This window comes from Haliotis rufescens, unplaced genomic scaffold (genome assembly GCF_023055435.1).
Source record: "Haliotis rufescens isolate VD_foot unplaced genomic scaffold, xgHalRufe1.0.p SCAF_2, whole genome shotgun sequence".
NCBI lineage: Eukaryota > Metazoa > Mollusca > Gastropoda > Lepetellida > Haliotidae > Haliotis > Haliotis rufescens.
Genome location: NW_025963890.1, coordinates 30425423 through 30547318, shown reverse-complemented (window position 1 = coordinate 30547318; position 121896 = coordinate 30425423). Strand labels below are relative to the sequence as shown.

The following is a 121896-nucleotide window of genomic DNA, read 5'->3' as shown; positions in this document are numbered from 1 at the left end:
GTGAAGGTGGTGAGTGCAACCCAAGAGGGGGCTTTTAGGGTTTGCTTATATTGAATTTTTGGAATTTATAAATTTGGAATTGATGCCGAAGTGGGTAGAGGAGGGAACTAAGGGAGCCGGGTGAGATGGGTGTTTGTATGTATATTTGATTTTGGATTGGTAGATTAATGAGTTTTTAGATGCTCTTAATTAGATCTGTTTTGATTAGGAATACGCCTAGGGCCTTGAAGTTTTTCTAGTTTATTTTGAGGGTTTAGTATTTCATCTAGAGTAGGAACCTTATTTAGATTGAGGGTGGTTTGTAGTGTGGTTCTGTGTGTTTGGTAGTGGGTGCAGTGAATTAGTGCGTGTTCTGTGGTTTCGGGTTGTTTGCAGTGGGGGCAGTTGCCTGTGGTGTGTCTTTTAAGTTTTTTTAGGTGGTTATTTAGGTTTGTGTGTCCTGTTTGGAGTTTTGTAATTAATCTGTCAATTTTTAGAGGGGTGTAGGATTTTAGGTTTGGCTAGTGGTTTCCTGAGTACTTTTTTGACATGATCTTAATGCCTTTATGGCGAAAGTCTATTTACACAAAGTATAATATTCTTGGAGATATCTTCTTCAATTCATCTGATGGACGTAGATATGGACTCAGTCATCGTGGATGGAAAACCGAATCACTATGTCACAAGTCAATCACTTATCCAGTAATTGACAAATGATGGAAATCAAATCAATTATAGAAATTGATATCAATTTGATACATCAGTTTGTCTCTATAAAGCACATCACAAAAATATACCTAGCAGCACATCATCAAGTCTATGTTGGTCACTGTTGAGACGCTGGAACACCGCTGTATCCTCACTGGGGGCTCCAATGTTGTAGACCTTATGTGTAACCCTTAGTTGCCAAGTGATTACAGTCCACGGGGTTGTGAGAATATCAGTTTATTCAGCAAAGGCATAAAGAAGACACTCCTGAAACAATTTAAAATCACAATATATCACGTGTTTCAGAATAAATGTACAATAACACATTAAATGTAAAGTATAGATCTGCTTCTTAATAACTGATTACATCATTACAGCAGATACACAAATACATTTCTGCCTCGATATCTTTTCAGTGCAAATACAAAGACAATATAATTACACATAATTAAACGCATAACTGAGGAAATCATTAAATCATATTGTGCATAATGAATGCACGACATGAACATATTATATAGATAAACTATATACAAAACATACCCTGTGTGTGACACGAGAGTGTAAGATGCCTTCCGCCAGTCGTCTCATTCGACAGTCACATGGCTCTAAATACAGATACAATATTAATTATAATATTGTAAATAACATATATAATCACGGCATATACATGCATCACTGAAATACAACTTCAGTCATTAATACAACTATCAATAAATACATGCATACATCTAGAGAGATGTGTACAAAGTCTAGAAATACACCAGATTTACTAAATAATAGCAAACATGCATCAAATACCAAAATACACAAAATACCAAATAACCAATGCATTGAAATATTAAATATATGTATAGATAAGCAATATATTATGAATCAGACCCTAATCTCATCACACTCACCTCATTCACTCAACCTATCGTTTGTTTATTGAAACACACCCCCACCGAAAGGCCTGAAAGGACATGTTGCCCAGGCAGGCCAAATAAATAAGAGAAGAATATATTTGGTGAAAGGTCCAGGTGAGGCAGTACTTGTGGGTAGTTAAGCAAAGGTAGTTAAATGGGCAACTTGAGTTGCCAGCAGCAGCAGCAGCGATGGGCGACCAGTTCCGCCAGCAGCAATAGCAGTAAGAAAATAATACATATCCCGTTGAAAAGCGGGCAGAAATTGAATAAGCCAAAAAGTTGGAATCCCAACCGCTGATGAGCAGAGGGATGGAAGGTTCCTGCTGAAGAGCAGGAGCCTATAAATTTGGTGATGTCAATGATATGTAAAATATATCATACATTAATTGTGCCCACAAGTACTATGCTCGCCATCAACGTTTATTCTGAAGAAAGAAACATTCATTATTATAATATAATCCACACATGCAACCAGAGGCATGGTAGGGGAGGGTGGGAGGGAAATAAAATTGAACTGTGAAAGCTATAGATAGCGCAGCAACCAAGAGCAGCAAAAGGCAAAAGATAGCAAGTGATGACGTCACCAGTTACGGGGTTAGACGTTGTGACGTCACCTGAAAGGAGATGGCGGGACAATGATGTCATAGTGTAAACAAGGGAAAAGTGTAAAGAAGAGCAGGAGCCTATAAATTTGCTGATGTCAATGATATGTAAAATATATCATACATTAATTGTGCCCACAAGTACTATGCCAAAGCACGAACGTGCATAGCCCACCAAAAGACCTAAAACCAAACTGGATGTAAGGACCTAACCCTGCCAAAAGCGGAAGTTATTTACGAAAATAACTTTACAGCTGCCAAGAGATTGTTGACAAAGAGTCGCTGACCTTTATTGGAGAGATGGACGCCATCCCAAATGTACATATCACTATATATGGCCCAGATGGCTGGGTGGTGAATCTGAATACCTCCGAGCTCCCTAACTCGGTTACCGACACGACGGTTGAGGGTCGACCTGGCCTTGTCGATGGCGAGTAAGAATGTGGCCCCATCCAGTGCCTCCTCGGCATTTTGTTTGACCAGATGATTTTGGTTGATGGCATCAGTAGCTGTATCCGGAGAAGGGACATATAAATTTCAAGGTACAGAGCACTTGATTTGGTCGCGACCAGGTCGTTGTACCCGAGGTGGATAATTATGGCTTTGGAATGTTTACGTGTGGCCATTTGTGCCTCCACCTCCTTGTTAAGATCCTCCCATCTGCGGCCACCTCTCCCCAGCCACAAACAATCAGTTGGGCGCATATGATGCCGGGAAACAAACTGGTCGGCCCTCGAAATGTAGCTTGATCCTACTATCCATACTGCAACATAAAATAGTTAATAAGGGGTGGGAAAAGAAAACATGGTTATGTTATGAAATATACGCCATTTACTGCTGCCGATGTAGCGGCGCCTATCCGAAAAGAGTGTGACGAGAACTCTGAAGTATCAACGCCACCATGAGCGAGAGCTTTTTTCAAGACAGCTTGAAATTGATATCTGGTAACAGGTGTATGGTTAAAATGAACAAATGCCTGTGTAGGACCGAGAGGACGTATCTGCAGATAATCCGACATGGCCTTGACTGGACAGAGAGGGTGTGAGGGTAGCGCGGCAATAGAGATAGAGACGCCCTTTCCGGATCTGTCGGCTTTTGAATGCCGGAGTTTGAATATTACGTCAGCAACTCGCTGAGAGATATCTTGAATGGCGATTCCCTGCCCTAACCTGCCCTGTACCAGCTCACCTACTCTGAAAAATCCGAAAAAGGCAGCGCAATACGCTGCTGAGAAAAGACGATATTCATAGGCGGAATTACAAACAAAACGCAAGTTAGAGATAATTAATTGAAGAAGATCAGATTTGATCGGTTTCCGAGTATCTTGGCGGGAACGCTTCTTAAACATGCCAGAGATAACTTTGTTGATGAGGAAATTGTCGCAACAGTGTACAAGACCATTTAATTTATGATATGTTGCTATTGAAGAAATATAGGTTCTGACGGTATTGATAGAGCATTGGCTCACAGACATTGAAGCAATGAAATATCTATTGAAGAAATATAGGTTCTGACGGTATTGATAGAGCATTGGCTCACAGACATTGAAGCAATGAAATGAACAATGTGACTTATCGGAACTGGCCATTCATCCCTCAGATCGTGGGTAGACCGGAAGTGCTGAAATACTGTTAGACCTGTTTGGTAAGTTGACCAAGTATTGCTTGTAAAAGACAGCTGTAGCAGTCGCATGGCTTCAGCTTCTAAATCCCCCAAATGTCGTCTGGCAGCGGTGTCTGGTGGTGGTCTGCAGTTGGAGCTACTTGACAAAGCAGTCCCACTGAAATCTCGATAATGCGTCAGCAATAATGTTATCGTGCGTACTCAGGTACTTAGCTTTGAAAAGAATGTTAAATTTGAGGGAAAGCAGAACAAGCTGTCTGACCAATGACATCGTCTTAGGCCCTTCACAGGATTGTTTGTTGAGAATGTACACTACCGCTTGGTTATCACAGTTGAATAAGACTTTTTGTTAGCCAGAGACTTACCCCACAATTGCATAGACAACGCAATTGGAAATAACTCCAGTAATGTCATATCTCTAGTGGTACCGTCCTCAACCCAATGCTGGGGCCACTTTCCCGAGACCCAGTGTCCTTGAAAATTTGCACCAAAGCCTGCACTGCCGGTATAGCTGCACTTTCCTGAAACACTGATATAACATTGAAACCCGACAAGAATGTTAGCCACATCCGTGTAATCCGGATTCGATGATGCGGCGATTTTACAGTGCACATGAGGTCAATAAATCTGCGGCAGAATGCACGACCCATCGGTATAGCGCGGCATATAAAGTTGAGTTTACCCACCAGTGACTGCAACTGGTGCTTTGTGATCTTATTTTTACCTGTTTCAATCAAGCCCCTGATCTCCATGGTAACGGCGCCAATTTTGCATAGCCATAGAAACATGATGCAGGTAGTGGGTTCCACTGTTTTTTCGGAAGCTACCAGAACACCAAATTGGCTCAAACGGTTGAGACAAATATGCAGGTTTTGGTTACATTCAGCTGTGTCTGACTTACCCCCTGTGAGAAAATCGTCCAAATAGTGCATAAGCTGGCCATTTGGGAGGTCCTGCTGCATACACCACTGTAGAAAGGAACTAAACTTTGCACAACCAAAGGGCAAACATTTGTCAAAATAATACAAGCCTTGGAAATTGATACCCAGTAGTTCAAAGTCCGCCGGATGTACTGGAATTATCCTGAAAGCTGACTTAATGTCAAATTTTGCTAACTGAGCTGCTTGGCCAAGCTGTTGTACCATGGCCACGGCTGCGTCAAAGCGTGCGTAGGTAACAGAGCACTCTTGTTGTGGAATATTATCATTAATTGAAGTACCCTGTGGGAATGAAAGATGATGAATTAATCTATAGTTATCCTTAACAGGCCTGTGAGAGGATGTGGTGTCTTGCTTCTTTGGGACCAAGCCAATAAGCGACACTTGCAAACTTTTGAATGGTGGGTCGTAGTAGGGCCCAGCTATCCTTACCCAACATGACTTCTTTATCCAGCTTGGCCTTGACTATGGATTGTGACTCAGGTTGTTTGACCGACGACAAGTTACCTGCAGATCTAAACAGGCGGGGTCCCTGATAACCTAGGCGAAAACCCGATTGGAAACCATCAAACAAACTTAATGCATGAAATGCATTTACGTTGGAATAAGGTAGCAGATACGGAAGTAAATTACTTAGCTTGACTGGAGATGGTGCTAGTGACGTTAGGCTTCTGACGCTGGTTACCTGTGTTTCCGGGATGGGAGTTGTTTGTTGAAGACTGGGCCTGACGCTCCCTAGGCCCTGTGCCTCGAAAGCAGATACCAGCGGCGGCCCCGTGCTTGGTATTCCCACACTTCCCACACTTGTGCAGATACCTACAGGCTGGTCGGCTACATGCACCTTTGTTGAAATCCCAGCATACATTATTTGGAAAGGCACTGTTACTGCGATTTGTTACCCTTACCGGCGCTGAAGCCCGTTGCTGTTGCTGTGGCAACATATGTTGTAACCACAGATCACCATCGATCCGGCCCCACTACCTTGTCGGGTCCCTTGCCATCCTGTGGCGGAATTGCCTGTCATATGTCACCCATCCCTCGCCACCAAATTTGAGAGCGGCCCCACGGACAGATTCTTGATAAGATAACATACCCTGAACAACAGAGAGTGAACAATGTTTTTCAAGATATATGGACATATACACATGAAAGGCTGTGGTCCAAGCCCCTAGATCCAGTGGTTTACCTGAGCTGCCCCGCGACTGCGCAGGTGCAAACATTACTGTACCTGTTTGATACGATACCAACCTGAACGTCCCTTCGTCCTCGTCCCTATTCTCCGACAGCTTAGGGCTGAGTAGCTGTAGGTCAACGTACTCCCCTTTCCAGATCCTTTCGCGTAGAGATTGTCTAATGTGGGCGCCAATAGTTTCTGCGCTGTACGAGAGGGGGTCTACCGAAGATGAGGCGGATGGAAGGAATGCCATATTATGGTGATCGGATGTGCCAGGTTGAGGTCGGGTCTCATGGGCATCCGTAGCAGTTGGCGTAGTGAAATTGGAATTTTGACATTGGTTAGTATGAGTTTGAGAATCCTGGGTAACATTGGGATTGTTGTGAAGAAGTTGTAAAATGGCTTGCAAATGCTCCGTAAAATCGTTAACAGATGACGGAGCGGTAATTGGAGGAGAATTGACCGAATTAGGTAACAATAATGCGGGATCAACACTTACGGAGATTGGGGCACCGATTGTGAAAGAACTAGCAAAACAAGATAACTCACCCGTTGGATCAGTTGTAAAGGCTGATTGCCTTGTCCTCGGCTGTTTTGCCCTGCTCGCAGCCCCTTTTCCCAGCCGATGATTGATAGATGCTTTGCGTTTAGGAGGCATCTTAGTGACCAAAATAAACAGATAAAATTGAACTGTGAAAGCTATAGATAGCGCAACAACCAAGAGCAGCGAAAGGCAAAAGATAGCAAGTGATGAGGTCACCAGTTACGGGGTTAGACGTTGTGACGTCACCTGAAAGGAGATGGCGGGACAATGATGTCATAGTGTAAGCAAGGGAAAAGTATAAACAGAAAATGGTAAAGAAGATGGTTGAGCGGATTTCAATAAACGCATTTAGTGTAGAGCACTAAATGGGATTATGTTTACAAGTTATTTAAAACCTATTTTATTTTTTATGTACTTGATTTAAACTGATGATTGAAATCATAAAGTTTAGATTGATATAGATTAATTATGATTACTAACCTTGATTACTTGATGTTCAATCCATAATGACTTGCTGTGCAGTGCAGGTGTGTGTGCAGCATAAGATTAGCAATGGCAGGTAAGAAAGGGATTTGAATTGAAAGGTATACTAATTGGCTAACAACAGGTAAACCTAATGACGAGCAAACAATAGAACAAAACACCCTTGGAAGTAAAATAGACTGGACCATTGACCTTTGACCCAGTAGAAACTTATCAGTAGCAAATAATGATAAGGACATAACTAATAATAAATCAGAAACCAGGAAATGACACAACCCTCTGTTGAATCAACAAGCTGAAAAAGAAAAGACATGATACCTTATCTACACTAAAAATACTTACATATTTACAAGCTGCAGCGGACTTTGGCGTGCTTCAGATGTTCTTTCCAGGGTTTGTCTGTGGTCTCCCATTGGCAGAGTGTTGCACCGCAGCAATAACAGATAACACGGTCACCTCGTCCTTGATAGAAATAGCCAGCCATGGCCATGTCATAAGGGGTCTGGGTCATCTGTTTAGGCCACGTTTGAAAAGACCTCAGACGTTCTTGAAATGAATCATAATTAGGATGAGAAGGATGACACAAGGTGTAAGAAGGAAAAGGTCCCTCCAGAATGTCACTGAGTCGCCATGTGTCGTCCATAAAGAGTGTGTCCTCCATAAAGAGTGTGCGTTTTCTCGCTTGTTCTCCCGCCTTTTCAGACACCCCCTCGGTATAGGGGACATCTCGGGATGATGACATGGCATTCATAGACCGTCTTTGCCCCATGATGACTGTGACTCCACTGAAAGAAGGTCTGGGCGTTCGCCTGCTTTTATGAAAGTCTCCTCTCCTCAAACGGGAGGTCATGACCTCTTCATCATCATCATCATCATCATCATCATCATCACCATCACGTGACGTCATCCTGTGTTGGGCTGACTGACACACGGCAGCAGTGGTGGTGGTGGTGTGTACTAGGTGACTGACACCAGGCAGCTGATCATTCAAGCATTGCCTTTTTCTTTTATCTATTCTTTACTTTTTTCTTTGTTTTTTTTACATCAAGCATGTGCACTGACATGACAGACAGACAGACAGACTACGTAGACGACATCTCAACTCAGCCTCTACCCTCGGTTTGGCACCCTATTGGAGTTGAGATCAATCAAGACACAAAGAGTCAGTTCAATCAATCACTGTTAAATAATGAACAACAACCAGATACATAGGAAATACAAAAAGAAAACTGAGGAGGGAGTGCTTTGCATGTCCCTTCAACAACACGAAAACCTTTCATCTTCCATCTTCAAGCTCTTGGAGTGATGATGGGGTCACCATAAGATGTGGTCCTCCATCATACCAACCATGTTAGGGACCCATCAGTAAAACAGGTACAGTCTATGGCCTCCCTGAAACAGACATGACACATCACTTGACCACTGTTGCAGCTTATGTATCTTAACATGTTGTTGTGTTGGCAGACACTACATTCACGTTGTAGGGGAGTGAGTTAGCTTCTCCATAAGGATCCTGGTCAACGTTGCCGTCGTCTTTGCAAACCATGGGCATACCTGAGGAGAAGACATCAAAATCCTCCGGTGATGCTGGTGACAAAGAAGCATGAAACAGGGTGGGTGTGTCCAGATCCATGGAAGGGAGGGCTGCCAGTTTGAGCGCTTCATGATCATCACCGCCACTGGTCGTCATCATCACAGACCCATTAGGCAAATAGGTTGGCTCCCGAGGGATTTGTTCCCACCACTGTTCTAACACGGACTGTGCTGAACTGACATCGGGGGAAGGAAGGATGGGTGTCCTGTCAATCCAACAAGAAAAGAACCCTTCAGTATACCCACGAGCATCGTGATACTCATCATCATCATCATAATGGCATACACATCCCAAAGAATAGCATGGTACTTACAGCTGTTCTTGGTGAGGGATCTTCAGAGACAATTTCTTCCGTGGTCGTCTTTTTGCAGGTGTTGCAGGTTTCAAAAAGGATGTCCCTTTCGTTTCGGTGTCTGCTGCTGCTGTTGTTGTGGTTGGTGCTGTAGTTGTTGTGTTGGTTGCTGCTGCTGCTGCTGCTGCTGTGGTTGCAGCTGCTGCTGTTGTTGTTGATGCTGCTGCTGGTTTGCTTGTTTTTTTCTTCTGGGTCTTCTTTATCGTCTTCTTCGGTGCGTATCTTAGCGTACACGTCGTCGGCCTTTATCTTCGCAAACAACATATCATACACTTCACCCCACATTTAAGCAGTCATTTCACCGTTCCCATCTCCACTCCCTTTACCACCCATGTCGCTCCTTGTCTTGGCATTCATAAGTTTTGACATGATGTTGTCCGGATTTTCTGTTCGTTGTTTCTTTCCAAGTCTTCACGGATGTGTGTCAACACTTGATGGTACTCTCTCCAAACACGTGTTTCTTCCAGATAAAACGCCAACTGCCAACACAATGTGAGGGACATCAATCAGAGGGACGATGTTGTTGCTTTGACCGTTCAGTGAAAAGTGATGACCGGAGAGCGTCTGTCAGTTTAAGACACTGACACCCTGCTTCCTGATTGGTCTGTTCCGGTGCCTGGTCTGAGCCTCAATTTTTCCAAACTGGACCGACCCTTGTGTTTCTTTTCCATAGGGTCAGGCTTGTAGCATGGGAGAGAAAGCACAACCTCGTTTTGACCAATCAGAGGGCCGCCCAGGGCAAAGGTAGCCTCTGATTGGTCGAAAACCCAGGCTTTTGATCCAGTTTTTCTGATCGGTTGTGACACCCCAATGGTATGAATTAAAAATGATCTTGTCGTCTCTGTACCCAAAGGGGAGCGTGTCTACAGGCAGCCCTGTGGTTTCGTCGTAGACGAGGCGTCGCTTGTCGTAAACGGTGCGGTAGTCTCTTTGGGTGGGTCGCGTCACAAGAGTGTTCCCATGCCGAGGTTAGAGGTGTAACGATACGGGATCGGTTGTGACACCCCAATGGTATGAATTAAAAATGATCTTGTCATCTCTGTACCCAAAGGGGAGCGTGTCTACAGGCAGCCCTGTGGTTTCGTCGTAGACGAGGCGTCGCTTGTCGTAAACGGTGCGGTAGTCTCTTTGGGTGGGTCGCGTCACAAGAGTGTTCCCATGCCGAGGTTAGAGGTGTAACGATACGGGATCGGTTGTGACACCCCAATGGTATGAATTAAATATGATCTTGTCGTCTCTGTACCCAAAGGGGAGTGTGTCTACAGGCAGCCCTGTGGTTTCGTCGTAGACGAGGCGTCGCTTGTCGTAAAAACAGTGCGGTAGTCTCTTTTGGTGGGTCGCGTCACAAGAGTGTTCCCATGCCGAGGTTAGAGGTGTAACGATATGGGAGGGTCGCGATACGTATCGTATTGCGATACAGGGGTCGCGATACGATACGTATCACGATACAGTGTTTACTGGTACAAGCTAAGCCAAGTTGATGTCTTTCTGCTCTCTAAAAGATGTGACAAGTACAGTTGGAGAAGATATAAGGTGTTATTTACTGTTATAGCATCTTGTCAGAAATACAGTATGTTTTACTGAAACAACAAACTGGCTTTGAAACTGTTAAAGGTATTTCATGTTTAAAAACCGTTAAACGTATTTCATGTTTAAAAGTACCATAGTGCGCACCCCCCTCTAACGGGTTCAATATTTTGGGAAAAAAAGAAATTTGAATATTATGCGCAGAAAAAAATTACACCGTACCCCTTCAGCGAAGTCCGGCAAACGAACGTGTGATGAGAAACTTCGTCAGTACAAATTCGAAATTTTAGATAAAAAATCACCAGACATGTTGATTTACCGTTTAAATTGTATTTTTTGTTCAGCTAGGCATTGTTTTATATCCAGGGATAAAGATTACCTTGTGTATTTTCTTGTAAACTAAGCCGGACACAGCAATCAGCTGTACACACGTTTTCTTGGAATCTACCGGTGATTCGGTCAAGACACACCCAATGATATAACTTAACAGGATTTTAATGCAAGGATCGGCAAAAGTTGTATCTGAAACTATTTTTTTTATCAGGAATAATATATTCCAATATCTTGTTAATTTAGATGCAGCTTTTACTAAACATATTTAAAATAATAATAACCCTAAGCGAAGCAGCTGATCGATATTGCCGTGTATTATTTTTTACATGGAACCAGTCTGACGAGTCACCGTCAAGGCTCCCGTGCACGTGATCGCGTGATCGCGAGAATTACGTGTTGACATAGAATCGTCCACAAAAACAAATATGACTTTTAACGAATCAAAGTATGGCATTTATGATATATGTATCCATTCTCTGTCAACTAGAGTTTGTTTCAAGGCGTCAATAGCGGTAACCTGACCGTGGTTGCTGTTTATAACGGTGAGTTGTGCGATCTTCCGATCGCTTCACACACGATTTCGCCGAAATTAATTAAAACAATATTAAAAGGATTTTGAATAAAATTAATGAAATAAGTTACAAACATAAGTCCAGATATACAAAGAACACTTTTTCTAGCCAGACAGTGTAATTACATGAATAATTTCCGAACTTTAGTATGGATTTATTGACATGGTATTTCCAGTGTTACGTACTCACGGTAATGTCTTTCCATGGGGGAAAAAACATCAAAACTCATTAATTCGTGTATAATGCGCACCCCCTTCTACGCAGCTGTTTTTGGAGAGAAAAAAGTGCGCACTATACTCAAGAAAATACGTAAGTAAAACTGTGTTATGAAATATCGTATGTATCGCGATACATGCTTTCCAAATCGATGCATCGTATCGTTGGCTGTGCTTCGGGATACAATACTGTATCGCCGTATCGTTACACCACTAGCCGAGGTCCTTTACGAATGATTTAATGAGGGTAATCCAAGCTGATTTTCTCCCTCTCCTTCCCAGGCCGTTGTCCCAGTATCAGTCCTTTCATGGTGTCAAAGTTGAGGTGTTGTTGGTTTCTGTAATTCAAGGTGAACCCTCGCACTTTGCAGGTTGTGCGCGTTCCATCGGGTCTGGGGTTCATTAACTCATAGTCATAGTTTTTGGGGCCTCCTGACACAAACGTCTTGATGGTGTTTCCGTCCAGTTCGTCTGTCAACTCACCCAATGAATGGCCCAGCTCTGGATTCGTGTCGTGGGGTTGATGAATGTAAATGACGCTGTCCGTGTCAAAGTACAAGACCCTGCAACCCACCAGGGCAAGGGTCTCGTACAGCTTGAGACGTGCTTGTGCGGTGACCCAAGCGGCTATGGCGACATTGAAATGAGAATGAGGGGTTTGGAATTCTTCCTTGTGGGTATAGGTCACTTCCACCATGTGTTCGTTCCTATTTCGTTCATCCCTCCACAAGGCAAAGTACTGCGTAGGATCGTTCATATAGACGTTCATATAGTCTAACCGTTGCCGAACTTGCCCCAGAGCGAATTAAGAAAGAGCTTGGCAATAGTGCGAAGTCCTGGGTTCTTCTCGATGTGGTCCTTGTCCAACCGAATGCCTTCTTTGTCATAGATCTCCTGGATGTAAGCGACGTGATCGGTACATCCCTCGGGGTATCCGCTGGCTTCGAGCTTCTCCTTGAAATGACGGTCGATATAGGTGTCAAAGAGTCCTTCTTGCTGGGTGTTGGGGTCATGCTGTGCAAAGGTGTCGAAATGCCAAACGTCGAAGATCTGAAGCACCTTGTAACCATACTTCTTCACGGCTTCATGGAGTTCTACGGTGGCGTACGTACCCACCCATGACCTCTCTTCGTCCATGTGCTTGCAGGGTGAGTCTGACATGTGCGGCACAAAGGACAGAGCAGTTTGCCACCCGATCTGTAGGGTAGTAGCGGATGGTAGAGCCGTTTCGGGGGTAGGACACGACATTGGATAAGTCCTTTCAGCTCAAACAATGTGCCCACAGGTGGTTGAAGGAGAAGGGTCGGGTGTCCCGTGGGAAACGCTCCGGTCTTACAAATGTAAGGAAAAAGTGAACAGATATCGATATACTTGATGGTTTCACCTTCTTGGGCTTCGTAGCATAATCAAGTGGCATTGGTGCGTCCTTCATAGAAGGCGTCGCGAGGGTTGCCTAGGAGGACGTTTCATGTTTCATGTGTTCCTGTTCAGGTTCCGGTTCCCGTACCAGTTCCCGTTCAAGTTCCCATTCAAGTTCCCGTTTGTCTGCTGCTGCTGTTGCTGTTACTGCTGTTGTTGTGGATGGTTCAGTCTATTTCCGCTTCCTGTTTCCAACAAGCTTTTCTTTGTTGGACCCACAAGTTGTGTCACGCAGGGCACCCAGATGGCATACCCAGATGGCAGCAGTGTTCCGCTTCGACGATATTTGTCTTGCAATAAGATTGGACATGATGTTGCTTCTTGGACAGTAGCAGAAAAGTTTTCTTCTTCTTCTTCACATGCATGGGGACACGCTCGACATCACGTTTGCATGGAGACACAAAGTACATCACGTTTGCATGGAAACACGCATGATGGTACGCATGTAGGCATACACGTGTGCCAACACCTCGGTATAAATAATAAGAATAATCATATTGATAAACGCCTGTTTGAAGACACACACATGACAGCATGTTTTGCATGAAGACACGCATGACACCACGTGTGCATGGAAACACGATTAACAGTACGCATGTAAACATACCCGAGTGCCAACACCTCGGTATAGATAATAATAATAATCATATTGATAAACGTCTGTTTGAAGACACACACATGACATCACGTTTGCATGGGAAGACACAACGTACACCACGTAGGCATTCCACATCACGTTCATGAGAAAACTGAGCAATCAGAGACTTGGGTTTTCGACCAATCAGAGGCTGCGCTAGGACTGCTCTGATTGGTGGAACTGAGGTTGTGCTTTCTCTCCCATGGTAAAATCCATTTCCTATGGAAAAGAAACACAACGTTCGGTCCGTTTTTGAAAACTGAGGTGCAGACCAGGCACCGGAACGAACCAATCGGTGTGCTGCGTGGCGGACCAATCAGGAAGCAGGGTGTCAGTCCCTTTCCTATAAAACAAGAGCGAACTCACACACACACTGCATTCTATGAAATCAACCATGTCGTCTCGATACAGCTGCATGAAGTGTCAGACCGACAGTCACAATTACCTGTACTGCCCTGAAGTGACATGTACCGAGTGCCACACTCAAGGTCACCGCCACTATGTCTGTCCGAAGATAAGCAGTCAAGATAAGCAGAAGACTCCCCAGGGCCCATGTTACAACTGTCAAGTCGTGGGTAATTTCGCTGCAGATTGCCCAGAACCCAGTCGAAAGAAAACTTCAGCAGCGCCGTCCATGTCGACACCAGTGACACCATAGACACAAGTGACACAAGTGCTTCATCTCATAGAAGCTATGCATATCGATGTCCGTGCCCTAAAAGAATGCATCACACAACTCCATGCGGGCATCACACCACATCTAGGGAAAAGAAAACGGGATAGAAGCCCCTCAAGAAAACACCCTTCAAAGCGCCGCCGACGTCATCAGTCCGAGGAAGAGGAGGAAGAAGAAGAAGATAGATCATCTGAGCAACGTGACTAACCCATGGGACATGCTGCTCCACTGTTTTTCCAGTTTCCAATCGTTTCCAGTTTCGAGTTTTTCCAGAGTTTCAGTGTTCCTACAGTTTCCTCCCATTTCCAGTTTCCAGTTTGTTTTCAAACGGCCCTTTTCAGGGCCACCCATCTCTCCCGAAAGAACGGTTTCATCCATGGCTTTGACGACCCTCAAACCAAAACAAAGAAAAAAATGAACAGGAAGGATTTTACATGCGCTTCTTTCAATTTTGATATTTTCATATGGTACGAGCGCTTCTTATGGTCGCCTCCTCCCTGGAAACGGATGAGCCGCCCTCTTGGAGGTGCGCACGGCTCCCGGAAACGGACATGTCGCCATCTTGGATGCGCGCGCCACCGGAAACGGATATGCCGCCATCTTTGATGCGCACGCATCACTAGAACCGGAAGTGACGTCATCACTGATGCGCACACCACCGAAACCGGAAGTGACCTTCGCGCATGACTGGTCCTGATGTGACGCCACCAACTAATAAGGCCACTGCGTGGAGGGATTTGGTGCTGGCGTTTGGGTTTATTTCCTTAAGCATGAAAGCGAGTAGGACAGTTACGTTGTTTAGTTTGTTATTTGATATTTGTGGGGTTTTGCGTTTAGAGAATTTTGTTTTGGGGGGGGGGGGGGGGCTGAGTAGGTGATTTCGTTAGTCTCCTCAGTGGTTGTGTATTCGTTGTCTTCGATTTGATTTGTTTTAGTTTCCTCACACTCCATGTGGATGGTTTGCGTGCATGGTTGTGTTTGAGTTGTATGTTGGGTCTAGCTGTAGTTTCCCTACTGTCTGGGTTTTCGGGTTGTGCTTGCTTGGGTTGATTTGTTGCTGCCATGGAGGCTGTGGTCTGTTTGGTGCTAGGTAGTTTTGTGGTGGTAGGATTGCGGTTTGTTTTGCGTGCGGGTGTGGATATTGCGACTGCGGGTGGTATGGGGGAGAATTTTGGAGTGGGTGTGTGGAGGGTGTGTGGGATGGGTGTTTTGAGTGCAGGGTGTGCACCTTGCGGGGTGTTGTCCCACACAGAGTCTGGGAGTTTGTTTATGTGTGTGTGTGGGATGTTGTTTGGATATGGTGTGGGTAGGAGAGGTTTGGATGTATGCGGTGTTTGTCTTTTAGTTTGCAGTTTTGCCGTGTCTTTTTTAATGTGTTTGTTGGCCTGTTGTGTTAGGGTGTGTCTGTGTGGGCATTGATTGGTGAGTGAGGAGTGGTTTATGCTTTTACAGTGAATGCACCAGGGTGTGCATGTCCCTGGGCAGTCTGTTTGCGCGCATTTCTTACATTTAGATTTTTGAAATTTACATTGATTAGCTGTGTGATTGTACTGGAGACAGTTTGACCATTGTTTGACTTGTTTAATGTAAGGTTTTACTTCTAGTTTGGTTGCCACTCCGAAGGAGATAAACTTAGGGGCTTCTGGGTGTTTAGCCGATCAATGGAAATTTATGATGACTATTGGAGATATTTTACCGTTTCTGTTTGATGTTATTCTACGTGTGCTTGCGATTTGGGGTTGAGGGTACATATCCTGATTTTCGTTAGCTTCTTTAGTGTACATTTCTAGGTCTTCGTTAGTTTCTTTTGGGTTTAGCCTAATTACTCCGCGTGTGAAAAGCTCGGTTACGGTATACTGAAAGATTTGTGTGATTTTTCTGGCGGCGTTAAATGAGTCCCCGATTGGGGAAGATTATCTGGAATCCTTTATGATCCTGTTTTATTTTATCAAAGTGAAGTTTGCTGGTCTTCTTCTTCCTGAGCCTCACGACTCGCTTGTTCCCTGACTTCTCTTCTAGGCACTGAAACAGGGTCTCTCTTGGGTCCTTGAACCGTCGGTTCTTTCTCTGGACAATGGTTATAAAGGCCGGCAATGGATGAGTCCTTGCATGTCTTTCTGCATCCGGCTTCCTTTGAAATACTCCCCGGCAGATGGAGCACTCCCGAAGGTTATGTTTGGGCTGGTGTGCAAGGACCCAGTGTTCCACCATCTGCCGGTACTTTGTAAAATGAGGAGTGTTGCACCCTGGCACTGCGCAGACCACTATCATTTCCTCTTCGCTTACATGAATTTGAAATGCCATCTGAAAGCAAAACTTTATAAGCAGGACTATTCTTCCCAGTAGGAAATATAATGGTAAAGGTTCGCCCCTAAGACGAAAAAAACCAAACAATCAAACAACAGTTTAAACTATTTACAACTTTATCAACACCACCCCCCTCTCATCTAACTGTGACTAAACCTTATCCGAGGTTTCACAGTCCGTGACGCACAATTTCTAATAGCCACTGGCGTTCTAACTGCCCCCTCTGAATATGACCCCTCCATGTCCGCAAATGTGAGGTCTTGGACCTCTGCAGCAGTGGGGTCATCTTCATGGATTTCTGCAGCAGTAGGATCATCCTCTGGTTGATTCAACCAATTACTGGGACATGGAGTACCCTTAAACGGTTTTGACTGATCTATGTGGACGCTGATAACTGGCTTCTGACGCCTCAAGATTTGATATGTTGTAGGGGACAGCTGACCTACTACCAAGTAGTGAGTGAGTGAGTAATTTTTGCTTAACGCAGCATCAGCAATCTTGCAGCTATTCATGGTGAGAAAATGTCTAATCTGACCCTATGGAATCAAACATTATAAAAGTGATGCTGAAAATCACTAAAACCTCGGTCAATATCACATTCAAGGGTAAAACTGATTGTTCAGATAAGAATCTATATTTCATCATACAGCTTGATTTTTTTTAAATATGCTAAAATCAAGTGATTAGAAACTGTTTTAAAAAGTTCAGATAAAGTGTGAAAATTATCATAGAAGCGTCTGATGAGTGCAAAATCAACACAATCAAGCAAAATGTGCTTGATAGTATTTGGACTATTGCAGGGTATACAAAAAGGTGGATCTTCACCCTTCAATAAAAATGAATGTGTATAATAACTATGGCCAATGCGGCACCGCTGTAAAACAACTTCATCATGACGATATAAACCAGAACATGCCTGACCTCCAATCAGTTGTTTGATTGCATGAAGTTTGTTCAGAGTCTTGGTATTCCAAGTTTTTTGCCAGTGATCATTCACATATTGTCTGATGGAAGGTTTTAGATCAGAATATGGGAGTTTTGTGTTTGACGTTGGTTTATTAAGAGCGGCTTTTGATTGCCTGTAGACAGGACAGACTATCAGAAATTATGATAGACTGGTTTTAGTAGACTTTTCACTACGTTGCAAAGCTAATATTATAGCCTGTGCTTCTGCAGTCGTATTGACATAGTACAGCTGCAGCTGATACCTTCTCATCATCTTTTGACTCATCTGTGTAAATACTGGTATGAGATTGGTAGTTGTTTTTCAGTTCATGAAATTCTTGTTGATAAAATACTGTAAATCTTGAAATTAACGCGAGCATGAATTAAATGCGAAAAATGCGAGTGGTCTTTGCTCGCATTATTAAACATCGCATTTATATCAACAATAAGACATTTTGGATAGCAGAAATACCAACTTAGACATACGCTGAAAACAAACAACTATGTATTCCACATCACTATATATTGAGCAGCACTTGTTACAAGTATAAAAACAATGTCATTCAAACACTAATTACATCCTTTGACTTCCAAGATGGCGACCCAAGCTGGACGCATGTGAGAGCGCTCTCCCAATTGTGTGGATCTTTCGTAAATATTTGACAAAGCAACCATAAGAAGAAGCACATACGTCTTCCCCAAGAACTGAAGATAAGTATAATAGATACGGGCGGTTGTACATTTGTATTTTGTGGTACAGAGGAGAAAATGCCGTCTCGACATAGATATAGGAAGAAATCCGGCAAACAGGTGAGAAGCACAAGTGAGAAACGGAAGCCTTCGGGGTCACCTACAGACTCTCTGCCACCGAAAACACCGAGGCAGCTAGTACAGTCTACCATACAGATGCCTTCCGTTTTTACATTCGAAGCCAGTACACCTGAACAAACAGCTGAAAACCAGGACACTGAACCGGTAAGTGAGAAACAACACTGTGATCAAAATCAAAATCTCTCACAGGACAGTTTTTCTATGAACGTGTCGGCTAATCAGAAGGATATATCGTATCCATCAACAATATTTAACTTTATAAACGATGCCTCCATTGACATTTTCACAACTAAACTCAGCAGAGCTCTCATGTTGCCCCAACTCCAAGACAAGTTTGCCAAGTTATTTGAAAGTGTAGCAAAGGATCTTATCGAAGGTCTAGCCAGAGATATTGTACAACCGCTAAAGCAAGAAATCATTCATCTTCGACATGAACTCGAGATGAAAACTGATGATCTTGAACAGTACAGTAGAAGAAACTCTCTACGTATTAGTGGCCTACCTGAGTCCAAGGAGGAAAACACGGAGGCATTAGTGATGGAGGTCCTCAGAGACTTACATCCTGACCTTACAGCATCGGACATCGACAGATGCCACCGAGTCGGTAAGAAAAACATGGATAGGAACAGACAGGTCATCGTAAAGTTCGGCAGCTATAGAAACAGGCACAAAGTAATTTCAAACAGAAGAATGCTGAGACAAAATAGAAGTTCAGTCTATATAAACGAGGACCTAACCAAGCATCGAAGTAAACTGTTAATACTGACCCGAGACTTAAAAGCAAAACACCTAATCTCTTCCACGTGGACTTATGATGGCCGAGTGTATGTTGAGGAACAACCCGAGGGTGTTATGAGGGTAATTCAGTGCGAGTCTGACCTGGACAGATATCGTTGATGTTATTGAGAACTTACATTACATTAGATTTTTACCCTGCACTGTACAGCTTCAGTTACAAGTGATCCATACTGCGATACAACAGTGATACAAAAGGATCTGCCAAAGTATACTTATAGTAATGTCATCAAAACTAACTACTGTCACGTGTCCACACAACGGAAAACACTCCATGTATCTGTTGTTACAGTTACTTGAGTCATGTACTATAATTGTATATAAGTTTACCTCTGTCTCTACTTTCTGTCAGCCTTCCTATGTATTCCTACCGAAACCTTCCTGTATCCTTTTCCTATTGCTTTCTGGTGTACACAGTTTTATGATGACTAACTATCCTTGCCATAATTCTTTGTCAAGATCTGCATTGCCGGTTTTGTTAAATATGCATGATATTTTGTTCTCGCAGTTATCTTACTATTGTCAGTGTTCCCGATCACACTACCACACACCTATGAGAAGTATGTATATATTTATCTTACCCAATGGGTAAAGATGTAATTCAACACCGTGTGGTGATCGGGGTTTTCAATTGTATTTTGTGTCAAAAGAGTCTGCGTTGCACACATAAACTCAGCCTAAGTAGTACTTCATTCACTGTATTTTTTCTGAACGAATTTTACAAATTGTGTGATATACTGCATGTCGAATGCAGAGCGTGCAGCGTGTTTGTATTTCTTTGTTTCATACAAGCTCAGATCAGAAGCGCTAATGTAACAATTGTATTGTTATTGTTGCTCATGCTAGCCGGGGACGTACATCCAAATCCTGGACCACCGAACCGTGACAACGCTGACCAGTCACTGTCTATATTTCACCTAAATGCTAGAAGTATACGTAACAAACTCTCTTATTTAAGTGAATACCTTTCAGATTACAGCGTCGTTTGTTTTACCGAGACACACCTAGATGACAGTATTAAAAATGAAGACTTGAGCTGGGAAAACTTTTACGAACCGGTACGAAAAGACAGAAATATGTTCGGTGGTGGTGTTATGATATATGTAAATAAGCTGTTATCTTTTAAAAGAAGACACGAATTAGAAAACATGCAAGACGAATCGATATGGATTCAAATATGCTTACCACAAAGCTCAATTTTATTGTGCTCTGTCTACAGACCTGAACATAATTCAGTGAACTTTTGGACTCGCTTAGATGATAGCATTGAAAATGCCCTGGATATTTCGTGCATGATTACTATTGTTGGTGACATAAATGAAAACATGTTATTGTCCAGGAGCTTAAACGTAAATGAATTACTAAATAGGAAAAATCTACACAATATCATCACCGAGCCTACCAGAATTACGAACCATACCAGTAGTTTATTGGATCCTATTATTATCAGTGAAGATATAAAAGTCATCGACAGTGGTGTAATTGATTTTGATAGTAAAATTAGCGACCATAGGGGAACTTACATTGAAATAGACACTGGTTTGCGAACAAAATTAGCATATAAAAGAGAAATTTCATGTTTTAAAAACGGTGACTTTGATAAACTCAATTCGCTCATTGAAAATACTTGCTGGAATGAATTATTTAATCAAAATTCAAATGTTGATGAAGCATGTAATCTGTTCTACAAATACTTGAATAAATATGTTAAAATATGCATTCCAACCAAAGTAGTAACCATTCGTCCAAAGGACAAACCTTGGTATGATTTCAGTTTAAGACGAGAATCCAGGAAAAGAGATAGATTAAAAAAGAAGGCTAGAAAAAGTAAAAAGGAAAAAGAAATTCGGGCCTATAAAAATCAGAGGAACAAAGTAAATAACATGAAATGTCACGCTAAAGAACATTTTTACTCAAACCTCGATGAATTGCTATCAGAATTGCATGCAGAAAACAAACCCTCTTATTGGAAAGTTTTACGTTATGTTGTGAAGAACTCTGGCTCAGCTGACAACATAGCCGCTCTTAAACAGTATGACACGGACGAGCACCCGACAATTTTTACTGATATTGAAAAGGCAGAGAAACTGAATAAATATTTTCAATCTATATCTGATGTCCACGATACAAGAACAACTATGCCCGACTTCACATTTCGTACAGAGACAGAGATGAACAACATAATCATATCTAAAAAGGAAATTGAAGACATAATACAATGTTTGCCTCTTAATAAAGCCTCCGGACCGGATAAAATTTGTCATAAATTATTAAAGGAAACTGTATATTCTATAAGCGAAGCATTGTGTTTACTGTTCAATATGTCACTACAATCAAGTATATTTCCATCAGTGTGGAAACAAGCAAACGTTATGCCATTATTTAAGAAAGGTGATCACACTATCGTTTCTAATTATAGACCGATATCACTCATTAGTTGTTTAGGAAAATTGTTTGAGAGAGTTGTGTTCAAACATTTATATAATTACTTTCATGAGAACAAATTGTTGTATAAGTACCAATCTGGGTTTCAGGCTGGTCACTCAACTGTCCATCAACTAATAGAACTTTACCACCAAATTTGTACAGCGTTAGATAACAAAGAAAACTATTGTATTGTATTCTGTGATGTATCAAAAGCTTTTGATCGTGTATGGCACAGTGGGCTTGTGTATAAATTAGAGAGGTATGGTATAAAAGGCCAATTGTTAAAATGGATTAGCAGTTACATAAGTAATCTTAGCCAAAGCGTATTTGTGAATGGGGAAATATCCAAACCAAGATACATGAAGGCTGGCGTGCCACAGGGATCCGTGCTTGGTCCTTTACTCTTTATTGTTTATGTAAATGACATTGCTGATAAATTAGACTGTATGACAAGACTGTTTGCCGATGATACATCGATTGGCATGTCATCCAATGATAACAGTGTACTGGAACGTTCCTTAAGCACAAATTTAGCAATCTTAAGTGAATGGGCGAAACTTTGGCTCATAACTTACAATCCCGATAAGACCAAATCGGTTCTATTCTCTCGCAAAGACAACAACGGAGGTCTAAAACTATATTTCAACGGAAAAGAAATCAGCTCTGTAAACAGTCATAAGCACTTGGGTGTTATACTTGAAGCCAGTGGCAAATGGTCTTGTCATATAGATACCATAATTAAAACAACTTCCAAGATGATTTACTCAATGAGAAAACTCAAACATCTACTTCACAGAAATACCATTAACAATATATATAAAATGTTCATAAGACCATACTTTGAATACGCATGTGAGGTTTGGGATGGTTGCACCGAAGGACAAAGTGAGAAATTAGAACAATTACAATTAGAAGCTGCACGCATTGTAACTGGTCTACCTAAATATGCCCCCAGGCATTCATTATATTACGAAACCGGTTGGGAACCCTTAGTTGAGCGTAGAAAGAAACGTAAACTTTGTCTTTTCTTCAAAATTAATCATAACATGGCCCCTTCCTATCTAACAGATATTCTACCCAAAACCGTTGCTGCAAAAAACTCATACAGTCTCAGAAACTCTGAAAACATCAGTGTTCCTCTCAAAAGACTAAGACATTCGTGTGAATCCTTTTACCCATCGTCTATCCGATTGTGGAACTCTATTCCGTTATCAGATCGAAATTCTACGATTTCTTGTTTTAAAAATTCGCTACAAAAGCACAACCCCACGTCACCTGCGTACTTCGCTTATGGAAAAAGAAAATATAATATCTTACACACAAAACTGAGATACATGTGCAGTCAGTTGAACTATGATTTATATAGAATTGGTATAAAAGATCACCCGAACTGTACATGTTCGAATACATGTGAAAATGCATATCATTATCTCATCGAATGTCCATTGTTTAGTCATCAGCGTGAAATTATGTTAAACAGCCTTAAAAATATTGTTCATAACATACCTATTGATGTACACTTACTGTTACACGGCAATGCAGATCACGTTGTTACAGAAAATGAAGCTATATTTAAGGCAGTACAACATTATATATGTACAACTAAAAGATTCGTGTAAAGAACTGTTCATTCAATAATGTTACTCTCTCTCTCTCTCTCTCTCTCTCTCTCTCTCTCTCTCTCTCTCTCTCTCTCTCTCTCTCCCTCTCTCTCTCTCTCATCTATAGTGTTTTATGTTTTATGCATATATATTGAATTTGAAATTGTGAATATTTTGTAAATACCAGGGAGAGGGCATTCTAAGTTGGAAGAACTTGTCCCCCAATCCCGTTCACTCCTTGTGAATAAATATGTTTAAATCAATTACATCCTGTGAATTGTCACAGGGTTAAGACAAGCGTCATCACTGATCACACCTGCAAGTCCAGACAGACGCCACCCAACACGGTTGTTTAAGCTGAAATACTCTACCCAGCGCTAATAAGCGCTGCTATGTGGTGTGTGATTGGATTAATGTAAGGTTGGATTAAGGTGAGGATTCTCCTGTAAAGAGGACATTTTGTTTAGATAGAAATCAACTGATGCTTGAGAAGAGAGGGTGTCGCATTCATATAAAGTCGCATTTTTGGCTAGGGGCCAGATGCCAGAACGGTCTGGCGCAAAATTCACGCCGTTAGAGGCCTAAAACGTCACAAAAAACACCTAGCATAAACAACTCAACAACTCCCAGCGAAAAAGCAAATAACCTAGCAAACCACTTCTCGGCCACAAGTAGCAATAACAACTTCAGTGATAAATTCCAAAAAAAACTCAAAGCAGAAGCCAAACCTATCCAAGAACCAAATAATGATAACCTAGAAATAAACCAACCCTACACAATAGAAGAACTCAACCACGTACTCCAAAACAGGAAAAAGGGAACAGCCCCAGGTCTAGACTTAACTTCCTACCAAATAATAAAAAAACTCCCCCCCCCAAACTACTCCAGGAACTACTAAAACTCTATAATCTAATCTATCTTAACGGCCAGGTACCAACCCCTTGAAAGAGGCTCTAATCATCCCCATCCCTAAACCCGGTAAACCAACCAACCAAGCAAACTCCTATAGACCAATATCTCTTACCTCCAATCTATGCAAAGTAATGGAATCCATGGCCAAAAATAGACTTCAACACTACTTAACCCAAAACAATATAATAAACGCAGACCAAAGCGGTTTCACTCCTGGCCGCTCAACCTTAGATAACCTAGCCCGTCTTGAACAGGATATCAAAACGGGACAACTAAACAAACAATATACTACAGGCATCTTTCTGGACTTTTCAAAAGCATTTGATATGGTATGGCACAACGGGCTAATCCAAAAACTTTAAAAAATAGGACTAAAAGGTCAAATCTTAAACTACATCCAAAGCTTTCTTAAAAACCGCAAAATTACAGTGGGTATAGACCAGGCCTTGTCGGACCAGTGTCCACTAGAAAACGGCACCCCCCAAGGCAGCATTCTTAGCCCCACACTATTTAACATAATGATAAACGATCTCTTTAATGGCTTATCCCCTAAAATAAACACTTCCAAATTTGCGGATGACGGTGCCCTCTGGATCCGCTCCAAAAGTATTCTAATATCCCAGGACCTACTCCAAAAATCCCTAAACAAAATTCAACAATGGGCAGATAAATGGGGCTTCTCCCTCAACTCTGAAAAAACTACAGGAATAGTATTTAAACACAAAAATATGAGACAGGCCACCCCTATCCTCAAACTAAACAACAAACCAATCCAATTCCAGAAACAAACTAAGATCCTAGGCCTAATTTTCGACGAACATCTCTCCTGGGATGCTCACATCCAAAACCTAACCACCAAATGTAGCAAAGACTTACATACACTAAGATGTCTAACCGGCTCCAACTGGGGTGCCTCTAAAGATACCCTCCTCAGTCTCTATACATCCCTAATCAGATCCAAACTAGACTACGGCTGTGCCATATACGATACTTTAAACGAAATCTTAACCAAAAAACTAGACTCAATACAATACCAAGCCCTCAAACTAGTCACACGTACCCAACATGGCACCTCTCTCACTTCACTACAGGCCCTAACAGGAGAAATGCCACTAAATCTACGTAGGCAACATCTAACACTAAACTTCTTGGCAGCGTCCCAATCAAACCCTCTCCTCCAAAACCTTCTAAACGAAAACAAACGTCCCCAAAACCAGACACTAACTAGGAAACACCCTCTACTCACTCCAATATCCCAACGAATAATCAACTACCGTAACGAACACCAAATAGGCAACCAAAAACAAAACTTCAAACAATCCAACGTATTCACCCCAAAACTTAAAATCCCCAAAACTTAAAATCCCCAAAATAGACACATCCTTAGCCAACTCAATAAACAAACAAACCGATCCAAACATAGCTAAATCCACCTCACTAGCTTACATACATCAAAACTGGCCAAATTGGTGTCACATCTATACAGACGGATCTGCTGATCCGATCACAAATCCAAAGGTTTCGGAGTCCACATAGCCCAACCAAATAGACACACGCAATCTTTCCGACTCCCAAACAACCAATCCATCTTCACTGCAGAACTTATGGGTATCGCCACGGCCCTCCACAACCAACACACTAAAAACCATAAAAAAATCCTAATACTCTCAGACTCGCTAAGTGGACTTCAGGCCCTCCAAAACAAAAACACCAAAAATCGCCCCAAACTAATAAACCAAATTCTCAAAAGCGTAAATAACTTAACAGAGGCAGGCAAAGAGATAGTACTCATCTGGATCCCAGCCCACGTAGGAATATACGGAAACGAAAACGCCGACCAAGCGCTAAACAATCCCTCAAAATACCCGAAATAAGCCTTAAGCTACCAATAACTAAAGCAGAGATCAAAAGTATCAACAAACGTAAAATCACCCAAAGATGGCATAACCTCTATCAAAAAACAAACACCCAAATCATAAAAATCCTCAAAAAAAAACTTACAAAACCAAAAATCCTACACCCCTCCAAAAAAATCGATAGAATTATCACCAAACTCCAAACAGGTCACACCAAACTAAATAACCATCTCCTAAAAATAAAAAATCACGCAACCGGGAAGTGCCCACACTGCACACACCCAGAAACAATAGAACACGCACTCCTACATTGCACCCACTACCACACCCACCGAGCAACACTACAAACCCACCTAAACCTAAATAAAGCTCTTACCCTAGAAGCAATCCTAAATCCTCAAAATAATATAGAAAAATTCAAAGCCCTAGGCATATACCTAACAAAAACAGACCTAATAAATCGTATCTAAAAATAACCAAACCACCATAACCTAGCTTATAAAACAACCAACTCACCACTACACACTCCCTTAGTTCCAACCACACCCCCAAGGCATGTATTCCAAATTTCAAAATTTCCAAATCTTATATAAGCAACCACTAAACCCCCCTCTCTGGTTGCATACCTTTCGTTTCCCTTCAATCTTCACTAAATGGCCCGGCCGGGCCCGTGTGCGAAATACGCTTCAGTCGGAAAGCGCACGTAAAATCTCCTAATATAAGTAAGTAAGCTAGGGGCCAGCAGTCGCATTCTTTTGGAGACCCATTAATTTCACGTTTTACAGTAATTTATGAGTTTCAGATTTCTTTAGTTTTGCCAGTTCTAAATTAACTTCAGGTTGTATAGATTGCCACTGAGGCATTGCTGGTACTTTATATTCGGCAATAGCAGAACAGAACAGAACAGAACTTTATAACGCTCAGGCCGAGATCCTCGGCATATGAGGTACAAAATGACAGCAAAATACACATTATAATAGCGGATATGTGGTTAGCCGGAAGATTTTACAATTTGCATTACATATTTACAGAATTTACTAAGGTTTTTCAATTCAGATATCTCTTTACAAGTGAAAAGTCTTTGAAATTTAATCATATTAGAACTTTTAGAATATGTAGGTGGGATAAACAAAATTATTTCTTTAGTAAAATATGGAAATTTAAAAATATAGTGAAATTCATCTCCAATATCATCAATAAAACACAGTTTACATTTTCTTTCACAAACAGGTATCCCATTCCATCTTCCTTTTTCAATTGGTAAGTGGTGGCATGAAGTACGAAATAAAAGTAGAGGGATAGCTTTATTTAGGGGTAGGGACGTCAGATAATTTTCTAATTCAAATTGTGGTTTCAAGAGAGAATAGACTACACTTTTTTTTTTAATTTTCCACCTCAGAGCTCCAGGTTTGTTTTGCATGATCAGTTAAAATAGAGTGAGCTGTTGCTTTGAGCCAGGAAAATGAAACAGGAGACTGTGACAACCATACATAACTTAAACCAATATTGTTTAGAACATTTTGAATACATGAAAAGTCATAGTTGTAAACACCTGTATTATGGATGTTATATACAATAGAGTAAATGATTAAAGATATTTTGCTGGATTTATCTGTAAGTAATTTCGACCAAAAGGTTAACATACGGGTTTTAACATCAACAGATAACGGAACTCTACCTAGTTCACCGTAAAGCATGCATAAAGGGGTACTCTTTTTAACAGGTAATAATTTTCTCATGAAACGAATATGTACATTTTCAATTTGTTTTAGATTAACAAAACCCCATAATTCACAACCATATAATAAGATTGGTTTTACCATTGTGTCAAAAAGATATAATTGGCATTGAATTGATAAATTAAGGTTTCGGCTTTTACGTAGTACGAAATACATGGATTTTGTAGCCTGTTGACATAGATTACCAATGGATGCTTTAAAAGAACACTTTTTATCAAATATAACACCAAGATATTTGTATTCAGTGACATATTCTAATAGAACACCATGGAGATAAATATCTTTACTCATATCATTTTTATTACCACCAAATATTAGAATTTTAGTTTTATCAATATTGATAGTTAATTTCCAAATTCAAAATTTCCAGATTCAAAATGCTTGATAGCTTTTTGGAGATTCGTTTTTGAGGAAGTGAGAAGGACAGTGTCATCGGCATTTTAAAAGAGCAAACAATTTAATAGATAAATCTAGCATGGAATGTGTTATTTCTGAGTTAATTAATAGACCTGGTCATTTAGAAACAAAGAAAATAGAACAGGTGATAATTTTTCTCCTTGTCTAACTCTTACAAGGCAAGGGAAAAAATCTGATTCAATGCTATGTACCTTTACACACGATTTTATACCACTATACATGGATTTCAAAATTCTGAAACATTTGCCATCTATACCTTGGCTGAACAGTTTACTCCACAAGGCAGTCCTTCTTACATTATCAAAAGCCTTTTTAAAAACAATAAAACAACAAAATAATTTCTTTTTTCTTGATTTAAATAAATCTACAAGGCATTTAAGGGTGAATATGTGATCAGTTGTAGAATATTTTTTACGGAAACCAGTCTGCGCTTCAGATGAAATAGTTTGGTCTTCTATAACATTTTGGATTCTATTACTAATAATGCTTGTAAAGAGTTTGCCAAAACAACTTAAAAGACTGATAGGTCTATAATTTTCTGGATCATATTTGTCACCTTTACCTTTATAAATAGGACGAATTATACCACTGAGCCACTCACAACACCATCATCTAAAGTTTTGTTAAATAACCTTACATATACAGGTAGCATAATGACTTGAGTGGTTTTAATATATTCATTAATAATTTTATCAGGGCCACATGCTTTATTATTTTTCAAATTTGCTATGGCAATCAAAATGGCAATCAAAATGGCACCATTCAAAACAGAGTTACAATCTTCAATGTTTATATCAAATTGATCAGTGAGATCATCAGACTCTTCATCAGGTGCATCATTTAATTTCTGAAAATATGTAAAAACTTCCTCGAGTGGCAGAAAGATTTAAATGAGCATCCTTGACATGGGATTCCATGCGAATGCCAAGTGGTGGAATTGAGTGTGGTTTTCTGTCATACAAATTCTTATACGGAGGAATAATTAAATTTTCGTTGTGTTCATGGAAATTCCTGCATTCTGATTAGCTGAATTGGTCACGTGTTATTGCATTCATTTCCCAATGAATGTAAAGAATTAAGCCACGCCCACCGCAGCGCACTACCTTTATTACTGCGGAATGTCGGGGAATCCCAATATTACAGTCGAGGGAATTCCCTTTCTGCTCACGTGTATCGTCATGCACAGGACATTTACCGACTTTCATGCATATTCATTGTCCAAACTACCCTTTGAAACCGAAGGCCGAGAATGAATGAAACAGCAAACGTGCAGGCTCGCTCGCCTGTTTTTTCCCCGCTCGCCTCGGTTCAACTTTCATGTCTTCGGGTTTCATTTCTAACTAGCATTTCTCCATCTGTGTTTTACCGTTATCAGGGAAGTAATGTTTGAATCATGCAGTAAATGACTATGTTATTTGAAACAGCCGCCTTCTCTCGGACATATTTCTTCCGGTTCGTTACACTCTGACTGTTGCAGTTCTTTTCGCCTCCTGCCTTAATTGACAGGTCCAATGAACATTGTTTTAATCCCACTCTCCGTTGATTTGCTACTGACTGTGTAGGCGTGTCAAGTTATGTGCATAAATTAAACGATCACCTGATTCATGTCACGCCACTGTATGTATTCCTACACCTGGAATGTTTATCAATGTCGTCATTTTTGTCTGTTTTGATATATGCAACTGTTTTGGGTTAAACTATTGTAGATAAAACATGTTTTACGTTGTCGAATTTAATTATAAGCATTGACTGTATATTTTTTTCGGTTCATTGAGGTATGAATCGAAAAGCCGATGTGCAAACTTTTGTAAGAATCTGCTACGCGGATTCATACAGTTTGCACATCGGTTTTCGATTCATACCTCAATGAACTGAAAGAAATACACAGTCAATACAAGGTAAAAGGTAAGGATGAGATGGATTGGAGCGAAGTGACGTATTGTAATGCCAGTTTTATGCGTCTCAAATTGAGACAGGGTTAATATGGCTTCACATACAAACTGTCAATGGGCGATGTCCTAAATGCTCCAAGGCACAATCGAAGTCTTTGATGGTGAATGGTGTCGAGTTCTCGGATATATGATTTACAGGCTGAACCGTAAATGTAACAACCATAGTCAAGTTTGGATCTTATCAAGGTTCTATAGATGTGCAAAAGTGTGTCTCTATCTCCACCCCATTTAGCATTTGATACCACTTTAAGAATATCAAGAGCTTTCAAACATCTAGCCTTCAGATATTTATTATGAGGTATAAAAGATAATTTATCATCAAAGATACGAAATACCCAAAAACTTTGTTTCTTTGACCACTTTGATGGAAATATTATTCAAAGTCAATTCTGGATCTTTATGTACCTTCCGTTAGTTGCAAAAATGGACACAACAGGTTTTTTAGTTTTCGAAAACTTAAAACCGTTTTCTTGAGACCATTTATGTATTTTATTTAGACAGAGTTGTAACTGTCTTTCAATGGTATTCATTTTGACACCAGGCATGATATATTAAAATCATCAACAAATAACAAACCATCAATATTGTCATTTAAGACTTTAGCAACACTGTTGATTTTTATGCTAAATAGTGTCACTGATAAAATACTGCCCTGGGGGACCCCCATTTCCTGATCAGACAGACAGACAGACAAATTTATTCGGTACTTCAGGCCACCGGCCCATAATACAATGGAAATATACTGTATATATATATTTGCATGCTGAGTAGATTTAATTATGATTTACCGTTCCACACTGTTTCCTTTCGATGGTTAATGACTTGGGAGAGAAATTTACCTAAGCCTTTTATAATTTGTTCGTTTTCAGCTGACATATAAGTCTTATAAAATTCTCAATAGAGGGAGGGGTAACGAGACGCTTGGGAAAAGAGTTTCTTCTTGCTCTAGAATACTGGTCACAAATCATAAGAACATGGAATTCATCTTCTACATGTTTATGTCCCTTTGAAAAACAGAAAGTGCAGACACGTTCATTATATGGGATGTTGTTGTGACGCCCCAGTTCAACAGCAAGTCTGAAATTATTACATCAGAATATGGCTATAGTGAGTGAGTTGGGTTTAACGCCGCTTTTAACATTATTCCAGTTATATCGCGGCGTGTCAGCTTAATGTGGGAGGAAAGCCCGAAGTGATGCAGGTCTCAAAAGTTTACCACTTCGGTGAAACCCACAAGCACGGGTATGGTGCTGACAAACCTAGAAACATAATCGGGGCGAACCGGGATTCGAACCCACAATCATAGGTTTCTGGCGAGGCCAAGGGACGCAACTCTGCACAGCGAATCAAGGCGCCTTAGACGACTGGGGCACCCGTGCCCCCCAACATGGCTATAAGTCTACGTTGGTAAGAAGACATATCACAAGTAATATGTGATTCCACATTTAGTAATGACTTGAACTGTGCGTAGTAATTGCATTTCGTTGATGATGTCAGGGGAAAATGCCAATTTTGAGTGAGGCAGTCGTAAAAGCTTCGTTTAAAATCTGTCATGAAATGTTGAATATTACCAATATCTTGGCTTAGCCAAACAAAACCAAATCCAAACTGAAATAAAATCATTCTAATATGTGATGCCCATGTAATTTTACCATTATCATCAAGAGATTTTAGTATATAATAAGCTTGGATGGGTAGCCTGTGTTGTTCCATCTGAATTAGTCTGCACCAATACTTGACTGCTCTTGACATGTAGTTATACTGTAGGGGGATCCTACCACAGGCTCCTAGAACCATGTTGTTGTTGGTGAACTTATTTACTTTCAAAAAGAATTTGCAGAATCTGTTATGGTCACTCTCAATAATGTTACAGTAGCTGGTTCCCCAGATCTCTGATCCATAACATAGGATTGGTGAAATCATAGCATCAAAAATATTAAAAAGATCATGGTGATTAATATATCCAAATTGTTTTTGATAATTATATATTGATAGAAGTGCTTTCCTTGCCTGGGCTGCTAGACATGCTTGGGCCTTGGTCCAAGATAACTTTGGTAAGAAAATAATTCCTAAATATCTGTACATGTTGATAAGTTCTATCTGTTGACCATTCAAAAACCACTTTTCATAACTGCGAAGAGGACCTCCATTCTGAAATACTATTATTTTAGTCTTATTCAGATTGACTTTCATACTTATTTCAGGGTACTTATTTTCTTTTGAAGCTGGAAAGCAGTATCAGAGACGGTTGACACATCATCAGCAAATAACAGTGCAAATACATCAGGGATATGAGTAGATATAAACACACCTCTACCACCTTCTTCCTCCAACATTGAAACTAACAGATTAATAAATATGATGAAGATCCGAGGGCTTAAGATACACCCCTGACGAGTACCCATGGTACACTTGAAGTATGGCGATAGTCCACAAACAGTTCTCACACATGCACATAGTGTTGAATACATCTGAATTATAAACTTGAGAAATTTACCTTTAACTCCCAGTTGAAGGAATCTGTTAAATAACATTTTGTGGTTCACACTGTCAAAAGCTTTTGAAAAGTCTATAAAAAGACAATAAAACCTTCCATTTCTCGTTTTATAAATATTTGTTGACCATAGCTTGTAGGGTAAATATCTGGTCAATAGTGGAATAATTTTTTCTGACGCCAGCTTGAAATTCAGAAATAATATAGTTGTTATCACACCAATGTTGAAGTCTGTTGTTAACTACACTGTACTGTTGTAAGAACTTTACACAGTGAATTTATCAAGGAAATGCCTCTGTAATTATTTGGGTCTGAGAAGCTGCCTGATTTGTGTAGGGGACAAATAATACTCTTGCCCCAGCTACTAGGAAATATACCACCGTCATAAAGTTTATTGAATAGTTTTGTTAATAATGGTGAGATATAGTTCTTAGTTGCTTTAAAGAATTCGTTAACTATGCCATCTGGGCCAGGAGATTTGCTTGTTTTGAGCAATTTCAAACTTGCATTAATTTCCTCTTGTGTAAAAGGGTCATTTAATTCACATAAATAGTCACTGTCATCTGCATCTGTGTATTCCCATATTGGGTCACTGTAATCATAGCTGCAGTCAGAATTACAGTTCAACAGGTTATTTAGATGCTCAAACCACTGATCTACTGTTATGTTGGAAGGATTCTTATGATTTACTCTGCAGGATTTTAACACTTTCCAAAAAGATTTTGAATCATGTCTGGATGCACTGAGAATTTCCCTCTGTTTATGGCAATAATCTTCCTTTTTCAAATAAAATGTTTCTTTAAATTTCCTTTTACATTCTATATATATAGCAATACCCTGTCCATATTGCCTATGGAGCCTTAGAGCTGCATATTTCTTTTGTTTTAATACTTCCAGCTGATCATCCCACCAAGGTGGCTGTGGTGATATGTCAGTTAACTTACTACCTTTGTACACTTTTTTAAACTCTTCTGCAGCACTATGGTAAATGTCTGTTAAAGCATCTACACTGTCTTCTACATTTTCTCAATCTGTTTGTATATACTGTCACAATATGTTAAAAAGAGATCTTGGAAATTCACCATAAATGATTTACTGTTATATGGGCACCATGTATACTTGGTCCATCTTTCTTGCTGAGCTGAATCTTGATGGTTTTCATCACCAATATGATGATTATTAAAAACATTGGGGTTGCTGTTGGATTCCTCAGAGTAATTAAGTGGAAAGTCAATAGTACAGTAAAGAGGGAAGTGACTAGATTCATCTCTCTCATGAACACCAAAGGAGCTAAAATGTGGAAATAAATCTGTACTTGCCAGAAAATAGTCCACCACACTGGCACCATTGTGAGTGATACAAGTAAAGTTCCCATCCATATCATCAAATAGCCGCCCGTTTAGTACATGGACATCATGTGTGCAACATAATTCTGCTCATTTGACACCATAACTGTTGTATCGAGTGTTATCCTTTGTTTTACGGGGAATATCCAACCCATCAGTTGGATAGTCATCACTGTTCTCATGGATGAAGTTGAGATCATCAGCTGGGATATAATCCAGAAATGTACGCATCCTTGCATTGAAATCTCCAGCAAGTAGTAGGTAATGATTGTTATAGATATTTATGATTGTCTCAATATATCCCTCAAGACGACTTATGGGATCAATGTTAGCCTCATTATAAACGGGAGTTTTTAGGCGAGATATAAACAAATATTAAAACTGAATCTTTTTGTAATCCAAAATAACTTGTTTGAAAGTGCAAAACAACACAGTCGATAATTGAATGACATATTCGACGAATAAGATTGTTCTTGATGAAATTATCTTTCACCAATACGGTTACACCACCACTGTAACGGCCACGTTGTTTATGTTTAGGTCGACAAAAGTGAAATGATTGAAAATCAGACAATAGATGGCCAAAGTCATCTTCCTGCTTAACAAACGACTCACAGAAACTAATAATGTCGTATCTACTGCAGAACTGTTTAAAATCACTAAATGAAGAGCTCACGTGTTTGTACAATCCATCAATATTCCAACTGAGAATACTACAACTTGTGCCTTGGCCTTCTCCTCATCTCCATGTTGTCGATCGCGGGCCTCTGTCCGGAGTGCTCTCCCTTCCATTTCCGGGTCCAGATTCTGACGTAAACAAAGGGGCGTGTATGTGCTGTTGGTAAGATTGCGTGCCTATGATGTTTGTTAATATCCTGTTTCCATTGGTCGTGCATACATTCATTGTCTTCACACTGTCGTATACAAACACCATGAGTTTGTCGTGTCGAATTTTCGGTTTTAATCCGGCTTTTAGAGCTTCAGAATATAATGGAGCTAAGGAGCGTCGGGCCTCGCGTACATGCTGTGTTAGGTCCTCTGTGACTCTGTACTGTGGGTTTTGTTGACCTTTGAATTTCCTTTTAGCCGCATATAGAATGTTGTTCCTCGTATTTGTAATAACGAAATTTGCAATAATAGGTTTTTTTATATTCCCATTGCATAATCGATGAGCTCTTGTGATAAGTATATCGTCTGCTTCAGTGATATCCAATTTTTCCTTCATGAATTCTCGAACTTTGCGCTCCGAAGTTTCCCAAGTTTCGTTCTATATCATATATCTCAGATAATGTGGAACTTTAAATGTTCTATCTTCTAAAAAACTTGTGATAAAATGAGGCATAAGGCCACGAAGACTCATATTATGGAGATCTTTTAAGATGCCATATTTCCATGTTGTATCGTATGCCTTCTCCAAATAAAAAAAGATTGATACTACATGTTGTTTATTAATAAAACCATTGCATACAAATGACTCCACGAGATGATCAATGCTGCTCCTCTGATGCCTGAAACCGGATTGAATATCAGTTATCAGGTTATTAGATTCCAAATACTAGACAAGATGCCTGTTGATCATTCATTCCATGGTTTTGCAGATGCAAGTTGTTAAAGCTATTGGTCAGTAATTAGAAGGATTCGTGTGATCCTTCCCTGGTTTTGGTACAAGAATGATAGTAGCCTCATGCCAAGAAGAAGGAAAATTACCTGATTCCCAAATATTATTGAAAATGAACAAGAGGGGTAAAAGAGATGACTCAGGTAGATGTTTTAATAATTGACAATGGTTATCATCTGGCCCAGATGCTGTATCATGAGCTTTGTTTATAGCCTCTTGCAGTTCATTTAAGGAAACAGATTCATTGTAGTCTTCAGAATTATCGGATTTGAAATTAAGAATCTTCCTTTCCTTTTGATTTTGATACCTTTGAAATTTAGGATCATAGTTGGCAGGCGATGAATTATTACTAATTGTCTCTGCCAGCTTATTAGCAATGTCTTTTTTGGAAGTTAATGTCTCAGCATCAGCTGTTAAGTGTTGAACACTGCTAGGGGACCCTTTACCTTTTATCCTTCCAACCATATTGCATACTTTATTGAGTGGTATACGTGTAGTCAGTTTGGAAACAAAATGCCTCCAGCTGCTTAGTCTGTTTTGCTTAATGGTTCTATGAGCTTTTGCTCTTGATATCCTTAAGTGTTTTAAATTATCTTGAGACGGATGTTTATTAAAAACTCTTTCAGCCTTCTTCCTGGTCTTTCTAGCTTTTTTGCAATCTTCATTGTGCCATGGTGTACTAACACGTGGAGTTGTTGAGGTTTTAGAGAATGTTTCAGTGCCATCATTGAGTAATGCATCAGAAAACAGTTTGATTTGATCATTATCATTTATAAGATGATCAACTTTCAATTTAGTACAGCACAAAGAACTAAAAGACAGCCAATCAGCCTTGGAAAATTGCCATTTGGAAATGGAACTATCCACAAAGGGAGATATAGCTTTAAGCACGGTAGGAAAGTGATCACTGCCGCACAAAACACCGTGAACAGACCACAAAAATTAATTAAAAAGTGATGGGTCAGAAATGGACAAATCCAAAGCTTGGTATGTACCTGTTGCCGGGTGGAGGCATGTGTTACATCCATCATTAAGCAGACATAGACTATGCTTAACCTGAATGTCTTCAAGTACTTTTCCCTTGTCATTATGTGTAGATGAAACCCATAAGGGGTTGTGACCATTTAAGTCACCCACTATAGTGAACGGCTTGGGAAGCTGGTCAATGAGATTATCCAGATCTCTGATTTGGAGAGCGTATAATGTAGGTATATATACTCTTCAAAAAAAGAAACTTGACACTGACTTTCAAAATGTAACATAATTCGATTGTTTCAAAATAGGACACAGAAACCATAATTGAAACACTGTTTGAAGATCAATGTACACAATGTGCAAAACATTAATCGTGTCACCTAGGTAGACACACGTACACGTTACAGTTAATGTCACAGGGGTACAGAAAATGTCAGTATCGGTTGTGTCAGTAAACAGTACATTTCTCCACCTTGCACGTGCCCATCTAACCCTCTGTTGGCACCAAAGCAGATGGTCCGCCAGATGACATGGAGTCAATACATGACGTCGAACAGGTCTTCGTGCAAAAAGTCAAGCCTCCCTCAGTCTGATGCGTACCGTTTGATTTATATATTCTGCGTACCCCAGGGATCTGTGTGGTTGTAGGCGTGGCTGTGGTAGTGCGGTCTCGGAGGTGTAGCAGCCGGGTGTATCGATCTTGTGCTTGGGTTGTCACCCTTGGTCTTCCTGACCTTGGTCTGTCGTCAACTCTGTTGGTTTTGTTGAATCGGGTCCACAGTGTGGAGATTGTCTGTCAGGATACGCCAAAGTGCCTGGCCACTTCTTGCTGAGTTGCTCCAGCTTGTAATCTCCAAATGGCGTTGTTCCGTTGAGCTGCATTCAGTCTTGGCATTCTGTCACCGCCTCTACTGCCGTTATAAGGACTGTATGCGTTTGGATGAAGCTGTAAAATTGATCCCCAAACGCTACGTTTATGTGCTTTGCATGTGTTTTCGCGAATTATAGACACATCATCTTTCTGTTTGACTTATTTGGTTCTCATTTAATGTAATTATTTTAGATATATGGCAAAAAGTGGTTTTACATCTATGTCAAGTTTCTTTTTTTGAAGAGTATATAAAGAGCACATGTTATTGCAACATGTAAAGTTAGTCGTACTGCAACAGCCTGTAAATTAGTATTTAGTACAATGGGGCTATAATTTGCTTCAATTCCTCGACAATTCCATTGTATTAGAGTAATATTCATTGTGGGTGTGTTATGGGAGATCGCTTCCAACTTTTTTTTCTTAGGAGAATGGCTCCTAGGGCGGGTGCTCTGATTGGCTGACACTTCCATGTCATCTATAAACACCGAATTTGTTGAAAATGGACACAGTGTCTCGGTATTGCTGGAAGGTGAAATTGAAGCTGCCAACCTCCTTGCATCTGAAAAACTGATGTTCTTCTCAATTTTTATGCGCCAGGTGGCCATTTTGAACTTCAAAACTGGACACTCTTTAGAGGAGGACATGTGAGGACCGAAGCTATAAACACATTTGAATTCAAATTCACATGAGTTGCCATCATGATCTCCTCCATCACAACGATAACAAGCGGCATGTTTTGGACATGTTTTCTGTCCATGGCCAAACTTCTGGCACTTGAAAAACCTGAGAGGATTAGGAAGATACATGTCAATTCACATAGAGAAACATCCTACTTTAATTGATTGAGGTAGCTTCAGAACATCAAATGTAAGCAGGTAGGTATTGGATGGTGAAAAGATTCCATCCTTCTTAAAGGTGAAACGTTTTGCCTCAACTACACCCTGCATAGGTAACTGACTTACAATGTCACCAGTAGATAGATCAGCAAGACTCTTATCTCTGTGTTGGATAATGCCTTTGCTGAAGTTCAGGGACTTGTGTGGATAACATGTTATGGGTATTTTAGCACAAAATTTGGCTTCCAGTAGGTTAGCTGCCCGGCCTCTTTTGACACATTCTATAAGAATTGCACCAGATCTAGTTTTGGTGACATTCTTCACAGTTCCAGCAATACCCTGAATTGCTTTTTCTAATAAAAAGGGAGAACAAGATGTTAACTGTTTTTCACTAGATTCAGCAACAATGAATCGAGGCAAGGTGTCACCTTCAGAGTAACAGAGTCTGGTTATAATATCTTCCTCATCATCAGTATCCTCAGTATGATAACGTTTTTGTTTTTGGGATTTTTAAGTAGCCATGGTAGTATAATTGTGTTTCCACCTCCTGGCTCCCCTCCCACCATGGAGCGTCAACAAGGACATTGCCAAATGCCTGTGGTCCTCCAACAGGCGGCACCAAGGATACCAAGAGGGTATACTCAAGCAGAAACATTACAAAGGATGAACTATCAGATTGGCCCATAAGCCACCACCTTCTGGGCTTTAAGACTCTAGGCCAAATTGCAAATAATTCAACATATAAGCATACATATTTGGTTTGAATACAATTTAAGCAGAAGTAAACTTTGCCTAATGAAAACTAAATTGGGTAAAATCTGTGCTGATAAAGATAATGCACAGCGCACGGCATGACCAGCCGATTGAGAGGACTGGGCCCATCCTACCACCCGTCTAGATAAGTTAGGGTCAAAGTGGTGTGTTGGACTGAGGAACACTATTGTCGGCTCCCTTCCTCTACTGACACAGGGGCGCAACCCATGGCAAACAGGTTGCCCAATTTGTCCCCTTCTTCTGACAAGCAATGGGGTGCTGTGAACACATTCTACCCTGGGTCCACACGGGGGAAGAGGTTGCTCTTCACGAGCGCCTACTACCAAGTAGGGCCCATCCCATCCTAAACCTAGCTTTTGATTGGCCTTAGGGGGATACTATCGCCAAACAAAGGAGCCTCCTTCACATGATCTTGCCTTAAACTTATGGTCATAGTTTCTCTTTTGTAATTGAGCTACCTAGCTGGTCATTTGCAAACTGAAATATGCCTTGCATGGTCTCCCTCAACCATTTCACGTATTCATAGGGCAACTGTCACAATCAGTTGCAGGTGGGGTATCCACCATGAGATGTATAGGTAGACTCACTAAAGTCTTCTCGACCCAACATCATTAGGTTAGGCGAACAGTGAGTGCTCTTTTGTTCAGAAGCTCTGTACGCAGTTAGTAAGTATGGTAGATGGTCGTCCCAAGCTAATGGTTCCTGATAAGAGTAAATGCTCAGCATCTGCTTTAAGGTCCTATTGAAGTGTTCAACTAACCCGTATGATTGAGGTCTATAAGGAGTAGTTCTGGTTTTGTTAATCCCTAACAAACGGCACACTTCTGTTAATAAATGGGACTCGAACTCTCTTCCCTGATCAGTGTGAATCTGCTCTGGACATCCAAACCTTCAGATCACCTCAGACACCAATTTGTCGGTGACAGTTAACACTGTATGATCTCTCAATGCAAATGCTTCCTTCCATTTGGGGTAATAAAATCTCCAACTACCATAATGTACTCATTGCCATTTCTACTTATAGGTAAAGGACCAACAATATCTATGGCCAGAGATTCCATAGGAGCCCGTACAGTAAACTGTTGTAATGGAGACCTGCCTCGTCCTAGACCTGATTTACAGCATGCACACAAGTCTCAAGATTTCAACCATCCTTTAATGTCCTTAGACATTCCTGGCAAATAAAATCTTGTTTTGATAGATGTCATAGTTTTATCTCGACCATAGTGCCCAGCTGTACGTGAAGTAAATATTCAAAAATTGATGTACGTACAGCTGTTGGTCCTACTTACTGTAAACGAATGCCAAAAATATCAGATTCTACCTTGCGGTACAGCAGTCTATACTCCAGACTAAGATCTTCCCCATTGTCCCCATAGCATCTTTGCATCTGAACTCCAATCTATGATTTCTGATTTCTCAGGGGCAGTTATGAGAAATTGCTTTAAGTGATCAAACGCCTTCTCACAATCATTATTCCATTCAAATGGGATACCCTTTCAAGTGAGCTGCACTACAGGAGAAGCGATATCCGAGAAGTTTTGTACAAACTGCCTATAGTAACCTACAAGACCAAGAAACTGCGAATATCTGACCGGGTTTCCGGGCTAGGCCAGCTTTTGACAGCTTCTACCTTTTCTGGACTACATCTAAGACCATTTGTTGAGACTATGTGTCCTAGAAAAGCAACTTCCGATCGAAAGAGCATACACTTTTTAGGTTTGAGTTTCAAATTAGCCTGTTGAAAGTGAATGAAAACCAACCTAAGACTGAAATCTGACCCAAAATCGATGACAAAACTGAGCAATTTAAACTTAAACCTTCAGTCATATTTTCACTTGAATTTTAAATTTAGTTTTCAGAAGCAAAATATACCTAGAAATTGAATCATAAAACCCGATTCTGGTCTCGGCACCAAGTCTGTAATAGGCGCTCCCTAAAGCCTGTGATAGGCGCCCAGTGACAGTAGAACTATAAAAATAGTTGACAAAAGGTCTGATGTTTTACTGCGTGCTTTGTGTTCTCTTTTCCCTACACAGTATTCTTTTGTCTTTATGTTCTAAGAGGCTCCTTCCTGACCGGGTTACCAATTCTAATTATAGATAAAGCACAAAGAGTGAAGTTTGATTTAAAGTTTATTTAACAAAAAAATAAACAGGGAACAAAATCGTCCTCCTCCTAGTTATAACCTACATATCTCTGGAATCCTTTATGATCCTGTTTTATATTATCAAAGTGAATTCTTTTTTGTTTAAACCATATTCCTATTTTGTTAGCTGTGAGGGATTTAGAGAGGATGTTTACAGAGCCGGCTGCGCAGAAGTATATGACAAAAGTAATGAAGATTGAGGCAAGAGAGGTGGTGGGGGAGGTTGGAGTGTTGGAAATGTCCAATTTCCTTTATTTGGTTCCCTACCCAGGGTTGGCTTATGAAGCCAACACGTGGACCATGTGACCAGGAAAATGGACACAACCAATAAACACGCTCCTTACATCTCGGTTCTCCCAATCATGGCCGAGCAAGCAATGAACGTGGCATCGTCACGTCTTCCCAGCCACTACGCCCGCGTGGGCATAAGCTGCTACAACAAGGACTACAAAGAAAGGTACTACATCAGCCGTTCAACTCCCCTTAAACTAGCCCACCCACTACGTTCCTAACTATACTGAACCGCAAAAGAAACCTCATCCCAAGTTACATTGCATGAAAAGTTGTCATTTAAATATCTAGGTATTTTTTTGTCAAAGTTTCTAAAATTTAACATAACCTTGTCCGGAAAAATGAAATTTAATGATAAAAAACAAAAGCAGGCGACAATAAAACCGATCGCCCAAACGCATCACGGCAACGGCCATGGTAACCCGATGCATTTGAGTTCCATGCAAATTAGAATGCACATGCGTTCACCCATTTCTTGCCCTATAAAAGCCCACCCAGATCCGATAACATTCACTCGTTATTGAATTGCTACCACATGCCAAGGTTGACAAGAAATCAGTGACACGAAGCCCTTGGACGATTGCAAGCTGGACAAACCGCCTGGCAAGTAGCCAATGCATTTCAAGTCCACGTTCAAGTTCATGTTCAAGTGGACATATTGAATTGTTTTACTATCATTAGAATTCAACAGAGATTTACATGAATACAAATTTGATAAACGCAGGTATTTCTGTGGAATATATGATTCCCTGAAATCAGTATAAACAGTACAAACAAGCAGTATATGAAGTTCATTCTCTATACAAGTTTGACAGAGAGGACACTATCTCATTGGTTTCGGTATAAAACGATGTCTTCCAATGTTAACCATTATTTCAGACAATCCGAGAGGAAATATTGAATATATTATGCGCAGAGATTTGCATGTTATAACATTTAAATACAATTCAGGTTCAATCAACGATTTAAAAGATCTACACATGATATATCTTGAACTGTTTTCATGTGTCGATCTCCAATCCTGCTGAAACATATCTAGTGACTTTCTATGAAATAATCTTAAAAAATCATGTTTAGTCCACGTAAGGACCATATACAGGCTCAAGCAATCGTACCAGACCACCAACACTACAGATGACCGACCACACCGAGGACCAATTCAGACACCACGTCATCGCCGGGACCGTCTTCAGTGGCCAACACAGCACTAGCATTGGCGCCACCAGCAGTGGAAAAGACTCAGACAAGAGCCGTTACTGTATCTCAACAGCAGATGGCAGAGAGAAAGTCTGTCGACGCCGTGGTGGACGTTATTCGGAATTGGGGTGGAATTGGTGTTGCACAGAGGGTCGGCCCTGTGGTCCTGGGAGAGGCAATGGTGTCACAGCAGCTTGGTACATTGCTCAAGTCTTGAGACCACACGCCATACCTCATTTGGCACGTCGCCACAACCACGAGTTTCAGCATGATAACGCCCGTGTCCACACTGCCAGAGCAACAAGAGACTTCCTCCAGCAGAATAGCATCAAAACCATGCAGTGGCCTGCTCTCAGTCCCAGACCACATTCCAGCTGGACAAACCGCTCGGCAAGTAGCCAATGCATTTCAAGTCCATATACAGGCTCCAGCAATGGTATCAGACCACCAACACTACAGATGACCGACCACGTAGTGGAAGACCAAGGGTTACCACCCGACGTCAGGATCGTCAGATTGTGCGACAGCATCTTCAAGCTCGCTTTGTTACTGCTGCGGAAACTGCTCTACAGACCACGGGGACACACCAGCGACACATTAGTTCGGACACCGTGCGTATTGACACTGGTATTGACACCACCAGCAGTGGAGAAGAGTTCTCTTCTCAGACGAGGGCTGTTACTGTATCTCAACAGCAGATGACAGAGAGTCTGGCGACACCGTGGGGAACGTTATTCGGATTCTTGTGTTGTTGAGAGAGAATCGTAGGGTGGTCCGAGCATCATGGTGTGGGGTGGAATTATTCTTGCACAGAGGGTCCAAGGAGAGGCAATGGTGTCACAGCAGCCCGGTACATTGGTCAAGTCTTGAGACCACACGCCATACCTCATTTGGCACGTCGCCGCAACCACGAGTTTCAGCATGATAACGCCCGTGCCCACACTGCGAGAGCAACAAGAGACTTCCTCCAGCAGAATTGCATCAGAACCATGCAATGGCCTGCTCTCAGTCCCGATTTAAATCCCATTGAGCACCTGTGGGACGAGATTCAAGGCGGCTGAATGACGTCCGACCAAGGCCGACAACTGCAGCTGAACTGCGTCAGGCGTTCCTCAGAGTGTGGGCTCAAGTGCCTTTGGCCTTCATCAACCGCCTCATTCATTCCATGCATTGACGTTGCACGGCAGTCATCAATGCACATGGCGGATACACAAGATACTGACTTGTGATGCCATTTTCTCAGAGACTAGTGTTGTGTTTCACTTTAAGAACATTTGACACTTTAATTTCAACCCTGATGATGAGTTTTGCCAAGTTTCATCTTTTAACATGTGTCAAAGTATGTTTACAATGTTTGGACAAATAAGGTTTCTCATATATCTATCCATGGTGACGTTTCTTTTGCGGTTCAGTATAAAAGAAAAAATATGAAAATATTATCTAGTTCGGAAACATAATTTTGAAAGAATATTTTATCTGCTCTTAGAATTCAACTTACGGGTGACAACTGTACAGGAATGAACAGTTCGTTATTTTTAAGTATATTAACTTATCAATAAATGACTTCCATGACCAGTTCCCGAACCTTTCAGCGCGAAGTCAAAATATTATGTGACCAACCGTAAGATAATAGGCCTTCTTACACACCTCCGGATGAGAAACCCATTTGAGATAACTGGTATCAAACATATGTGTGAGATCAAATTCCAGGCAAGTGATTGGCTACTCCATGGTGATGACCTGAGGTCAGATTACGACGACTACTTTTTAAGTCATTGATAAGTTGCTCGTGCTTCAGTCGAATGTCCACCTATGTCTGGTTTTAGAGTGTTAATAGATTTTCCCCCGTGTTATGTGCTTTCGGACGCTTAAGAAACATTCGCTAATCACAAGAACCGTAAAACATCTCATTCACTTATCAAAGACAGCTTTATCTAAAATTCAAGCCATCATCAAATTATTTACAATGTCTGTTGACACCACAACCCTCGTTAGTGGGGGTAATTAGTGATAAACATGGCTGTCTAAAAACGTTTGATGTCTGAAAACATATAAAATATATGTCTCTCCTCTTCAACCCATACTTCAAAGTCGACTAAAATTCGAAATACATCACGCACACAAAAAGTTTTGAATTCTGTTGGAAATTCCCTCTTCTGTGATATGATCCACTGTCATTTTAGGCAAAGCTAAATTACTGTGTGTTTAGAAATCTAAATATCGGATATTTAGTCGAAGGATTGAATTTCAAAAAGAGCACATTAGTGATCATGGGAACACCAAAACACAAATGATAATTCTGAAATGCCGCCGACGAACCTGGAATCGTTTAGAATGTTTGGCTCATACATTGGCTGAGGCGTTTGAGAATATTCGTGCACGTGGGAAGAGTATCGTAGCACGAATTATTGAACTAAAAATATATACATTACAGTGATCAGGGAAATTTAACAGAAATTGTAAAAGTTTCCGTCCTGTTTGACGCCATGACTGACGCAGTCATGCACAACAATTGTGTTTCGGAAATTAGCTGAATTTGAACCCGTGCTGAAAAAACTTCATTGGGTATTTACCTGAGCAGTTTTTATACAACAAAAGTTCCTGTGACATTGAATAAGATTTAATGCAAAGTTATGTTTTTTACCAAATCTGAAACAATTTCGGTTTGCAACAGATAAAAAGACTCCCGTAAGTGTTCAAATGGTTTAATTTGCCATTCTGACTTCAGAAAATGTGTGATTTCATTAAAAAAACATGAACATGCCAAAATGTCAAAATTTACAAATCAATAGCGTGTGTGTCCACCTCTGGTTGCGATGCAAGCATCACATCTTCGTCTCATGGAATGGACCAGGCGTCGTTCAAAGTCCTGTGGGATATCTGTCCATATCTGCTGGAGCATGTTTCGAAGTTCCTGGGCCCCGTTCCACAAAGCGATCTTAGCGCTACGATCATCGTAAGCCTATGTTAAAATATGGGAGTTACGATCATCTTAGCGCTAATATCGCTTTGTGGAACGGGGCCCTGGAGTGTCTGTGGAACACATGGTTGACGTCGAAGGCCGGGCGTTGTCATGTTGAAAGGTAATGCCTCGGCCATGACGATGCAAAAACGGTAGAACAACAGGGCCGATGATCGGTGGAGAGAGTGTCCGGCAGATTTGGAATAAATCTTTGGTAGTAGTTCAGAATACCAAGATTAGCTCTCAATTCCTTCACATTTTCAGGGACATTAGCTTCCTGAATTGCAGCAATCTTTTACTCTACTGGATGCAAATCTTCGCTGTCCAGTCTATAGCCAAGATATTCAACTTCATCAGCCATAAAGACACACTTATTTCTTCTCAAACGTAATCCTGCTTTTGTCAATCGATTAAGTACTTCATCCAGAATACAAAGCTGCTCACTGTCGTCAATTCCAGAGTTTATGATATCGTCGAGATAACCCGCTGAGTAATCAGTCCCTGTAGAATACTTTCAATCATCCATTGAAAGATAGCAGGTGCCGAAGATACTTGAAATGTCAATCTTGTGTACTTAAAGAGTCCTTTGTGATTGTAAATCATGACATACTTTCGCGATTCTTCATCCAAGACTAACTGTTGATACCCATGACTCATGTCAAGTTTCGTGGACTTTTGTCCTTCAGATAGCTTCGTGCACAAATCCAATGTCGGAATTGGATATTGCTCAAATTTTGAAAACTAATTCACTGTCAGTTTAAAATCTCCACAAATCCTGACAGAAGAATCAGGTTTAAGGACTGGCACAATGGGACACGCCAACTCAGAATGCTTGACTGGCTCAATAATGCCTTCACTCAACAAGCACTCAAGTTCAACTTCTATCTTCTGACGTAATGCATATGGCACAGATCTAGGTTTAAAAAACTTCTGATGTGAGCTTTGAAACCCTTAAGTGTTCCAAGACCTTCCCCCAAAACAGTCGAGTGTCGTTTAAGAACATCATGAAGTGTCAAATCTGTAGATTTCATCAGGTTCACTGAAACATCCCTCAGGTCAAAGTTCAAAGGTTGTACCCATGTACGACCTAGAAGATTGGAACCATAAACCTTGGCTAGGGAAATCGGTAAGGAGTAAGATATATCCTGGTGAGATACTTCAACAGTAGAAACAAATCAAATCAACTTCCACAATAGTAACAAATCAAATCAACTGCCTGTCCTGCATAACTTCCCCAAGGGGTACTTGTGATGTGTACAACATTGATGACCGAAGACCAATACTTTGAGTCATCTGCTCATTCACAATTCATTCACTAGGCATCCCGTGTCAACCTCAAACGTCATTGGTGTGTCATTAACATCCACTGTACACTTAGTGGAATAAGGGTCTCTGAAATCCTCAAAGTGAGGAACAGCTAACTGCATTCCAGTCCCCCCAAAACTCCCGCTATCAGCAGGGGTCCTCTTGCCAGCTCCCTGGTGTGTCACAGCTGATTTGTGACCACAAGCTCTTCTGTAGCAGACGATATGTATGTGAGTCCAGAATATAATTGTCTGCTTTTAAAATATTGATATTTGGTTATTTTCAACTACTTTCGAAACATTTAAATGTTCTGCTGACTAAAAACATATACTGGTCAGCTTATAGATAACCCATTTAAATTTACATGTATTGTGCGTAACACCATGGCCTTATTAATGCTTTCAAAAGCAGGCAAGACATATAACAAAGTATAACTCTTTGCCATGAAACATTTATCAAGTTAGTTGTGTACGAAAATATCAAAAGTACAGTAGACATTGATGAATAATTAAAACAAATGTTCATAATTAACAAGTCAAGTGGTTTTTTTATATGAAGCAGAAACAGTATATACCAACTGGATTCAACATTTGACCTAATAAGAAATAGCTTTAAAGAGCTATAAACGTGTTCATAAACCTGCAGGTGCAATGTACATCATGTTACTGCCCAGTACATGTGGTGCACGTGGTCTTCTGGTGACATTCGTGTAGATGCGTGAAGTTCAGTTTAAACAAACTATACTGAGTTAAATTAAAAACTTCACATTTATAAAAGTAATCTCATATATGATATACAACGGACAAATGTATCAGAGAAGGTAATTTTTAATCATTAATGTCCAAAGAAGGATTTTAATAACGGTGGTAACCATAATTTGTTCCAAGCACCTACGGTATTCGGTAATAACATCAACAGTTTAAATCATAAGTCCCAAGCAAGAGAATCAGATGGCACACAAGTTCAGTAGCGTGTATGGCCACCATGTGCGTTGACAACTGCCACACAACGCCTCCGCATGGACCTTGTGATGCTTGTGAACACATGATTGGGAAGACGACGCCATTGTTCCTGAAAAATGGTGCCAAGATCTTGCAAATCTGTGGTTGGTTCTGGAGAGTGCGCAGACTTCTGACAAGAGCATCCCAGACGTGTTCGATGGGATTGAGGTCGGGAGACCTTGATGGCCAGTCCATGACGTTGACTCCCGCATTCTGAAGGAAATTCCTTGTCAAAATTGCTGTGTGGGGTCTGGCATTATCGTGTTGGAAGATCAAACCTGGTCCATGTGCTGCCATAAAAGGCGGAAGTTCTGGTGCCAGTTCCTGGTCGCAGTAAGCAGCAGCGTTGAGGTTGCCACGGATGACAAGAAGCCGGGAACGTGCATTGCCACAGAAAGCACCCGACACCATGACACTTCCGCCTCGAAATCTGTCAACTTCCTGTACACAACACTGGGCGTAACGTTCATGGCGGCGCCTCCACACCCTCGCCCTACCATCAGCAAATCGAAGATTAAATCGGGATTCATCACTGAAGACGACCTGATTCCAATTCCTCTTGAGTCCATCGTAAGTGTCGCTGTGCCCACAATTGACGTTGACGTCTGTGTAATTGAGTCAGAATCGGCCCGCAGTATGGCCGCCGTGCTTTAAGGTGAGCAGTTCTCAGACTGTTTGCGCACTCAGTCTACCCCTAAACAGTTCATTTCTGGTTGATGTAGCCGTCAAAAATCGGTTACGGAGGTGACGTAAGACAATCTGACGATCCTCTGCATGTGACGTCACACGTGGTCGACCTGGCCGAGGGCGATCAGCGGTTGTACCCGTTTGCTGTAGACGCGTCTGTAAATCATAAACAGTCCGTCGACTACAACCCATCGTCCTTGCGACTTTAGCTACGGACGTTCCCGTCTGCAACATGCTGATGGCACGTTCACGTTGCACATTTGAAAGGCGTGGCATGACAAATGGCCGTAGAGACTTTTGTTTTCTTGTGTTTTTCTTTTTTTGTTAATGACTGCTAACAAGTATGGCTGAAAACACGTGCGGTATTATGGCCACATGACCAGTTGCACGTGAAAAACCACTTTTGCCACTATAGTGCTGTGCACATGATTTTGATCGATTCACCTGCAAAAAAACGGGTGTTATCTGAAGACAATACGTGGCCATTACTGTTTAAATACACAATAAGGGCCCACAATGATAACTGGTCAAACTTAAAATTTTAGGAGTGTGAAGTTTTTAATTCGGTTCAGTATACAAAATAGGATATATGTATATAGGAATAGTTTCATGTGAGTTTTAGTTTCATGTAAATACCAAAGTCACCCCTATTTCTAAATAGGGACTCGCCAGTAAACAGTAAACATTTCGCCACCTTGCACGTGCCCATCTAACCCTCTGTTGGCACCAAAGCAGATGGTCCGCCAGATGACGTGGGGTCAATACATGACGTCGAACAGGTCTTCGTGCAAAATGTCCAGCCTCCCTCAGTCTGTTGCGTACCGTTTGATCTGAAATTCTGCGTACCCCAGGGATCTGTGTGGTTGTAGGCGTGGCTGTGGTAGTGTGGTCTCGGAGGTGTCGCAGCCGGATGTATCGATCTTGTGCTTGGGTTGTCACCCTTGGTTTTCCTGACCTTGGTCTGTCGTCAACTCTGTTGGTGTTGTTGAATCGGGTCCACAGTGTGGAGATTGTCTGTCTGGATACGCCAAAGTGCCTGGCCACTTCTTGCTGAGTTGCTCCAGCTTGTAATCTCCAAATGGCGTTGTTCCGTTGAGCTGCATTCAGTCTTGGCATTCTGTAACCACCTCTACTGCCGTTATAAGGACTGTATGAACAGCCGTTGATGTGGATTTTTATACCCATTCAGCAGGGGGGCCTGCATGCCTAAATGCAGGATCCTGTGCTGCACTTTTTTTACAGGCGGTTGCGTTTGGATTAAGCTGTAAAATTGATCCCCAAACGCTATGTTTATGTGCTTGCATGTTTTTTGCGAATTATAGACACATCATCTTTCTGTTTGACTTATTTGGTTCTCATTTAATGTAATTATTTTAGATATTTGGCAAAAAGTGGTTTTACATCTATGTCAAGTTTCTTTTTTTGAAGAGTATATATAAATGCTTACCATATTGAACATAATTCAAATAGTGGTTAAGGGATGACAGTTTCCAGTGAATAGACACTTTATTAGTTGTTACCTCCAAACCTTTTTTTCAAAGAGTTGATTTGGTCACTGTAGTTTCACTGTTTTGTCTTGGAGTGTTATGTTTCAATCCTTGAGTGTCAAGCTGGCCCATGCCATCAGTGCCCCAAAGTAAACAAACTTGGACCAGCTTGCCCATGCCTGCTTCACTAGAGTAGGGAAGCTACTGATAAGATCATGGCTAAAGAGTATCAGATTCAGTGAGAGGGGGATGCTGACAGGGAGAGTTTTGGCTTGTGCCACTAAGTGTGTAATGAAGTAGGGGTTTGGGTAGTAAGGGTCACTTTTAGCTGAAGGCTGAGTGCTAACATGAAATAGAGAGTTCTCAAACAAGTCTTCCACACTAGCACTGTTCTCACATGGGCCAAGAGAGTTCACATCACTCACTACAGCATTCACTTTCTGTCTTCCCTTGAATTTAGCCTTTGAATTCTTTTTGGGGGGAATTGAGTCTTCTGACCTCCAGACTCTCACAATATGGCCACGTTTTCCACACTAATATGACACACATGTGGAGCATGGGCAGTTTTTCCACATCTATACTCACAAGCAAAAGAAACGCAAGTTGAGTAAGCAGTATACATGTTATTTATTTTCAACAGTAAAGACAAGAAATACTAATCGGGCAAGATTGACAAAAAATTGACTGAATACAGTTTAATGGATTAAAAGGCAGATGACATAAAAAAAATTCTTCAAATGTTAAGGGCTTACACAGTTTCGGTTCAATACCCAAAATGTCAGTCAATACCTGGTGTGACCACCATTAGCATTGATCACTGCCACACATCTCCTGTACATTGAGTGGATCAGACGATTTGTGAAGGCCCTAGGGATCCTCCTGCACACATCCAGAGCAGCTGTGCGTAGTTCATCGGCAGTTGTAGGGACTGGGCGCACATTGTGCAGACGCCTTTGAACCTCATCCCACAAGTGTTTGATGGGGTTCAGATCAGGGCTGAGGGCTGGCCACGGTAGAACACGGATGTTGTGTTGTTGCAGAAAGGCCATGGAAGCTTTGGCAACATGGGGACGAGCGTTGTCCAGCTGGAAAATGTGTTGTTGATGTTGGGCAAAAAATGAAACAACGTGGGGTCTGATCACTTGGTCGATATACCGCTGAGCAGTGACGCCGTGTCCCCAATCTTGACCACTATTCAGAAAGCACATGGGTCCAAGTTTCGCATTAAGTCCAATCCCTGCCCATATTATGACGCTAGGTCCATCACATGGATCCCTTTCCACAACGTTTCTGTCAGCAAAACGATCACCTCGATGCCGCCAAATTCTGACTCTTCCGTCTGCATGGGAGACACAAAAACGACTTTCATCAGAGAAGATGACACGCCTCCACTCACGATGATGCCAATTGTGATGACCCTGTGCCCACTGAAGTCGTGCTTGTCAATGTCGTGGTTGGAGAACAGGATGACGTGCTGGTCGGCGACATCTGAGGTTGTTGGAACGAAGACGTCGGATCACAGTGTCCCAGCTACACTGTAAAAAATCTGTGTCTAGAGTGTTAATATTTTATACATTTCGTGTTACATTTTAAACACTACACTGCATAATAACTATACGACATGCGTATAGTTAGATCGCACATAGCCGTTAATACCTGAGCGTTTAAGTTTTAAACACTGCTAACTTGCAGTGTAAGAAACTACTGAAACATATATAATGTAGAGTCTGCCACGTAACATGTGTTTGGACTCAATATTTTAACTTTTTGATGACACACCATGTTATAAAACTGATTTATCTGTTCAGTGTCGTAGTTTTGCTGTTCAGTGTAAAACTTACATGTCAAAAAGTTGTTCGCGGAGTTTTACTATCACCTGTAAGATGTCTAAAGACTTATTCCTTCATGCCTGGTATGATTTAAAGTTAAATTAAAACATGAAACTGGCCAATGTTAAACACAGGTGTTTAGATTTACCATTCGCAGTCTAAACATACTGTGTTGAAAATACAACCCGCATTCGGGTCAATACACACTGTGTCGGAATTTCCCGATATCATTTGAATGCATATGACAACACTTCGAGCATTTACCACAATGATCTCTGGGTAGGAACGTGACATATGACATCATTATTTATGTCGTCATATTTGTACGCCATTTTGCATCGGAGACACGTCTGGCAACGGTGTTTAGTAAATCTCTATTTTTGATGTAGAACAACACCACAAGTAAGACTAACAACTTCATTTTGATAGGCACAATGTTGTTCATGATATGGTCTGGTCATTTTAGACTTTTTAATCACCTAATCTAGGCCTAGTGAGAGTCTATGGGGAAGGTCACTAATTTAGGTCTCCAAACGGCTGGGCCTCCTGCTATCAGCCTGAGATTGTTTTATTTCATGTTCCCAGTTATTCTTCTCGGGTATAGTAATATCACATCATGCTCAAAGTGTCTTAATCCCGTCAACCTTTGTCTCGACATGGACTGCTCTATGTGTTATTTTCATAGTAACAACCACAGGCAATATTTGAACCACATCATACGAAACCACAAGAATGACCCACACTTTTTAGTGCCATGTACATGGAATGGTTGTTGTTACACGACAAAGAGTATTACAGCATTCCACAAACATGTTTTCAGAAAGCATTCACAGAATCAAATGCAGGATCTTGATGGCAACGATACTGGATTAGAGACCATGTTACCTGAGCCAGACACACTTTCTTCACTTCCAACTCTATCACACAAAAGTTACACAGAACTCAATTTTGTAATGTCCTTACAGGCAAAACATAGTTTGTCAAACAGAGCAGTTGATGCCATCATTGGCGAGACATGCCACCTGTTGGAAGAGAATTACAAGCTCATTATGGAGAAGGCTAAAGAATGTTTAGTTCAGCATGGCCTCAATGACAAACTCTTAGATAATATTGAAAATGACATGCATTTTGAGGCATTAGCAAATCAGCACAGAACGGAAAAAACCTATAGAGAACATTGCAGATTGATAGCCCCTGTAAAGGTCTATTTAGGTACTACTACATCAGTGAAACGATGCAGGGTGTTACGAGAACCAAGATATGGCTACATCATTCCTTTTGAAAAGCAACTACAATCACTGCTTGAATTACCAGAAATTTGGAAATGGCAACAACAATCACACATGTCTACTTCAGACGTGATGTTTGACATATGTGATTGCATATTCTTCAAAGAATACCCATTGCTTAGTCAAAAATTGAATGCATTGCAGATTATGTTGAACACTGATGACATTGAAATTACAAATCCTATTGGAACGCATGTGAAAAAACACAAAATTACAGTTTTCTACTTTTCACTGGGAAATATTCCACCACAATTCCGTTCAAAACTGCATACCATTTGGTTAGCTGGCATGGGGAAAACAGTGCATCTGCGCAAATTTGGACCAGGAAAACTCCTCAGAGATTTTCTTGAGTGTGTCACCAAACTTGAAAATGGGGGTATTGAAATGAGAATAAATGGATCTGTTCACAACATTGAAGGATCATTAGTGATTATTCAAGCAGATACTCCTGCAGCAAACTGGCTAGGCGGGTTTAAAGAGGGTGTGTCTTTTGCTGAAAAGCCCTGTCGTTCATGCGAGACCACCACTAAAAATATGTCAAAATCCTTCTTGCATTCAGCTTTTGAGCCAAGAAATTTACAAAGATATTTAGAAAGGTGCCGGGATTTAGAAACTTTGCCATCTAAAGAAACAAAACGATATTGGAGCAAACATTGGGGTATCAATCAGAGAAGCTGTCTTTGTACTATTCCTAATCATCCTTTGGTACAAACCCTCGTCCATGATCCTATGCACTTGTTTTTGGAAGGTGTGGTGAAGTACGAATTGCAGCTGTTTTTGCATCATGCAATAGCTGTGAAAAAGTATTTCTCTTTGAAATGGCTAAATATGAAAATCCAATCATTTCCATACACCTATCTCGACACAGAGAAGCCAGAAACATTGTTTCACAAAGATGTGTTTATTGAAACAAAACTTAAGCAAACTGCATCAGCGGTGCTTACGTTGTGCTCAATATTACCGTTTGTCATTGGCCCACAGGTACCCACCCAAGATATGAAATGGCATTGTCTCTTGAGCCTTTTTACAATAACACACATCGTAACAAGCTTGAATGCAATTGAATGCAATTGCCAGATTAGAACAGCTCATATTTGAACATCATTCTATGTTCATTCAACAATATCCCAAAGCATCTTTCCTCCCCAAATTCCACTTCTTGGTACACCTACCTTATCAGATGAAAATGTTCGGACCAGGAAGAAGTCAATGGTGTATGCGTTTTGAAGCTAAGAATGCTTTCTTTAAGAACCTAAAGCTGAGATGTTTTAAGAATGTCTTACTGACTCTTATGAAAAAACACCAGGTAATGATGTCATACATGCAACTTGGGTTTCTAGGTCACCCTACTAACAATTTCCTGTACGTGGGAGATAATGTTGGCAAAGGCGATCGGGTGCTCCTAAAGAAACAATGGCCACAGTTGGAGATGGCATGCCAACGTACGAAGGCACTCAGAGATATATTCTATGGCGCAGAGATGGTATACAAGTGTCAACAGGCTGATATACATTGTATGACTTTTCGTAGAGGATGTGTCATAGTTCATGACTACGACAACGACACCCCGGACTTTGGAACTATAGAGTACATTTTTGTGTCTCAAAATGAAAAATACTTTCTCTTGCAAAGGCTCGAAATTCTGTACTACAATTCGCATGTCCTATCTGACTGTGTTCGTTCTACAGGAAATCAAATGGTTGTTGCTTTCAAGGCACTGCAATTCCCGTGGCCCCAGTCTGTCCGCTTTATTGGTGAAAGCATGTTTATCGCAAATAAGTGTACCCACTTCTATGAAATCTCCTCTCTTTTATAGGGCTATTTGGTTTTGCTATTTTGACGTCATTAAGTTGCTGTAATGACATCACAAGCACCGCTGCAGTTTAATGTTGCTGTCAGATTTGTATAAAATAGTTGGTTGTTAGCCAGTTTGTGTTAAATATACTCATTCATCATGCATACGATCAAGAGCTTGTTGGATTTTCGATGCAAGTTTTGTCTTGTCGGGTTACCTTGTTCTTAACATGTTTCTTTGGTTCGTTTGCTTCCTTCTGATGTGTGAAAGAACAGGTCTACATACATACATTCATACACGACAAACTGTCCAGTACATGCAGCAGTTTGTAAAAGATACAATTATATTGACATTTACATTAATGGGAAGCAAGTTGAGAATCACAATTGATTAGATAAGACAAAACATGTTCAGTAAACAATATGTGGATTTTGTTCATGTCTAAGGTAGATATATTCACAATTAGAGTAGTTTTGTGTAATGTACATTGTCTCATTGTACACAAAATATTACTTCAACTGGAATAGATATCTATAGGGCAGACACATTCCAGTATGCCAGCATATACCATATGCAACTCTTCTCGGGATATCAGCAAACTTGTGGTTGGAGGATCTCTTGAAGAGATAAAAATGGCCGGTAAGTTGCACATATTATCATCACAATTGTAATTCTACAAATATAACTGTACCCTCTCATACTGTCAGCTGCCATTAAGTAAGTGTGTAATATGTAACTCAGATATTAGTAACATGAGGATATCACACATAAATAAAGTACACTGACACATATGCCTCCGATTCTATTTCATTGATATACATGTTTTGAGGCATGCTTGTGCCAAAGTATATTCATACAGTAAAGTAGGTATATATAATTTCAATTTGTCCACTGAATCAAAATGGAATAAAGTTTATTCATCAATTTCTTTTTGTATCAGGCGACAAATTAGGATGCAAAGCAAAAAAGTTGGCTCTTGAAGAAAATGGAGCTGAGATCAAGGATGAAGAGGTTCTTGCAGTGCTTTCTCTGAAGGACAAGATAATGATTCTGGGTGAAGGTAAACAAAAGGTTAATGGGGAAGTACATTCCTCAAAATCATAGGGATCCTGTTCCTTGTGTACAGGGCTTATCCCAACAGTTTAATTGTCGAATGATTTGCATAGAACCTTCCTAATGTACATTCATTTAAAAATGCAGGCTGTTATGAGTCAATAATTTGACACTTATAGCAGTAACTGGTCATTGTATAGACTACAAGTGCAGATAATGTCAGTTACCAAATATATATTTTTAGAAAATATTACATGTGTGACAATGAAACTATCTGTAACTCTGTTACTCATTATGCAGCAGAAGAGTGGCGTAAGGAAGATGTCGTGCCTTCCTGTGCAGGTTCAACAGACGATTGCGCTGAAAATCCCTCACTCAAAGGTAAAGTATGTAAGGAGATATTGCAAATTTCGGTTTACATTGACCAGCACAAAAATGGTGAGTTTTCAACTACAAACGTGTCTTATCACTCTTTGAAAAAATATATAATGTGTTGAAATTGGAATCATGCAATAATTACCTGACAATAGTATCATTGTCTCCCTGATTTTGGCAACTTTTAAATTTTCAAAGTTTATTCTATTCAGTCTTATCTGCGTTTGAACCCAGATATTTACTGCGTGTTAAGGAACTGTATCCATGACAGCTGTTCTATTCACAAGTTTGAAGAAGTTATCAATATTCATGTCGTATGTAACACTTTCTAATCCTAGATTTAGATGTTCCAGTGCTTCAAGTACCGACATTGTCACCATCTTCCAATACCCGTATCACACCAAGGACACCTTTACCCAAGTTTAGCGACTACATCCAGATGAAGCTTATCAACAAGGAGTCGCATCTTGTTTGGAGCCAGTGTATTCGTGAAGCAGCTTATTACTATTTGGTACAATATCCAAATATCGGAAAGATTAACCAATCCGAATATCAAACTATTGGTGGAAGTATGTATGGACAATACCCTTTGATTCGCCGTAATGGACCGCGTCCATGGGTAAGTATGTTCATATACTTAAATACCCCACCCCACCCAAAAAAAAGAAAAAGAAAAAAAGAATGATAATTTTATTTACTTTCTAAACAGACTTTTTGTTACAGGGACAACCAACACTGACAAGTGGTTTTATGCATTATACACTTTATGTTTTCAGTCAGCATTTGCAAAGGACCTTTCAAGTAGAATACGCCATGTCAGATGGTCTGAAAATAGGAAATCCCTTTTGCCAAACTATGAAACCATTGGGGATTTTAACCCATCACCAGCAAAGTCGTTGTGTCTGGCACAGGATACTAGGTCTCCGAGCAGTAAGCTTCGAAAAATACCAGAAGAGGAACTGGAACAGCATTTACTAAAGCTTGGGAAACTCAGTGAAGACATCGAACAGAAACACCTCAAAGATGAGAGGCTTCTCAGGGTGGCAAAAGATATTAACATTCTATTAAAGGAAACTTACGTCAACAGACGAGAGTTGATAGAAGCCCAGCGGGAGAGTGGAAGTGTCAAACAAATAACTGACCGTTATCCATGTTTCACCAATCCCATCTTTGTAAGTTTGTCTATTTCAATGTTAAAAGAAATAGGCTTCATGTTTTAAAGTGAAAAAACCCCTTTGAAAGTAACACAAGAAAAGACTCTATACAGTGTGTGAAATGGCTGTACTGTTACCATCCTAAAATTTGTAAGTCTTTGATTAGTAGGTATGATTGAAAATAATACAGAAATATGTTAAGACTGTTCAGTTCACGGTATTGTTAACGGTAAAGGCAATAAAGTCTTTTTCAGGTCTTTGCTGAACTGAAGCTCATTAAAGGCAAGGATCTCTGGACCAGTGCCCAGAAGAACATTGACTGTTTGTTTGACATCACCAGGTCGCTACAGAAGGGAGATGGAAAGGAGGTATGTCAAAAGAGTGAAGTGTAATATTCAAAAAGTTAATGACCTACCATCTTCAGGGAGGAAACTGGACTTTTAAAGTCAGTTAACTCTCTTGCATCGGGAAGATGATGACCTACATGTACCAATAAAATTCATATCTCAGCATCTCCAAAAACAAAAACTCTATGATGTTTTCGAATTGCCACATTCTAGTTATACTTTCTTTCTGATATTTAATGGAACAACTTAGCAGTGATTATTATCATGTGATGACGCTTGTGGTCTTGTTGTTGAAATATCTAAATGAGAACACTAATATGTTCTCCTTTCACAGGGACTTGAGGCAGATATTTCATCCTTCCTGTGCATGGAAAAGGAAAGTGCCTATGACAGAGGAAAGGGTAGAAAAACCGCTTCAATATTAACAGTCTACCGCGGAAGTCACGAAGTAAGAAACTTCATCTATTGTCCAGTATGTGACCCTTCAAATCATATTTAAGTGAGTGATTTGGGTTTAATGCCACTTCGAACAGTATTCCAGTTATATAGCGGCGTGTCAGCTAAATTTGGGAGGAGGAAACCCACGAGACCCACGATACTGATAAACGTAGAAACATAATCGGGGCGGACTGGGATTCAAACTCACAATCACAGGTTTCTGGTGTGCCAAGGGACGCACCTCTGCACGACGAATTTGAGACGACTGGGCCACCCGTGTCCGTCATATTTAACGTCATATTAATGAGAAGCATTGCTCTCGTAGTATTTTATACATTTTAAAAAAATTAATGCTATACAATTCGGTCTCACTGGGGTCTTACATTGTTTATTTGATTATTTCAGGATTTTTCACCTGACGAAGTAGACAAGGCTGTACAGAAAGTGTCTAACGAACATTCACCAAGTCTGATGGTGTTTGTGAATGATGATGCAATTACTCATGCCATTGTCAAAGCTGATAATGTAAACCTCTCTTCTTGTCCAACATTCAGAAAGTCAGTGCTCCACCTGTTGGCAGTGTACTATATTGCTTGGATATCCTATCCAAGACAGTATTCTCAGATTTTTCTTGGCCTCTTACAGCAATTGGTTTTGGGTGAAGTGTTCACTGAACAGAAATCCAAAAAGTATCTGCAGTTTGCTCACATTTTGACTAATTTGTGGCCTGTAGAACAGAAGTTCTAAAGCCCATTGCATTCAGTGTCATGGGACATCAGACTTAGATTTACTGACAGCGTTCAGTGTTATATTGTTTGTTTAACATAGTTTTGCTATTCAGAGTTAAAGTATAATTATGCAAAACACAATTCCTATTGTCACAATAATGGTACTATTCCAATGAATAACATTAAGGTTCTTGGCCTCTTACAGTCATTGATTTTGGGTGAAGTGTTCACTGAACAGAAATCCAAAACGTGTGTGCAGTTTGCTTACATTTTGACTAATTTGTGGCCTGTAGAACAGAAGTTCTAAAGCCCATTGCATTCAGTGTCATGGGACATCAGACTTAGATTTACTGACAGCGTTCAGTGTTATATTGTTTGTTTAACATAGTTTTGCTATTCAGAGTTAAAGTATAATTATGCAAAACACAATTCCTATTGTCACAATAATGGTACTATTCCAATGAATAACATTAAGGTTCTTGGCCTCTTACAGTCATTGATTTTGGGTGAAGTGTTCACTGAACAGAAATCCAAAACGTGTGTGCAGTTTGCTTACATTTTGACTAATTTGTGGCCTGTAGAACAGAAGTTCTAAAGCCCATTGCATTCAGTGTCATGGGACATCAGACTTAGATTTACTGACAGCGTTCAGTGTTATATTGTTTGTTTAACATAGTTTTGCTATTCAGAGTTAAAGTATAATTATGCAAAACACAATTCCTATTGTCACAATAATGGTACTATTCCAATGAATAACATTAAGGTTCTTGGCCTCTTACAGTCATTGATTTTGGGTGAAGTGTTCACTGAACAGAAATCCAAAATGTGTGTGCAGTTTGCTCACATTCTGACTAATTTGTGGCCTTGCATTCAGTGTCATTGGACATCAGACTTAGATTTACTGACAGCGTTCAGTGTTATATTGATTGTTCAACATTGTGTGTTTTAATAGTTCGGCTATTCAGAGTTAAAGTATAACCATGCAAAACACAATTTCTGTTGTCACAATAATGATACAATTATCTTTCGTTGTGAATAGAGGAGCTTGTGTCATCCAGGTATGTCATATTACAAAAGATGATATAAACATGCTGTCAAGAATAAATCTCATTACTTACTAAACATCTTCTTTGTGTTGTCAGTCTTTAGTCTGATTATATTATACAGATAGATAATGCCCACAATGTTTCTAAATGTCCAAGGATCTCTCTCTCTCTCTCTGTCTGTGCATTACACGGACATCAAATGTTCACACATTTACATATTCTTGGACAGTACTTGTTTACTTGTGTTTAATCGCCAGATGTTTAATTTCTAAACACAAGTAGCAATGTAAACACGTTTTTGCGTTTAAAAGGGTGAGACATTGGTTAAACAGCGTTAGGTGATTATATTGTAAACACCAGTACCGTTTAGAAACTAAACTATTGTTTACTTCGTAAACACTTGTTTATAACATAAACAGTGTTTAGATAATAAACACAAAACAGTGTTTAAAAAGATGAGACAAATAAGCGTTTAATTTTGTGTTTAATATATAAACAATAATTTTTAGAGTGTAATGTGTCGACTATGTGTTCCTATGGTCTGTCGAGCACTTTCACTTGCAGTTAGGAGTGAGTGAGTGAGTGAGTATGGTTTTACGCCGCTTTTAGCAATATTCCAGCAATATCACGGCGGGGGACACCAGAAATGGGCTTCACATATTGTACCCATGTCGGGAATCGAACCCGGGTCTTCTGCGTGACGAGCGAACGCTTTAACCACTAGGCTACCCGACCGCCACACTTGCAGTTAGGAACGGATGTCACTGGTGTTGACGGGTAATCTGCCGATCTTTTCGAGGTGTGGTGACCCTAGGACGACCGCTCCGAGGAAGGTCATCTGTGGTCCGTGTAGCATTGTATCGATGCAGGAGACGGTAAATTGTGGTTATGTTAACGTTGAAATGACGGCAACAACTTGGACAGACTCTCCAGCTTCCATACGTCCGATAGCCTGGTTTCTCTGAATTTGGGTTAGGTGTGGCATTGTTGACCAAGGAGTGGTAGGTCCAAGAATCGGCCACAGTTTTATACCCAATACAGTTTGTGACAGTTCGTGCATTTTCGATTTCGCGAGAAATAGGTGCATGATACCCACATATTCATTGAAATGGTGCGTTTTGGCGATTCGTTTTTTATGTTGCGTTTTTACTCGGGGCTTCCAAAATGCAACCAAAATTATTGATAACACCATCAGGCTTCACTACATGCTAAAACTCGTATCAATTTATGGTTCCGTGTTTGTTACCTATTTGCTTAAAACCACTTGCGTTTCTTTCGCGTGTGAGTTTAGAACAAGGTTTGTTATTTCCAGGTCCAACATGAGGCCTGTGGTCTCTGGTACAATGTGCCGATTGCTTGCTGTGAAACTTGTGTACCTAATGTCCCAAAGTTTTATCATCGTGAAGATCCTGTAGATTCTTGCCTGCCGCCTCAATACACCACTTAATGTCAGAGCAGTCTCTGACAATAACTTTTTTTCTGAATATTGTCATCACAAATACCACACACTAACCTGTCTCTGAACATGGCCTGTAAAGACGTTCCAAAATCACACCAGTCAGTCAACTTTCTCAATTCCGCGACATAAGCAGCTACACTTTCACCAGCCTTCCTATTCCGTGAATGGAATTTAAATCTCTGAACAATTACTGATTGTTTCGGCATGAAATGTTCTTTCAATAAAACCACCAGCTTGTCAAACGTTTTCGCACTAGGGTTCAGGGGCTGAACCAATGCTCATATCAACTGGTAAGTATCAGTTCAACATGACGCTAACAGTATGCTTTTCTGCTTGTCTTCGTCTGTAATTCCGTTTGCCACGAAAACGTGTCAATATCTCACACCATTCATCCCATGTCGACTTCTTTGGATTAACCTAAATTCAAACAATCCACAGACCAAACCCGTGGTGGCCAATCTCTGAGCTGAAGATGGTGACGGTTATAACATTTCAAGAAGAGCGAAACAAAAGTCAATGTTCATCTATACCGCTTCTCCTACTTCACACTGACGGGTGAAAACATAGGTCATCAGACCACGTGCTCTGGGCTAACAGACTCGTCGCAACGAACACACCGTCAAAATACCATCAAACAGCCAGATAACCATACCATAATTCCTTTCCATATACTTCATAGCTACCTTGGATCCCATCCTCGTCGCCAAAATGCTGGGTTCTCAGGGAGGAACGACATACGATTTGTAGGGAGACGATTCTGCCACTTGACCGGTCGTTTATTCAAGACTGTCGCATGTTATATAACAGCACGTGATTGCGCCTACCTGCTACTAATCACATAACAAAACCGGACATCTGTTGGCCTATCATAATATTATACACTAGCTAGTTTAAAACTACTGTGTTTCAATTACAGGTATTACAAAAACATAAAAACAAATAACAGTAGGCAGATTGTCGAATTGTTTCTGATTACTTACATGACACATTTATGTATGTTCTAACCCTCAATCAAAGAAAACCCTCCTCTGTTGTCAGTGAACACGCCATTTTGTAGAAGACGGTCACCGTCAGTGATGTCATACGGTAGTAATCATTGTTGTACATATTTGGTAATTTCTAAACAATAATTAATAAACATACAACTTTAGCGCATGCACAAAGTGTTTCAGCCAATCAGATGGCTAGTTTTCGCCAACACCAAATCCCATGGTGTGACTTGGTTCACGGCAAACCACGTGATTGGTATTGGTGGGGAAACTAACCGTCTGATTGGCTGAATCACTCTGACGTAGTTTGTTTATACTCACGAGTTACCACGTGTTTTGGTGAAGGCAAAACACGTGGTTAAAGAAATACACAACTCACGCTACAATTGTAAATATCCAATTAATAAATTAACAAGAAACCACGCTACAAATTAAAACAATGTTTTATTTCAGTAACTTTACAGTGACAGCTGAATTTTTTTACCGTCTTTTTCAATGACAATGATATTTACAGAAGTAGGAACTTTGATAATTAAAATATTGTCACTTTTGTCCTGCAAAGCGTCTGGTTTGTTTTCTTTCTCACTGTTGACGTCGGTCTGTGAAGTTGTTGGGGAGGGGCACGACTTCGTACACTTTGGGGGTTGCAAAGCATAAGAAATATCCTGCAGTTGCCTTTGGAGGGTCTCTTATAATCTCTCACTACGTTGCTGCGATGACCGCTTCTGGCCATGACTTGCTGCTCCTCAAATCCCTGCTGATACATTGATGAACAGCAGTACACTCTGGCGGAGTGATTCGTTACCTTTCTGTTCCCTGTCTCAATGCCCGCTTTACTTATCATAGTAGGCAAATACTTAGCCAACGCGTTCACACCGATCGGTTGTTGAGAATATTTCGGCGTCTCGTTGTCCCCTGAAAGAGGTCGACGGTAGAGAGGGCCCGTTTTAGGAATGTATTTAAAGTACGTTTCAAAGAGGTTAACAACATCACGAGGGTTAGAAGTGCCACTATGCTGCACAACACGTTTCGGTTCAACTTTTCGGTAATTGAGACCCCCCTGAACTGTTTTACTTACATGTTCTTGGTACACGTGAACCATCCATTACGTAACTAAAACGCGTGCGTATGTACTGTCGGAACATATTTCACGAACAATGATAGATCACTGAGAGGAGCTTATGCACATTCGATGACCCCAGCAACCTTGTTGCTCGGCTGACGTCACATGGCATTGTTTTGCCGATGGATCTTGCAACAAAATTCCACAAATAACGTCATCGGGTATTTTGATGATGGGGTAGAGTTACTTCCCTTTGTCCATAGCTTACCAAGCTCCTTCCTAGCGCGTGACACCTTCGTTACACTCTCGGTAGAGAGCACCGCGAACGGGCTATCTCTGCGAGGAGCTTGATAGCTTACTCTTTAATATAACGAGAGTTACTCCCCTTGGTCAGAGTGCGCGGTAAACGCTTATTCGCTCGGGAACAGGCATCTCGCTCGCTAGCCCAGCTCACCACTTAACAAAGTGACAGATGTTATATAAGTGCTGTTGGAATTCCATTATAGGAAACGCTCAACAAAAAAGCAGTTGGAAAGTTTAATTTGAAAGCTCAATTGGGAAAGCATGGTTATAAAAAGAGGAAGAACATTTTTTAGAAGAATTATTGATCTAAAGAATACTCTGCAGTCCCAGGAAGATAAATTGCAATTGAACGCTGACTTCCATGAAGATGTGAATTGGTAGCTATCTTTCCTATAGACTTTCAATGGCACCACACATTTTCTTGACTCTAGACCTGTTAGGACTTTACATACTGGTGCATGTCTAAAGGGTGGAGGTGCTTATTATGAGGGAGACTTTATGTATGTCAATTGGGCTACAGATATGCCATATGTTTGTGATCAGCACATTAACTGTAAAGAAGCCTTGATAATTATATTAGCAGTTATGAGATGGTGTCACCACTTCGTTGATTAAGTGGTTATTGTTAAGACTGATAACATAACTGCCAGATCAATTGCCAATAAGCAGACCTCCAAGTCCACCTTTTTAATGAAGTATTTGAGATACATATTCTGGTTACAGGCGTCATATTACTTTGTTCTATGAGCTGAATATATTCCTGGACATCAAAACCTCATTGCCGATTCCATTTCAAGAATTCATGAGAAAGGAAATGTGTGTCAAATGTTTTACCATTGTTGCCTAGCCTCCAGTTGTTACCTTTTTTATGTGAAAATCTGTCTACACACGAGTTGTGATTTTATTAACATCGGATGGGGACGAGTATGGCGAGTTACAGAGGAGGCTAAGATGCTTGGTACAGAGACTCAAGATGCAAGGGTGGGCAGAGTCGACCAGGTCAACGCAGTCAAATCGAGTGTTACACTGACTTTTGTGATCTGATCGCTATTGATACAGTACCAGTGACACAACAGGACGCATTGCTCTATATTGTGAACTTGCGTGATGTGAAAAAAAATCAAATTTGCCACCATACGTCAGTAATTGAGTATCATTTCAAATGCCCATAGGGAAGGAGGACATCCAGATCCCATCAAAGATAATTGGCAAGTTAATCATGTTCTTCGTGGTGCAAAACGGGAAATAGGCGATGCTCAGACGGTTGCAAACCCTGTTACGCCAACAATGCTGTTAGCAACACATGACAACTTGGATTTAGGTTGTCCTTTTGGTGCCTGTGTGTGGGCGGCCTGTGTGTTAGGTTTCTTTGGTATGTTGAGGGCAGGCATTTGTTTGTGTAAAGAAAAGGTGCGTTTGTGGCAGAGAAGCGTATTCGGATTCTAGATGTAAGTGCAGTAGAGGGTGTCAAGCTGAGGCACACTAAAACGTTACAATTTCGTGAGAAAAGTTTGGATATAATTCTGCCTAACATTCCTGGCCACCCACTGGATCCAGGTCATGCTATCCAGTCTGTGCTCGAATATCAGGCAGATAGAGATGGAGCTCAACCTTTTCTATGTGACAATAACTACCAAGCCCTTGATTATGACAGATTTGTGTCCATAGTACACCTTGCACTCAGGCGTTCTGGCAACCAACAAGTTGTGACTGGCCACTCTTTCCGCAGGGGTGGAGCATGCTGGGCCTTTGAGATTGGACTTCCTGGGGAGATCATTAAAAAAACAGGCTTCTGGAAAAGTAATGCCTATCTACTTTATTTGAACATTAGACATACTACAAAACTGGATGTATTGACAACTTTTGGGAAATTACTCCCAAGAAGTTAGACTTTTCATTCACATTCCTTGTCAATGTCATGTTCCTACTTATTCATTGTTTACTCACCATCGTAAATCAATTATAAAATTATTCACTTAGTACTGTGACTGGGGGATTTAACTATTCACTTGCTACTTGTACGATCATCACCGCATGTTGATCAAGGTTTCAAGTTATTGTGTGTCTTTGTGCTCAGGCGCACATTAAAATTTCCCTGATTTTACGTATCTTGTGTGGTCCTTTCCTTATAGATATGAATTTGCAATGTGCTTTTTGTTACACCACAAGTTAGATTAAAGTTGTATTTTGTTATGACAAAATATATTTTGATGATGGGGGTACAGTTACTTCCCTTTGTCTATACTCTTACAAGCTCCTTCCCAGCGCGTGACACCTTCGTTACACTCGGCAACATCGCTGCCACCAGTTTGAGCGCGGCCATTACAAGAATCTTGAAATTTGCCCTCTTACCCCATATGTAGTAACGTTTATACTTTTGTTTAAGTCTTTGGGAATGCCATCATATTTCGTTTTGAAAAGGTTTACGACTGACCATGTTTTCCAGATGAATTTGCTTTGTTGTTTTAATAATCAGATTGGTTCGAGATTGCAGACTAACGTAACATGAACCAACTTCTCCCTTACATTCTTACTATATCAATTAAAGATGATAGTTTTAATGAAATAGAAATTCAAATTGACAAACAAAGAAAGTAATTTATCAGCGGTAAGTGTATTCGGCGTCACGACAGTCGTCACTTGTTTGTAAACAAAACGGTCATTCGGTTGCGAATTCAACTCCAAGCATGGTTGGGGCCACCTATCACAGTGGGGAGTTTTGACTGGTGGCAGCGATACAAGCTCCTCACGGCGATAGCCCGTTTGCGGAGCTCTCTATACTATGCTGCCACCGCAGTGTGCTGCCACCGGTCAAAACTCCCAAAAGTGATAGGCGGCCCCAACTATACTTGGAGTTGAACTCGCAATCGAATGACCGTTATGTTTACAAACAAGATGCCTTGCGCGCATACGGCCGGCCGATGACCCCCTGCTGTGACAATTAGCGCGTCTCACATCAGAGCAGACAATAAGAGAAGGCTGCTTAAATTATCCTTTCTATATACGTCTTTGCTAAAAGTAACAATGGACGTTATACTCGTGACGTATACATTGCAAGAGCGGGTAGACTGCAGTATTTGGGTCCCAACTTCGGAACGAACGTTTTTACGTATTTACGGAAGTTGTCGAATAAAAACGTTCCACGCATGTGCACTTCGTTATTTACGGTCGAAGCGAGAGGAAAGTAGGCCGCCATTTTTTCTACCCTACCGCAAGAGCATTCATGAAAATGCTAAGAAAAAAATATAACCACCCGTTCTAGCGTTTTTCTACAGTAGATAAATGTCGTGTCCCGCCGTGTTTGTTCGTCTGGTGGGGCCACCATTGTGCAGTCATTGCCTGGGTCAGTTTAGCGCCAGCGCAGCATACTCAGGGAACCAGGCTGTCACACTGATGGCAGTGATGTTACAGAGAGTGTAAACGAAGGTGTGAGGCGCTGGGGGGAGCTTGGTAAGAGAGCTTGGTGAACGGGATATCGCTGTGAGGAGCTTAGTAAGTTCGGCCTCGATCTTCTCACAAACCAGTCTACCATTTGACTAGCGTTGTATTTGGAATGAGTGATCGTCAAGTGCTCTATTGTGCTCTGTAAACGAAGATGGCGCAAGAACAGGTGGCTGCGGCTGTCAGATGAGGCTCCACGGGTACATTTGAGATTTTAAAATATTTATGTCGAACCAGTATTTTAGACTTTTATGTATTATGGCACAAAATAGTAAATGCTCCGTAATGATCAGGCTCACTTTTCTCCACTTCTACCCTAACTCTACAGTAACCGAGTTAGTATATTTATTCTTGTCATGATTTCACAACCACAAATCTTATTACAAAAGGTTAGAATGGATTATTTCTACTTGTAGTTCTTTTCTGCCGTGGGCGATAGGGTACAGAATATAGAAACACATTGTCCTTACTCAAACTTGTACTGATTTTCAATTTATGAATTCATTATGTTCTTCCACTAAATGAAATTTGAAAAAAATAATTTGCTGCTTTGAAATATAATTTGGAATTGACTTGAGCTAAACCGATTATCATGGTCAGATATTTCCAAGACAATGACTTAGCCTATTGATGACAAAAGACCCAAACATACTTATTGAATTCAAACACAATACTCTAAATTGCATCTATATGTCATGCTCCTAAGACCTTAATCATAGCGTACATATTTGTACAAATATATACAATTCTATCGTACAAGAGATTGTTAAGAGACTCAAGACGCACATACAATTGTATTTATGTTTTATTACATTGCATATACGCACTAGCCTATGCTTTATAAGGTTGTGCATTGAAATAATCTGGTGAGCCTGTCCAGGGATAATCCTGTTGTGGGGGTCTGGTGAATTTTGTTAATGAGCATCTCGAGGCAAGACAGTTAACTGACTATAAAAGTCCAATTTCCACCCTTGCCGAAGTAGGCTGCAATTATGGAGTTACATTTTGGCTGGACTAAAGAGTATATTCACAGAGCTCTAGATAAGCTGCGTATCTGCGTAAAATACGCATCAGAAATGCAGAAATGTGCAGTAAAATAAAAAATCCAAGCGTATCAAATACGCAAAGAACATTACAGATACGCTACAAAAATAAAACTTGTGCGTATCATCAAAATATTGTGAAGTAACCCTGCGTATTGGATTTGCTCTTCAGCAACTTATTTTGAAATTATAAACGGGCATTCCGTCAACCTTGCCAAACTCCACGATGACAGTTACATCATAATCATTTGCCATCACCCTTTCTTGTGGAAGTATCGTGGTATTTTTGAGTGCTATAAAGCTCTCGAACCCACACGACACCATTTTGCAGGGACTAGATGAATAGTGTTTTTAAATATTTAACTTAAATACCCACATGTGTAAAAACTAGTGGGTAACAGAAATTGGAATACCCAGATAGAATTACTGATACCCAATGATTTTAAATTGCATGGGTAAAATACCCACAACACTAAAAGCTTATCTGGAGCTCTGTATGCATAGTCCAATCAAAATCACATCATGAAATCAACAACTGCACTGAAGACTTCAGTCGATTGCAGGATTTGCAAAGCATGTCAGTGTTAGAAATTGGCACTGGTCCTGTAAACTTACCAAACTGCCCAATGGTAAGGGTTTCCTAAGGACTAGTAGAAATTGGCCAATTTTAAGGGTTTTGCTATATGTTATCATTATAAGGACTAGTGGAAAAAAACTGTTAGTTTCTAACCCTGCATGTGTATCGTCAACTTTGTGTCAACAGATATTTTCCAAACTTTTCATGTTTTTAATTAAGGTGCTCACCTGATTTGATGCACTTCGTGAATTAAGATCCTTTTTATAATAATATAGATCTTAATTATCAATCAGATCTTCTTCATTGGGCCCAGCCATTTTGTTTGAAACAAGTGCAAGTGATATGAGAGGTGGAATCTGATTGGTCAGTAGGAGGGACATAGAAGTGACATAACTCGTTATGGCCACAGTGGGGGTGGGTGGGAACGGTGAGTCCCGTTCCTATGTGAATACAATGAATCCAGTTCCAGGGCAGTTCACCTCCAGTGGTTATCTCCAAAGGTTGCTGAGTTATTTTTTTTGCAGGGCATGGGAGTGGTGTGGCATCAATCATACAACTGTCAGCTTATGAGGAGTGGATCACAGGAACCTTCCTGCAACTGATAAAAAACGTCACAGGAACCCAACTTCAGTTTCAACAGATGTAGCCTGACATACTTTATTCTTATCCCAGGTTGGAAAGGATCGCCGTTTCAATTTTCGACATATACTGTAAATCTTGAAATTAATGCGAGCGTGAATTAAATGCAAAAAATGCGTGTATTCTTTGCTCACATTATTAAACATCACATTTATATCAACAATAAGACATTTTGGATAGCAGAAATATCAACTTAGACATACATCGAAACCAACCACTATGTATTCCACTGTTTATTGAGCAGCACTTGTAACAAGTATATAAACAATGTCATTCAAACACAAATTACATCATGTGAATTGTCACTGCTAGGGTCAAGACAAGAGATCTACTCACTAATGCCATCACTGATCACACCTGCAAGTCCATACAGACGCCACCAATGCAACACAGTGTCATTGTTCTTTGCGACTGTCAAAGGCCGACACGTGCCAGTGCTCATGGATAGGCTTCATCACACCACTTTTTAGATTGACAGCCTTTGTTTTGTCACCCGTCATAAAGTTTGTTGACATTTCCTCCGCACTTTCTTCCTTTGAACTTCCTTAATGCCTGTCAACAGAATAAACACAAAAAGTATCTGTTGTTCTTAGGAAAACACTATATGTTGTTTTAGCGGAAGTACTCTACACATTTTTCTTTCGTCTCCATATTACAACTAAACCTCTTGACACAAAGTTTCGATACAGTTTAATGTAGCTAATTGTAAAGTTAATCGGTGGTGTTTTGTTACAGAGTCCTCGTGTTTTGAGCGAGACATGAATCAGTCTATGTTTGTTGAGGCGGCAGAGGCAGACAGGGAGGTGTACAGCACCCCAGTAGTCCTGCAGGAAAAAGGACTAGCACAGATGTCAACAGTTGACATCACATTGGGCGTCATCTTCGGCATCTTTGGGGCTTTTATCTTAGTGGCTGCTGCATATTACTTTTGGAAAAATTATCAGAGACGTCAAAGAATACTTCGAGTTTTCGGGTATGTTGTCGTTCATGATAACCATGCATTGTTGAGTGCCTCGTACAATGATCTTGCTTGAGAAACTTATAAATCCTTTTTCACTGTACTGTGCTTTAGTGACAGTTTTTTTCTGCATAAATAATGGGGACTCAAAAATTTATTGAATTAAAAAAAATATAATATATGTGATCATGAAGAGAAACATATATGCCTCGAAGTTCAGCTCCCTCATTCTGACAATTTCTGAGAAAGTTCACTGAGACAAATTATGCATTTAGCATGTTTAGAGAAATATGAAGATTGTGAAAACACAAGTCAAGATTTTAAAAAATGAAAGAAAACCCAGAACTTAGATGTTGATTCATACATCATCAAAACAAATACCAAATTTCATTACATTTTGTCCAAAAATGACTGGGGGGGGGTTGCGCACTATACTGAAGAAAATATAAGTACTTTGATCAGTAACATTAGGAGATTGTCAAAGTTTTACAATCCTAAGCCTTGTGTGTGAGAAAATAGCAAAACAATTACAAGCAGTCCACATCAGTGCATGGATGGTGGGCCAACATTTCGGCCAATTTGACAAATTTGTTATTTACGCCTTGGCTGTACAAAGCCAAAGTACCCATTTCTTAGGATATCAATCCTAGGGAAAGTGCCCTACAGCCCTTCAAATGGGGGTTGCTTTGTTGTGACGATTACTTGAAAGGTATGTTACCATATGACCCTAAGTAACACCGACACTGAAATTTGCAGTCGAAAGAGCTTTGCATGCTCTATGCTGTAAACTATCTTCTCGCTCTTTCTCAATGAAAGGGTACATTTAAGTTTCACGAATTTTATAATAATATCAAGTTACCTTCATCAGCAACAAAATAAGAGAACAATTTATTAACAGATCTATCTGATGTCTTAGACCTTGTAACATACAATTTTTAAACCTATCCTGTCTCACATTATGCATATCTTCTTTCTTCTTCGATCCTATGTGGAAACGTGCTTGAACCCTGTTTCCAGCTTCTAAAACAAAAACAAGCGTCCAGCATATCTAAGGTATGACCAACAACTTGGTCAACTACGTGCTCGTGTAGACATATTGCTTGTACCTTGAGAATACATTTTGTTTTGTGTGACACCTTTTGCGGTTTAAAATGGTCTACAACGTGGGAAAGAAGGACAAACTATGCCTGGCTTGTGTTAAATGCTGACGCACACATTCAACATCTGACCTGCACAACATTGTGCTGGGATTGTTGTGGCCAGTGTAGTTTGGCATCTAGATGAGAAGAATATCATTCCTTAGCAGACTGATTTCTACGTCCAGAGATGCTGCAGACGAATGCTAGACTGCAGATCTTCGTCCATTGATTCCAGCAAATCAGCGTCTTAAGAAAACAAAAGTCATGACGTCCATTCATTCTGAAGAGCCCGTACTCTCGATTACTGATGACACTGTATCAGACAGTTCTTTAAAGGATGATGTTTCCTTTCCCGATCTCACAGCTCATCAGCTCTTCAAGCTGACAGTCGGTCCGTGTCACTCAACCCCGTCTTCAAGTTCAGTGAACGCTCCAAGTGCTCCTCTGTTCAAGATCCCGATCTTAGAATCGTCATGTTCGCACGATCGTGGGAGAAACGACAATATGACCTCTCCTTCCAAGGCTACTCATCAGGATCGTCTATCATCAGAAGGAAGTCACATGGGATCGATGATCAGGGTCTAAGGATCGAGATTGGCTCTCTCGTTCTAAGGGGTGACTATTGAGCCAAAAAGACAATTGCGATATCAACAACTATTGCAAACACCTATTGCAATAACTATAGATATTGAGAGATGTTATTGCAATACTATTGCAATAACTATTGTCAAACATTACTTCATCCTTTTAAGATAAAACATTTTAACAAACAATAAAACATTTGAAACTTGACTATGTTTTGTTTTATTTTCAAACAGTAAACAATACCAACCATACCAAAATGTGAAACAAAACTCTCTCATGGTAGAATTAGATCTTTTTTCACTGCTTTGATTTAACTTAAAAAACAATGTTAGCACTGGTTAGCACTATATCAATTTTCCAATGACACAATGTTTTCCCCCATCGCAGAGAACATTATAAGCTGATCACTGCGATCACATAACACCAGAAATACCAGTCAACAAATTTGAACTGAAGTACGCAATTTAATCCTATTATAATAATGTCTGTTTATAAAAAACTTGTTCATTGTTTATCTAGACTAATGTTTGCAATATATTTGATTAATTATATTCAAAATTTCATCCAATAATTATAATAATGTTTGCAATAATTTCAGCGAAATCGTATGCGAAGTGATAGGTAGCTCACCGTTAATTACAGCAACCACGGTCAGATTACCGCTATTGACACGTTGAAACAAACTTTAGTTGCAAGAGAATGGATACACATATCATAAATGCCGTACCATGACACGCTTAAAGTCATATTTGACTATTAAATGTCAAAAAGTTTTCGCAATTGAAATACATCTAGCGCGGGAAGCCCTCACAGTGACTGGTCAAATTGTTTCATACGTAAAAAATATCCTGCATACAACCTGTACCAAAGTGCTTCGCTTATGGTTCTTATAATTTTAAGTATATATAGTGGAAGCTGCAACTAAAATAACACGATTGGAATGTATTATTCCTGATAAAATAATAATTTCAGACACAATTTCTTCCGACCATTGCGTCAAAATTCTTTGAAGTTGTATCATTGGGTACCTTTAAACTGAATTACCGGTAGATTGGAAGGAAATGTGTACACAGCTGATTTGCTATTTCCTGCTTAGTTTATGAGAAAATACACACGATAATCTTAATCTCTGCATATAAAACAATGCCTTGGAGAGCAGGAAATACATTTTAAATGGTAAATCATGTCTAGCGATGTTTTATTTCAAACTTCATACTTTTATTGATCAAGTTCGTTAATACCTGTTTATATTCACCTGAATTCGCTGAAGGGATACAATGTGTTGTTGTTTTAAAGTGTATATTAATACTCGATAAATCTTTCTTTTACACTATGAATCATAATTAACTTTATATTTTAATGGGTTTTTTTTAAACGTGCAACGTAGATCGTGTTAGGTAGGCAGAGCATGTATACTGTTTTGTTGGTCATCTACCACCTACGACTCGACCATCATTAACCGCTGATCGTCTGTAACGCTCATCAATTATTTGGACCCTGAAGGTAGCGTTGTTGCGAGGGATCACTGTACTGTGCCCTATTCAATCAGAATACGTTTTCAACTTTTCATAAAGACAACACTAAAGTGCTACAAAATAAAACAAGTACGTTCGCGTTTGAAACTATCGATATTTGACACTTAAATTGATACTATCGATTGCAAAACATGATCCAATCGATAAATTGATATTGGGGCACTCACTATTGCAATACATCAATAGTCCGATGTATTGTTACACCCCTAATCGAAATTCAGGATCAACCCGGAGCTCTCAAAGTCCTTTGGGGCACGATTGTACACACAACTCCAATGTTTGATGCTCCCAAGAAGCGACGGGGATCGTGGGAATACTTGCATGAATCAAGGTGTAGTTCGACTTCGGGTGACACCTTTTCAGCTCGTTCCCCAATCGAAATGCCCTTCCTACTACAGAGATCGGTCCCGTCATTGATTACCATTACCAACTGCCAGTGGGAGCATCCACGTTATGACACTGACGCAGTGTACAACCTGAGATACGGATACACATACCGATCAGGTTTTGTAGATTATCGATCTACCACAGAACACGATCGTTCACCCTCTTCATATCTGCACACTGTTCGACCTTACAGTAATAATCCTCCCAGATTCTTCTCGGTTCGATCCATTCACAGTCTTGGGCTCCGATATTACTTACAATTTGGGATCAACATGATTAGCCGCAGGGTGGGGAAACTTCCTTTGATTCCTTCATTCAGGCGGTCTCCATGTTCCGGTCATCAATCCTACAGACTTCAGGTTTGGAGCTCTGGTCACCTTCCACTCGGCCCCGACCCGTGAAGATCTTGGGTAGAATAGGTCTTCAGCAACCCATGCTTGCCGTAAAGGACGATTTTGCTTATAGTAAGGGGCGACTAATGGGATCGGATGGTCAGGCTCGCTGACTTGGTTGATGCATGTCATCAATCCCAATTGCGTTGATCAATGCTCATGATATTAATCACTGGATTGTCTGGTCCAGACTCGATTATTTACAGACCGCCATCATATAGCTGGAATATTGCTGAGTGCAGCGTTAAACAACAAACCAACCAAGCAACCAATCTACTTGGCCCCTCCTGGACCGGCATTGGTCGAGCCTGTTCCATCAGATACATCATTTGAAGGCTCACTCTTGCCCAGTGGTTCAGATCCACACCTGTCACCATCCACCTCCGTAGGCACCTTCAAACCTGCCGACCCTGAGTCAGTGCTTCATTGGATTGTGAACAAATTACAGCTACAGCAGCGTATGGCTTCGCCAGCTCCTCCGACCTTACGCTCCCTCCCAGACCGGTATTGTTGGATAGCTCCTCCAACATGGATATGGCCTTTGCTTCCTTTCTCCACCACATGAAAAGATTCATGGACCTCGCTTAGTCTTGGAGGATACGGGGGACTCATGGGATGTTAGCCACAGTAACATCCCCCGAGATTGATAGTGATGTCTTTCCACACTTTACCCAAAGTCATCGAAGATCATGAACTTGTGCATCTCGACACTACAGTTAGTTCACTGTACACTGCCACTTGTATCAATGATTCTATTGACAACAGATGAGCTTTCCACCTCACTCTCCCATCACGCTCATGATGCCTTTCGACAGAGGAATGGTAATCCTTATGCAGGATAAACTTACTGCTCTCCCGCCACTCTTTCTCCATGACAGCCTATTGCTGCCGTGGTATTGTGCAGCATTAGTCTTGGGATGATCAGTGTAAGGCTAAACTTTTATCAACCACTATGGGCTTCACATACCCGCGAGAGAGCATGGGGATCACAGCCCTCCACAGGATATACACGGCTGCATCCGCTACGATGATGCCAGGGTTGTCATCAAATGACAGGCTCAAACCGCCACACCACTATCCGTGTCTGTGACAACAATCTGGCTTACATGGAGATCAAACTCAGACATTCTTTAAAGCCATTTTTATCATGGCTTCAACCTCCAGAGCCATCATACAACACTTGGAGGACAATCCAAATCGCCTGGACCATCTCACCACCGTCCTGGCTTACCTACAGCGTCAGGTTTGAGCACACACCGTTTCGGCTACCTGGTACTTGAATTGGGTTCCGGATTCCATGAGGCATCTGCTTCGACAACTGTGGTCATCCACCTCCCTCTTTACTGGACAAGTCTCCACCACCCACGCTCGTGTATCAATTTTAACCAGGGACAAAACCGCCCTGGCTCATGTCTCGCCTCCTTCAAACCATCCAGGTCAGGTAACTACCTGACGGGACTCCTTGACTTTTCATGTCAGAAATCAAGGGAAAATTCTCAGGGTCATACCAGCCTTGCCATGACTGCTCTAATGTGTGTGGTGACCGCAAGGCCAAGCAGTGAAACGACAGATGCAAATGATTGGGTCCTCCCACCCCCAGTCATTCCCATTGTCGAGACCTTAGTAGGTGGAAGACTAGGACGATTCCTGCAGAATTAAGAAATCCTGGGGACCCATACATCGTAATTATTCTGTGCCAAGGGTATCGGGTCACTCTGGCAGCACCCATATCAGATGCTTACCCCACTACTCAACAGCAGCTACTCCGCTCAAACATTGACACGCTGCTGTCCAAGAAGGCCATTGAGATTATCCACTTACTTCCAGATGACCACGCTCAGGCTACACAGGTCCAAGATACAGGCTCTCATGAGCTTGGATATACAGGACGTGTACCTACATGTGCCGTTCCATCCCAGCAACAGGAAATCCTCTGCAGTCTCATTAAGATCAGATCTTAGTTTTTGCTAAAGATCTGAGGACATCCCATTACGGGTCACGCCAGAACAACCTTTCGCGAACATTGACCTACCAATGAGATGACTGACAAGAAATCGACATTCAGAAGGCAGAAGGCAGCTCAAGGGGTGTTCATTAAAGATTTCCCCTAAACCACTTAGGGTTATCATATTTGGTTGAAATTTCACATGTGTAATCATACATGTATCTCTGGGTTATGTCTGAATTTGCAGCACCGAACTATTAATCTTACCACTTTTACAGGTGTTATGATCGAGTAGGGTGTGACAATGGAGCCATTAGAATACCTAGCAGTGATTAGCTTTTTATATTTGAATGGTCGCACACCAAAAGAAACTTTCGATGAAATGAAAGCAACTTATGGGGAAGATGCCCCATCATATGACGTTGTTGAACACTGGCATCGCCAGTTCAAGTGTGGTCGGACATCTGTGGAAACAGCTGCCATTCCTGGTCGCCCCCATTCAGCCATTGATGAGGACACTATCCATCAAATGGAGACCGCCAATTTGGCAGACCGACGTATAACTGTTTGCCAGTTAGCACAAGATGTCAAGATCAGTGTAGGGTCTGTGGAAAAAATCATCCATGACAATTTGAACATGCATAAGGTGTCTGCACGATGGATTCCCAGGTTGCTCACACCTTTCCAAAAGCAGGAATGAGTCAATTGCTCAAAGGATCTTTTGGACATGTGCCAAAAAAACCAGGCAAACTTTGTTGACAGACTTATCACACAGGATGAAACATGGGTCCATCACTATGATCCTGAAACTAAAGTTCAGTCGATGCAATGGAAGCATGTGGAGTCACCACCCCCAAAGAAGGCACGTGTCCAACCCTCTGCAGGCAAGGTCATGCTCACAGTGTTTTGGGACCAGCACGGAGTAGTGATGATGGATTTCTTGGCAAAGGGTACCACAATTACAGGAGCTTATTATGCTTCACTGCTGCAGAAATTGCGGGACGCTATCAAGCTTAAGAGGCGTGGCATGCTGACCAAGGGTGTCCGTCTCCTTCAAGACAATGCTCCAGTACACAACTCTCATGTTGCTCAGACAGAAGCGAGGTCCTGTGGCTATAAAATGATTCCACATCCTCCTTACTCTCCGGACCTTGCACCATGTGACTTCCACTTCTTTCCAACCATGAAGTCATTTTTGAAGGGAAAACGTTTCACAGATGATGAAACACTGATTTCTGAAGTCAAGTCCTGGTTTGAGACGCAAAATGAGGGCTTTTACAAGGGAGGTCTCCATAGTTGCATAAAACAATGGGAGAAGTGTGTAACTCTTGGTGGTTCCTATGTGGAGAAAGACTAATACCTATGCCAAGTTTCATTCCACTAGGTCCATCGGAAGTGGGTCAGGGGGAATCTTTAATGAACACCCCTCGTATCTCAAGCTTTACGGCATTAGTTTCAAACTGGCGACTATGCTTCGAAAACATATTTACAAACTGACCATCGGTTGTATGGATATAATCATAAAACCTGTAACTGTCGTTCGGAATACCCTCTGTTAAATATTTCAAGGTTGCATGACTAGAAAACACATTCCGACTGTCACTTTCAGGATCTGGTAAGCGACGCTCTGATTGGTTGGATGAAAGGTCGTGCTGACGTGACCCGTAATGGGATGTCCTCCGATCTTTGTTTAGCAGTAGCGAGAACTAAGATCTGATTTTGATGAGATTGATTTCTTTTGTTTCATCCCCAATGGAATCCACTGACAACAGGAAATTCTTTTGTTTCATCTTCAAACAAATCCACTATTCCATTTGGAATTTTACCTCGATTTCCCCATGGCTATTTACACGCATCACCAAGCCAATAGCCACCTTCCTCCACCTCAGAATGTCCAGTTCAAGGTATATATAGACGACTGCCTCCTGAACCACCAGGACACGGCCACGCCACGCAACAACTCCTACTTCAACAAAGGTAGATAATCAATGTGAGGAAGTCAGGGCTCACATCTTCGTTCCGTCTCCAATTCGTCGGAGGCCTCTTTCAAACCAACCGAGACCACCTCTCTGTACCCAGGGACAGGTGGCACCAAATACAACTTCACATGCTCCCGCCACTCCACCAATCCCGCGCTCTTGGGTCTCCTCACATCAGTGCAGGACGTAGCCTACAGAGGGAGTATCCAACTTTTCCTGATACAGATGTTCCTAGCTCCCTACATCAGTCACCAAAGACCAGTCGGAGTCCATCATCCTGACCGCCTCAAACCTCATCTCCGGTGGTGGATGGTGTAATCGAACGTCTTAGGTGACGTCTCATTGACAGAGCTTTCGATCTCGTTACATCTATTTGTCAATGCCTCTCTTCGGGGATGTCGAGCGCATCTGAGGGTCGAGTCGCCTTGGGGCTGTGGACCACCACTCAACAACAGTGGCATATCAACAACCTCTAACTGGAGGCAGTCATACTGGCTCTCTCTCACTGGAAACAGACTTTCCAGCGCACGCGGATCACCATATCAACGGACAACATCATGGTCGTCTAGTGTCTCCGAAACCAGGGAATGACCCACTTCGACCTGCTCCTTCAGCAGATTCTTCCACCTGGTCGGTTGATTGGAACTCCAGTTCAAGGTCCAACACTTCCCAGGTTGTTGCAACATTCTGGCAGACGCCAGATGACACAGAGCCTCGATCTGACTTTGGTCACACCTTGGTAGCCGGCATGATCTCAGGGATCCATCGACCCTCTCAAACTCCCTGACTGGCCCAACTTAATGGTCCATCCGCACAGCAAATGGCCTTGCCCGGGTCCAGACACATCTGGTCCATCCACAAAGAGCCTTGAGCGCCAAATGCTACTTGGCTAGGGCGGCCAGGGCTATTACCCTGGCACATAGACCGTCTACAAGGAGTCTGTACTATGATAAGTGACGCTCCTTCGAAAGTTTCGGCAAATTAAAACACCAGGACCCCACCCCTGCTTCTCCCCAGTTCTTCTATTCTTGTGCCACAAGCATCATCTGAGAGATAGCACTAGCCCAATATACAGTGTTGCCCTCATCTCTGTCTTGGCAGAACTCCAAGCTTTACTTCCCTCCTTCTGGCTAGAAGACTAGAAGGCCAAGTTGAGGCTCCAAGGGTGGTGGCTAAATGTGGTTCTCACACAACTGAGAGGCATGTCCTTTGAACCACTCCATTTTATAATGTTATTAAGAAAATGGTCTTCCTAAGATGTCTCTCGCTACATTGGCACCCGTCAGTGGCCTAACAGGTCACCACTACAAGATGTCATTGACGCTCCCACATGTCAAGTGCCGGCCTTGCAACCTCCTGGTGCGTGTCACCCCAGATTAGGAGGCTACATGCTACATGCATTAGGCTCGGTACGTCAGTTCTAGATTTTACCCTCTTCAACTTCTACGACTGTATCGTTTCCTGGACTTCACGCATACCTAACATTCTCCCTCCTTGTCAACAGGAATGGTCGCTCGATGCCAGACATTGCCTTTGCTGATTGGCTGAGGATTTTGGAGAATTTATATTGAAGATCACTTCTGAAGGTCTGCCCTCACCACGATGCCTTCAGATGTTGATCTGTGACGTCACACCATTCGTGGTCACATGGGAGCTATGTGATAGGGTTAGCCACTCCGCTAGTTTAAACAACGTTTTCTTCATCAAGACTTTCCACAGCTATTTTCTCTGTCAAGAACAAGCAGTAAATGCATAAAGGAGCAATGTAAGATAAGTATACAAATTTAGAAACCTAGGGTAAATTATGTCTATTGTTTCATGGGTGCATTGCTATCCTGGAATGACCGCCAGTCTGCATGTACCGCTCACTACTGATTATCCATCATGTATACTTGCTGATCAGAGGGAGGTCCATACTGAAGATTTATTAACTTGTCCCTTTCTGGTAGAGTTGTTCTGGTTGTTTATTGACCTGTCCGTCACTGGAGAGGTTTTACCAAGAGATTTATTGACCTGTCCCTCACTTGAGGTTTTACCAACAGATTTATTAACCTGACCCATGGCGCAAACCAGGCGTGGGGTAGCGGATTAGTTCTTTAAAATAAATCAACACACACGTTTCAACATTTATTCTGAGATGCCATAAACCATGCCTTTTTACAGTTCAGCTGAAGTTGAATGTGACACAAATGTTCCACGAAGCGTCTTTTTTGGTTTTCTCTCGCAAGTCGTGATCAGAGACAATTTCACTGGAAACGGCTGGTGGCGGTGCTGCAGATGACGGAATAGCAGTAGCAGTAGCAACTGACGGCGGGACAGTAGCATCATCTGGAGATGGTCTCGTGGCAGTGGCAGTAACAGACTTTTTCTGCTTCCCTCCACCATAGATGATGTCAGACACCAGCAGTTTCTGATCTTCGGATGTCCGTTTATAAGTGCGCGCAGTTTCGCTTCGATTGCCTGAAACATATACACTATCAATTGTACCTTTCAAATGATAACACTGCTCTAAAATAGTTGCCCACAAATAATTTATGTGTTATCTTTGCCACCAATTTGGAAGTTAAAATATTTTTAAAACTTCAATCCATAAAATGTTGCTTTACCTGTCTGCTCGCAAATAAGTTGCCCATCAACGTTGGCTCTGTATAGTCTGGTGGCGGATGTTGCCCTGAGAGAGTGATTTGTTGGCTTTCCCTCGATTCCTACATTCCAACACAGTCGCTTGATTATGCCTTGAAGCGTGTTTGGTCCTATTGGGAATTTGCTGAACCATCTGTCTGCCTTGGGTTTTGCTAATGGTGAGTAATAGAAAGGGTCCATTTTCTGAGCATGGGTTAGAAAGATGTCCTCATAGCTCATCGTGTTCATGGTAAAAGTGTGTGGTTACTGTGGGAATGCGCACGTTTAAAAAGAAGCTGGTCACGTGACATGACAATTGTAAAACCTCTCACAAGTATCGGCAATCTGCACGTGCAGTGCGTGATAATCCGGTCAGCTAGGATATGTTTGGTTACCTCCTAGTCATGTGACATGACAATTGTAAAACCTCTCCCAAGTACCAGTAATCTGCACGTGCAGTGCGTGATAATCGGCACATGCATGATCTGATCAACTTTCTATAACTTACGTCAGTACAGCGAATCAAAATGTAGTTCTCATACACTCAAATTTTTCAGGACAATATAAAGCAAATTTTGGCATTTTATTGCAAAAAAAAAGAGTTTCCCCCGGTTTCTAAGCTAGATAAAACACTCCTCCTCGGTTATGCTTGGGGATGTAAAACACTCGGCGATCGGGGATCGGAAATGTAAGACCTCGGGGCTTCGCCCTCGGTCTTACATTTCCTCTCCCCTGTTGCCTCGGGTTTTACATCCCCAAGCATAAACCTCGGAGTCGTGCTTTATCCTATACATAAAACATCTAGGATTTTACTAGTTTTCCAATTTTCCTGCCAGGGGCACTTAGTTTAGAATTCCGGACAAATCCCTACAGGATATACACTTCAAAGCATGAATAGGTAACGCTTCTGTATATCTGCTCTTGAAGGTGTCATGTTCTGAATCCTGAAGGAAATCATTTGATGTAGATGAAGTAAAAACAAATGTCAAAAATGCCCCAATGACATGAGAAAACTTACGTAGGCCAAGACACAATTATCATACTGCTAAAAAATATAATTTTGATATCTGAAAGAGGGACACTTAACCTGATCTACCATTAGAATAGATGGCCTGCTGATTAAAAATAATTTTTTTGTGATATTCTGATGGACATATATGTAAAAACCTTGAGTGGAAACTGGTGAATGCAGGGATGAAAAATAATGTTTCAGGAATGTAAACTTATCCATTAAGAAAAGAATGACGCATGATTTGTGGCCCGCTGTATTTTATCACTCAAACAATGCAAAGTTAAAGCAGCAGATTGTGGTTATAAAATGCAGAGTGAAATATGTTTAGTTAAGTTGTTTATTAAGAATTTTAATGCATGAAATCAATGTTGAACCTCAGACTTGAATAATGAATGTCGGTGCTTTGGGGATCACCTTGAAGATTGATGTTGATTTTGAAATGTGTGTCTGCTGTTCTTATCAAAGATCTCCTTGTGTTGATTGTTTTATTACATACAGCTGGAACATTGCTGAGTTCTGAATGTTACTTCAAAATATACTGCTTGCTTACTACATTCTACAGTGATATTTGTTATGACGTGAACATCAGATGACCATGCAAAAGTACTTCATTACTTCTTTTAAAATTTTGTTTTACATGTTTGAAACAGTGAAATGCTTAATCTGACTGATATTGGTATAGTTTGTATATAATGTTGTAGTTTGCTAAATTCCCATAATACATTATTTAAAGAATACTACCTCCATTACATCACTGCCATAAATCCTGTATTTGGGCTATAATCACACAATAAAATCTTCAGATTTTCAATAGAAGTCTTCTTCACTCTCAACTATCCATAAACAGTTGCTCAGCCCTAGTATCCTGCTGCCCAATAATCTTGTGCATGTACAAGGCAGGAAACCTGACTTCTTTCCTGTTCTAGAGTCAACATCTGAATTTTGTTTTGAGTTTTTGTTCAGCACACTGTGGTAGTTTGTTACACTTATCCTCTCACACACAATGCATCTCTTCTTTGTGGAAACGTGCTTGAACAGAGTTTCCAGCTTCTAAAAAACAATTCACCCAAACACATCACCATGGTCACCACATAAACAAATATGTCACAAACTGTACTCCCAAGCATACTGCCCTACACAATCTGATCATGTGAGTAGTATAGGTAATGATGGTTCTGGATCACTTCCACTAGAGCCAGATTTATTCTTCCCCGCCCTTAAGGCGGGGAAGTATACGGGAGAGGTTAATTTTGGAGCATGTAAGTCGACATGTTGGTTTCTTTGAAATTTCAAGCCACACAGTTACCGAAACGAAACATACAAATCATGTGAAATGTTGATGTTTATCTTTTCCAGCAATAAGAGATACTTCAAAATCGTCTTGCTATTCTGAGACTTAGTCACTTTTCGTAATGCTGTTAACCCATGAAATTTGTTCATTTTGTTTTTAAAAGAACTAAAAATGATCCTATTTCGCTAAAGTTAACCGGTCTATATTTTGTAAGAATAAACTATTGCGCATTGAGCGATTATCTCCTTTAGCTATAGGCGTAGTATAGAAGTGATAAATTCACGCACTGACCTTGCATTGCTGTACATCGTATCTTATTCAAGCTGTATCACTGAGAGTGAGTGATTATCTCCCTTACCCGAACAGTTCAATTGCGCACTACCTTTGCAATGTATCGTATGTTATTCAGGCAGCCATCGAGAAACGTTCCAGGAAGGAATTTAGGCCAAGCCTGTCACGCGCACTCAATTTTCACACTGCTATTGCAACATATTGTTCAACACGATTAAATAACAGGCTTCTATAAAGTATGACTTTCTTCAATAAACAACACATGTAAAACAACGGGTTTGATATGAGAATTTTTTTATTAGTTGTCTTCATAATCACATGTATGGCGCTTGCTGTGCATAGTTGAGCACAGCATTGTTTTAAATACTTCACTGTATGTAATGTATGGTACATACCGTTTCATGCGGCGGTTTACGTTTCTGCATGGTTTATTGCTTTGACAAAACAAATTAACTTCCAGCAGAGATCATACACACGTATATGTTCTTTGCTTCTGGATACATAGGAAATCAATAGGTTGGTCTGTAGTTTGCAATTATTTTCCAAAAAGATAATACGGTTGCATGATATCTTCACGATGTTTGGGTTGAACATAGTAACATTCTTCTAATCAAATTTCCAATCTAAGCCGGAAGCAATCACAACACAAACCCAGTTAACCAAACGGAACCATACACAAGAGTGAGTGAGGTAGTTGGGTTTAACGCCTCGAATAGTATTCCGTGTCAGCTTGAAGTGGGATGAAATTCTGAAGTGATGCAGGTCTTAGACGTTCACCACTTTGGTGAAACCAACGAGCAAGAGTTTTGTGCTGACAACAAAATCGGGGCGAACCGAGATTCAAACACACTGTCATAGGTTTCTGGCGTGCCCAAGGGACACAACTCTGCATAGCCAATTGCAGCGCCTTCGGCGACTGGGCCAACCATGCCCCTGTAAACAACTGTAAGAAACTATTATACAACAAAGATGTTTTAGATGAGATATGTATTGCGGAACATTCCATGAAGAAACAGTGGCCATATTGCACAATCACAAACTACAAAATACATGCACAATAAACGACAATTAAAAACACAGGAACATTCAACATTCAAAAGAGGTAGAATTTAATTTCTAAAACAAGTGTTTTATAATGATATGGAAACAATATGAGAATTGAGCAAAACTATGGTAATGTAGTACATACATGTACAAGGAATTTGTTTGTAATTGTTGATATGTTAACAGATCTTGGAAGTTGTTTCTGGATAACTGTTGGTAAACTTATTAAGAATCTGCTCCTTTTAACAGAGTGTACCAAATTCTTTATCATGATTGGGGATTATTTGTGATTCTCTTTCTTGGTTGTATTATGTAAGACAGTGCGTAATGTTGTTCATTTTCTGAGACATCACATGTTTCACAGAGACGTTGTTCAAATGGGGTTTGTGTTTTTGTATATCTACAATTTTTAAAATTTTTAGTTTGTGATTACTTAAACGAAGTTTTGAGAAAAGTGACCTATGGCCTTTGTTTTTACAATATGTAAGATAAATCTCAATATTTATAGATAACGTGACCAAACTGTATGTTCCTAACTTGATGCTAGATAAATTGGAATCCATTAATGAATGCGTGAATTTTTACATTTGAACTGAAGTATATTTAGAGTGTATTCAATACATTTTTTGTTTACTATTTTAAAAGTTTGCTTTATTTAAACCAACCAACATTTTGACCAGAAATATTGATATTTGCTGCAAAAGCATGCTTTAGAGTGACATTTGTTGTGTTATCTATATAGGATTTTTTTTATTGGTACTAATAGTGGGTATACAAGTTTTGCCTGACAGGCCCAGTTTTCTTGCCTGGGTTTTCTTTGTGCTGACCAATTAAAGACACTGTTTCTTTTATTGTGCTTTCCAAAGATAAGTACATTAATAACAACCAATTTGTACTTAACACAAATTCTCTCCTCCCATAGCTTACACTTCCTTCCTCTGCACATAACATTATATGGCGGGGAGCTATTGATGCTCTGCAGCAATCTCTACTTGTATACCTATACCGCCACTACAGAGGGAATTTTTTATGTCAAAATGATGATGCAATTCAACAATCGTCATGATTCGTATTAAAAGAATCATCAATATTAATTAATAATGGATAAAATTTACTATAGCCCACGATAGGGCTGCAACGATACAGGAAGGTCACGATACGATACGCATCTCTATATTCTGGTCACGATACGATACGTATCTCGATCACATTGATAAAAAACAAGACTTCTCATGTCAAGATTGAACCTTTCATGATTTTGGAACAGTCAAAATTATTTTATATTAACAGGACTAGTTGTTAAGCTTCAAAGTGCAACTGTCTCTAACTTTCCTTTAAAACAATTCAAAGTTCAAACACCAGAAAATAATTAATGTACTTCACCAGTGATACAACTTCAAAGAATTTGAATATATATATATATATATTTATTTAAAATTATAAGAACCACAATAGTCTGTCAGCCGGGCACCCATATTTGACTAATCGGTACCATTCAAGGGGGCAAATTCTAACCTTGTTTTTTCAAAAGGGAAATATCCCTGCTTCATAAAAATGCATGATAGCAGTCTGTAACTGGTAGCTTTATATATAAAATATGTCCACGAGTACGTCCACCATTTTGTGACAAACTAAAATCTTGTCATTCCATGAAACGATGCTCTCTTTCAACAAACAATTCAAGGACAGTTTAACTTGTGAAAAGAAATATCTGTAATATCTTTTCATTGCATAATATTACACAATTGATTCATTCTTTGCACTCACAATGTTATTGGACATTGAAAAGTCCTCTTGTGGTTGATAACCTCTAACCACCCTAAAAGTCGACTTCATCAAATTCATCCTCAGATGAAACATCAGTTCCTGTGTCAACCTCATCCTCTTGATTTTCACACATTTTCAGTTTACACATGCTAGAGCACTTCATTCTGTTGACCATGCATGGACATGATGGCAGCTTGCATGATCGTGAGCATTTGCATGCAAGAAATTCAAGTACTGCTTCTGGTGCTGGTGCACCGTCCATCCAATCAATGACAAGCTTTTCTCCTCCCTCAGGTGCACACTCAATTCTCCAGCCAAAGCCATCAGGACTAGGCACCTCTGGTTTCTGCTGCAGGCTCCTCTTCCAAACTGCTGCTTGGTAGTTTGCCCTCTCTGCATGTTTGTGAAGAGCATCCTTACATGGTGGCATCTGGTGTGACTCAATTGCACCTTTCTTGCTGTAGAATAGGTGATAACGGAAGTCGTTAACTCTCATTGATGGCATTCGAGATCCATATAGCTGGCAGGTGTACGTTTCCAACTTGGAAAAGAGTGTTGATGACAGTGTCCATTCCTGACCAAGTTCTTTAAATACATCCTGTGCAGTTTTGTCTTTCTCTAATGTTCTTAGTGCATGAATCTTCCCACGACCAGCAAAAGCACTGACAGAATCACAACCTGTGAAGGCATGAAGTCCAAGTATTCCTTTACACACATCCATACCAACAGCTCTTGCAACTTTTCCAACATCAATGAACCTTGTTCTGGTGATATTGCCACATTTCTGGTAAAGTGGAACATGTATGGAGTCACTGAAGGCAAGGCACAGAAGAAATACATCAGTGTCTTCTGAGGCAATAACAACTGCAGAAGTATGATTGTCAGCAGCATGGGCAGCGTGGAGTAGTAGTCTGGTATCAGCCTCCTCATGACTGGACTCCAGCTCTAGTACCTCTTGTGTGTCGTCTTTTGTGATTCTATAGCATTTTTCTTCATTTGTCACAAACAATTCCTTCTCTGCTAATAGTTCACGTGAGGTTGGATGTTTCCATTCAGTGACGAGGAACTCAATCAGTGAGGTCTTATTGTCAGTACTTGACAAGAAGTTTCTCCATTGGCGAACAACGTGTGCTGATGCTATGTTCTTGTACTGGACACCATTGTCTTGACAGCGATTCAGTCTCTCTGCCTCCTTGATACTGTGATGCTGATAAACATCAAATACTATGTCAATCCGTGAACTATGGGCTCCTTCTCTGAGGGCTGATGACAGAATCAAAGTTGCGACTTGACCAAACGTTTTCTGATCTCCCTTCATTTTTTGAACAAGGGCCATGCCATCAATTATTGTTGTAGATGGCTGTGGAATGTTTTCAGCTACAGATGCTCTCTTCTGCAAATCTCGTGCCAGTACTGCTTTGTTGGTTTTCCTTGGTTTACCATCAGGTGTTGAGAGCGACCATGGCAGTGGTCCAAGGGGATAGCAAAGAACAGTTTTCATCTGCAGCTCTTTTCTGGCCTGTGCAATCAGAATCATCTGTGCAAAAAGTTTTCTTTCTGCCACGAGGATGATATCTTTCCCACATGAGTTTACTTTGGTTTTCTTCTTTGACATGTTTGTGAAGGTTTGTAGCTTGTGTTGTGGCAATTTGTCATGAAATTTGATTGTTGGTGATTCATTGTCCAATCGTTCTTCTCTAAATCTTTTATAGGCATTCTCACCCACTTTCTCTGCCCTAAGGAGGTCATTGGCAATTTCTGTAGTAGTTACCTTAGTTGCAGCTTTTACTATATATATATTAAAAATTATAGAACCACAAGTGTAGCATTTTGGTACGGGTGATTGTTGTTGCAGGATATTTTTATGTATGGAACAATTTGACCAGTCACTGTAGGGACTTCCCGCGGTACATGTATTTCGATTGCGAAAACATTATGTTGACATATATTAGCCAAATTGCCACAAATATGACTTTTAACGAGTCAAAGTATGGCATTTTTAATATAACTAAAGTTTGTTTCAATGAGTCAGAAGCGGTAATCTGACCTTGGTTGCTGTATCTCTTCACACACGATTTCACCTAACTTAATGAAAACAATATTAAATAAAATTGTGAGTAAAATTAAAGAAATATATTACAAACACATGTCCAGATATAAAATGAACACGTTTAAATAACAAGATAGTATTATGATGGTATTGGATTGCGTACTTCAGTTCGGATTTGTTGACTGGTATTTCCGGTGTTATGTGCTTGCGGTGATCAGCTGATAATGTTTTTTGAGATGGGGAAAAACATCTGTCAGTGTAAAACCTGAGCTTATTAAAAATGTAAGTACGTTTTTGGGAGCCATACGTTACCGCCCGCTATAACCAAGTTAGCAGTTTATTGAAAGGCACAATAGTGAGGACTTGAGATTTGCGTTCCGTATCGTGGCGTATCGATAAATGGGCCCATATTTATCGTATATCGTATCGTGGCTCAAGTATCGCGATGCATAGGAAAATCGGTGTATCGTTTCACCCTTAGCCCACGAGGATATTGGAAAGGAATAGGAGCAATACAAAAATTAGCCACTGCGGCTAAGGTATCTAAAGATGTGGCCAAGGATTGGCTAAAGAGAGCTTTGATAACCCTAGAACAAAGAGGGTACTGATGAAACCAGCTTTACAAATCTTAACGATGAACTTTTGAAACCAGCCGTAAATGATTATTACGATGCCTTAAAAGAAACTCCTATTGGTCGTGACTATTCAAAGTTTACGATAGATAGTAAAGGAATATTGCGTCTGCGTGGCTCTCCGGATATTAACCTTATGAATTCTCGTACTCGTAAGCCCCGAGCCTTGTCTATGATAGTCAGTAAACATGGCATCAACATTGTTCGTAATGATTTAGGTTTTGTAGACTACTCACGAGAAAAACTTTCTGCGAAGACTACTAAGGTTTTTCGCACTGTGCATACTGAACTAGGTACTATAGATAAAGATAATTTGGAAGAAAGCTTGAAGCTGGCCTCAGCCGGACTCGGAGAAATCTTGGATACCTACTACAATAATTCCACGTTACAGGTACCATCCTCGGAGTTCAGTATTACGGAATTACGAGGTCTTGACAAGCCAATGCGAACAATGCGGGGTGAACTCATCAATAATATAACCAAGCTATCCGAACTCGACAAGCATATAGCTTATGAGAAAACAAAACTTGAACAGGCAGGTGATGAATTCAGTAGACGCCGCGTTGCAGAAAGATTGCGTAACTTTGAAGAGGAAAGATCGGCCCGCCTCGAATCAGCTTCGAGAAACTATCGATCAAGTCCTCAATGATGATACTACACTGGTCGATAAAATTAAAACATTGTTCAGAGAACAGGGGATAACCATTGCCAGTATTTTAACCGCATTGGGATTTATTATATCAACTTTGACTCTCGCATTAACCGGTGGTGGTGGTACAACACCTAGTGATAGGGCTGGTGTAAAAGACTGGATAAAAAAGCATTTAAAAGCATTAGGTGAAGCACTGGGAAAGCTCTCTGGGAAAGCTCGCTGGGAAAGCTTGCTGGGAAAGCCGCATCTGCACTTCCCGGTATAATAGGGAGTATTGTTTCCTGGCTCTTGAATTTATTAGCTAAAACCACCACTTGGCTTAGTCCAAACTTGTGGGCACTGATCATGGCAATTGCTGGGTTGTTGTATTTATCCGTTAAAGACTATTTATCCAAATCATGAGTAAACCAACCGCGACTCCACCTACTATAAGCGCTGTTTTTTCATCGATATGTTGTTGATTTTTAGCTGCAATATGTGGCGGCACTTGTGGCTGTGTAGATGTCTGTGGTTGTTTTGATGACTGTGGCTTGACTATTCCTATTTCTTCTTTGAGTGGCATTTAGAAGTTGGAATGGTAACTAAGACAAAATTGTTATGGATGAGCAACTTCTTTATTACAATTGGGTGACGTTTCGGTGTAGATTCTAACACCGTTATCAAGCAAATGATCATCACGTCATTTGCTTGATAACAGTGTTAGAATCTAGCTCCTAGTATAGACTCGTAACACGTGTACAGTTTTTTAATTTCTTCATCGGTCATGTTATCAATTTTTTCAATGGTATAATTTTCCCCTAAATATTGGGAACATTTTACACCGGCTACCAAAGCCTCGAGTCTTTCTCTATGTTTATCTGTATGTTGATCAGGTTCTTGAGCATTTGTTCGATAAGTTCGTCGCATTCCATAATGTAATACATGTACCTTAGGAGATATTTAAGTTTAACATAATACAATATGACATATCCAATACAACCTAAAATAATAAACTTTTGTGAAAGAATGAGGATTTCAAACCACATTATTACATAATAACCGCTAATGTTCAATTAATCGTATTTTTGCTATATTTTTGCTATATTTGCTTAATTTTGCTTAGCATTTGCTATGATTTTGCTCAGCAGTTGCTAAATTTGCTTGTTTTAGTCTGTTTTCAGTTGTACATATGGGTATCTCTCATACCCTCACGTCTAGTCGCATGTTTAAAAGGCCAGAAGCTGGAATGTAAACATTAAACTTGTTTCCGTCCGGTTGCGCACGCACCTCCCTATGACATGTCACAAATCTCTCAGCGCGCCTCTGAGCTGGTCGCTCGAGAAAGACTTTCGCGATAGACTGCTAGTTTGTACTCTACTAGTACTTATCGTGTGTCTACAGTTGTTGTTCTAATAAAGTAATAATAATATGTCTTACCTGTAGACTCCTGGAATGTAATCCTTGGTAATCCATTGTTTGTGTTCAACACACGTTTCACTGTTTGACTTGATTATACACTTGGCAACATGTCAGGCTTTTGTGCCTCATGTCAAAGAAAACTGTCTAAAGTAGATCCTCAAAAGTATTGTCCTTCCTGCATAATTAAGGATGGGTTTTCAACGTGTTTGTGGGATAAACGTTGTAAAGAATGTGAGCACTTGTCTTCTATAAACTTTAACTTGTATCTTCGTGCGTTGGCAAAACCGGGCTACTGACCAGCACTACAAGCAGAGAAGGTCATCGGGTGGATCCTTGGATTCTGCACCCTCTACATCTGGCCCTGGGGGTGGCGCATCGGCCACACCCAAGAAATCAGTTGATAAAGACCCGCCTCCGTCAACTTATGTTTTCGACAAGACACGTGACCGTTCGCCTGCTGATGATACCATCTGCACGACTGATCTTCGTCGAATGGTTGATCGAGAGCGTCACTCAGCCAACCCCGTTATGATGGGACCGGCTCGTGACGAGGACCACGAGGGTATTACGGTCCCCAGTCGGTCCGTCTCTCGTCCTACCAAAGACGATAGGGACGTCGTGCAGGTCGACAGTGAACACAGATCCCTCTCTAGAAGTCGTTCCTGTTCCCGGGACGACAGGTCGAGTGACTTGTCGGGAGACAGTAAACGACACGAGGACGTTCGTTGTCTTTGATGGGGATCGTAGTACTTCCACAGTTAGAGATTGTAGCCCTCGTCCCCACGGGGACGTGCGACGCTCTCGAAGGGAGTTTTTGGGAGATCAGCGTCGTAGAGATAATGATCGATCGACAACCTTGTCTCACTTTCATAACGCCCCGGCTTTGATAGCCCAGATTACGGTAACGGTACTCGCCCCGACGGCGTCGACCGAGAAGGGTTCGACTACGTCGGAGGTCCATGGACCATCGACCAGTACACCGGTTCCTTCATCTACGCCTACACAATCGACGTCGACGATGGATTGTGACGACAGCGTCGTAGAGATGATGACCGATCGACACCCTCGTCTCACTTTCATTGCGACCCAGCTTTGATAGCCCAGATCACGACGGCGGTACTCGCCTCGACGGCGTCGACCAAGCAGGATTCGACTACGTCGGAGGTCCATGGACCATTGACCAGTACACCAGTTCCATCGTCTACGTCTACACAATCGACGTGATTGTGACGACAGCCTGGCTATGCCTTGGCTATCTCACTTTCTGCCTGAGTTATCAAAAGATGATGACAAACCGACCTGTGCTGGCTTTAAGGTCGGAGATACGCCCAAGTCTCTTCAGTATTCTCCAGTGGCGGTCGGATAGCCTAGTGGTTAAAGCGTTCGCTCGTCACGCCGAAGACCCGGGTTCGATTCCCGACATGGGTACAATGTGTGAAGCCCATTTCTGGTGTCCCCCGCCGTGATATTGCTGGAATATTGCTAAAAGCGGCGTAAAACCATACTCAGTCAGTCAGTATTCTCCTCCTGATGTCTTCAGAGCCATGGCTCACAATATGGACCAGAAATTTGCCTCTGCTCTGTCGGGGCAGAGTTTCAGCAAGCCGCCTGTTTGATCGCATTACCCGATCTATGGCATGCCGTTTTCGTTACCCATGAGTAGGGACTTGGGTTGGGGGCTACTCTTCAAGAAACCAGCGCCCTCCAAGATTCTTTTAGAAGACAGGCATTTGGAATCCATGGACCCTGCTGTTCGTCACCAGCTACAACCGCTTGCTATGCTGTCGACAGCGATCGAGGCCCTCTCAGTGTACTTTGAGGAGAAAGACCCCCCAGGACGAGGACGAAAGGACGGTGCCATCGATCCTCACCTGTATGCAATGGTGGATCTCGGACATCCTCGCCCAGTCCTGATATGTATCGGGCCAGATTACTACGGCATGTCGTCATGGTTACATGGACTGCACTGAACTACCTGATCGTCATGGCATGTCACTCTTACAGGCCCCGTTGTCATCGCAACAGTTGTTTGACGGTCATACCAACGATGTTCTGGACAAGTACTCCAAGGAAGCCGAGCGTGACATCATCATTTTGGCTTCACTCAACCTTTCCAGACGGCCAACGGTTTCGAACACAGGGTCGCCTTCTACTTAGTCGACGGGCTCCAAGCTCACCAGTTCACAGAAGCCCTTTAAGGAGAGTTAGCGACCACCCTGAGTCTACTACGGTACCTCGGGTGGGTCGTCAACCTTCAAAAGTCAGACTTGGTACCAACTCGGGATCTACAGTACATTGGGATACGCTTCCAGACGGGAGTCAATCTGGCCAAGGTACTTCAAGACCGTTGGGACAAGATTGTCAGCAGCATTTCGAGACTTCTACGTGCCCCGGCGTCAGTGCACACGTGGCAGGAAGTCCTCGGTCCATTGACATCGACCAAAGACCTGACTCGCCGAGGTCGTCTTCAACTTTGTCCGCTGCAGAGATTGCTGTACCCCCACCTGGAGTTTCCCAACCTCCTGGTGGCACTTCCGGCGCAGCTACGTTGTCATCTGGAGTGGTGGCTCCAGCCGTCGAACGTTTGCAAAGGCGTTTTTATGAGCGAGCCTCCTTTCATACTACACCTATTCGTAGCATTGGATGGCTGGGGAGCGCACTTCGGGGATGACCAAGCGGCCGGGCTGTGGTTGCAAGAAGAAAAGGTCCTCCACATCGACTGCCTCGAGATGGAAGCAGTGATTCGGGCAGAAACTTTGGCTCCGTCGGAAACGGCTGATTATACAGTCGGACAACTCCACAGTCGTCCACTGCATCAACAAACAGGGAACGACTCGGTCGGCGGCCCTTCTGGGACCACCCGCTTGGCCTAGTGGTAGAGCATCCACTCGGAGAGTGGAAGGTCCTGGGTTCAATCCCTGGCCGCGTCATACCAAAAGACGTTAAAAGATGGTACTTGTTGTTACCCTGTCTGGCGCTCGGCATTAAGTTGCTAAAACAAGGACTCGTCGGCTCTGACAAATAGCTCCACGGATGGATGATCCATCCGACAGTCTTTCATCTGCTGACAGATTGGCTCTGGTTGCCCCAAGTAGATCTCTTCGCAACCCGGTACAACAACCGCCTTCCTTGATCGTGTCGCCGGTTCCAGACCCACGGGTATGGGACCACGACGCTCTAGCGATATCGTGGGAGGGTCTAGACGCTTACTCTTTTCCGCCAACGGTGCTGTTACCATCGATACTGGTTCCCGTGGTTCCCGGAACTTCTTCAGATCATCAATCAGCCACCGTTCAGACCTCAGATCTATCAGACCTCCTTCTTCATCCTCACAACGACAACTTGCATCCGGGGTTGAAGAACTTCCAGCTTCACGCCTGGGTTTGCTTAAGACCTCGTTAATGAAGAAAGGATATTCAGCTAAAGTGGCAGCGCTTGTCTCGTCTGCACATCATGTTGCGACTCGTAAGCTGTACGATGACAAGTGGACCACTTTCTCCATTTTTCCTTTCAACCCGGCGGTAGCAACCCAACCACAGGTGGCGGAGTTCCTAGTCTATCTCCGGTCATCTCACGCCGAAGACCCGGGTTCGATTCCCGACATGGGTACAATGTGTGAAGCCCATTTCTGGTGTCCCCCGCCGTGATATTGCTGGAATATTGCTAAATGCGGCATAAAACCATACTCACTCACTCTCTCACTCGGGTCATCTCGGCGTTTGAAAGGGGCGACGATCTCGACTTATCTGGCGGCTTTGGCTTCAGTGATGCCGTCTCCTACGGGCGACAGGCTCACTAAAGTACCGGAGTTGCAAAAGATTCTACGTGCCTTCATGGTTGAAGATCAGTCACGTGAATTCTGACCGCCGGCCTGGGACCTTGATGTCATTCTGCGCAACCTGTCTAGTCAGACTTACGAGCCTCTCGATCAGGTCGCGTTCGACATTGTCTCAGAAAACGGCTTTCCTTCTCTCGCTGGCTACGGCAGCGAGAGTATCGGAAATACATGCCATTGATGTCGGTCGGACTACGTTCGATCAGCATAACCATGGCAACGTCCATCTTGGTCTCAGATAGGATTTTTTTCAGCGAAAAATCAACTTCCTGGCCAAGATTCGAGAATGTTCCACATTCCTTCCTTGTCTGCCATTATGGGCCCTCATGATCACGCTGATCTCACCCTGTGCCCAGTTCGTGTGCTTCGTATTTACCTGCAGCAATCTGAACAGCGACGACAACATTTTTTACAGCTGTTCATACCGCTCTCAACCAATGCAAAGAAAGAGATTACACGTAACACTCTCTCCTTTTGGTTGAGAGCGGTCATTCTCAGAGCTTACGAGGCGCAAGGACTCGCACCTCCCACCTCCTCTCATCCGCATGCAGTTCGAGTCAAAGCTTCAACGTTAGCAAACAGTTTGGTCCACTCGTAGTGGCACAACAGATCTCCAAGAAAAGACAGTGAATTTGTGCTTTATTCACTTTGGACTTTTTGCCTCGACACTTTGTGCCAGATAACAACAGAAAACTGTTGGTGAATGTACGCATTCTTATGGTTTTTGTTGCGTGCAGTACTTTGGCCTTTTTATTATGGTTATTCGGTGTATGCATCGTCTTCCCATACTTTATAGTACTGCTCGTATTTTTTAGTTACCTTGGATACAACGAGTCGTTCTGTAACTAAATTATAAGCTGACAACACTTCAATCACAATTCAACTGGCGTGTGCAATTGTCCTGTCGCATCGATACTTACTTGTGGGTCGAAGAGCATTAAACATGCTGTTTTAGTTACCCAGTATACTGCGAGTTGCTCTGTAACTTAATTATGCGCCGACCACACTTTGATCGCGGTTCAACTGACGTGTGCAGTTGTCCTGTCGCCTCGATAATTAGTTGTGTGTCGAAGAGCATTAACCATGCTATTTTAGTTACCTTGACTACGGCGAGTTCTGTAACTAAATTATACACCGACCACACTTAGATCGCAATTCAACTGACGTGTGCAGTTGTCCTGTTGCATCGATAGTTACTTGTGGGTCGAAGAGCCATTAACCAGGCTGTTTTAGTTACCTTGTATACTGCGAGTTGCTCTGTAACTAAACTATACGTCGACCACACTTCGATCGCAGTTCAACTGACGTGTGCAGTTGTCCTGTTGCATCGATAATTAGTTGTGTGTCGAAGAGCATTAACCATGCTGTGCGTTCGTGATAAACAACTTGTCTCGTCCGTGCATCTGGTCGAATGTTCTATTGTCACTACAGGGGTGAGGAACTTCGTACATTCAACATGAAAGAGGTCACTTCCTGATTACTTTCCCGACCCTCCTTCCAGTGCTCTGTCGAATTCTACACATTTGTACGACTGAAAACAGACTTAAACATGGGTTTTTCAGATTAAAAACGATGTTTTATTGGTCTGTTTTCAGTCGTACGTTCCCACCCAGCCACCCCCACAGGGAAGTAATCCAGTCCAGTCCTGCTTGATGGCTTATTCTTCGAGATTTGTGACATGTCATAGGGTGGTGCGTGCGCAACCGGACAGAAACAAGTTTAATGTTTACTTTCCAGCTTCTGGCTTCCTTTTAAACGTGCGACTAAACGTGAGGGTATGAGAGATACCCATTTGTACGACTGAAAACAGACCAATAAACATTGCTTTTAATCTGAAAAACCCATTATTTTTGCTATATTTGTGCTAAGCAATTGCATAAGCAGCTGGTTGATCGGTTTTTAATACGAGTCTACAATGCTCCGTTTCTGCTAACAGTTTTCTGACTTTATCTCGTTCGGGCTTGGTATAAATAACATCATTTTCGCGTAAACATTCCTCGAATGAATCTCGGTCTTAGCAATGAAACAGGGCTACCCATTTGGTCTGCTCTCTGAGATCTTTCAGGACAGAGTTGTATTTTTGAGTAAGTATCCAAACGCTATGTTCCATATGTCTTCTGGAGAATGCTAAATATGAAAGCATATCTTTCGTTTTGGTAACGTCTTTACTCACACTGCAGTCGTCTATTATGAAAAGGGTTGATTCTCCTATGTATTTTTTTCGTGACATACTCGTAAACAGTCTTGTAAGCGATCGCCCGGATCAACTCTGTGCACCCCGGGATCATTCATTACCCAATCTCTCGATAGGTATGTTTTATTGTCCCCCGCCGCGCGAAAGCGCGAAGCGGGGGATATAGTATTCACGACCGTCCGTACGTACGTCCGTACGTCCCACCTGTTTGTTGCCGCGATATCTCAAGAACTAAACACTGGATTGTCCTCATATTTGGAACTATGGTGTATATACAAATTCTGCAGACACCAGTCGGTTTTGGTGACCTTGACCCCATTTTCAAGGTCACAGCAGGCAAATCTGCTTTTGGAGTTGGAAAACGGTGTTGCCGCGATATCTCAAGAACTAAACACTGGATTGTCTTCATATTTGGAACTATGGTGTATATACAGACTCCGCAGACACCAGTCGGTTTTGGTGACCGTGATCCCATTTTCAAGGTCACAGCAGGCAAATCTGCTTTTGGAGTTGGAAAACGGTGTTCCGCAATATCTCAAGAACTAAACACTGGATTGTCTTCATATTTGGAACTATGGTGTATATACAGACACCGCAGACACCAGTCGGTTTTGGTGACCTTCACCCCATTTTCAAGGTCACAGCAGGCAAATCTGCTTTTGGAGTTGGAAAAACGGTGTTGCCCCGATATCTCAAGAACTAATCGCTGGATTGTCTTCATATTTAGAACTATGGTGTATATACAGACACCGCATACACCAGTCGGTTTTGGTGACCTTGACCCCATTTTCAAGGTCACAGCAGGCAAATCTGTTTTTGGAGTTGGAAAACGGTGTTGCCGCAATATCTCAAGAACTAATTCCTGGATTGCCTTCATATTTGGTACTATGGTGTATATACAGGCGGGGGACATTTCGTCACTTTGTGACAAATACTTGTTAACGCTTATAGTCAGGCACAGAATAATAATATGGTCGAAAACATCCAGATAATGACACATCCAGATAAATATCTAGAATAAAAGCTGTTTTTCCACAACCCTTTTGCCCACAGATGATAGCGCAGTGCGGTTCTTTGAGTAAAAGATTATTAATAGATCGCTTGCACGAATCTTCCATTCTGTATATTGAGTTGAGCGTCCATAATAACATACAAATATCTATTTAATTTACCATCGGATTCCTGGAGCTTTGTTACCTGCATAGTAACACCCTCGCTGGCATTTTCTATTCTCCGCCCACTACCGTGTAGTTGGTCATCGTCTGTGGTTCGCATGTCGAGCCATAGCGCATACTTCGTGGTTAGGTATTCACCCATCGATACATCCCCGAGAGAAAGATCTTTCATGACCGCTTCTGGGCTTCTTTTTATAGAAGGGAGTTTTTTAATCTCATCCAATTGTTGATACGCTAGCATTCCTTGACTATATAGTTGATTAGGCACGCCCTCAATAGTCAATTCTACTTTTGTAATCTTGGGATTGTAGAACTTCTCGGTATTTCTTTTAAATGCTTCAGAAGGGTCCTCGAACAACATTAAAATACCCTTCAACGATCTTGTGGGGATGTTAAGATTGATATTCCACATCGTATCTTTTTTGTTCCTTGTAATCTTTCGGTGTCGCAGCACACGATCGTACAAAATAGCTAAACTTCTGGTATACTGGTTACGAATTTGTCTGGCTAATTCAGGATCTGTTACCATATCATACTCCAGTGAGATATTGTCAGTGGAATAGCTAGCAGCTTCAGCAACCCTGATTACTCTACTGTAGTCATTTAAAAAGTGAGTTTGTATTCTAACCTATCGCCTAGGGATGCTTGATAAAAGTGCATGTGACTATCTAGTAATTCAAAGTCGAGCGGAATATAGAATCGGTTACCGAATACATCAGCGACAGCAAGATCTTTTACGATGGTATTATCACCACTATCAGCACCCACACGCAGTCTCAATGTGTTCCGATTACAAATACCTTGGTACTGTAAGTTTTCCCGCTCTTTATCCGTTCTCCAGAGATCCATGTGACAGAAATATACATCGCTATCATCGATACTCAAAACCTCATTACCACTAATTTTAATCGCAATTTTCTTAACAATTACACGACCTATGTTCTGAACAAGCTCTCTGTTAGCATCTGTAGAATTCATATAGCTTATGAGAAAACAAAACTTGAACAGGCAGGTGATGAATTCAGTAGAGGCCGCATTGCAGAAAGATTGCGTAACTTTGAAGAGGAAAGATTGGCCCGCCTCGAATCAGCTTCGAGAAACTATCGATCAAGTCCTCAATGATGATACTACACTGGTCGATAAAATTAAAACATTGTTCAGAGAACAGGGGATAACCATTGCCAGTATTTTAACCGCATTGGGATTTATTATATCAACTTTGACTCTCGCATTAACCGGTGGTGGTGGTACAGGAGGTGGTACAACACCTAGTGATAGGGCTGGTGTAAGAGACTGGACAAAAAAGAATTTAAAAGCATTAGGAGAAGCACTGGGAAAGCTCTCTGGGAAAGCCGCATCTGCACTTCCCGGTATAATAGGGAGTAAAGTTTCCTGGCTCTTGAATTTATTAGCTAAAACCACCACTTGGCTTAGTCAAAACTTGTGGGCACTGATCGTGGCAATTGCTGGGTTGTTGTATTTATCCGTTAAAGACTATTTATCCAAATCATGAGTAAACCAACCGCGACTCCACCTACTATAAGCGCTGTTTTTCATCGATATGTTGTTGATTTTTAGCTGCAATATGTGGCGGCACTTGTGGCTGTGTAGATGTCTGTGGTTGTTTTGATGACTGTGGCTTGACTATTCCTATTTCTTCTTTGAGTGGCATTTAGAAGTTGGAATGGTAACTAAGACAAAATTGTTATGGATGAGCAACTTCTTTATTACAATTGGGTGACGTTTCGGTGTAGATTCTAACACCGTTATCAAGCAAATAATCATCACGTCATTTGCTTGATAACGGTGTTATAATCTACACAGAAACGTCGCCCAATTGTTATAAAGAAGTTGCTCATCCATAACAATTTTGTCTTAGTATTCATATTTCGCCTGTGATTGTTTGCGTTATTAATTCGGTGTTAATATCTGAATTTATACCTGGTTTTTGTGTATCAGTAGCAATAACAATTGTATTATTATAACCGATCACTTGACCGATCTTAAGTTCCATATTACTCGGAGACATGTAGAGTCCTGGCACATAAACGTAATCTACTTTGGATTGAGCGTACTTTAATACATCTTGATAACGCTTTATAGAAGATGGTATGTCATCTGGTGAATTAATAGCATCCTCTACGTTTGCAACAAACTGTTTTTGCGCATTGAGCGCCGTCCCAGAACCAATAATGGACGAGCGTGTTTGCGACTCTGCACCAAGAATTGCCCATACATAATTTATTATTGATTCATTAACTCTTACAACTCCTGGGTTAGTAAAATTATGTTCTGTTATATCATACAGAAATTCATTCCAAGCATTTCCAGGTGGTTGCTCAACCTTTTGGACGGTGAAAGCAACACCACCCTTAAAGTTCATACGATCATCTCTCCACTCGTTACTCGAGAGAGCAAAGCTCTGAAGAAGCCGACCTCTTTTCAGTAAATCATCGCTGACTTCTTTAACAGAGTGTGCACCGGCGTACAGAATATCTAGACCATGGTTAACTCCACTCAGATGCCAATCTTTACTCTTAGAAAAATGACCGCCTCATGGGTCTAGTGGTAGAGTGTCCTCCCGGAGAGCGGAAGGTCAGGGGTTCGATCCCCGACCGGGTCATACCAAAAGACGTTAAAAGATGGTACTTGTTGTTACCCTGTCTGGCGCTCGGCATTAAGGGCCTAAAACAAGGACTGGTCGGCTCGGAGTCAGTATACTGTGTCTGAGTGGGGTATTCATGTTAAACTGTGGCATGGTATCTCAGTGAGCTAGCACTATAAATCGGCATCAGTCCGGACTAGTACAAGCAGCCACACAAACACACACACGTACATGCACGTTGCTATATAAATGCAATAATCTTGGACGCAACATTAAACCCCATTTCACCTCACCTCACTCGTAGAAATATTAAATTCCTGACAAATACGCTCATACACGAACCTATTGTATGGATTATTTGATGCATTCCATGCTCGATCCTGCGGTAATGGAGCACTAATTTCTTTAAGAATACGTCTAATCTGATAGTACACGTGAAATGATAAAACAGACTTATTTAGTTCAAATCCTGGGGCTTAAAGAGATACACCACATCCTGTTGTTGCACACCATATGACAAAGTTTAACTGGTTCTGCCAAAATTCCATTGGATTGTGGAACAAATCGTGCACCATTTTATCGCTAGTTACTGTGACCCTGTATTTATCAAAGATATCAGGGAATTTAACAAAAAAATTAGCACCAGAGGCACTTACTAAAATCAACTGATTAGTAATGTAAGTTGATTTCATATTTAAGTTATGATATATACTGAGAGGCACAAATAACGCATACTCAAATTTAAGTGTCAATAATTTTTTACTGAAATGAAATATACAAATGACAATCAATACAAATGACTAATTAAAGATTACACTGATGAATTTCATGAACAGTTACTGTGTGACAAAGAATTAATGTCTATGAAAATGACGTCAAAGGCGAGTGGTGTCAATAACGAGTGTGTCCTCCTTGTGCAGCTTTGCACGCTTGAAGCCGGCGAGGCATTGAGAGACACAGTCGACGAATTGCAGCCTGAGGAATACGTCTCCAATGATGCAGAAGAGCTTGCGTCAGTTGTGGAACCGTCTCTGGAGGATTTTGTTGACGTCGGACACGGCGGCCAAGTTCATCCCACAAATGTTCTAAAGGGTTCAAATCTGGGGACCTTGAAGGCCAGTCCGACACATTAACGTTGTTCTGTTGCAAGAAGGCATTTGTTATCCTGGCAGTGTGAGGCCTTACATTGTCATGTTGAAAGACATGGCGACGTAAACCACATTGAGTCAGTAATGGCGGCAGAACAGGCTGTAGAACGTTGTCGATGTAACGTCTGGCATTAAGGTTCCCCTGAATAACAACGAGATCCAAGCGGAAATTTGCATTGATTGCTCTCCAAACCATAACACCTCCACCTCCAAACCGATCACGTTCAATAACACATGGTTGTGTAAATCATTCATGTTGGCCTCGGTATACACGTAAACGTCCATCAGGGTAGCTGACTGTGAAACGTGATTCATCAGAAAAAACAACTTGTCTCCAGTCTCTACCACCGAGATTACCTCCACCAGCTGCCCATCGCTGCCGTGCTAGCCTGTGTGCCTGAGTCAAGATTTGTCCACAGTAGGGTCGTTGACACCTCAAATTCCTGGCAGCAAGACGACAACGCACTGTACGGTCACTGATGTGTCTTCCACGGAGACCAATGGTTGCATTTGCCGTTGACTTGGCAGACGTGAAGCGATTTATGAGGTGGTTGTTAACGTTTTGACGATCTTGTCTCTGTGACGTCACAGGCGGTGCACCTGGCCGAGGACGGTCCCTTGCTCTGCCTGTGGTTCTCAACCGCTCATGTAATCTCGATATTGTCGTTTGATGGAATCGTAAACAGCCAATCTGGTTGTTCGCAATACAATCCCAGCATAGCCCCATAAAAACCTTCCCACTCTCGTATACATTGGACTGTTAACATCAAGAGCATGGATTTCACAAACGCCAAATTCAGAAGGCCGAGGATCTGTGCCATTGACAGAGCAGGACCGGTTTTCTTAGAGCCAACAGCACGATACGTTGAATCTTTGATCATCGATCTGGAGGAAGGGACAGCTTGCTCAGGTGAGTGTCTAAAAGGGCCCTGATAAACTGGAGTCATTGAATAGGAGTCATCTCGGACTTGTCTATGTTGCCTAGCCAGCTGAAGGAGAAGATGTTGTGTGAAGTCGTGACCACTGTGTAAGATTAACGAGACTGATTAACAAGTGATTTCGGTAATTCGTTGCAAATTAGGTGTCGTAGTCGGAGTCGGAGTGCGAGACTGTCGGATTAACGTGTCTAAGTAGCACTGATTTAATCGGTTCCCATCATTAGTGTCAGATAAAGCCAATTGTCAGATTAACGAGTGTCGTATTAACGAGACTTAACTGTAATTGATCAGGAAGGTTGATCAGCAATCTAAGGAAAAATCATAACAGGGTCGGCGGTTTCAAAACTGCCATACGAGGAGGGGGGAAATGTGATGATCCACTTTGATATCCATTGACTCAGGATCCTCAACCGGAGGAACAGAAGCAGCTGACAGGCGCCTTATTAGATTTCTTGGGGCTCTTGTTAGCAGACGGCTTGGTCTTACCAGAATCCTGAGATTTTGATGTCCACCAGTAGTATAGGTAATGTGGGTTCTTGACCACTTCCACCAGAGCCACATTCATATGCCTATACCACTACTACAGAGGGAATTTTTATGTCAAAATGATGATGCCATTCAACGATCGTCATGAGATCGTATTAAAAGAAACGTCAATATTTTCACTAATGTAAGCATTCGTTTAAATGCGATCCAACGATGGGAAGCAATCTATTTTTAATCTCTAACCAGTTCTTTGGTTTTGGCACGGAATAATTGACACGCTTGTCGTCTCCCCTGTTCTATGAACTTATTTTTCTCGTCTTCGCTAATACCACTCGTCATATGAGAATTTGATCGAATCTCCTGCTTCATTGCGTTGTATTTGGTGAGTTCTGACAGCACTAAACGAAACTCATCCTCGGATATCTCACAATCAGCCGGTGCTGTTGAAATATGATCCTCAATGCTGTTCAACTTTGCTTCGGCGAGTATGCTTTCTTTTGCATCTTACGAGAAATAAATTTTATCGCTATTTATGCCAGTCCTGAGACTCCGGCCACTATTTCCATACCAAGTACGATAGGCGCGGCGATTATAGTTGATAATAAACCAACACCAGCTACACCGAGTCCCATTCCAGCTGTTACAAGCGCAGTGTCAGCTACGTCGAGAGCATTCACGGCTCGGCGATACTTTTTATACAATCCAAGTCTAAACTCCCTCTCCTTCTGTATTTGATGTTTTATGTCACTTATTTTTTTTTTGATGTAATCGAAATCCATCAACGGTATCCATCTTTTCAGATGCTTCATCGAGCGCTGGATATAAACTCATAATGTATATTATTATATCATATAATAGTCTTAAATTGGTCTTGCTTCAATGTTTTGAGAGTATACATCAACCTTATTAAATGTATACTATATGGCATGAATATCTTATTAAGAGAAATGCTATCACTTTTATTAATTTGAACCCCCTCAAGGGTTGCAATGGGTGATGCTCCCATATAAATAATACTGCAACATTGACTTTGGTGTTTCTCTAGCCATTTAATTGATAGACCTGGTAATATTTCGAAGGCATCACCAAACAAGACTTCAATAATAATTGTAGAAAGATCAGGTATAGCATTCAAGCTCTGTTTTATATCATTGAATTCAGTAACCAAATTTAACCTACATTTTTTACTGCTGGACGACTAAAAAACATATGACCTGGGGTTTCTGGCAGGGGAAAGATTAACACACTTTTTCGTTTTGATGGGATGTAAGCCCCGAGTACGATCCCACTATTCATTATCTTAGTTAATTGATGTCCCTTACCTGTCATCACATAAGGTGGGGCAATGATGATATTCACTAGCCACTCGATTTTTTCTTCGATCATAGTCCATTTATTATCACCGTTGCGAGTAAGATAGTATGAAGTGTTTTTATTGAGTCTACTAACGTCAAGATCCCTTAAATCTCCTAGATTACTGTGAATGCAACTTCTTTCCGCTTGTATACATTATCTTGTAAGTGTAAAGCGTATAACTTTCCATTGGTACCAGGTCTACAGAATCCTTCTGTGTCTCCGAGATCGGAAAGCGCAATTGTATTACATTGTCTGAGTGTTCCAGGGCCTGATGAATCAACCATTATTTATAATATGGAGCGTTACACTCAAGTATCCTATATGTACAGGTTGATGTTTTACATCTAATGCAGAAATTTTGAGATCTGAAATAATACCCTGCTTACATTTTTATATTGTAATGATGAGAAATATTCCGTTCTAACCTGTATTATATTTTTCATCTTTGACTGGAATAGCTCTCAGCAGAGTTGAAGGACCTTCGAGTTGAATATTATCCGTCGTACTGATCTGATCAAGTTGGATGCACAACTCTTTATAGGGAGCTAAATCGGGCAATTTAGTTCCATGCACTGTTTTGTTGGGTAGGATTATTGTTTTTCCTCTAAAAAATCCAAGTGTATCTGATAAGTACGGGAGAAGATTTACAACCTTTTCTCCAGCGCTTAAAATCAGCATCCCATTCTACTCATTTTGTGTGAGACTATGTCCAAAAGGTTTAAAAATTTCATCATTGAGTGAGTATATGCTGTAATACCCATCAGATATAGTGTGCCAGTCTACACCTAGTATTAACTCATTATTACTTCTCGCAGCACTTATGTTGTTCCACCGCTGGTAATACGTTGCATCGCATATGTATTGCGAACAACCAGATTGGCTGTTTACGATTCCATCCGTGGCGTCAATCCTGGGCCGTGATTTGAAGGTCTCTTTTGTCCACTCTAAAGAGTGGCCTTCACCAAAGTCTCCTGCAACAAATCTCCTTTTGACCATAATACGGCCCTACACCTTTGCTGGATTGCTGCCTTCAATCGCGTCCCAGCCTCATGAGACTCAAACTGTCGCCTCCACCATGGCCTTGTAAAAAGATTTCACCCTGTCCGCCATATTGGGTGCTTTTTGAAGTCAGACACAATCTTCACTTACCACTATCTCCATTACAGACGTACAGGGCCTTGATGAATTCTTTCATTAGTTCGTTCATAAATCGTTTTTTATTGTGAGAGTTCTCTTTTGGAGGGTGGATTCACTCGTCTGTAGAGACTGAGGTCTTTGACATCTAAGTTGCCACAAGACGCGGCCATTTTGACGATGTCTTAACCCTTTATTCGTCTCAGGTATTTGCGTTGTCAATTGTTCCTCTTCTCGTCTTATCATGGTTCAATTCCTCAGGCGTGATTGATAGCTTTGAGGGAGCATTAAAAGAGATGCCAAGCATTCCCCCCCTCTTGTCCATAGGACATAGTGTTGCATTCTTTCTTGTAGGAGACCTCTTCCATATTGATTATAAGTATACACTGTATTGCTCGTTCCTTACAACTTAGCAGTCGTTCATGTAAGGATGTCATCCGTGAAAACATGTTCTGCACGATATACCCGAATTTATGCTATTACTGTATTTTCTTGAGTATAGTGCACATATGATATGATAGAATGGTTGACACACAAAGCAATACCGTATTCACAAAAAGCAATAAAACCTGTTCTGTATGATATTATAAAGTCTAATAAAACCACACCTGTCTTTAAAGTTGACGAGTATCTTAAAAAACATGGCCATTCAGTTTTGCGATTGCCGCCCTATCATTGCGATTTAAACCCAATAGAACTAATTTGGGGTACCATTAAATAGGATGTTGCCAGGCAAAATACAACATTCAAACTGTGGGATGTACAGAAACTGGTTCAACAATCAATAGACACCATCACGCAGGAAACGTGGCAAAAGTGTTTTGAGAAAGTTGAGAATGAAATAGAGAGACATTATTGGGATCATAGTGGATTGGAACATGCCACAATCAAGCCAGTGATCATCAGGGTAGACTCGGACAGCGGCGATAGAGTTTCGGACAACAGAGACACCGATTCCGAATGCACTGTCACGGCTTCAGAAACCTGCAACAGTGACTCCGATTGAACCCCCAAAACGTTTTTTGAGATGACCCCCATATCTGGTGCACATGCTTGTTCATTACCTGGCTGTTCCATGAGCGACTGGTCCTCCCTGGTATGGGATGGCGAAAAATGTCAACAATATGATGATCGTTTGTTAAACAATTTTTTTATTCGGGTGTCCAAAATTATGAGATAAACCATCAGAGTTGGTCGTGTCCAGTTCATGTCGCTGTGCACATTTTGGTTTTGTTGCAATTATTAGATTTTGAGTTAGTGAGCAATTCATCAGTCTCAGATGGAATCAAACGGACTGTACACTGTCTCACTGTAAAAAGTCTTCTTTTTTTCTGGACTCATTTTTGTAACTTATTCCATAAATGTTATTAAAAAATTCCTTTTAATATTGTTTTAATTAATTTCGACGAAATCCTGTGTGCAGCGATCGTAAGATTGCACAATTCACCGTTATTACCAGCAACCACGGTCAGAATACCGCTATTGACGCCTTGAAATCAACTTAAGTTGACAAAGAATGGATACATACATCATAAATGACATACTTTGACTCGTTAAAAGTAATATTTGTTATAGTTTGACGATTTAATGTCAACACGTAGTTCTCGTGATCAGTACAAGAAAATACACAAGGTAATCCCTGGTTGTAAATCAATGCCTAGCAGAACAAAAAATACAATTTAAATGGTAAATCAACATGTCTGGTGATTTTTTAATCTCAAATTTCAAATGTGTACTCACCAAGTTTCTCATTACTCGTTCGTTTACTGGAATTCGCTGAAGGGCTACAATGTAATTATTTTCTGCGCATAATATTCGAATTTTTTTTCTCCAAAATACTGCATCTGCTAGAGGGGGGTGTGCATTATTATACTTGGGTCCACACTATACTCAAGAAAATATGGTACATCTGACTAATGTAGCATAAGCTTTGGTGTGTTTTCCTCCCACAACTGTCTTAAAGACATTAGTCAGTGTTTCAGTTATTTTATTAAATTCACTGTTCAGCACCAGCTTCCTTGTTTACATCTCACGGTTGTTGTTTATTGTAGGTTATCTGCACCCCACCATCCAACTGTCAGTGTTCACAGTGTGAGATCTTATTGTAAATTGTATATTTATCCTATGGCACACATTTATATGCCCTCCCAACCATCACAGCTCCTCTAGCTTGTTAGCTGTGATGAAAGAGAATGACATGGTAAGGTTAAGATTGAGGAAAATCATTTATTAAGTTAGATAGGGTGTACTACTGAACTGCCCAAGCTCTGGGGCTTTCATACAAGCAAGTCAACGGTATGATAAATAAAACAAAGAATGTTATGGTCATCTTAAAAAACAAGACTGGGACGTTAAGGGATATTAAACAGCTTTGATACAGGGGTGATTAGGAGTACTGTGGACAAGCTTTATGAGCAGAAGGTACCCCCAACTTGTAGTAGAATAAGGTAGGAAATTAAAGACACGTGTAATGTTTCCTGGACTACATTAATTATTGCTCTCCACAAGATGGGATTTCGATACACTTGACAAGAACCATGCAGTTTTCAAGGAAAAATATTCCATGTTGTTCAATAGGTCACATTAATTCCACACCGTTTATGACGATCGCAGTCAAGGTCATTTACCATGATGAAACCTGAGTGAATAAGAGTCATTCCACTGACTACATATGGCTACCATCAGATGGATGAAAAGCACCCATGACACTATCAGGTAAGGTAATTGTGTCTGTGGCTTATTGATGGCTAGATTTCAAGGCAATAAAGAACACAAGTGATTATCATAAGGAAATGAACAGTGATGTGTTCATAGATTGGTTGCACAATCTAAACAACTGCAATGTCATTGCCAGAACCAGATACTGTCACACCAACCATGAGTAGTCTGAGGGCAGCCATGCAGTAATATCTGACATCTTGCAATGTTGACTTTAGACCATGGGAAATGAAAGTTTAACTCATGTAGAAAAGTCAACTGAAAAAAGAAACCAGCAAGGTACATGACTGATCTGGCATCATAACACGTTCACATTGTCTTCTGTACGTTTATCAGACATTGTGAGTAACTGTGGGATAGTGGGGTAGTCCAGTGGTAAAAGCATTTGCTCGGCACGCCGAAGCCCCGTGTTCAATTCCAAACATGGATACAATATATGAAGCCTATTTCTGGGAAATAATGCTAAAAGTGGCGTATAACCTCACTCACTCACTCACTCACTCACTCACACATGTTCGTGGCAAGACCTAATGTTCAAATTCACACATGTCAACTACACAACTTCAGTTCTGCCAACGTCATTGTGTAGTCTGAAGCTGGCTAAAGAAAACATCTAAACAACAGCAAATACTTCTTGATTAAAAAAACCCAAACCTTCCAATACTCATCCAGTCTCATAGATATTAACTACTCCATCCTTTTTCCAAGCAAATATATGCAGTACATATCTTAATTGCTCTCGTGGGAGAACCTCAGTGCCTCCTCCTTTCCCCTTACCTGCATTCTACCTCGAGTCATTGGCATCCATGAAACACATTTGACTGCTTTTGTTTGTGCCATATTGGCCAAGTCGGAGTTAGTTCACAATGCTGGTCCAACTCGCAAAAAGTTTCACTGTCTTCCACTACAGGACTTGCTTCACCGTGGCCTGAAACCTTATTTTTTTGTGTATGGCTAACAATGGAAATGTCCTTGGTCCGCGTTAGGACTTGATCAGGAAGAACCACCTTTGGGGACAGCCAGACCATTTGTTTACCATCCTGTCTCTGACATCCATCTTGAGCCCAAATCACCATGAAGATATCTCTTTATACCTGGTTAGAGCATCCACATCTACCTCGAGGCTACGAGACCACTTCGGGTCACCTTCAAAAGACTCTTCATCCCTCTTTCTATGGAGGCCATGACGGAGGTCTCCAGTCTCAGTCTACAGTCTCCATTTGGCTTCCGTCAACCATTCTGCAAGCATACGCCAGTTTGAGCCTCCAGCATTTCAGTCCTTTGATCCTGGTGCAACAGCTAACAACTGCACAACGGCACAGATAGATGATACGTGTACCAGCCCCAGCTATTAACTACTCAGTATCTTATAGATCGAAGGAAGAAATGCGTATTGTGAGATAGGATAAGTATATAATTATACAATTTAATTTAAAATGAACAAGTCTAAGTTGTACGAGGGGTGTTCATTAAAGATTTCCCCTGACCCACTTCCGATGGACCTAGTGGAATGAAACTTGGCATAGGTATTAGTCTTTCTCCACATAGGAACCACCAAGAGCTACACACTTCTCCCATCGTTTTAGGCGAGACTTTTTTTATTTCTTGGTTTACGGATTTCAAACTCATTTCAAAAGTGAGGCAGGCCAATTTAAAAAAAAAAAAAAAAAGCCTCTCACATTTTTTTTTACTTGAATTTTGTCCTAAAAAGTTAGGTAGGTATGAAAAAAAATATCCTGGCGTAACAAAAGTCAAATAACTCAATTTTTCAAGAACATTTTATTATATCCCTGACACTCAGCTTGTGCACAAATGGCAACATAACAATATTCATGTCATGGGTGGAAATGCATGAAAGACGCTGCTATTTTGGCAGCATGGGCAACGTTTAACTCTTTCAACACCAGCCAACCAGAAGATTACTGCTGTGACACCAAGTTCCCAGAGACTCTTGTGTGATAGATGAAACCAACATTTATCAAGGAAATTATCTGCTGAAATTAACATCTTTGCTACTACATGTTTGGCCATACACTATTTGAAAGGTCTAATTAATCCTATTGTTTATAAATATGAAAGTTATGTGTATTACATTATTTAAATAATTCATAAACAACTAAATAAAGTTTGTTTTAAATAAAAATAATGTAAGGTAAAACATTCATAACGTCCAGATTAAGGACCAATGAAGCGCAAATTTAAAGATTTTTCGCCAAATATAAGACTTATATTGTTTCACCGACAAAATCTGCTACAAGGTTCGTGATTGGTCAAATTTAAGCACGTGACCTAACGCAGCCAATCAAATTACAGCAACGGTAATTTTCAGACTTTGGCGAAAGGTTTGGGTTAAATCATGTTATTCTGAACGGTTAAGCATGGAATCGCGATCTATATTAAAAATATGGAACTTTATGGATGTATAGAGCTAGGTTACGAGCTATGACAAAGATTTCTTATGCATATATTTTGGCATTAAGACATCGTGTCCGAGCCGAGAAATCGAGGCGACGAAAGGCGAGATGTCATTTGACTGACGATTACATGCGATCGCACGAAAAGTTGGAAATAATAACTAAGATGTCAGTTTGGCAACTTTTATAGATATATTTTTGAAGATTTTATTTCTTTGTAAATAAAGACGTTTCAGCACGTGAAATGTCTTTATTTTGCTGTTTGACATGTTCGATGAGGACCCGTTCTCGAAGTGTGTCCGAGAATATTTTCAATAACATTGCGGGAAATCGTGTCTAGTGAATACATTTTTAATCTATAGATAAAAAAATGATAAAATCAAATGGAATATGTATTTCAGACATTGTGAAATGTGATAGATTTAATAAATGAATGATGTGACAAGTAGGTTAATATAATTATAAACTATTTTGACGTGACTTGGACGGTCTACCGTGCGTGTGACTTGTGGCTTTGAACGGCCAACAGTGTTGAAATAATTAAACTGGTCACCACTGCGCTTTGCGTTGACAAGCTATGATGGTATTAGAGAAGGATCCCAGCAAGAAATATCAGAGTGACTTCCCTTTGCTTTATGCTCGACGAGAAAATGTAATCTTTTTTTTGTTTTAACTTTTTGTCGAAAATATCGGCGGTAATAAAAAAAAGGGTAATTTTCATTTATTTTATTTTTTAACATTTGGACTTTGAAAGAGCGGCGCATCCGTAAACCAAGAAACAAAAAAATTGTCGCCTTATGCAACTATGGAGACCTCGCTTGTGAAAGCCCTCATTTTGCGTCTCAAACCAGGACTTGACTTCAGAAATCAGTGTTTCATCATCTGTGAAACGTTTTCCCTTCAAAAATGACTTCATGGTTGGAAAGAGATGGAAGTCAGATGGTGCAAGGTCAGTAAGAGTAAGGAGGATGTGGAAGGATTTCATAGCCACAGGACCACGCTTCTGTCTGGGCAACATGAGAGTTGTGTACTGGAGCATTGTCTTGAAGGAGACGGACACCCTTGGTCAGCATGCCACGCCTCTTAAGCTTGATAGCGTCCCACAATTTCCCCAGCAGTGAAGCATAATAAGCTCCTGTAATTGTGGTACCCTTTGCCAAGAAATCCATCATCACTCCTCCGTGCTGGTCCCAAAAACACTGTGAGCATGACCTTGCCTGCAGAGGGTTGGACACGTGCATTCTTTGGGGGTGGTGACTCCACATGCTTCCATTGCATCGACTGAACTTTAGTTTCAGGATCATAGTGATGGACCCATGTTTCATCCTGTGTGATAAGTCTGTCAACAAAGTTTGCCTGTTTTTTTTGGCACATGTCCAAAAGATCCTTTGAGCAATTGACTCGTTCCTGCTTTTGGAAAGGTGTGAGCAACCTGGGAATCCATCGTGCAGACACCTTATGCATGTTCAAATTGTCATGGATGATTTTTTCCACAGACCCTACACTGATCTTGACATCTTGTGCTAACTGGCGAACAGTTATACGTCGGTCTGCCAAAATGGCGGTCTCCACTTGATGGATAGTATCCTCATCAATGGCTGAATGGGGGCGACCAGGAATGGCAGCTGTTTCCACAGATGTCCGACCACACTTGAACTGGCGATGCCAGTTTTTAACAACGTCACTGCTCGGTATTCTACTGGCTCCATTGTCACACCCTACTCGATCATAACACCTGTAAAAGTGGTAAGATTAATAGTTCGGTGCTGCAAATTCAGATATAACCCAGAGATACATGTATCATTACACATGTTAAATTTCAACCAAATATGATAACCCTAAGTGGTTTAGGGGAAATCTTTAATGAACACCCCTCGTACCATTGCACTGAGTGATAAAATACATGTTGCACAAGAGCATTAAGTTGAACTCTACTAGCTTATGAAGATGTTTTTGCTTACTGTCTTTCTCAGAAGAACTATGTCACTGATTTGCTTCAGCAGTTTTGCATAGTCATGAGTAGATAGCTACCCATACCCATCTGAAATAGATCAATTTAGTTCAGAAAGCATTTTGCCACTATTGCTTCTTCGATTCATGAAAATGTTGCCACATTTCAAATCGTTGAATAATCAGAAGAAGACTCATGAAACATTTGAAGACATCAAAAGAAAAGTTGTTGCCCTTGCTGAGTTTATGTTGTATTCTGTGAGAATGGACTCTGCTGGTTATTGTTTTGACAATCTTGGCAAAAGAGATCAGCAAAATCTTTCAAGGTGGCTCCATCAGAGAATGGATAGAAGTCATTTTACTACTCAATATCACGGTCTGGTTTCTTGACTTTCACTGATACGAAGAAAGGTCTAAACAACTTCTTTTTCAGGAGATGACCAAAGTGAGGGTAGTACATGTTTGCTCAGAGATGGTTTTCAGGGGAGCTCTATGTTTAACGGCTTGCAGAGATGATATTACCCTTGAGAAACATTTGTCACAACCAGTTGGTCCTGTGCTCACATATTTGTTTCATAGAGGCGGGACAGTGGGAATAACTTCAAAGGCACACAAATTGGAAGGCAGTGCACACAGCTTTTCACTTATGTAGCTCTGCCACACAAGGAGAAAGACAGTACTGTTCACATCAGGGATGCCATCAATCAATTATATTGAAGCCAAAGGGTACGGTCTACAATCATTAAAGGCAATACAATGTGTCAAATATTTGGCTGTAGCAATGTACTATTACAGGCCCTATTACAAAAGTCAATGCTCTCACCAGTGTCCAGTATTTGTCACAGATGAATGTCTTGAAACAAGGAATGAGTTGAAAGCATTTAGAAAAGACTGATAAGTATCCCATCCACTCCCATAAGGGAGTAGGAAGGAAGTCATTGAATCGCCCTCATCTCACACTTACAGCCTCTCTTCTAGAGTTTACTGTTTGTTTGTTTGTCGATTAAAACTGCAGGCAGCAATATTCCAGCTGTCTAAATTTTATTCAAGTCTGGACCAGACAAAGCAGTGATTGATATCATGTGTATTGATCTACACAATTGGGATACGATGACATTTATCAACCAGTGAGGGAGTATGGTTTTACGTCGCTTTTAGCAATATTCCAGCAATATCACGCGGGGGGACACCAGAAATGGGCTTCACACATTGTATCCATATCATGAATCGACTAGCGAACACCTTAACCTCTAGGCTAGCTGATCCCCCCATATATCATTCATCAACCAAGTTAGCGAGCCTGACCACCCGATCACATTAGCCGCCTCTTATGACTAGCATAGTCACCAATTATGGCAAGCATGGGTTGCTGAAGACCTAGAGTTTACTACATCGAGAACCAGGTAGTCATTTCCAGAAGTGGCAACAAGTTTAAAGAAGCAGTAGACAAGCACTCTCAACCAGAAGGTTAACAAAGATGTAAAGAGCTGGAACAGAGTTTCACAATAAACAAGAAACGGAAAATATTACTGTTATAAGCTGCCATGATAGAATTACCGTTGGCAAACAGAACTTTTGCCATTTTATAATCATCTTACAGAAAGTTTCCCTGCCACATATAAATTGCAGGAAGACCATCTAGATTCCAGGAGAGCAATTTAACAAACCTCGGAGAGAGACTATACATATTTGAACAAAGAATATCTCATTACACCTGGGAGACAAATTCCATCCAAAAGCAGAATTTCTGAATGTTTCTGCAAACAAAAAGCACTTCAGTACATTTTTGTGTAGAAAGATTAAAACTGTACGTCATGACAGAGTAATCAAGTGGAGCATTTGAAGATGCAGACACTCGAATGTTCCTTCATGCTATGTACATTAATCAGGAACTTGAAAAGAGAGTCATCATTTGTCACATCGTCATCAAGTCTCAAGATTCTGGTGTATTTGTCCTCTGTGTCCTCTTCCATAAATGAACCATGTCAGTAAGTTATTGTGATTTGAAACTAGTTTATTTGGAAATACAGAAAAGCATTGCATTATACCAGTAAATGGAGTTTGTGATTCTCAAATCCACTTTGTTCAGCACTACTAATAGGTTCCCTATATTCGAAAATAGGAAAGAAGCTAATCTTCTATAATTACTGTATATAACTGTGTATAAGGCGGCGTCACGTATAAGACGTAAAAAATCGACCCAAAATCCTATTTATGTGTATAAAGTGACCCGGAATGAAGCACATCACTAGAGCGCACACAAACCTTATATTTGCTATGAAAATATGTTTATCTTGCGTTGTTTTTTCTACAACAGTCACGTGTGTAACTCCAGCACATGTCACCATTTTGTGTTTACACAGAATGATGCCAAATTGGTGCCCCTAAAATAAAATTCATTTATCAAGTATTAACATAAGAACATATTTCAAATTACGAGCCATTTATTAACGCATTCCAACTTTTCTTAATTTAGTTAATTCACAACTTTGTTAATTTTTGACATACATAAATCCATTCATCATTCAAAATCATACATACATACATCCATACATCATTCAAAATAACATTCATAAAAATCAAAAAAGTATTTTTCCAGCCTTATGTACAGTTTGCTGTCATTAGAACAGAACCGAATCACAGATCGGCCTCAGTGAAGCCATTAAATTCTGAGTTGGATTATTCGGCACAAAGAATGTCCCAGGCTGTAGAATCCGTTTTGTCGATGTAGTAATCATTTAGTTCATCCTCGAAATCATCATGGATGTCGGCGACTGTGTCTGTTGAGTCGGATCCGTCCATTGCATTGGCACGTTGGCCTTGAAGAGTTTGTTTGGGGAGACGTCACAAGTGGTTGCAACAGGGAGGTGTGTGTCCACAGCCTGCCGTATTTTAGTGTCCACCAACTTCTTCTCTGCTTCACACAAATGTGCACGAAACATGTCTCACGCAAGCAGGGACTTGCAGCCTCTGTCAGCAACGGGTCTATTCATCCACACATTCTCTATCCACATGTGTACTAGAGACTCGTCCATCCACCCTTTTCTTGTAGTGTGACGTACACGCCACTGGGGAACTTGTCTTTAGGTATGGTTTTCCGCTTGAAAATCCGCATTGGGGTTAGCTTGGTCCCATCAGCCATACAGGTTAACAGACTGGTAAAGTGTTGCTTCTCCGCTCCACATGTATGTACTGACACCGTTGAAGTTCCCTTAGTGTCAATGATCCTTGATCCAGGCATGTCAAAGTTATGAGGAAATTCATCTGGCTTAAATCCTAATCAACTTTCTTCCGCTCACGGATGACAAACTGGTGAAAAAACTCTGCCTCAGTGTGAGGTTGTGTCGTCTCATGTATCGCAAACACCAGTTTCACTTGAATGACTTCGGGAGATCCATGTCCTTCCTCGTCGGATAAAAATGGAGAGATGATGATTGTTTACAGTGTCAGCTGGCTTAACAATCTGGATCAAGGCGAGGTTCATTTCAACTTTATCTGCAGAAAATATTCAACTTTATTCAAGGAAAAACAGATACAAATCATGTTTATGTATGGAAATTGTTATTGGAACAGTTATTGAGGACAAAATGTGAAGTTTTATTGTGAAATGCGTGGCTGGGCTGGGTATCGCCAGTGGAACTGAAAGTGAAACAACCCCCCCCCCCCCCCCCCCCCCCCTTCTTAACCCTCTCATTCTAGGTACAAAAACTCGCCTTATAAACAGGGATATACAGTATATAGATTATCTCTATTCAGATGAAGTTGACTGATAAAGATCCAGAGTTTTAGACAAGATATTCTGGTAAATTGACAAACTGAAATGCTGTGAAACACGTATTGTATGCATAGTTTGCAAGAACCTCTTTCTTATTTTTGTGTTGATAACACATCAGTAATTTCAAAATGTCTACAATATCAATGTCAGGACATAAATGTCGAGGAAAGAGTGGCAATCTTGAATGAAATTCAGCGATTATCATCGAAAGACGCTTTGTCCAGTGCCACAGCAGGAAATGCATGATAACATGGAACCCATGAGATGGAGCTGATGATTTCTGTAGGTGGCTTTTAAAATTTTGTAACATATTTCTATAGCGAACGTTTTATATAAATATACCACATCAATAATGTTAATATTTTGCTAATAAACGTCAACAAAATGTTTTTAAAATGTTAAATAACTTGTTGCGTCTGAGCAAGGTCGGCAAAGAATACAATACGTGTTTGATCCAAACATACTGTATGAGAGATAAGTAACTTTATTAACTGTGACTGTGGTAGCAAACGGGTGTGACCACAAAATACATAGTGTGAAATGGACTCGAAAATACAAACATTGCCATTATAAACTGCACTTAAGCAGGAACATGTCCACGTGAGCTCTTTTTTTGGACATATCAGACTCGTGACTATATATCCAGGTGAGATACTTATTGTGGTATTATTTTGCTCATCAGAAATCATTGAAGGCAAGTCAGGTCAGTATTTTTGTAGCTTTATAAGCTTTGGAAATTGCTGAAACAATATATAGACAAGTCTTCTTGGATTTGCCGGGGAGAAAGGTTAGAAGCCCCTACACTTTGATGTATTTCATTGTTTCCTGAAAATTATTATTATTATTATTAGGGCTCCAAGCCGAAAGGCTGTAGAGCCCTATTGTAATCGTTCGATTTATTATTAGGGCTCCAAGCCGAAAGGCTGTAGAGCCCTATTGTAATCGTTCGATTTATTATTATTATTATTTATTATTATTTATTATTCCGCCGATTTTTGTACCTGCCCTAGCAAAATAACCACTAGCTCGATTTTGTTCAAATTTTGTGTGTGTTTGTAGACCGTTGGGTACTAGTGCCCGCCAAAAAGCCAACGCCGTAGGCCCAAAGGCCAAGGGCAGATAACTGAAAAACAAGTATTTTTTGACGATGTATTTTGCCCTGTTGCTCCACAACCGTTTGTCCGTTTACTTTCAAACCTTGCATGTATCTACTGCTTCAGTTGCTTGATAATTTTTGTTCTTTGACTTTGGTCATTGGTCACGTGGTTTGGCAGCCATATTGGATTCAAGGTTTTCACAGGGTTTTTTGGGCACCTGTCTTCAAACACTATCTTCTCTGAATCCACTGCATGAAATGATTTTAAACTTTCTGAGAATTGTCTCCATAGAGAACACAACAAATTAGCATAGCCGTTTTTCGATATCTTTTTTAGTTGCGGCCATATTGGATTTTGATTTTGATAATTTTTTTCACCCAAGTACAAATACTGAAGAAAGCGCCTCATAAATCTACTATAAACCCCCATTCACTGGCTTTGCAGATACCCTAGTGTTCTCCACAGCCTTGTTCAATATTATGTGTACTACCCTTGACGACCAGAGTTAGAATTGGCCTTTTTCAACCGATGCTTGTCTCAAGAGGCAACTATGCTTGTCACAGGAGGCGACTAATCGGATTGGGTGGTCAGACTCGCTGACTTGATTCTTCATTTCTCAATTGCCAATTGCTATAGTACCTTATTTTTGACAGCGTTGTTAAAAGCAAACCATTTGCAAACCATTTGCGGATTAGAATATGGAGGTCGGCATTTAGTCCACTCTGGGAAACTGTGGCACACGCCAATTTGGTAGCGGCAATGTCCTGCAAACGGTGACTATCTTTCGACGGAGTTGGTACAAGCAAACCATGTACGGTTCAAACATGGTCGAAGTCAAACATGGGTTAAGAACACACTGGGACACGTGTGGTGATGTCTCACAAGCGGTTCATTACATTTGATGGCGTTGGTACAAGCAAACCATTTCAGGATTCGAACATGGTCGAAGTTGGAAATTGGTTTAAACATCATGGGACACCCAGGCACATGTCAATTTAGTGGTGGTGATGTCTCACGAGGTTCCTTACATTTGACGGCGTTGGTACAGGTAAACCCTTTGAGGATTCGAATATGAATGAGGTCGGAAACAAGTTTAGCACTTTTTCTCAGCAATGCGACAGGAACCCGGGGCCCGGACGAACGCAGAACGCTTATCCGTTTGACTGGAGCCCAATTGACAAAGAAGTTACAGCCTGTTAAAGAGTCACCAAGCCGAAAGGCTGAAGAGCCCCAGTGTTATCGTTTGATTTAATATTATTATTATTCCGCCGATTTTTGTACCAGAGCTAGCAAATTAACCACTGGCTCGATTTTGTTCAAATTTTGTATGTGTATGAAGACCGTTGGGTACTAGTGCCCGCCAAAAACCCAAGGCCCAAAGGCCAAGGGAAGATAACTAAAAAACAAGACTTTTTAAAAGATGTGGTTTCGCCCTATTGCTCCGCAACCGCTTATCCGATTACTTTGAAAACTTGCATGTATCTGCTGCTTGAGCTGCTTGATATTTTTTTCTTCTTTGACTTTGGTCATTGGTCACATGGTTTGGCAGCCATATTGGATTTAAGGTTTTCACAGCGTCTTTTGGGTACCTATCTTCAAACGCAAACAACTCCGAGTCCACTGCATGAAATGCTTCCAAACTTTCTGAGAATTGTCTCCACACACAACACAACAAACTCAACAAGCTCAACAAGCCGTTTTTGGATATCTGTTTTAGTTGCGGTTGTATTGGATTTTGATCTTGATAAAAAAAATTACCAAAATTTTACTTTAACGATCCTATCTTGTTAGCTTGTTGACAGAAACTATTGCACCCTGGAACACGCCAATGTCCTGCCAACGGTGACTATCTTTTGACAGAGTTGGTACAAACAAACCCTTTGAGGATTCGAACATGTTTGATGTCGTACATGGGTTTAGAACAGACTTAGCACATGCCAATTTCGTAGCGGCGATACCCTGCAAGTTGTGCCTACATGTGACGGATTTGGTACAAGGAAACCCTTTAAGGATTCAAACATTGACGTTTGTGCACAGTGTAACTTGGAGCCCGCCATTGCTGCTTTGCAGTTATATTTATTATTATTATTATTATTATTATTATTATTATTAGGAGAAAGAAGGCCCAATTTGCCTACTGACTTTCTGTTGCCCCCCTATATTTTCCTAGGTTATATGATGGCCATTTTATGCAGCAGTATATCAATATTTTGAATGTTGATGTTTCTATTTTACTTACCCCTTCTGCACAAGTAGTCACAAAAACGTGCAGAGGCACCCAAATATTAAAGAAACCTGCCATTTAAAAATAGATGATAGTTATGGATTTGTATGTTTCAGGCAGCCTCACACTGACCCATTTGAAGCATTACACAGCAGCCTGGAGGAGGAGTCCTCCATTATCAGTTTGTGATGACGCTTTCATGAGTCCTTTTTACCTTATATGATGTGAGGACATGAGACTGGCGAAGGAAACTTGAGCGACCTCCAATTCACCAACAGCCATCAGCACAGTATTTTATATATTGTGAAACATTGCACACATGTTTTTGACACAATCTGACATGATGATGTTCATGCATGTCATTGTTATTTGGCTTCACTGCTGGCTAAGTGGTGTTATTGCTATTCATCTACCTGGAGGAAGCAACTAAATCACAAAAGAATCTCAAAATACCTGCATGACATGTTCATTTATGACAGTCTGCATCATTTATGTTAACATATTGTCATCTCCAATCACTTTGAATAGGCATGAAATCTGTTTACACACATTCATGCTGTGTATATGCTGTTTCAAATGTTCCATTCTATTCTGTCAGTGAACTGAGCTGATGTTTTAAAAGTATCACAGCTGTAGCTGCTGAGAGAAAAAAAAGGTAGCTATGGTTTATTTCAAGGTGATATGTATTTTCAAAGCATGTGCATATAAACATGAAATATGATATGTATTACTGTTAAGATGTTTATGTTGTGAAATACCTATGATTTCTCATCTTAGGTCATGCTTTCGGTGATCTTTTCTTCATATGAGATCCAAGATGTTTTACAGCATGAAATATGGTTTGTACATTGTAATAGTCACAGTGAACTCTAGTTACTCTTATGTTGATTTGACCATTAAAAAAGGGACTATCCTGCCAAACATACTTTTGTTGTTGCATTGTGCAGAGCTGTGACTTGTAGCAAGCAGAAGTTGTAGGAATCGAAACCTTGTTCATGTTATATTGACCAGTACTAAATATTTATCAGTGCAAGGCAAGGCTACATTTTTTGAGTTGCCTTATATGGATATCTCCAGCCTAGAAAGATGAAAATTTATAAATGCCTGTAAAGCACCCGTTTTTGTACACAATAGGTTAAGTTGCCAAGACAATAGTTTTCAAAGTGTTAAACAAGACAAACTAACAACCATTGTACATGTGTAAACATATTTAGATAACTCTTTGAATAACCAAAACAATTATATATTTTTCCATCAACCAACATGATGAACAAGGATTTTTCAAAAGATCAGTAAACGAAGAAACAAATATAAATTGCGGTAATTTTGTTTTGGTATTTTAACACTTGTGTATAAATTATGTTCCGTATTTCATTCTCTGTGTCGACTGCCACCGTGGTGTTATGGTAGAACGTCATCCCGGAGAGCAGATGGACTGGGACCCGATCCCCAGCCACTTCATACTTAAAAACGTTGGAAGATGGTACTTGTTGTTACACTGTCTGGTGCTCGGCAATAAGGGGCTAAAACAAGGACTGGTT

General features: G+C 40.9%; 1 protein-coding gene and 3 long non-coding RNA genes across 4 annotated transcripts; 3 read left to right on the top strand and 1 right to left on the bottom strand.

The window, feature by feature from the left end:
- Nucleotides 1-771: 771 nt before the first annotated feature.
- On the bottom strand, nucleotides 772-4968 carry LOC124118585. Its single transcript, XR_006858504.2, has 3 exons — nucleotides 2485-4968; nucleotides 1231-1295; nucleotides 772-954 (listed from the first exon to the last, which is right to left on the bottom strand). It is a non-coding gene; the product is annotated as an uncharacterized LOC124118585 (long non-coding RNA).
- Nucleotides 4969-29987: 25019 nt separating this feature from the next.
- Nucleotides 29988-40182, top strand: LOC124118586. Its single transcript, XR_006858505.1, has 2 exons — nucleotides 29988-30019; nucleotides 40005-40182. It is a non-coding gene; the product is annotated as an uncharacterized LOC124118586 (long non-coding RNA).
- Nucleotides 40183-56589: 16407 nt separating this feature from the next.
- On the top strand, nucleotides 56590-59963 carry LOC124118578. The gene is made up of 6 exons (XM_046480764.2): nucleotides 56590-57019; nucleotides 57177-57572; nucleotides 57809-57922; nucleotides 58236-58349; nucleotides 58745-58896; nucleotides 59942-59963. The coding sequence occupies exons 1-6, from the start codon at nucleotides 56840-56842 to the stop codon at nucleotides 59961-59963; spliced, it is 978 nt and encodes a 325-aa protein (XP_046336720.2). The 5' UTR covers nucleotides 56590-56839.
- A 6738-nt stretch (nucleotides 59964-66701) lies between these two features.
- On the top strand, nucleotides 66702-70144 carry LOC124118587. The gene is made up of 2 exons (XR_006858506.2): nucleotides 66702-67568; nucleotides 69513-70144. It is a non-coding gene; the product is annotated as an uncharacterized LOC124118587 (long non-coding RNA).
- Nucleotides 70145-121896: the final 51752 nt, after the last annotated feature.

Coding starts and splice junctions, on each gene's coding strand:
- LOC124118578 (XM_046480764.2), top strand. CDS start 56,840: ATGAAGCTTATCAACAAGGAGTCGCATCTTGTTTGGAGCCAGTGTATT. Junction 57,573..57,808: donor GTTTCACCAATCCCATCTTT/GTAAGTTTGTCT, acceptor AGTCTTTTTCAG/GTCTTTGCTGAACTGAAGCT. Junction 57,923..58,235: donor AGAAGGGAGATGGAAAGGAG/GTATGTCAAAAG, acceptor CTCCTTTCACAG/GGACTTGAGGCAGATATTTC.